At 43.9% G+C, this 144,179-nt stretch overlaps 2 protein-coding genes across 3 annotated transcripts; one reads left to right on the top strand and one right to left on the bottom strand.

Annotated features, from left to right (window-relative positions):
* Nucleotides 1-18,757: 18,757 nt before the first annotated feature.
* UFD1 (ubiquitin recognition factor in ER associated degradation 1) lies at nt 18,758-42,203 on the bottom strand. The gene is made up of 12 exons (XM_083149312.1): nt 42,051-42,203; nt 38,841-38,973; nt 37,801-37,833; nt 35,439-35,560; nt 34,414-34,544; nt 33,317-33,389; nt 29,705-29,773; nt 27,646-27,711; nt 26,563-26,610; nt 21,802-21,890; nt 20,382-20,463; nt 18,758-18,882 (listed from the first exon to the last, which is right to left on the bottom strand). Exons 1-12 carry the CDS (start codon nt 42,051-42,053, stop codon nt 18,808-18,810), a joined length of 924 nt encoding a protein of 307 aa, XP_083005438.1. The 5' UTR covers nt 42,054-42,203; the 3' UTR covers nt 18,758-18,807.
* On the top strand, nt 42,172-101,174 carry CDC45 (cell division cycle 45). 2 transcript variants are annotated; one of them, XM_083149301.1, is made up of 19 exons: nt 42,172-42,443; nt 46,572-46,631; nt 47,071-47,163; nt 48,256-48,393; nt 48,489-48,635; nt 57,913-57,971; nt 58,146-58,194; nt 59,189-59,250; nt 78,289-78,339; nt 80,109-80,228; nt 80,878-81,009; nt 82,491-82,589; nt 86,805-86,966; nt 87,187-87,325; nt 88,854-88,937; nt 95,861-95,979; nt 96,686-96,762; nt 99,281-99,355; nt 100,961-101,174. In XM_083149301.1, exons 1-18 carry the CDS (start codon nt 42,393-42,395, stop codon nt 99,343-99,345), a joined length of 1,707 nt encoding a protein of 568 aa, XP_083005427.1. In that variant the 5' UTR covers nt 42,172-42,392; the 3' UTR covers nt 99,346-99,355; nt 100,961-101,174. The 2 variants fall into 2 exon arrangements, with proteins under 2 accessions (XP_083005427.1, XP_083005419.1); XM_083149293.1 differs by having other exon boundaries at nt 42,174-42,443; nt 99,281-99,346.
* The last annotated feature ends 43,005 nt before the right edge of the window (nt 101,175-144,179 follow it).

Genomic DNA, 144,179 nt, shown 5'->3' on the forward strand with positions numbered 1-144,179 from the left:
CTTCATGCACATAATGACTCACATAATGCCCCTTACACATATGTTGCACATTATTAATGCCCTTATACACATGACACACATAATGCCAATTACAAATATGTTGCACATTATTAATGCCCTTATACACATGACACACATAATGCCTGTTACACATATGTCGCACATTAATAATGCATTTATACATGACACACATAATGCCCCTTACACATATGCCGAACACTATTGCACAACCAACCCACCCACAGACAGCACTCGCATCGCCGCTAACACTGTGACCTCTGCTTGGATACAGATGTTTCCTCATACATCTTGCCTCAATAGGCCATGCAGCTCCTGGCCAGTTCTGCTAACGTTGGGTGCCTTTTTTCATGAAAATTTGTCTTATTTGCATGTTATATGACCAGGACACACAAGGAGCTTCCGATGATTAAAAAGATATGTGGCATGCCTATATTCTGTGTGCGACTGTGGCTGTACCTGCAAAGGGAATGCTATGTCACAGTGATGTCCATGAATACACTATTTCATATGCAGATACAGGGTGAGATGTTAGAAACAAAGGTCCCCAGATTTCAAACAATGGATGCGCAACGTTGTATGGATGGGTGGCAGCTGTTCGGAGATCTGGCCCCTTAGGTCGACTTTCCCTTGTCGATGTATGAAACTATAGAAGGTAGATATTTCTGGAATATCGTCAGGGGTCAAATCCAACACACACAGCGCTCAAATATATACCACACCTCCCTTAGAATTGAAGAGCGTATCCTCTTCTCCGTGATCGTTATACACATGGGGAGGGGGTATTCTCATTAGGCGAATCCTTTTCAATGGTACAAAATACGGTGTTCTCCTCCCACAATTCACAGGGTGTATAATTCCCAGAATGAAGAGGAGAAAGATATAGTATAATACCACCTTTTATTTGTACAAAACTTTAAAACATGACAAATGATGTCCCCAGGGAAAAAAGTAAGAAGTGGCTTTTACCAGATGGGTTGGAGAACCGGGCAAAAGGCTCTCATATAGGCATGGGTAGGTCTTAGATGTTATATCCCGGGTAAAGAGTCCCACACACGCTTGCAGAGAGTTCCACTTCTCACAGTCCCCCAGTCCAGAGTCCAACACAGCACCAGGGTGAGATGTATCAAATGGAAAATGCAGTAAAACCCCCGTTTTACCGCATTTTCCAATGTATCAAAAATGATACCGCATTGAAGGGTATCGCCACCTTTGGGCTTCTTTTCGCCGCCTCGCCGACCCCCCCTCTTCCCCTCCCTTGGGCTTACCTTCTTGCAGGTCCTCCTGGACCCCGGAAGGTAAGCCCTTCCTCCCCCTATCAACGCAGCCGGACGTCCTTCCGGCTGCAGGGGGGAAGAGGAAGCGCCGGGGACAGCCTGCTTAGCTGTCCCCGGCTTGAATGCAGCAGAAGCCAGCTGGGAGGTGATGGAGACCCCCCGCAGACCACAGTACAGGTATCGCGGGGGGCCTCCGTCACCGCGATGCCAGCCGCATATGTTAGTACATATGCGGTGGCACCGCGGCGCGGGGGGGGGCGCGAAGGGCGGCGATGTATTTTAACCCCTTCCCGACATTTGACGTATATATACGTCATGGCCGGGATGTACTTCCCGACACATGACGTATATATACGTCATGACTTTAAACTGTCCCCGCGTCTATAGACGCGGTGACAGTTTAAACATGTCTGCTGTCCCTGACAGCAGACATGTCCCTGCATGCCCAGGGGGGGTGGCGATGCCTCCCCCCCGTCGGCGATCGCTGTGATTGGCTGTTCAATGTGAACAGCCAATCGCAGCTTTTTCCTGTGTTACCGGCGAATATGACGCTCGGTAACACAGGTGTCAATCACCGCCGGGTGTGAGGGGGCATGAGGGGGTCACCGGTGATGACGACACCTCACCCCACCTGCCCCCAAGGCTGTGATTGGTCCGTCGGACCGACGGACCAATCACAGCCAAGGCGCGTCATTTAAACTAACGGTGACTGCGCTGCAGACGCCATTCCGGTCTGGAATTGCGTGCAGAGCGGTCACCGGCCACTCTGTCGTGCTATACATACCTGAACCTTGCCTAATACTTACCTGATCATCGCTGATCACCGCTGGTAGCGTGCTGCCAGCAGCTGGATGCTTCCTGGATCTTGTGACTTCCTGTGTGCTGCTGCTGCAGTGTCATAGAGTCACAGATAGTGAGAGATAGTGAGAGATAGTGACAGAGAGTGACAGAGAGTGATAGAGAGTGCTATATTTTATGTCTGCTGCACCCCTTTTGTGCTGATCAGTATATCTGTGCTGATCAGCAACTTTTTGGGTTTTTTTTTTTATATATATACCTGTCAGTTGCACCAAAGGTTGTGCTGCCTGTGCAACTGACTGCTGCCCCCCCTTTTGTGCTGATCAGTTTAAAATAATTAACTGATCAGCAACTTTTTGGGGGTCCAGGTTTTTTTTTTATATATACCCTGTCAGGTTGCACCCACAGTTGTGTGCCTGCTGCCCCTTACTGCTAGTCAGTGTTGCATCACTGATCTGCAGTTTTTTTTTTTTTGGGGGGGGATCAAATTCCTGTATAAAGTATTTTTTTTTCTGCACTACATACACACTACACACTACATACCCCCCGTGTTGAAATAAAGTTTGTACCCCCCCTACACTATACACGTGTTGAAACATTACACTTACAGAAACACAAAAATAAAAATGGCATCCCAAATGTCATCCCAGTCATCCAGAAGAATGTATTCAGCGGAGGAGGCATATGCCATGCTTGCCTCTGACTCTGACACAGCCAGTGATGCAAGCGGGGAATTTGAAGGATTCGTCTTAAGCTCCTCTTCCTCCTCTAGTGATGAGGGACCCCCTCAAAGACGCCCCTGTAGAGCAGCTGAGACACCCCCCCCAAATGATTGATCCCGTATGGACCCCACCACCAGACAATTTTGAGCCCCAGGTTCCTGAGTTTTGGGCCATCCTAGGAATCCAATTTGATTCAACAGGTCTCAGAGAAATTGACTTTTTCAAATTATTTTTCTCTGATGATTTTATAAATTTAATGGTGGACCAAAGTAATTTATATGCCCAGCAGTTTATTGCTCAAAACCCCACGTCATCATTTGCTAGGTGGACCCCTGTAGATGCAGTAGAGATGATGATGTTTTGGGGTCTGGTGTTACATATGGGCATAGTAAAAAAGCCAGAAATTAGGCAATATTGGAGTACAGATGTTCTGTACAGCACCCCATTTTACCGTATGGCCATGACTCGGACTCGTTTTGAGACAATCCTTAAATTTTTACATTACACCGATAATGCACAGTGCCCACCCAGAGATGATCCCACCTTTGACCGGCTATTCAAAGTCAGGCCGGTCATTGATCATTTCAGTGCCAAATTTGCAGAGATGTACATCCCTGAAAAATGTATTTGTATCGACGAGTCCCTTATACATTTTAAAGGAAGGGTTAAATTCCGCCAGTACCTTCCCAGTAAGAGGGCAAGGTATGGCATAAAAATGTATAAACTGTGTGAAAGCACCTCAGGGTACACCCACAGGTTTAGGGTATATGAAGGGAACGATTCAAGAATTGAACCGCCAGAATGCCCCCCCTCCCTCGTAGGTGTTAGTGGAAAAATTGTCTGGGATTTAGTGCACCCCTTCCTGGATAAAGGTTATCACCTCTATGTGGATAACTTTTACACTAGCATCCCCCTGTTTAAGGCCCTTGGTTCAAGAGGTACAGCAGCTTGCGGTACTGTGCGCAAGAACCAAAGAGGCCTCCCAAAAACGCACATTGCCCAAGTACTGAGAAGGGGTGAAAGCAGGGCACAATCCACCGAAAATATGTTGTTGGTCAAATATAAGGACAAGAGGGATGTCCTTATACTGACAACAATTCATGGAGACAGTACCACCTCCATCCCTGTACGAGGTACCAGTACCCACACCTCAAAACCTAATTGTATCCTAGATTACAATAAGTACATGGGCGGAGTGGATCTTTCAGATCAGGTACTGAAGCCGTACAGTCCCCTGCGGAAAACAAAAATCTGGTACAAGAAGCTGGCCGTGTATATCATCCAGATGGCACTGTATAACGCTTACGTGCTATTCCGTTCTACCAGCCAGAGGGGGACATTTATGCACTTTCAAGAGGAAGTCATAAAGCGCCTAATATTTGGGAACCAGCAGGCAGAGGGCCCCAGTACTTCTAGTACTGGCCCCCGTATTGTACCAGGGCAGCATTTTCCTAACGAAATCCCCTCCACTGCAAGAAAGGGCAGGACACAAAAAAGGTGCAAAGTTTGCTATAAATAGGGAATAAGAAAGGATACTATTTTCCACTGTGAAACTTGCCCCGACAAACCCGGCCTATGTATAAAGGAGTGTTTTAAAATATACCACACATCCATGGATTATTAGGTTCATCATTTCACCGTGCTTCGGGGGTCTTGCTAATGCCACATAGCACCCACCATTCATTCCACCAGAATCTGAGCTGCAAAATCCAAAAATCACTCCTTCCCTTCTGAGTCCTGCCATGCACCCAACTGGTATTTTTTGGTCACATATGAGGCATTGCCATACTCGGGAGAAATTGGGGCACAGATTTTGGGGTGCTTTGTCTCCTTCATTCCTTGTGAAAATGAAAAATTTTGAGCCAGAACTGCATTTTTGTGTAAAAAATTTAATTTTTCATTTGCACAGCCCAGTTGTATCAAAATTGGTGAAACCCCTGGGGGTTTGAAATGTACACTATACCCCTAGATGAATTCCCTGAGGGGTGTAGTTTGCAAAATGGGGTCACTTGTGGGGGGGTTCCACTGTATTGGTGCTTCGGGGGTCTTGCTAATGCGACATAGCACCCACCAACATTCCACCAGAATCTGTGCTGCAAAATCCAAATATCACTCCTTCCCTTCTGAGTCCTGCCATTTTTTGGTCACACATGAGGCATTGCGTACTCGGGAGAAATTGGGGCACAGATTTTGGGGTGCTTTGTCTCCTTCATTCCTTGTGAAAATGAAAAATTTTGAGCCAGAACTGCATTTTTGTGTAAAAAATGTAATTTTTCATTTTCACTGCCCAGTTGTACCACAATTGGTGAAACCCCTGGGGGTTTGAAATGTACACTATACCCCTAGATGAATTCCCTGAGGGGTGTAGTTTGCAAAATGGGGTCACTTGTGGGGGGGTTCCACTGTATTGGTGCTTCGGGGGTCTTGCTAATGCGACATAGCACCCACCAACATTCCACCAGAATCTGAGCTGCAAAATCCAAAAATCACTCCTTCCCTTCTGAGTCCTGCCATGCACCCAAATGGTATTTTTTGGTCACATGTGAGGCATTGCCGTACTCGGGAGAAATTGGGGCACAGATTTTGGGGTGCTTTGTCTCCTTCATTCCTTGTGAAAATGAAAAATTTGGAGCCAGAACTTCATTTTTGTGTAAAAAAATAAATTTTTCATTTTCACTGCCCAGTTGTACCACAATTGGTGAAACCCCTGGGGGTTTGAAATGTACACTATACCCCTAGATGAATTCCCTGAGGGGTGTAGTTTGCTAAATGGGGTCACTTGTGGGGGGGGTTCCACTGTATTGGTGCCTCGGGGGACTTGCTAATGCGACATAGCACCCACCAACATTCCACCAGAATCTGAGCTGCAAAATCCAAAAATCACTCCTTCCCTTCTGAGTCCTGCCATGCACCCAAATGGTATTTTTTGGTCACATGTGAGGCATTGCCGTACTCGGGAGAAATTGGGGCACAGATTTTGGGGTGCTTTGTCTCCTTCATTCCTTGTGAAAATGAAAAATTTGGAGCCAGAACTTCATTTTTGTGTAAAAAAATAAATTTTTCATTTTCACTGCCCAGTTGTACCACAATTGGTGAAACCCCTGGGGGTTTGAAATGTACACTATACCCCTAGATGAATTCCCTGAGGGGTGTAGTTTGCAAAATGGGGTCACTTGTAGGGGGGTTCCACTGTATTGGTGCTTCGGGGGTCTTGCTAATGCGACATAGCACCCACCAACATTCCACCAGAATCTGTGCTGCAAAATCCAAATATCACTCCTTCCCTTCTGAGTCCTGCCATTTTTTGGTCACACATGAGGCATTGCGTACTCGGGAGAAATTGGGGCACAGATTTTGGGGTGCTTTGTCTCCTTCATTCCTTGTGAAAATGAAAAATTTTGAGCCAGAACTGCATTTTTGTGTAAAAAATGTAATTTTTCATTTTCACTGCCCAGTTGTACCACAATTGGTGAAACCCCTGGGGCTTTGAAATGTACACTATACCCCTAGATGAATTCCCTGAGGGGTGTAGTTTGCAAAATGGGGTCACTTGTGGGGGGGTTCCACTGTATTGGTGCTTCGGGGGTCTTGCTAATGCGACATAGCACCCACCAACATTCCACCAGAATCTGAGCTGCAAAATCCAAAAATCACTCCTTCCCTTCTGAGTCCTGCCATGCAACCAAATGGTATTTTTTGGTCACATGTGAGGCATTGCCGTACTCGGAAGAAATTGGGGCACAGATTTGGGGGTGCTTTGTCTCCTTCATTCCTTGTGAAAATGAAAAATTTGGAGCCAGAACTGCATTTTTGTGTAAAAAAATTAATTTTTCATTTTCACTGCCCAGTTGTACCACAATTGGTGAAACCCCTGGGGGTTTGAAATGTACACTATACCCCTAGATGAATTCCCTGAGGGGTGTAGTTTGCAAAATGGGGTCACTTGTGGGGGGGTTCCACTGTATTGGTGCTTCGGGGGTCTTGCTAATGCGACAAAGCACCCACCAACATTCCACCAGAATCTGAGCTGCAAAATCCAAATATCACTCCTTCCCTTCTGAGTCCTGCCATGCACCCAAATGGTATTTTTTGGTCACATGTGAGGCATTGCCGTACTCGGGAGAAATTGGGGCACAGATTTTGGGGTGCTTTGTCTCCTTCATTCCTTGTGAAAATGAAAAATTTGGAGCCAGAACTGCATTTTTGTGTAAAAAAATTAATTTTTCATTTTCACTGCCCAGTTGTACCACAATTGGTGAAACCCCTGGGGGTTTGAAATGTACACTATACCCCTAGATGAATTCCCTGAGGGGTGTAGTTTGCAAAATGGGGTCACTTGTGGGGGGGTTCCACTGTATTGGTGCTTCGGGGGTCTTGCTAATGCGACATAGCACCCACCAACATTCCACCAGAATCTGAGCTGCAAAATCCAAAAATCACTCCTTCCCTTCTGAGTCCTGCCATGCACCCAAATGGTATTTTTTGGTCACATGTGAGGCATTGCTGTACTCGGGAGAAATTGGGGCACAGATTTTGGGGTGCTTTGTCTCCTTCATTCCTTGTGAAAATGAAAAATTTTGAGCCAGAACTGCATTTTTGTGTAAAAAATGTAATTTTTCATTTGCACAGCCCAGTTGTATCAAAATTGGTGAAACCCCTGGGGGTTTGAAATGTACACTATACCCCTAGATGAATTCCCTGAGGGGTGTAGTTTGCTAAATGGGGTCACTTGTGGGGGGGTTCCACTGTATTGGTGCTTCGGGGGTCTTGCTAATGCGACATAGCACCCACCAACATTCCACCAGAATCTGAGCTGCAAAATCCAAAAATCACTCCTTCCCTTCTGAGTCCTGCCATGCACCCAAATGGTATTTTTTGGTCACATGTGAGGCATTGCCGTACTCGGGAGAAATTGGGGCACAGATTTTGGGGTGCTGTGTCTCCTTCATTCCTTGTGAAAATGAAATTTTTGAGCCAGAACTGCATTTTTGTGTAAAAAATTTAATTTTTTATTTGCACAGCCCAGTTGTATCAAAATTGGTGAAACCCCTGGGGGTTTGAAATGTACACTATACCCCTAGATGAATTCCCTGAGGGGTGTAGTTTGCAAAATGAGGTCACTTGTGGGGGGGTTCCACTGTATTGGTGCTTCGGGGGTCTTGCTAATGCGACATAGCACCCACCAACATTCCACCAGAATCTGAGCTGCAAAATCCAAAAATCACTCCTTCCCTTCTGAGTCCTGCCATGCACCCAAATGGTATTTTTTGGTCACATGTGAGGCATTGCCGTTCTCGGGAGAAATTGGGGCACAGATTTTGGGGTGCTTTGTCTCCTTCATTCCTTGTGAAAATGAAAAATTTTGAGCCAGAACTGCATTTTTGTGTAAAAAATGTAATTTTTCATTTGCACAGCCCAGTTGTATCAAAATTGGTGAAACCCCTGGGGGTTTGAAATGTACACTATACCCCTAGATGAATTCCCTGAGGGGTGTAGTTTGCAAAATGAGGTCACTTGTGGGGGGGTTCCACTGTATTGGTGCTTCGGGGGTCTTGCTAATGCGACATAGCACCCACCAACATTCCACCAGAATCTGAGCTGCAAAATCCCAAAATCACTCCTTCCCTTCTGAGTCTTGCCATGCACCCAAATGGTATTTTTTGGTCACATGTGAGGCATTGCCGTACTGGGGAGAAATTGGGGCACAGATTTTGGGGTGCTTTGTCTCCTTCATTCCTTGTGAAAATGAAAAATTTGGAGCCAGAACTGCATTTTTGTGTAAAAAAATTAATTTTTCATTTTCACTGCCCAGTTGTACCACAATTGGTGAAACCCCTGGGGGTTTGAAATGTACACTATACCCCTAGATGAATTCCCTGAGGGGTGTAGTTTGCAAAATGGGGTCACTTGTGGGGGGGGGTTCCACTGTATTGGTGCTTCGGGGGTCTTGCTAATGCGACATAGCACCTACCAACATTCCACCAGAATCTGAGCTGCAAAATCCAAAAATCACTCCTTCCCTTCTGAGTCCTGCCATGCACCCAAATGGTATTTTTTGGTCACATGTGAGGCATTGCCGTACTCGGGAGAAATTGGGGCACAGATTTTGGGGTGCTTTGTCTCCTTCATTCCTTGTGAAAATGACAAATTTTGAGCCAGAACTGCATTTTTGTGTAAAAAATTAAATTTTTCATTTGCACAGCCCAGTTGTATCAAAATTGGTGAAACCCCTGGGGGTTTGAAATGTACACTATACCCCTAGACGAATTCCCTGAGGGGTGTAGTTTGCAAAATGGGGTCACTTGTTGGGGGGGTTCCTAACTTTTAGCATCTTATGGTGCCTAGAACCCTACATGGTGCCTAAAAAACAATCTCATAAAAAGGAGGCTCCAAAATCAAGTAGGTGCTCCTTCTATTATGAAGCCTGTGGTTTGGTCAACGTGCACACTAGGGCCACATATAGGATATTTATGAAAACAAAAGAATTGGGGGAATCAATTTTTAGTCACATTTCTCTAGTAAAATCTACTGTGTTCCTTAGAAAAATGTATTAAAATTGCAAATCTGCAAAAAAAATGAAATTTTGAAATTTCACCTACACTTTGTTTTAATTCCTGTGAAACACCTAAAGGGTTAACAAACTTCCAAAATGCTGTTTTGAATACTGTGAGGGGTGCAGTTTTTGAAATGGCATCATTTATGGGGGTGTCTCACATACAAGTCCCTCAAAGTCACATCAGAACTGAACTGGTCCCTAAAAAAATCAGTGTTTGAAATTTTCTTGAAAATTTGAGAATTTGCTATTCATATTTTAAGCCTCCTGGGGCGAAATGTAATAGGGTGCGATTTTTTAGACAAAAAAAAAATCGCACCAAATCGCACCTTTAAAAATCGCATTTTTTGCCGCGAATTCGCATATGTAATGAGATGCGAATTAGCGGCAAAAAAATGCGATTTGCCGCGATTTTTAGTCATGAAAATGTGCGCATTTTCAGTCATGAAAATGTGCGCATTTTTATAAATGCGCTTTTGTGCAAAAAAAAAAAAGTAAAAAAAAAAACGGCGTGGGGTCCCCCCTCCTAAGCATAACCAGCCCCGGGCTCATTGAGCCGGACCTGGTTCCAAAAATACGGGGGAACAAAAAGCATAGGGGTCCCCCGTATTTCTGAAACCAGCCCCGGACTCTTGGACCGGTCCTGGTTCCAAAAATACGGGGGACAAAAAATCTGGGGGTCCCCCGTATTTTGAAACCAGCACGGGGCTCCAACAGCCCGCGGTGTCATGCCACAGCCGGGGGACACTTTTTATACAAGGTCCCCCGGCCAAAACATGAGCACCGTGGCTGGTCAGCCTTGGACGGGGTACCTGGAGGAGTGGGGACCCCCCCAATAAAGGGGTCCCCCCCCCCAGGCTTCACCCGTCCAGGGCTGAAGCCCGGGGCTGTCACCGGCGTCCGTGGCCAGTGGACGCCGGCCTGATAGGGTTAAATCCATCATACATATCATTACATTGCTTTTTACCGGCGAACTACAAGTGCCAGCAGACCTCCCCCGCATGCTGGGACTTGGAGAACCACAAGTCCCAGCATGCAGGGCATTAATGGGCCCGCTGGGACTTGTAGTCCACCTGTAAAAATAATGTTTATAAAAAACACACACACAGAGAAGTACAAGTTTATTACACACACACACCTCAATTTTACACCAGCATACTTACCATTCCTGGATCCAGCGCTGGTCTGGCTGCTTCACAGCCGGCTCCCCCCGCACTGACAGGCAGCGGGGAGAACCGGCTTTCTCCGTTGCCTGTCACCGGCTTTCTCCGTAGCTTCTGTAGCTCTGTCCGAGTGCTACAGAGGCTGAGAGCGCGATTGGCTGAGCTACAGTATGCGTCTCCATGGAGACGCATAGCTCAGTCCTGATTGGCTGAGCTATGCGTCTCCATGGAGACGCATACTGTAGCTCAGCCAATCGCGCTCTCAGCCTCTGTAGCACTCGGACAGAGCTACAGAAGCTACGGAGAAAGCCAGTGACAGGCAACGGAGAAAGCCGGTTCTCCCCGCTGCCTGTCAGTGCGGGGGGAGCCGGCTGTGAAGCAGCCAGACCAGCGCTGGATCCAGGAATGGTAAGTATGCTGGTGTAAAATTGAGGTGTGTGTGTGTAATAAACTTGTACTTCTCTGTGTGTGTGTTTTTTATAAACATTCTTTTTACAGGTGGACTACAAGTCCCAGCGGGCCCATTAATGCCCTGCATGCTGGGACTTGTGGTTCTCCAAGTCCCAGCATGCGGGGGAGGTCTGCTGGCACTTGTAGTTCGCCGGTAAAAAGCAATGTAATGATATGTATGATGGATTTAACCCTATCAGGCCGGCGTCCACTGGCCACGGACGCCGGTGACAGCCCCGGGCTTCAGCCCTGGACGGGTGAAGCCTGGGGGGGGGGACCCCTTTATTGGGGGGGTCCCCACTCCTCCAGGTACCCCGTCCAAGGCTGACCAGCCACGGTGCTCATGTTTTGGCCGGGGGACCTTGTATAAAAAGTGTCCCCCGGCTGTGGCATGACACCGCGGGCTGTTGGAGCCCGGTGCTGGTTTCAAAATACGGGGGACCCCCAGATTTTTTGTCCCCCGTATTTTTGGAACCAGGACCGGTCCAAGAGTCCGGGGCTGGTTTCAGAAATACGGGGGACCCCTATGCTTTTTGTTCCCCCGTATTTTTGGAACCAGGTCCGGCTCAATGAGCCCGGGGCTGGTTATGCTTAGGAGGGGGGACCCCACGCCGTTTTTTTTTTTATAAAAACACTTTTACACATTTTTATTAACAGAACCATGCACAGATCTCAATGATCTGTGCATGGTTCTGTCAAATTCGCCTGTCAGAACCTGGTCTATTTTTTTTGCGATTTTTGGTAACATTGACCAAAAATCGCACCCTATTACATTTGCGAGTTGTATACTTTATAATGGGAAAACATCTGGATGCGAATTGAAATGTGACTAAAAATCGCACTTCTAAAAGTGCGATTTCGCGGTAAAAAGTGCGATTTTTTACCGCGATTTTCAACCTATTAAATGTGCGATTTTCGGAAAATGTGCGATTTCGGCCGTTTTTGACCAAAAATCGCACATGTCTAAAAAATCACACCCTATTACATTTCGCCCCTAGTGTCCCAAAAAATTAAAAGGAGGCTGAAATAATGATGGAAACATAAAGTAGACATATGGTCTATGTTAGTTATTAACTATTTTGAGTGGTATGATTATTTGTCTCACAAGCAGAAAATTTAACATTTTGAAAATTGCTAAATTTTCAATTTTTTTACGACATTTTGGTATTTTTCACAAAAAAACACAGACTGTATCGACCCAAATTTACCACTAACTTGAAGTACAATGTGTCACGAGAAAACAATCTCAAAATCACTGGGATAAGTAAAAGCAAAAAAAAGTTATCCCCACTTAAGTGATACATGTCAGATTTGAAAAAAAGGGCTGTCAGGAAGGCAAAAACATGCTGCGTCAGGAAGGGGTTAATACATCCTGCCCACAGTCTCACTCACACACAGAATATAGGCATGCTGCATATCATTTTAATCAGCAGAAACTGCTGGTGCCCCTAGGCATTCCAAATGCCCTAGGCATTTGCCTAGTTTGCCTATGCCTAGGGCCGGCTCTGCTTATTATTCACTTTATTCAGACAGTTCATTGCACTAAGTTTAGGTGACTTTATCATTATTATCAGTGGCAGAACTTATGGATGGTGAGCCCAGGTTCATAACTAAACTAAAAATAATTTGGGCCCCCTATTCCACCCCAATCCAAGTTCACAATATGGAACACAGTAGTGGGTGACAGGGAGAGGCAGAGAGTGGCAGGGCCGGCAGAGTGTGACGGAAAATCAGAAAGAGGGTGACAGGGACAACATTGGAAATCTTAGGGGGTAGATTTATCATAGCACTTCCTGCTTCGCCTCATTAGTGAGGCAAAGCAGGAGGGGAGACAGATAAGATGTCCTAACATCTTGCCTGCCGAAGCGGGGGAGCGCTAACTCCCCCCCTCTGGAGATGCCTCCTCCAGCTGACAGCGCATCAGTTAACACTGACGCACTGTCTGCTTCTCCCCAGCCAGCTGGACTGGGCATGCGCAGGATCTCACATTAGATCCTCAGCGCAGCTCAGAGCCAGCAGCAGGGACAGCTCTGTCACTACTGTGGACATAGGGCATCGCCACCTGCAGTTGTGAAAGTCGATAGCTGCAGGAGGGGAACAGTCAGCGATGTTGACCATTCATACATTGGGTAGGAGGCAGGCGCACAGTATAAAATATCGTTCCTGCACTATGCCTCCTGCCACACACCGCCGCATGTTAGACACCCACACAGCGGTGTCATAGATCAGGGGAAGCGATATCCCCTGCCATAACGCAGGGGGATAGCACAAAAATCCCCTGATCGACGGGTAATAAATCTACCCCTTAGTTCTCAGGAGTGCCGTTTCTCTGCTCCTTCTGCACCAATGGTAGTTCTGATTATGTATGTCACACTGAAAGGGGCTCATTTATCAGTCAATATTTGTGGCTGCTTCCCTGAAAACAATGGAAGGAGGGATGGTATATACACTATATAGTGTGATGGCTGGATGAACCCGTGAGAGGGGGAAGTGAGGGTGGAATCAACGTTACACTGAAGAATTTTCAATGTTCCTTAATTTCCTCCGATGTATTGATACATAGAAAATAAAGAACAATATTTCATGCAGTGTGTTGTATAATTCATTATATTTGTGAGCGAACAGTAGATTTCAATAAGTAGGAAATTTTAATTTCACAAACCTCACTTTAGAAGGTTATTCAGTATTCGTACCTCCTCACTTACATGGGACGATAGAATTATAAGCATGCTGTATCATGGTTTCTTTGAATGTGAAAAACGTTCCAGTACTCACGGTGGATCATGTGGTTTTATAAAGGTTTAGGCATTTTCTCTATGATAAAAGATGATTTATTATACAGACATATGAATTTTTTTTTTATATAAAAGATGCTTTCTCACTGAGGGTCACAACTACCCAAGGGGATCGGTTAGCCCAAAATCTGTGTGCAATGACCTTTAGGTACAAATACTGAATAACCTACTTATGAAAAAGTACCTTGATGTGCTTTCCCTCACTTGAGGTTTGTGAAATTGAAATTTCCTTATTTAAGTCTACTGTTCGCCCACAAATAGTCAATTATACAACATATCAGTGGCATTTTTTACCCCCTCCCCCCAGGTAAAACCCACCACTGTAGTGAAGCTATATGCAGTGTGTGAGACTGCACTGGCTTCACTGTGACTGGCAGTGACTTCCTATTGGAAGTCCGAACCGCCAGTCACCAAGGCAGTCCCATTGGAGGATCTTCCCTCCCTCTGGGATACCTCTATGGGCTGCTGCATGGCAGCCCATAAAATCCATGGTCTGAGCATGCGCAGTACCTACATTGTTACTGCTCATGCACTGGTCCTGGTGTCTGTCATCTGTATTGTACAGGCACCAAGACCGTGATTTCACTTCTATAGGCTGTTGCCGTAGCAGCCCATAGAATCTGGCCGCATGCGTAATGTCATCATTGAACAGGTGCGGGAATGCTGCAGGGGGACCAGGTGGAATGGTGACAGGTATGGGTGCTAGCATCGCGGCCAGTGGCAGCCTTCCTCCTACAATAAGGTACTAGCTGCCACTGCAACACGCTGCATGAAAAATTGTTCTTTATTTTCTATGTATCAATACATTGCAGGAGAAATTAAGGAACTTGAAAAATCATCAGGGAAACAAGAATACATACCTGTACCATGAATAAGTATTCCACCATCGCTTCCCCCTCTCATGGGTTAATCCAGCTATTGTGCCATCACACTATACTATCCCCTCCCTCCATTGTTGCTTATTTTGTGGGTTCAAGGGATTTATCTCAGTGTATAGAAGGGCAGATTTAGCGGAGTGACGCACCCCATAGGTTCCTTACCCTGTTTTTTACCACTTCCCCCGATAACACCTGCAACACTTGCAAATATTAGGATGGTGTATGAAGGTGGGTCCGCAGCTGATAATGGAGATTCCTGCTATTCCTCACTTGCTGCCGGCAGCCACACCCCCCATAGACTTCTGCCAGATTTACCAATGATTGTACCTGTCGACCTCGACAATACAACCATATCCCGCAGGGACAGGCTTCTTTCAGAGCACCTTTAACTGCGGGTGCAGATCCATACCTCCCAATAATGAAATCCCATATTGCACTGCAACCTCTGTGTGGTAAGATCCCATCCAGATAACATTGCATATGTGGTCTATTATAAATGGGCCCCTTATAATGCAAGATACATGCCAGGGGCAATTCTAACTGGTTAGCCCACATTTTCTAATATGGCAATATTTAAAAAAATGCAAAACCAACCTGGTTTTGCCTTTTTATTGTCACTTTAAAAATATTAGCCATTTTGCCGGCATCACGCCCATTCCTGGATCTCGCAGGCTATTTACAAGTTTGAACATTTAGTTTTCCCAATAGTGTAAGAAAATTATATTGCTGATGATTGGTCGAATTGAGTGATCATAATTACTGTGTGCTTTAATTGTTGCTGCTCAATATAGCAGACAACCAAGATGTTTTAGAGCTCCATATTTTGACAGCGACAGTATGCGTTTTTGTTGCACGTTACATTTGCCCTTCTGCAGTGCACATGGTTTTGTCCACTTGAGAAGGAATTTGCCTTTGCGAGTGAACCAGAATAAGGGCCAATGTGTGCCAAAAGTGGGTGGGGACAAAGTGTCTGCTTTGCGGACAAACCTTACAAAAAGAAACACAGCAACCCCTCCAACATGAAAATAAAAACGCTGTATGTACCCCAGCTAAATCACCTACACCATGGGTCCTCAAACTGCGGCCCTCCAGATGTTGTGAAACTACAAATCCCAGCATGCATTGCCACAGTTTTAACACTCCCTTATAGCAAAACTGTGGCAAGGCATGCTGGGATTTGTAGTTTCACAACATCTGGAGGGCCGCAGTTTGAGGACCCATGCCCTACACCGTGTTCCCTCCCTTACATCACCTATATCCTGCGTGTTTCCCACCTACATTACCTGTGCCCCTGCATGTACCTCCCTACATCACCTGCACATGCGTGTATCCTCTCCAGCTTTGCCTACATGTTTCATGTAACCCCCTTACATCCCTTGCATGTAACCCCCATACATTACCTGCACCCTGAGTAACCCTCCCTAACATCACCTATTCCCTGCATTTACGGCCCCCTACATCACCTGCCCCATGCCTGTAACCCCCCCACCCCATTACATCACCAATATCTTGTACCCCTTTACATTACCTGCACTCTATAATAAATGAAATATGTTAGAGAAAAAAATAAAAATACTCTAGGGACATCAAATAACTTTCACACCAAACTTATGTCACATTCAGATCCTCTCCACAAAGGGAATATAGAGCAGGTGGCTGGGTATAGTGAAGAGAGCGTCTGGGGCTATTGGGAAACAATTCTAACCATTTGGTACCCAGACTCTCCTCTTCAGGCTATACCCAGTGTTCCCTGTGTCCCCTTGCAGATGGAAGAAGAAATGCCAATTGGTACAGCATTGCTATTTTCAAATGTATCAAGCAGGGATGTAATGATAAGTTTGGGCATTATGATGATGACATTCTCGGAATGTCGACAGTCAAACCATTGATATTAGGGGTAGGCTACAAGTGGCAGAGTTAGGCTTCAGGAGGGTGTTTTGTTAAGCTAAGCACTAGAAGCAGGGCCCAGGATGGGCTCCAGATGAAGGTTTGGGTTTATGGATAAAGCGGTCAACTGCTTACCAAAAAGCCACAGGATCGGAAATTTGACCTGAAGTCTGACCTTCTCATATCGACATTTCATACCCAACCCTAAAGCAAATTTAAAATTGAGGAAAAAAGCTATACATTTAGCCATCATTTTCAGAATGACACAAAATAAAGTGTATTCTAGCCCTTACAAAACCTTCACTCAACTGCGTCACTCAACCTTCATTCAACTGCTGCTTTAAAGCCTCAATTTCTTCCAGATTACCTCCAAGTTTCAGCAGGTCCTTTACAGACTGTCTAAGGGCAGGCCTGACAGGCCTGATTCTCATAAACCTGTAGACACACATCCTTGCTGGATCTAAACAAGAGGACTTAGTGCCCGTAGGGCACAGACCTATGAGTGTGACTCAATATATGTTTATATGTTTGTGTGTGAACGCCTGAAAACGTTTTGTCTAGTATTTATTTTACGGAGAACAAATAAAAGTTAATTTTTAAATTTAACCATACCCGGGGATGGAACAACCCACCCCACCTCCCCATGTGTAACTAGTACCCTCACCATTAACCTAATCCCAATAAACGACACTGTCCCCACACCAGGGCTCTGATAAAAGAGCGGTGTAACTCAGTCTGTATCATCCTTAATCTTGTGTTTTAATACCTAACCTCCAACACACTGTAGATAAGCCAAACATCCCGACAGATGTTTAAATAGATTACTGTATGTGATCACAGTTCAAGAGTGCCCCCAAAAAAGAGAGAGTCTGTCCCTCTTCTCCTTCTACCTCCAAGTTTCACCTGTATACCCTCTCACAAGAAGGGCCTCCTACCTTCTTGGTACTCACCTGACACAATACCGGTCTCCAGTGTGCACACAGATTTAGGGACTCTGACTCCCATCGGTCTGCCTTTCTGGGATATCCTGTTATCAGTTGCTCTTGTTGGGACTTAGGACCTTATTCTGGTTCAATCTCAAAGAGAAATTCCTTCTCAAATGGCCAAAACTATGTGCACTGAAGGTGGGGCAGATGTAACTTGTGTATAGAGAGTTAGATTTGGGTGAGTGATATTGTTTCTGTGCAGGGAAAATACTGACTGCTTTATTTTTACACTGCAATATAGATCTCACTTTGAAGTAAAACCCCACCCAAATCTAATTCTCTCTGCACATGTTACATCTGCCCCACCTGCAGTGACATGGTTTTGTCAATTCAAGAAGGAATTTGCCTTTTTGCGAGTGAAACAGAATAAGGGCCTAAATCAATTTGTTATATTATATGTATTTGTGATTTAACTTTGTTGTGTCCATTTGAGCCCATTTTTATATTTTAAATTGTATTGTTTGTCCATCCAATTCTATTATTTGTGTACAGAGTGAAGCTTTGTAGTGCCTTATAAATAAATGATAAAAGTAACAAAAATAAAAGAAGTACAGCTTATAGCAGGAAACACTGCTTTTATTCCTGCATCCAGAATTTGTATTCATCTTTATCTAGTCCTGGAACAGTGTGTATGAAACTAGAAAAGCCTTTTGAAGGGAATTTCACTCTTGACACTGTAACGTTGGAATCAGGATGGTTATGGGACAAGTGGAAGCAACAGAGCCTCTGCTGAGACTAACCAAGTATCATGTCAACCAACCACTTTCATTAGTAATACCCACAATGCAATAGGAACGGGTGGAACTAGCCTTTAGGTATGTCTGATAAACTTCAACGTTTACACAAGCTTAATTCTTGATCCTGTCATAAGCAAATGGCGGGATTTATACCAGTGGCGCCCACAACTGCAGATATCAGATGAGGGCAGGTGGCATACAGCACACTAGGAATAGTGAGAGCCAAAGGCAAACATAGGTAGAGAATCGCTGAACAAGTAGGTGGCCACTTATAGACTTTTTCGGGTTACCATGTAGTGGATGTTATATATTGTTTACATTTTTCACCTTTTCAATACAATATATATAGGAAACAGTTTAATGTGATGGTGAAAACTTTTCTACATTGGATTGTCAGTTTGGTTTAAGATCCCCAGTAACATGTGGTTACATAATAAAACAATACACTCTCTTTCCCAAAGTGGATCACATTAACGTTTCTTCTAATCGCCAGAAAAAGAAAATATGCAGCATCTTTATTTTATATTCCATTTGTACAGTCACTTATGGTTTCCTGCCTTTGTTCCGCAGAGACTGTCCTTCGCCAGAAAATGCAATGAAAGGATTAATAGCGTCATCCTGCAGGCAGAGAAACAGAAAGAGTTACAGGTCTTTTTTAAAGGAACATTGTTGCTTTCTTTTCCCAACTCCACTCCTCAAGGACCCCTAACCGTTCATCTCCAGTCCCTAAAAACTACAGGACTGGAGATAGGTTAAATTGTTCATACACAGGCAAATCCAGTCATTAGGCATTATGTGTTGGTTGACTGGAACAATTGCTCCCAAAAAAAAAGTGACGCTATGAATTTTGATCTGATCTGATGCATATATGAGCAGATTTACTGTAATGAGGTTTGTTTTTAAGTTCATTGTTTGTTAAAGCCACATAACTATTATTATAATTTCATTTAGCAATCCAAAGATAATACCTAACTATGGCTTACACCATAAGGGCCAAATGCACAAAGCTTCAAAAGTGATAAAATGGAGAGTGATAAACAGCCAGCTCCTACCTGCTATGTCACAGACTGTGTTTGAAAAATGTCAGACAGGATCTGATTGGCTGGCTGTTTATCACTCTCCATGTTATCACTTTTGAAGCTTAGTGCATCTGGCCCTGTTACTGCAGATCTGACTGGGAAATGAAGTCATGAGAACACAATAAATCACCAAACTTTTTGCCGCTTGAAAAGTATGCAAACGTTACTATGGCATTTACTTTTTATCTGTATTATACAAGTAGTTGCACCAATCACTTCTACCCCTTTTTCATTGCACTTTGGATCAGGGCTATTGCCGTGGTGATGATTTATGGACCAGAGTTATGGTATGGTGTGAAAGCACCACAGAATATACCTATGACACATATTCTGTGTCATGTAATTTATTTATATTATTTTAGTAATTTATATAATTTTAATTAGTTTGCAAGGCACTGCAGCCTCTGTCAATAAAGCTTCTAGAAGTGCCACTTTTATCTGGCTCATGACTCTCCCATTCTACTGCCCCAGCTCGACTGTTCCCGCCGCGCTGTGAGGGGGTGGTGACCGATATGAAGTCCGGCATCTGGTATTTAGTTATGGGGGGTTTGTGTGACAGTGCCTCTCTGTAAATAGCCATCATCCACCATATTTCCTGATTCCTATTTGTAAGTTTATGTCACTGTTCTTACAATACAAAGGTGTGGTCTTCTTGGCAAGCATTCCACGGTCCCTTGTACCCTCTGCCCCCTGGACTCACTTGGGGCAGATGTTAGTCTTCCTATTGCCTTTATCCTGAGATTATCTTTCTAAAGTTATTCTAATATCTAATATCTAATACTCATTTCATTAGTAATTCTCCTTTTGTCATTTTTTTCACTGCTTTGTTGTGCTGTTAATTTTTTTTTAACCTTGTGCTTTTATTTAATTTTACTATTCATTAAATTTTTTTTTTTTGTTCTGGTTTTGAACTTTGATAGTGTCATGTCTAAATATATTTATACAAATACTTAAATGAAACATAATGCACTTGAGCAGAACTGATTTACAGTCTGCAGTATTAGGGGAAGAACAGAGGACACAGGGGAGCACACTTACTTCGTCTACCCTCTTAGCTTGCGGTCGAGAGTTCCGGATGAAAGTGATGGTGCCAATCTTAAATTCATAATTGGGAATTCCTCTAAAAGATAGAAGGAGAAACACATAAAAAAACTGCAGATAAAAGTATAAGGTGTGAACAAATGAAAAGGGTTGTATGTAAAAAAAAATTGAATTAGGTAATATTTCATTAGTTACATGTGTAACATTAAAACTACACATAATTGCCATTGACATTGATGCACTAATCCCAGCGAGTGGATGGCTTCAGTGTAGAAACTCCTGGGTTGCTGACGGAACCTGTTTTCCATGGTGTCCTGCACCGCCATGTCACAGCTAACCTGTAGACCTTTCAGTGATTTTTTTAAAGGGCTGTAGATACAGTATGAGTGCTGTATGGAGGATGTTTCAGGACCTCCCATCAAAATTTTGCACCGCCTTCATCCTGCGATAAATGTATGAAGTGTGCTCGCCTTCAGCGCATAGAAATTGGATAACCGCTGTTTGCACTGATCTGGAGGAATCCATCATGCATCCAACGCACAAAACAACTTTCCAGAAATGAAGAAACATGCGAAGCTGTTCACGCACAACTGGGGAAAACACCACGCCATCGATCGGCAAACACATTAACCCTACAGCAAAAGTCTCCGTTTCATTTGGGTACACCTAAGGGTGGGTGGCTGGCATCACATGATGTCAGCACCCGCCCCCAATTAGGCGGATAGCACGCATCTGAAAAGTGAGTATAGACTTACTTTTCAGAGAAAAGGCTTGAAAAATCTTTCAATGGTGAGCAATCATCGAATGATTTATTTTCCGTGCATCCACATGCGAGCAGATGTGTAAGCATACACATCTGTTCGCATGCTAGTGCAGGGATTTACTTAGAGGGGAGGCGTGCATTCCGCAAGGCAGAGTTTACCTGCTCGCTAGGCAGCGAAAATACACAGCCTAGCGAGCAGGTCTGATTTGCAGGTCTTAATTGCTTCCTCTTTTCTTAGAACTCCGATAGGTGGCTGTTCCACCTATCCACTATTCTTTCTATGAATTTTTTTTCCCTCTGAACGCACCCCCTTTCAGAGTCTGCAATGTCCCTGTGTTGCGATACTTCTCCATTGACAAAAGTTTCCCTTCTGTATCCTATTAAAACGCTTGATATATTTTAAATATTTTATGAGGTCTTCCTTTCCCGTCTTTCTTCCAAACTACACATATAAAGATCTTTTTCTCTTTCAAGGTAAGTTTGCCATGTAGGCCTTGCACCATTTTAGTCACCTTATCTGTAGAGCTTCTAATATATTTTTATCTTTCTGGAGATATGGCCTCCTGAACTGAACATATTCTAGATGAGGTCGTACCAATGACAGTGACATTATTACTTCTTTATTTCTGCTACCGATTCCTGTAAGTTACCAACCTCCGTATGTCTCCTGGTTTTAATGGAGAAGGACTAGGGTCAATCCCTTTTTTCTTTCCATCCAATCTATTCCCAGACCCGGTAAAGGCCTAGATATAAATCAAACAATAATAAAAAAAATATATACAGTTTAATATTTAATCATTCAATTAAATTTTTTTTTTTACTGCAGGCTTGGAATGTAAGAAATATAGATCTTGATTATTCACAATTGTAATATACTTATAATATAAAAGTTTTCTTTGAACCAAGGATATTTCATATGTGTTTTTTCAGGGTGGCAATTTTTCTCTGTTTCTTCTCTTACATACATACAAAAAGTAGATGTTCTTATATCAGAATACTAAAATATCAAATACTGATATGGCACAGTAAGTCATGACATGATAATAATGTGAAAAATGTGTAACTGAAAAATTGTACATGGTCACTGGGTGGCAGCAAAAACATGCTATAGCAGTGGTTCCCAAACACAGTCTTTAAGGCACTCTAACGGTTCAGGTTTTAGGGATATTAACTATTTCTTCAGTCAACTGATTTAACATCTATGCTGAGCCATGTCTAAAACCTGGACTGTAAGGGTGTCATCACCCCTTTCCTGTGTGTCTATCTATGGGGCAAATTAACAGTGAAGTAATAATGTGGCTGGTACTTTATCACCAGCAAATCAACTCCTACTTGTCATTTTTCAAACCCAGCCTGTAACTTCACCAGCTGATTGGCTGGTGATAAAGCGATGTTGCCACTTTATGACTTCATTGAGCTTAATACACAATACATATTGGGGGGACAGATGTATTAAGCCTTAAAAAAAGATAAACACGAGGGTGATAGTGATAAACATCCGGCCAATCAACTCCTGTCATGTTATAGGCTCTGTTAAGGTGCCCATACAGGGTGCGACGCAGGGATAGCAAGTGAATATTGCCTACAGAGTCTAGGATAAGTTGTGTACTGGTTACATTGAGGAAAACTATAAGTACATATGAACATTGTCAGCAGAAGTGCTGGGAAATAGTCCTCCTCAGCATGATTTGTTAAGATTCCAATCTTCCAAGAAAGGAGCTAATAAGCCCTCCAACAGTAGATACACAGTGAGTTGAAATACAAATGACGATGGTAGGCCATCAAAATAGGAGATACCTACAAGTGTTAGGTTGTTTTTTTCCTCTATAGGACAAAAGTCCTCAGAGATGGGTCTACCATTTGGGTGGGGTTTGTACTTCAAACTGATATCTATATTGCAGTGTAAAAATAAAAGAGCCAGTATTTACTCTGCACAGAAACATAATATAACTCTCTTTTGCACATGTTACATCTGCCTCACATGTAGTGCACATGGTTTTGTCCATTAGAGAGAGAATTTGCTTTTGCGAGTGAACCAGAATCAGGCCCATTGTCTGACACCACAGGGCATATGTAATAGGGTCCAGGTTTGCCGTACTTTCACTGATATGTGTTTTGTAAAGCAGCAATCACTTAAAAGACTTGGTTTTGCCATGTAAATGACTGCTTTTTTTTAAAAAAAAGTCAGAGATTGGATGACTCCGGCAAATTCAAAGCCTAATACATATGCTACATCACCTGTAAAATGCTCCAACAAAGGGGGACAACCAATCAGATCCTGTCTACTACCTTCTAGAGGGTACTAAATAAATAAGAAGTAGATTCTGATTGGTTGCCCATAGCAACATCACATGTGAAGTAGAATACACATCTTAGTAAATTTCCCCCAATGAAGTGTAATCAAGCTTGCCGATTACTGCCTATAAAGTACGGTCATTTGCTTCAAGTGATGGCCATGTTCAGCAATGCAGACTGGGTAGGTTGAGGCAGGCTACATCACAAGGCCTCCTCATCCTGTCTGCAGGGTAGAGCGTTCTTTAGGTCAACACACACACACAAAAAAATCAACTTGAGTTTTGTTTCTTAACGCTTTCATACTTAATCATTCACGTGGACTCTAGTTGGGAGGGATTTCAGTATATTAATATTAAGTCATTGTGCTGAAATCTACAAATGGATACAAAAAAAACCTCATGCCAATCTTTTTATGTGTGGACTGCTTGGGTCAACCTTATGTCTAATTCGACCCTGTACCTTTTGATCTTTTGGGGGTCAACCTACACACTCTCAAACCTATGATCCACGCCCTGCCACCAGACATACTATCCTTGACCATACAGGTTATACAGCTCTGCCATTTTCATCACATTTAGTACAGCACGGCTTTCTACAAAAGATTTGGAAGCAAGTTACAATAGGTCTTTAAGGTGAATCTCTGTATTGTACAGGATGTTTAAGTTTATTTGCCAGATTTTTATCATCTTTTCAATAGAAAAAGGTATTTTAGGATATGAGAGTGCGGACCTTAAGGAGGAAGTGATCTGTCCACTAGTAATTAAATCATGATATGATTCCTGGTTGACAAAGCCGCCCAGAGAGCGGAGAAACACGTTCCCAAGGACCCCCTCTTCCCACCGCTACCTGTTCGGACACTGACATCTGAGAAGAAGAAGCAGACGCTTACTACCAGTCTCCGGCACACAGCCGCGTCACCGCTCACTGGAGTATACAGGATAGTGCCAGCAGGACGGGAACCCACTTGAGGCTGACTTAGCCGTGGTAGTCCGGGACCACGGACCTGTGGCTTCTCGCACCAAAGGTACTGTCCGTCTCGCCCCACAACGGGACCCAGATTTTACTCACTGGGAGATATGTGAGCGTATGCACCAATTGACATTGCTAACGAGCGGGTGCGTTTTTTGAGAAAGTGTTTTGCCGGGAGACTAGGGGAGAGTGTGGGCTAATAACCAAGCTACAAACGGTTTGCTCAGCCATTTATTCTTGTGCCCAGATATTTTCAGAGTGCACTTGTTTTCTCCTGATTGGGCAAATTTGACAATTTATAATTGTCCTGTACAAACAATCTTTTGAAAAACAGGAGGATATTGTTCAGCCCGATTTTAATGTTTTAAACATGGGACAGTTATACCAAATAATTTAATTACTGCCCCATTTTATCATATTTTTGGTACCCCCAGGAGGTGCAGTTTTTTGTTTTCGTTTTATATGTATGTTCTGTATAATAAATGTGTTTGATTTAAAACTGTTAGTCCAATATCTGTTTGTGTATTAATCACCGCTAGATCAGGTGTTTGTTTTTGTGTAAATTGGAGGCTGGCTTACCTCCATCACAGTGGCTGCTGAAACACAAAATTTAGATGTGCTCCCCCACTTAAGCGCTATGACTTAATTCCCCAAATCATGATGTGAGGAAGAGAATGTAGGTAAGTTAGAAAGGACAGCCACAATATATAGTGCTTAAAAAAGTAGCAGAATGGTCTTAATGTTAAGGCAATTAGTGAGGAGGACGGTATAGATTAAAAGTCCAAATGCATTTTATTCTCAGTAGAAAATCCTATATCCTTACTTAGTGTTCATTCTAGCACCCGCTAGCTTTGAAAACCCATGCAGTTCCCGTTCCCTGCCTGGGGTGTCGCTGTCTACTATGGTGTTTCTAGCACAGTTCTTGTTTGCATTTCAGTGCTGATATAAAGACCTCAACACTGTGCTAGAAGCACTACAGCAGACAGTGACACCCCAGGCAGGGTGCTAGAATGAACACTACTTACGCCTTGTCACCTTTTCAGCATTATGTGATTTAAGGACTCTTTGGTCTGGATTAAGAGACCGTGTGCATTTTCTCAATAGAACTATCCTGTTTATACCTTTATTGTGACCCTTAAAAAAAATTGCTTATTTCTAGTGCATACATACTAATGTACTTTCAATTTTAGTTAAATACTGAGACTATAAAGGAGCTATACACTATAAAGGAGCTTATTCCATCTTATCTTTTTCTATTTATTAAGAGGTGTGCGATTAAATAAATAGTCTTTGTACATGTGGAAGCAATGTGTTTTTTCTACATATTTATATATCTACTTGCACACTCACTGAGCCCGATTCAACTATGGTAATGCATCAGGGATCATCATACCTCCTGCTGATTTACTGACTCCGATTATCACCATCGGCCAGATCCATGACCCATGGGGTTGTGCAAGCCGGCCACCGCCGGAACTACCAAGAGGCCAGAAAATTTCCATCCGCAGAAAGAAATCCATGCCTCATTCCTCCCCTGGAACAGTGGGGACACATCTCTGTTTTGAGAAGCAAAGGCCATTGCCACCCCCATTCTGCCCCCAAATGGCATCAGAATGTCAATCCTCCATCACAGACCCATACTGCACATATGCAGTACAGGTCCGGCACACACTCAAAGTACTGAACATTGGTACTTTGAGATATGCGCCACAGGTTCGTTGGGTCCTGAATAAGGCGCACTGTGAGCAGTCATGTAAGTATGGTGATCACATTAGAATGAAAGATGAAAAGATCCGACAGACTATATAGCATATCTCCACCATGTAGAAAGGCTAGGACAGACACTGCACTTCCCCCGCTCACAGATATGCACCATAGAAAGTGACAATGTTTGTTTGACTTAAATGAAGGGTGATGTGAGCGATGTGTCATCAGAACATTGGTAACGGTACATCGCAACAGCAATGTTACTGACTGTGCCATGCATACCCACAGTATGGCAGAGCATTACATTGCCTCCTAGCATCATAGGCTACAATATAATATATTTACATTAGTCATTTGTCAAATATTTCAAATGGAACTTTGTAGAATCTACCAACTCCTGACATTTATAGAAAATAGAGTAATAAAATAAAGACCCAGACTCACTCTGAATCCTAAGTCTGCCGCATAGTCGCTGTGATCTGGCTCAATGTCCTAGGAGGAAATGGAGTATTTGATTAGATATCTCAGACAGACAGAGATGCCCCTGCAGCTATTTAGGAACAAAAACAATTAATTTCCTTTCAGCACAGAGGTGGCTAGGCATATATTGCTTAGGTTTGGGGTAAAGTCATGTAGTAAGCACACACTGGTATTTTACTTTGATGATACATAATGTGCAATTACCCCAGAACTGCTTCAAAAACATAAAGTTTTACACAGCATTTATTTATAAGATTTACAAGGTATCCAGTTGTCAGAAGAGGATCAATTTAATAATGAAAATCAGCAACATTCTGCTGCAGGGGCATTCATGTTACTTAGCAGCTATGGATGCACAAATAGATATAAGCAGTCTGTAAGGTAAAAAGTTCATTGCCAATCGGTAAAACTCAAAGTTTATTATAGTATGCCCACTTGTGCTACAGGTCAAGAGTTCAAACTCACAAGTTATCCGGAGCATCAGCTGACCTCTACCAATATAAATTTCAGACAAAAATGTCTAAAAATACTGGCTTTTACCCGGTATTTTCATTGCGGAGTTATTTTGACATTCCCAGCCTGACCTACCTTCGCACAGAAAATAAAAATGACCCGGTTAGAAGTTCCTACTGGGTAATTTGCTGAATAACATGGGTATTTCTTCTGCGTGAAAGGTCAAAAAATCCCAGGTTCAAAGATCCTAGTAAATTCCTGGGTTGGAGATCGGGCATTTACGCCCTGGATTGACCCTTTCGCACAGAAACACCGGGTTGAATGGCAAATTATCGGGTAGATCTGCTTGTAGTTTGGATTATTTATACCACTTTCACACAGAAAACCATAGATTATTATAAGTAGTGCATTGTCTGTATACAGTTTACTGTTTCCAAATGCCACTTAGAACATGTTTTACCGATTGTTTAAAGAATGTTCGCACTCACTGAAAAAGTACCACAAGTACTACAATTTCCTTATAAATCATGCCTGACATGCCCTTATATTGTTCATATAGCCCCGATTAATAAATGAAGAGGAGTATGGTCTTACAGTAGGCTCTTCCTGCTGCGTGTGTCGTTCTGGCTCTTTGTAACCTAGTGGGGCATCAAAATCCACCTGAAATACAGAACATAACGTGAACAATCCATCTAAAACATGATTCAAATGTAAATTGTCCATAGATGACAACTGTGTACTGATGGAGAACCATCTACATCCATCCAGTGATGTACTGTGTATGCACCACTGCCAATTCAGCGCTGTCCGCTTTAATGTATTGTGGTATGTCCGGTTCATCCTCTCCAGGGCACACTGCTACATACATTACAGCAAGTAGCTTCGCAGCTATGCGCCCATGTGCTCTGCAAACTCCTGGCTCCCTCAGCACCCACAGTGTCTCTTGGGACTGGGAGAAACGTCCTTTCCCATCTGAGAGGTTCCATCGCCAGGCCCACCATGAAGCCTCTCCCAGAAACGGTTCAGCGCATTGTAAGAGGCACTGCTTTCTGCTATCCCTCTTACTAACCGATTTCATTAGCAAGGAGAGGGGAGAGGAGGCTGCAACCAGGGTAGAACAGTGAGCATACAAAGTGTTGAGACTGGGGAGGGGGAAGCACAGTGCACCTAAAGAGGGGCAACTAAAATGGTGCATGGCCTACATCACAAAACTTACCTGGAAAGACTAAAAGATCTTAACATGTATAGTTTGGAGCAGAGAAGGGAAAGGGGGGACATGATAGAGATCTTCAAATATATCAAGGGTTTTAACATAGTACAGGAGGGACATTTTCTTCAAAGGAAAAGAAGTAATAGAACATGAGTACATGCACTGAAACTGGAGGGAGGAAGGTTCAGGGGAAATGTTACAAATAATTACTTCACAGAAAGGGTAGTAGATAAGTGGAATAGCCTCTACCACCTCGTATGGAAGGCTAAGAACAATTTAAACATGCTTGGGATAGGCATATGCATATCCTTACAAGGGAAGGATCAAAAAGGGTTGAGATTACCTGAAGGATAAAAAAAGGGGCAGACTAGATGGGCCAAATAGTTCTTATCTGCCGTCAAATTCTAGGTTTCTATGTTTCACCTATGGAGAGAGAGTGGTCTCATTCCTTCGCCTACAATATAAAAGTGGTGAGTGATAGACACCAAATCCCAGGGAGGGTCAGGTGCATGTAAGCAGCATACACCAGGTCCCAGGCAGGCTCAGGTGCATGTGAGAGACAGACACCAATTTCCAGGGACAGTCAGGTGTAGGTGAGTGACAGAAGCCAGGTCACAGTGAAGGTCAGGGGCACTGTGCATGTAAGTGACAGACAGCAGGGTTAGCGGAGCATCAGGAGCATGTGAGTGATAGACACCAATTGCCAGGCAGGGCCGGATGCATGCAAGTAGTAGACACCAGGTTACAGAGACAGTTGGGTTCATGTGAGAGGCACTGAGGGTGGAATAGAAAAGTGTCCAAGTTCAGTGCCCATGCAGGATACCGGTCAAACTCTGTTGTTTTGGCAATCATTTACAAGGCAAACCACGACAGACACCTTATCCCAGAGAGAGTTGGGTTCATATAGGTGACAAGTACACTGTAATATGTTCCTGACCATTATATGAGTACCCTTACTACTGTCAGGTAACATAGCTCTCAGAATGCCCAAAGAACTCCTGAATTTGGAGTTCTCCAGGACTCCCGAGAGAGAAGCTTATCCTCCCTGGTACTCTTTCCTGAGAAGCGGGGAGGTCCTCGATAAATTGCAAGCATGCATCACTATAGCACAACCACATGTTGCCTTATGAGTTGCATCATTGTGTAATGGTGGTGGTGGGATTGTTCATGGTGACAGAAGTTTGCATGGTCACACCCCAACCTTTCTACTTGCCCGTTTGGGAAGAAAAAATGGTACTTGTGCAGTGTCACGGTGCCAGCATGGCCGCGCGCTACTTCTGGGTTCTGCGCTTGCCAAACTTTCTAAAATAAACTAAATAAACTCCATGCCAACGTGGATAGTTCATACTCCCACTATCCACGTTGGCATGGAGTTGAATTTAGATAGAAATTAACAGTATCTGTTCCATCCAAATATGGGAGAATAGATCAGAAAGAACTTACATTCATGTCACACTCTATAATGGATACAGCTTTGTCTGGTTTTGTTTCCATGACACGCAGCTCATAAATCTGTAAGAAAAACACTGTTATTGTAGAAACATACAAACAAAAGTTGTTTTAAACTCTTTATAAGTCTTTATTCAGAGGAATATAATGGGGTATATTCAATGTGGTTTAGGCAAGCTATGATGGTGAGCTGTGCCTATTGCTCACCGTCATAGCCCACCCTCAGTATTCAACCCACCTCCCTTTACTCGCCATTTCCACCTCACTGTTTTTAAAAAGCGAGGCCGAAACGGCAAGGCTTGCGGTCATATGCAGCAGACTCGGAGGAATCTGATGGGGAGGATTTCCCCAGAACATAGAATACAGGATTGTTTTCGGGGATCCTCGCTGAAAACAAGCCATCCTTGCCATACAAACCCCCTCGCCGGCCAAATTGAATATACGCAAATCTTTAAGAGCACAAGATCAAGGTAAACATGTGATATGACCTCTGTACAAGAGTCAGAACAATTTTACCAGGCTCAGAAAATATTGCCTCTGGTCTGTGGATCATATATTAAATGTGTTTTATTTGGTCCTGGTCACTGAATATAATAAATGAGGTCTAAAAATGTATCCTTCATTGTGTACATTCTGATGTTCCAAAGTACACAATAGAGTGTTGCAATCTACCTAAGACCACTGTAGGAGGTCAGCAGAGGCTTTGTGGATTGTGTAATCACCTAATGATCACATTTGCCTGATCAAAGCAACAGATTTGAGTGGAAAGGACCAAAAACCATTTAAGTCACGTATACAGAATATAGAAGCTATAAATGCGCACTCTACTTTACAATAATGAACAATACTACTGACCTCTATGTAACAAAAAAATGCTTCTAAAGAATATTTAAATATAAACAAACAAGCACAAAAGGCAAAATGGCTTATCACAGTATTGCAACTGTGGGGCTGATTTGGAGTTGCATGCATGTTGTTCGAAGTTAAACTTGCATTATGTGCACAGAACTAATTGATATTCTCCTCTATGTGGGGTTGTATGCATCTTTTCAACTGCACTGTACCTATTCATATCAGTACACATGTGGGCCAGCCCTATACCTAGTGCAGGAGCTCTGTCTGAAGTCAGCACAGCCTGCTAATCCAGCTACCAGCCCTCACTAAACTTATCCTAAGTGAGACCACCACTATACGGGTACGGGTCCGGGTTCAGTGAGACCACCGCTATACGGGTTAGGGTTCAGTGAGACCACCGCTATACGGGTTAGGGTTCAGTGAGACCGCCTCTATACGGGTTAGGGTTCAGTGAGACCACCACTGTATGGGTTAGGGTTCATTGAGACCACCACTATACGGGTTAGGCAGTGGCGTAACTTCAAATATTGAGCCCCCCCGCCAAAAGTTGCTGGTGCCCCCCCCCCCCTGCCCATCAGCCATACTTACATACTCAGGAGTCCGGCGATGCGGGCAGCGGGTGGGGGCCGGGCTGTCATCGGTGCAGGTGGGAGCTGGGATGCCTGTCAGCGCTGCGGTGGTCCCGGCTCCCGTCCTGGCTTCATTCTGATATGAAGAACGGACCATCACAAAATGTCTGCCCCCATACAGCAGACAGTTTCAGAGAACTGTCTGCTATATGGGGGCGGACATTTTATAATGGTCCGTCTCCATAGGCTCAGAATGAAGCCAGGACTGGAGCCGGGACCACCGCAGCGCTGACAGGTAAAGCTGCGGGGGGTGGGGGGGGCATTACAATAGCACCGCTGCCACCCGGCGCCCGCACTTACACTGCGCATCCCCGCGACCGCGGGGGCTGCGGTGCTATTGTTACGCCACTGGGGTTAGGGTTCAGCGAGACCACCACTATACGGGTTAGGGTTCAGCGAGTCCACCACTATACGCGTTAGGGTTCAGCGAGTCCACCACTATACGGGTTAGGGTTCAGCGAGTCCACCACTATACGGGTTAGGGTTCAGCGAGTCCACCACTATACGGGTTAGGGTTCAGCGAGACCACCACTATACGGGTTAGGGTTCAGCGAGACCACCACTATACGGGTTAGGGTTCAGCGAGTCCACCACTATACGTGTTAGGGTTCAGCGAGTCCACCACTATACGGGTTAGGGTTCAGCGAGTCCACCACTATACGGGTTAGGGTTCAGCGAGACCACCACTATACGGGTTAGGGTTCAGCGAGACCACCACTATACGGGTTAGGGTTCAGCGAGACCAGCACTACACGGGTTAGGGTTCAGTGAGACCAGCACTACACGGGTTAGGGTTCAGTGAGACCAGCACTACACGGGTTAGGGTTCAGTGAGACCAGCACTACACGGGTTAGGGTTCAGTGAGACCAGCACTACACGGGTTAGGGTTCAGTGAGACCAGCACTATACGGGTTAGGGTTCAGTGAGGTCACCACTATACGGGTTAGGGTTCAGTGAGGTCTACACTATACGGGTTAGGGTTCAGTGAGGTCTACACTATACGGGTTAGGGTTCAGTGAGGTCACCACTATACGGGTTAGGGTTCAGTGAGGTCACCACTATACGGGTTAGGGTTCAGTGAGATCACCACTATACGGGTGAGGGTTCAGTGAGATCACCACTATACGGGTTAGGGTTCAGTGACACCACCACTATAGGGGTTAGGGTTCAGTGACACCACCACTATACGGGTTAGGGTTCAGAGAGACCAGCACTATACGGGTTAGGGTTCAGTGAGACCAGCACTATACGGGTTAGGGTTCAGTGAGACCAGCACTATACGGGTTAGGGTTCAGTGAGACCAGCACTATACGGGTTAGGGTTCAGTGAGACCAGCACTATACGGGTTAGGGTTCAGTGAGACCAGCACTATACGGGTTAGGGTTCAGTGAGATCACCACTATACGGGTTAGGGTTCAGTGAGATCACCACTTTACGGGTTAGGGTTCAGTGACACCACCACTATAGAGGTTAGGGTTCAGTGACACCACCACTATACAGGTAAGGGTTCAGTGAGACCACCACTATACGGATTAGGGTTCAGTGAGACCACCACTATACGGGTTAGGGTTCAGTGACACCACCACTATAGAGGTTAGGGTTCAGTGACACCACCACTATACGGGTTAGGGTTCAGAGAGACCACCACTATACAGGTTAGGGTTCAGTGAGACCACCACTATACAGGTTAGGGTTCAGGGAGACCACCACTATACGGGTTAGGGTTCAGTGAGACCACCACTATACGGGTTAGGGTTCAGCTGCAAGAGAAATTGATGCTGAGAAGTGTGGGACCAGGAATCAGCAGCACTTATCCTCTGCTACAGTTATAGGCAGTGCAAAAACCAGCAAGATTCACCCACAAATCGGATTGCTGTTTTAAATCTAGCATCTATACTACCGAAATCACACTGTGCCCTCAAATTAGTTGATCCAAAGATATATAGATTTAAATATAAATATATACGTTGCTATATTTTCATAGGATTTTTTATTTTCCTTTTACAAGTAAAGATCAGTCTGATAAATTACAAAATTAACCATTGGTGTTTTCTATCCGACTAACAGTGTGTAAAACCTTTCTGCCTTCCACACATGACAGCTGTCAGTAGTTATACAATACCTTCTCATTGTAATTAATGGCAACTACATCTCCAGTTGTCAGACAAGCAAAGTTCCTAAGTGCATTCTCCAATCTTAGAATGAAGTCAAGGAGTAACAGAGTAAATGATCATTATCGCATCCACATAATCCTTCCTCTATTCCTTCATTATCTGCTGTTACTGGAAAAGATCAGTAGCATTATCGTTGCCAATCAGAAAGTAAGATATTGATATATATCCTTCTTTAATATAAATAAAAGAAAATTACTTGGATCTAGAAGAGGCCTCGTTTCTGAAGTTTTGCTCACACACATACACGGGCAAACAGATACAAACATAATGAGCCTTACACATAGTGAAAAGAATGACAAGGTTTGCTTTGGTGAATAGAACAGCTTATAATACTGTTGGTCCCATAAATTGCTCCCCATGAAGGTACAATGCTGGCTGATGGCTGCCTAGGCGCTGTGCAGCTCAGCATGTATGTGTTCCCTGTGTGATAACTGTACTGTCTCTGCTTATACCGTTACCTACCTGGCTACTGCAATGACCAGTGGTGCTGCTAATGGCTGCCTAGGCATTGTGCAGCTCTGCGATGATATGTTCCCTGATTGATAACTGTACTGTCTCTGCTCATATTGTTACCTGCCTGGCTGATGCGGCAACCAGTGGTGCCACTGATGGATGCCTAGGCGCTATGCAGCTCGGCGGGTATGTGCTCCCAGTGTGATAACTGTACTGTCTCTGCTTATATTGTTACCTACCTGGCTGCGGCAATGACCAGTGGCACCGCTGATGGTCGCCTAGGCGCTGTGTAGCTTGGCAGGTATATGTTCCCTGTGTGATAACTGTACTGTCTCTGCTTATATTGTTACCTACCTGGCTGTGGCAACGACCCGTGGTGCAGTTGATGACTACCTAGGCACTGTGCAGCTCAACGAATATATGTTCCCTTCGTCTGTATCCCCCACGGTACATCTAGCGTATACCTCTATGTGTTTGTATATCTGTGCTTTCACTGTTTAACTGTACCTAACCGGCTGTTGCACAGCAATCCAAATTCCTAATATACGCAAGTCTACATGGCCACTAAATCTGATTCTGAATGAAAGGATACACTGCTTTGGGGTTTGTGATATCCAGGAAATCGGGACTCTGTGGTTGGAATTTGGAGTATGTGGCCACCTGGAGATTGACACTTTCCACTTGCACCAGACCTCCCTCTTCTAACAGCAAATTCTGCATCATCTGAGCAGGGAAATTAGTAACGTTCATTAGTTCAACAAGGAATGTACATCACCATTATTGTATACTGCAGATGCAAAACAGGAAAGATGATGGTCCAAATCCATTTGGAATAATACATGCAGAACAAGAAGTGATATTGGCAGGGTTTAGCATTGGACACTGCTTAGAAAAGGCTTACTTAAACCATTGTGTATATAGCTCACATTATTGTATTTTTTTTTTTTAATTATCAGCTAGTCTACTCACAATAGTTTCATATGCACACTATATAATAGGTTGGTTGTAGGAATTTAATTACCTGCCCAGTAATTATATAATGAGACATATTAAGCAAGGATGCACAATATTGTTGATGTCCATGGTTACCAAAGTCATTACATCGCTCAGTCAGGTGTGCATCCTACATAAAAAAGAGGTGCTAAATTGTGCCACCTGTATTCAAGTATGTATATCCTTAAAATCTGAGATGAAAGGTATCTTTGAGAGCAGAATTTTGAAACCACCGATGTAGTATACCTGTAATGCTGAAGTATGATGGCAAACATCAAGTAATAATGAAATGTAATCAAAGCCCCTTATCTGATGGGACAAGTACTAGTCGCCAATGTTCATTGTTTGCCCTCACACACAGAGTTTCTCAGCATAGAAACAATGTGTCTAGAGGAAGAGATCATGCTTCCTTCTGTCTCTTATCTATAACATTTCACCCCAGATGAAGCTTTGTAACCCAGTAAAATCATCAATGACCATTTGAACATCTCCCCAAAAAGATTCAGCTTTAAATTTAGAAGACAATTACAGCCAAATGGCTTTAAACAACATATATTAACAAGCTTACACATTACAACCATGTGACATACAACAGGCATACAATAGTTTAAAATTATCTCTTACCCAATGAGGGAGGTAGCAAATACCTTCATCTGCAACAAACTCAAGAACACCACAATGCGTCATTCTATCAGAGTTCTTATTTGTTAACTTGAAGAGCATGGGGTATGTGATGTTCAATCTGCCTGTAGATAAAACCAATACAATATGAGCCCAACTTTTATTTACCATACACAGGATACGTTTTGGAATTGGAATTTGGGTTTGTTATCATCGACGATGATCTCTAAGGTACCACAGTAACAGTACCAGGCAGTGGGAGGAAAATGCATAAATAAAACAGGGACTGAAGAGGTAGAGAAATGAAATACAGATGTGCACTATAGAGAACTCACAGTCCCACAGTGAAACTACAAGTCTCAGCATATCCTGCCACAGATTTGCTATAAGGGAATGATAAATCTGTGCCAGGGCATGCTGCGATGTGTAGTTTCACAACAGCTAGAGAGCCAATGGCTGGCTAGACCTGATCTAGAAGGAAGAGTAGATAGTGTACAAGTTGTGACAATAACTAGGATCTAGCTGTGTGAGACTATAAACTGTAAGGGCAGTATTCAATGAGGCTGATTCGCCATGTTCTACAGCGAATTTGTGCTATTTTCGTGCTGTAAGGCGATTTTTGGCCTTAAAAAGTGAATCACCCTATTCAATGACCAGATGGCGAATACATTTCAAGGTTATTATCGCCGTGCTTCGCCGTGTAGCAATCGCGATCTTTTTATAGTGAAGTGGAATGTGAACCTTAAAGGGCTTTTTTTTTAAATGTGGTGTCAAAAATCAGGAATTTTATTATGTGAAGGGGCATGCTATTTTTATTCATGTGCTTACTGCACATGAATATATATTTAATTTCTAATTTATTTATTTTTACATTTTTTTTTAATACACATTGGCCAGCAGGAGGCCGGGAGCCGAGAGACGCTCATTATATATTCATATATTCACTGCTCCCGATCATTACATATGCACGATCGGGAGCAGTGCTAGCCGGTCCCCTGCTAGCTCTCCCGGGGGGCAGCTTGTGCTGCCTGGGTCCCGGGGAGCCCTCCTCCCCCCCACATACATTCTGGGGCAGGCAGGGCGACTTCCATCTCCCTGCCTGCCACCGTCTGCCGCTGGGGTTAAGAATCGCTGTCATGGGCAGCGAGCCCCTGCGATATTGAATACGGGGACAACAGGGGGACAGCGAGGCTCCAGAAAACGGCGACTGTGCAGCGAATCCTAAACAGGATTCGCTGCACATCGCCATAAAACTCATTGAATACTGCCCTAAATGTTATGGTTGGGGGAGGGTTTGATCCAGCATGGCTAGGAATTTTACATAGGTGGGTAGTAGGATACATTGTGAGAGAGGGCTATAACAGACAATGAAAAACATTAGTAAAATTGTGTGAGGTAGAGAATGTCAACAATAAAGTGTTTATTTACAAAGCATCACTTCCAAATGTGTTTATGCCTGATATTTAAAAGAGCAATGCTTTAACTAGCAACAAACTTCTAGTACAAATCATTGCTCTTTTAAATATAAGGTATAAGCACGTTCAAAAGTTCCATAAACAAACCCCTAAATGTAAAAATAATCCATGAATGAATGGTGTAGGTGAAGGAAAGTAATTATTTGGAGTGACAAAAGATCTGTCTTGCTGTGGTATTTGGGTCAATTGAACAAGACAGTTGTTTAGAGAAACACCAGATAATAGTACAGGCAGCAGATCATGATATAGTGAATGGGCGTTTTCATTACACCTTGAGAAAAGAAAAAGCTCTATTTTGGAGATTATGAACTTTAGGGGCTTGTAGGACATCAGTATGGGAATAGCAGAGATAGCTAGTCACACAGGGAGTACTGGATGCCAAGCAAGGAAGAGCAGAACTGTCCAGCAAGAAGTGCATACAGCTGGAATCAGAACTTGGTAGGACAAAGGGGCAATGGAAGGAAAAATGTGACTTGTTATAGATGCATAATTTCCAAATACAAAAATCATTGACAACCCCTTGGTATTCATGATAGGCAAATTACAATATAGAATAAATATATTCAGGCACACTAAAAACTTTGGTAAATATACCAAAAAAAAAAATTCATATAAACCTGTATCGAGATGGCGGTTTGCCAATTTCTAGCAAAGCATCAGGGATTTTATCTGGAAGCCATGCATATAATTCCCAGCCAGACCGGATATGGCTATAGTACAGAGAAACCTGGTCTATGTTTCATTTTGCCACATGTGGACAGTTACAAGATTATCCGCAATGTGCTTGTGAACAAAAAAAAAAACTCAATTAGCTACCCCTAAAAACCTTAAGTAATGTCTGATAACAATTCATATTTCTCGTCCCCTTAATGATTGGGAAAGGCACTTACTGAGTTGATCCAGTGCAGATGGAGGCATGATAACTGAAAAGATAATAACATTGAAGATTAAAAACCCTTTGCATATTGCCATGTACATGCTTGGAACTATCAGTTACAGTACATTATACATCAGACACATTACTGTCATACATACATAGCAATGCATGCAATGTCGCTAATTACATATGTTACAGATGCAGCTTTCTATACCATACCATATAACATTTCTTGATTGCGTAAGTGTAAAAGTTGTTCTCTTAGGGCCATATTCAACTGATACATGGTACTCGATATCCCGTCTAAAGCAATGGGAGATTGCAGGGTGATATTCAATTGTTGCTTTATTTGTGTGCGGATTGTGCTCATTAAGACCAGGTATAGCCACGCATAATGGCTAAACCCGACCAAACTAATGGGCACAACGTGAAAAGTCCTGTGCGCAACGCACTTTTCCCACATTTCAGCTCGCCACCCACCGGGGCTGGGGGGGGAGGGGGTAAATTACTGTGGCTAATTAATGCCCAGGGGGTGAATCTATTATCCCATATAGACCGCATCATCTGGAATTTTGTTGAATTTATTTTTTCATGGCCACAAAAATACAGGGATACAAGAACTTTTCCAGGATCACTGTCTTTTTTTGCACAAATAAATAGGCAATTGAATTCCCTGAAAATTATTGGGCAAATGTTTTGAAATCCCCATTTTTTTGGAGCAAAAAAATTACTTTATTCATTTATTTCACCCTGTGTATTAAAGCAATGAAAGTCGCAGGAGGACAGACATACCAAAGAATTAGCCATGTGAATGTGGAAAATCCCCTGCATTAACTGGCTAAAAAGAATGGTCATTGGGTGAGAAGCTATTTAACATTCAGTAATGGAGCACCATGCAGGGTGTCAGTGTGGTCACTTTGATATAACTATCATGATAAAGACTACCCATAACTAAAATGCTCATGGTGAGAATCAATGCTTCCACCAAATGACCTACCATGGATAACATTTAAAATGTATTAAAGGTTAAATAATAATACTAGTTTAACTTACTTTTCCCTCCTTTCTCCACATCAGAGCGGTCATTGGGCCCAGCTAGCATAGACACAGAGTAGCAGCGATACTGTGTGGAAAAGCGATTCTGGAAAACCCGCGGTATAGGGTGGTCAAACATATTAAAAGAAAACTGGAGAAAAAAAAACAAAAACACAAAGATAAGAGAATGTCAACATAACTGCCTGATGTAAGAATGCAAGCAACATGCTAACAGATTCATGTGGCTATTGCCACAAAGCTATAAACTATATGTTATTTATGGAAATTACATTACAAAACCTTACAACCAACATACTAAGGTGGAGTTGCTCATTATAGGTAAGATAAAAAAAAAATTCCAGTAAACTTATACATTATAATACGTGATTGGGAATTAACAGAAAATGTATCAGTCATTACTAGCCGATGAGAATAAGATAATGGGGAGTATTCAATCCCGGACGTCCGTTTTCGCCAGGTTTTTCTGGTGGATTTGATTTGCCTATTCAGTCCCACTGCTGATTTTTCGCCTGGGTGAAAAATCCTGCATTAGTAAAAACCACGTGTATTGGAAACATTGCCGCAAATTCACATGGATTTGGCAAATTTGTGTCCGTTTTCGCCCATGCCATTTCAACCCCCAAAAAGTGAAAAGGCATGGTGAAAATGTACTTAAAACTGGTGAAAATGGCTGCGATTGAATATTGAAAAGGAGAATCTCTGACTTTTTTGCCAGGTGAAAATTTGGCCCGGATTGAATACCCCCCAATGTCTATTATGAGTATTGTTCGGGCTCTCCCTCATCTATCATTATGATGACTGGCAGGGTGATGGTGTGGCTAGCCACCTCTTCCTCCAGTGTATCTATTGTATTGTTAACCTGAAGCAATCCCTTTCAAACTCCACTCTATCTACCTTTTCTATCCTGTACATAAACTGTATGTGGCCAACCGGCAATGAGTTCCAAAGTTTTATGATGACCCCAAGGCCTATAAGTAGCTTGTTTATTTTTGTTCCCAGAATGAATTACTTAACTGCATTTTCCACATTTCCAGTTTAATTAAGTCACTTTGTAGTGTATCCACATCCTCTCCTGAGTTAATTTCCTTACTCAATTTTGTATCATCTGCAAATATTGCAATTTTACTCACTGTGTCACTTACTATATCATTAATGGATATATTAAACAAGGTGGGTCCCAATATTGAACCTTACCCCAGCTGGGATGTATGGCATTTATCACCACTCTCTGTCCCCGATTGTGCAACCAGTTTTTAATCTAAGTACAAATTTGATCTCCTAACTCTATATTACCTGGTTTTATTAATAACCATTTATGAGGCAACGTGACAAAAGCTTTAGCGAAATCAAGCAGTATTACATCAACAGATTTCCCTAAGTCCAGGCCCCTACTGACTTCCTCTTAGAAGCTAATTAAATTAGTCTGACATGATCTATTTTTGACTAACCCATGCTGAGCTTTACTTATCACCTTCTCCTGTTCTAATTTTTTTTGGATACTATCTCTTATTATTCCTTCTAATATTTTCCCCACAATGGATGTAAGGCTGACCACTCTTTTTTGTTTCCCCTCTTAAATCTATGCTCAATGCCACCGATTGTCTCATCTTTCAGTCTAGTGGCTCTGATTTGCCCAATCCTTTCCTTTAACTCATTCATTGACTCTCCATCCTCTACAAAGCACAGTATAAGTGCCTGTCATTTTAAATGCACTCAATTTGCTCATCAATCTACTATATTTCCACCCTCATCTAGATCCACAATCCCTCTTCCCTTTTCTTTAGATGATTGACTTTCCTTGTCCAGCTACCCCTTACAAGACATCTCCTTCAATGCTCCCTTTATCTGAAACTATCAACCTTGTTCCATCAGAATAACTACCTGCCTGCATGGATTCAAATGTGCCCTGAAGACTCAACTGTTTATTAAAGTCTACCCGCCTACCTCACACACCTTACTCAAACCCTCTGCTGTCATTTCTTCTATAGCAGCTCTGATCCTTTCTTACAACCTTCTCAGGGCCCCTGAGAGCTACTGATTATTATTATTGTTTATTTATATGGCTCAACAAGGGTTCCACAGCACCTAACAATACATAAATAAGCAAAAAAACAAATAAGGAATTACAGTACAAGACAATTTAGGACAGGTTCATGGTAAGTAAAGAGAGTTGCATCAGGGGACAGAACACTGGAGCGATTATGAGGGGGGTGTGTGGATATATATATATATATATATTCTATAATGAGGATCGGGGCCCTGCTAACTCATTATCTCACGTTTTCATGTCTGCTCAGTTCCGCATGTTGGAAACGTTGGTACTTCCTCATCTTTGTGGTCGCGGCTTATGCCAGTTACGTTAGCTAATACGCCTGTTACGTTAGCCGCTACATAACTGGGTCTACGCCACCCTCCTGGGTCTACGCCACCCTCCTGAGTCCACGCCACCATCTATTACCTTTAGTAAAGTTGTGTCGAGCGAAGCGGAGTGAGCCACCCAGCCCGAAGCGTGGAGAGCGAATGATGATGCTTAGCAGTACAGTATATAAGTTTCATAGTGGAAGCGGTGGCCGCAAAAATGAGGACGTACCCATATTTGTATGACACCACCAAGTCTCCATTGCACTGTCCTGGGAGAATTACATCGGTCCAAACAAACATTAATACAGTGTAAAAAGTTCCGGTACTTCCTCATCTTTGCGGCCACCGCATCATCTACGGAACTTATGTACTGTACTGCCAAGCATCATCTTTCGTTACACTTTGGCTCAATGGCTTGCTCCGCTCCACTCGGCACAACTTTAGTAAAGGTTATAGATGTGGCATGGACACAGGAGGGTGTCGTGGACCCAGTTAAGTAGCGGCTAATGTAACTGGCGTAGCGGCCAACGTAACTGGTGTAAGCGGTGGCCGCAAAGATGAAGTATACAAATATGAGACAATAATAATTCAAAAATAGTGACATGCTATAAGGCAGCATAGCTGTAAACTGTATCTAGTCCCAGTAGAAGACCCAGCTGCAGAACACCATTCCTATTTCTAAATGCAATTATTTTTTGCTATTCCAACTCTGTACAGTTACATAAATGGCGATACATTGCACTAGTAGCCTATTCAACGACCACTATATGATAACGACATATTGCCCATTATTTGGCTAAAGACTCCATAGATCCGATACCAGTGGTCGCTAATGTTACTTCTTACCATGGTACTGCCGGTTACCTCTGGGGATGTCAAAGTATATGCAAGCTACTACTGTACGAGTCACTCTCCCTTCCCGGAAGTGTATGCTGTGTTGTCATCCAATCCGCACCACAGCGCAGCTCCAGCCGCCGGGCAGCAGCAAACTACAGCTTCCAGCAGCCAGCGCGCCAGTAGCGGAAGTGTCGTCAGCACACAGCGCGCAGCCTATTCCCCGGAGAGAGCGGTGACAGTGGCGTTGACTCGCTGGGTGGGTGCACATTGCGTCAGGAAGCAGCGCCCTCTGTGATTGGACGGCGGAGGAACAGAGGTTTAGCGCCAGTTTCGAGGACAGCAGCCGCAGATATGTTTGTCAACGATTTCCGTAAGGAGTTCTACGATATCATCATAAACCAGGTACACGCCGTGCTGTCCCCGGGCGCCCTGTCCCTGCCAGTCCTCGCATACAGTATGAGGACATTCTATACAAGCTAGCACATAGCTGCCTCGCCAGATGTGTGTTATTAATGTAGGTATAACCTTAATGGCCTCTATTCCACCCTGACCTGGTGGGTTTCACAAAATATACGCAAATTACATCAATTAATGTATTACAAGTGTTCCCTAATCCATTCTAAGCAGGTATCATATATTTAAGACAGGTGAAATCTTTTTAAAATAAGGGTAAATGGGAGTTACTTACATTTGTTTCATACTTGGGCCCATATAGATCAAACCCTGGAGAGATATAAAGTTGGCAATATCCCGTTACCATGACATTCTAGATGTGTAGTCCTGTTTGCTGCTCCTCTGGAGTCCAGGTTATTGTGCAGCTCACTGGTGACCAGAGTAGACCGCAGCCGCATAAGTACAATACCTACTGAAGTAGCCAAATGCCGATTACCCAGTCCTGTATTTCAGTTGAATGGACTGGATAATACCTTTCTAGCACAACCACTGAGTGCAGGTGTTCATTCTAGCTCCCTGCACCTTTCAAAATCCGTGCAGTATCTCTTTCCTTAATGGGGTGTCACTGTCTGCTTTGGTGCTTCCAGTACTGTCTAGTCTGTATTGACATACACACCAGAAAAAGTCAAATCTGCATAGTCTAAAACGGCTTCTGGATTGTTGAATACGTGACCATTTTTGCCTGTTTAAACCAATCTGGGACCAAACTGTCTGGGATTAAACACTGATGGACAATATTTCCACCTGTCAGAAATGTCGACCAACATTAAATACCCCCCTAAACCCCAATCGCTGAATGTTTTTTGCTTCTATGTGGAAGTCAAAGACTATTGGGTACTTCCTTATCTTTGCGGCCACTGCTGCACAGTTACGTTAGCCACTACTTAAGCACTATGTAAGGATTTTTGGCTGAAGAATGGTGCTGCTAAGCATCATCGTCCTCTCGGGAGCTCGGCGGCACGCTTTGCTTGCCACAACTTTACTCAAGGTAATACACGGTGGTGATGCCCAAAGATTCCTGACCTGATACTGCTTTTTTTTTTTGCTGGTTTCTGCTTTTATACCACCAAACATTTTTATGGACATGTTATTTAATCTCATGGCCCATTTGCACATTTTGCCGTACAGTATGTAAATTGGTAGCATAAGCGGTGGCCTCAAAGATGAGGAAGTACCAATGTTTCATTTACAGTGGTGCTATAGGTACCAGCGGGCCCTTAATGCCCTGCATGGCTGATACTGGTAATTCTCTAAGTACCAGCATATGGGGAGGCTTACTAGGACCTGTACTACTCCTGTAAAAGACAAGATGAATCTACCTTAAACTGAATGCTGGACTTGGAATCCAACTTGCCGGGTATAGCTCCGGACTTTAGTCAAGCTTTCGATTTCTCTGGTGGGGGGAACCCCTTATTTGAATGGAAGATTACTGCCTCCCCGCGTTATTGCAGTCTTGTGCTAATTGTTGGAAATACAGGGGGACCCCTATGAATCCCCGATATTTCCATAACTGGGAACTGCTCACTGGCCCAATGCTTATTCAATGAGATAATGGGGATCACCACGCTATGCCCCCCATATTTCTTAAATTAGGACCAGTTCACAAAGCCCTACTGTATGTTGTTTTTCTTTTATTGGGTGGGCATCACAATCTTTTTGGAACGTCCTCATCTTTGAGGCGACCGCTACGCCAGTTATGTTAGCCGCTACGTAAAGATTTTTCGGACGAGCCCGCAAGGGTATAATAGTGCTGCCACACTTCAGGCTCAGTGGCACGCTCCGCTCGCCACAACTTTATTAATGGTAATACATGATGGTGTGGGTGGTGGTGCGCAAAGATTCCTGACCTGATACTGCTTTTTTTTCTTGCTGGTTTCTGCTGTTATACCGCCAAACATTTTTATGGACATATATTATTTAATCTCTTGGCCCATTTGCACATTTTGCTGTAAAGTACGTAAGTTCCATTGCATAAGCGCTGGCCGCAAAGCTAAGGAAGTACCGTTTTTTGTACTATACATAATCATTGATCTGTATATAACATTTTATGCCTCACTTACACTGGAAAAAAAGAAACTGTACACAAAAAGTCCTAATACAAGAAAAAATTGTGTATGCTGTCAAGAAGATGCTTGTGTAGAAATAAAGGTACTCTTTACTTAGCATGGCGCCCATCGCGGGCATTGAATGCACTAAAAAATCAGGTGCGACGCGATGCCCGCGATTTCCCATAGGGAACAATGTTAAATGCCTCAATTGACCCGATTTTTCGTGTTCAGTGCCTCAATTGACCCGATTTTTCCATAGGAATCAATGTTAAATGGCCCACAGAGGCCAAATAGGCACCCTGAAGTGTGAAATGGCCCCCACAATTGTTAACGCCACCCCACGATCAACGTGAACCCGAAGCGTGGCGAGCGCGGCGGTACGCGTCTTACGACCTTTTCATACCCCCTCTATCCACGTCAGCGTGGAGTTGACAATAGAATAGTGTGGCGAGCGCAGCGAGCGGACGCGGATACCTGTGAAGCCCGCGAAGGGAAGCGTTTACCTGTGAAGGTGTCCGCGTCCCCTCGCGGGGCTCGCTGCGCTCGCCACACTATTCTATTCTCAACTCCACGCCAACGTGGATAGTGGGGGTATGAAAAGGTCGTAGGACGCGTACCGCCGCCCCTCGCGGGCTCGCTGCGCTCACCACGCTTCGGGTTGACGTTGATCGTGGGGTGGCGTTAACAATTGTGGGGGCCATTTCCCACTTCAGGGTGGCTATTTGGCTTCTGTGGGCCATTTAACATTGTTTCCTATGGAAAAATCGGGTCAATTGAGGCATTGAACAGGAAAATCGGGTCAATTGAGACATTTACCATTGTTCCCTATGGGAAATCGCGGGTTTTGATTTTTAGTGCATGCGATGCCCCCAATTTTTTTACCTGCGATGCCCACGATCAAAATCGTGGGCGCCGTGCTAGGTAAAGAGTACCGAAATAAATTGTAGACCAAACGCTTAGGAAATGTGTTCATTGTACTGGCATGCAGAAGTAGCATGTCACTATTTTAGGGGTTACATTTTATTTATTTATTAACAGTTTCTTATATAGCGCAGCATATTCCGTTGCGCTTTACAATAGCAGACAGTGATACAACAAAACAGGGTATTTACAGACAGTCAAAGCACCAGTTACATTTTGTGTTCTTGGAAACTGGTGTCCTCTTCTTTTTATTTTTTATTTTATTGAAGCTTTAGCAAGTGACAGTCATTAAAAGAATACAATCATTTATCAAAATATTTATTTGGAATCAGAATATCCAAAATATTACAGAATAGCTTAACCTCCCTATGTTGAAAGTTCTGAGTTTAAATACATGGGAAATGTATAGAAAAATGTGGACTCAAATATTGTTTATGCATCAAGATTAACCATCAATTTTGAGTATTTATGACACGGGGTTTATATAGATTAAGTTGGATTTCTCCATCAGTCATGTGCAAAAAGCTACCTGTGTTGTTTGATTTAAGACATTTTGTTAAGTGAAAATTGTATTGGTTGCTATCTATCTAGTATTGGATGTTGGTGTAGGTCTAATTCGATGTCAACCTGTCTTTAAGGTATCCATGTATCGCTGCGTGATTATAGGTGTTTTGTTTGGCATAGTTTGATCATCCGGATTCTTGCCTTTTTATTATTCCATATGAAATTGCAAAATAGTTGTTTAATAGAGGTGATCCTTTCTCTTTAGCAAAATTGGAAGTACTTGGAGAGGATATAGAAGTTTAGGAAAAAATACCATGTTTAGTGAATATTCTCTGCCTTGGTAGGATAACCGAAGATGGCTCAATGCTTGTATACCAGTCGTACACTTAGTAATAATTTCCTTATTGTTATATTTCTATAATTGATGAACGTTCTTAGGGAGAGAGGTTCCCAAGTATTGCATACGACTTTTGGCCAAAAGAAGAGACAGATATAGAGCAGTATAAAGGAATTTTATCAAATTATTGAAATTTCAAATGCTCATGAGGGTAATACTTTAAAAAGTGTTGTTGCAATTATTTTTTAATTCTGCTTTTTTCTGCAGCGTGTGCTTCTCCTTGTTGCTACCGATGTTGACGCCCTGTGTGCGTGTAAAATACTTCAGGTAAGCGCATCTTAATAAACACTACTTTATTTCGCATCAGAGCTTGTGGTTGTTTAACTGTTTCACTACAAATGCTGGTGTTTTCTCTTTAGCTGTCTGATTACAGTGTTTATAGCACAGTGGTTATGTGTAGGCAATACAAGCGGTTGTAGCCATTAAAACCCTGAGGACTCACCACCACCACCCCATTCTCTGCAAAATCTGATAGTCTCAATAGAGCACCATTACACTTGTGTGGATGAGAGCAACCACACTGACTAGTGGCTTGTATGTATTTATAAGGATTTTGAAAATAACAAATATTGAGTTTCCTTTTGATAATGTGTGTGATAAATGATTAAATAAAAAATGGCTACAGAATATTGGGCACCTTTTTAGATATCAAGTACATTATGACAAATAAATGATATAACATCAAATTGCTGCATTTCTTCACCAGGCCTTATTTCAATGTGATCATATCCAATACACATTGGTCCCAGTAGCTAGCTGGCAGGAACTTGAAACTCTCTTCCTTGAACACAAAGAACAGGTATTATTGTTGTTACTATTATTATTGTTGTTACTATTGTTGTTGTTGTTATTATAATTTTTTATTATTATTACTTTTTCTTCTCTCCCTTTCTGTTTGCCCTCGTCTAGCATAAATATTTCACACTGCCATCAATATCCCAGGATATTGCAAGTGAACACACAGCAACCTGGGATACTCGGCCCAATTCAGAGCTGATCACCGGGCTGCTAATTTACGGAGCCCCGCGATTAGATATACGCCACCCCACAAGAGTGAAATCCCGCCCCCTGCGATATGCTTAGCAGGGCTTTTGAAGATATTGCAGGGCTGCGATAATTTTTCCAGTGTGTGTGTGTGTAGCCCAGGACTTTTTGGCTGATTGGGGCAGGAGCTGTTGTCACACGCCTTCCCCCTCAAACATCTGGGCACGCCTGTATTTTTACTGACACTCCCAGTGTCGAGGAGGATTGATTTTGAGTTCAATCCAGCGTGATGTGCAGTGTGAATGGGTAAGCCGGGTCGTTGCAAACTGACGGCAGTTGACAGCATAGGAAAAGTCAGCGCTTGGTAATGATCTCATGCTTTAGCATGGTATCCGTTAACCGTGATGACACCAACCCGGGTCGGACCGCCAGTCTGAACGGGTTTTCCTTGGATCGAACTCAGACTGGGCCTGTGAAAGGGGTATCACTTGCAATAATCACAGTCTAGTAAAATTGCTGTTTCATCTATCCAAATCTCTTAATTTCCTACCCTCGGGCTCCTGTCAATCTTACTGATTTATAAAGCTTTGACAGTATAGCTTGAAAGTGGACAAATCTGGTATCAGTGGGGTTTGTGGAGCTATTTCTGTAACTAACTGATCACTGCATCAAGGATAAGTAAAATAGCCACCCATATTTCCTCCTAGCCAAGCAGGGAAATTACAAAACTGTCTAGCATATATACTCTTCTGTCATAGGTACTGATAAGCACATAACCAATTATTTTTTTAAAGGAATGAGCTATGAATTAATGCTATAGAGTAAAACACTTTGTACATGCATTTATCATATTGAAGCTGTGTAATGCAAAGTATTTCCGTAATATATATATTTTTTTTTCTTCTAGTTTCGTTATTTTGTTCTTCTAAATTGTGGAGCAAATATTGACCTCCTGGAGACCTTGCAGCCACAGGAAGAGACGGTCTTCTTCATATGTGACAGCCACAGACCAATAGATGTAGTAAATGTGTACAATGACAGCCAGGTATTTCAGGAGCACTGGGACTGACTAGGAAAAGAGAATATTCTGTGGTGAAAGCAAGCAAACCAATAATAAACTACCTTCCTTGTATTTCAAAGATAAAGTTGCTCATCAAGCAGGATGATGACCTGGATATCCCATCTTATGATGACATTTTCCGTGATGATGATGAAGAGGATGCAGATGACTCTGGGAATGATAGCGATGGCTCTGAGCCATCAGGAAAGCGGCGGCGTTTTGATGAGGTAGAATCTGTTCACAATAAATAAGCAAAGTGTGAATACATAGTTATCTAATGGGTGCAAACCGGAATCATTTTATTTATTTACAGTTTCTTATATAGCGCAGCAGATTCCGTTGCGCTTTACAATAGTAGACAGTGATAAAACAAACTGGGTAACAACAGACAGACTTGGAGGTAAGAGGGCCCTGCTGCAAACTTACAATCTATAGGGATATAGAAGGGAAACACAAGGGCAGGCACCAGTAATAGCATAGCAGTCCCACCAAGTTACAAGTCCAGAAGGGAAGCTATATAATACATAAGTGCCTCAGTGGGTTATGCGTGTAGAACTTAAATATGATAGGCTTGTTTGAAGAGGTGAGTTTTCAGGGAACGCTTGAAGGTTTGGAGGCTAGTGGAGAGTCTTATTGTGCGTGGAAGGGCATTCCATAGGATGGGAGCAGCCCGCTGATGGTCCTGTAATAGTGAATGAGAGCTAGTGATCCGTGCAGAAGAGAGATGCAGAGCAGAGTGGTTGAGATGGGAGATATTTTGTGATAAGTAGAGAGATATATGCTGGTGCAGTATGGTTAATAGCTTTATATGGGAGTTGAAGTGTTTTATATTGAATATGGTAAAATACAGTTAACCAATGGAGGGACTGGGGGGCGTGGCCTAGCGGTAGATGGTGTAGGACGTGTGCCTGCTGAGCTCCTGACCTAATCATCCTGCAAACACTGTCTGTCGCCGGGGAGAACCTCTAACCTCCTAGGGACGGATGACCTACATGCCCCTGAGCAATTTGGCACTGAAGTGGGGTGCCTGCGCTGAACAGAGCGGCCTGTGTCTGGCTCGGAAGGAACAGCTCCCTGCTGAACGCGCTACTCGGCGCCATCTTGGGACTGAGAGGGGAGACGACGGCTGCTGCGGCTGCAGAGACTCACCACGCAGGGCTATACGGACGGCGTCCTTCGTGCTCTGCGGTGCCTGAGGTACCCCCCGCCCGCTCCGGACATAACATCTCTGTCCGGCGGGGGTCTGTGGAGGAAGACTCGCTGCTGCAGGCGCGCAGACGCCCGCCACGTGAGAGAGACGGCGGTGGCGGAGGGCGCTTCCCCCTCCGGCTCTCACCTGAGACTGTGGAGGTGCGGGAAGAGGGGAAGAGGTAGAACGACTGCTGCAGACTACAGTTTTGGACGGGTGGCCTCCCCTGCCTGGCCGCCGGCTCCCGGAGAACATCCAAACCCTGCGTAACAGTGAGTACCCCAGACACCATCTTGAAGAGGGAAAACTGAGAGGCCCAGACGCCCTGCGCATCCTACTGAGACTCTGAGGCTAATAAGGGGACCCCTACTCCCCTATTACTGGGCCATAACAAGGGACATAGTTGCTGGGGAAGCCTTTCCTGAGTATTTACCCCTCTGATTGGCAGCTTACACATGAAGGGAAAAGAACTGCTGCTACACAGTGTGCACCTTCCGCCATTTTGTGAGCAAGTAAGCTATAAAACGCCTTGTGATACTGAGGCTGCCTGCTGGTGAAGGACATCTATTTGACTCCTTATATACATATCTTTGAAACCTGCTGAACTGTGTTTAAGGAAGGGGGACCTGGCCTGCCCCTGGGAGCAGTTTGCTTTCTTTACTGGAGCATCTACCTTATTGTTAGCACTCCTTACTACAGGGGTTGGTGACTGAATACACTGAGTGACACGTGTCATACCCCTCAGACCCTCTATAGGGAATTCATACTTGTGCCTCTCCTGGGTGTGCCCCCTGTCCACGGGCTGCCGTGGTTAGCTCGGACACCTGCTGCAGAGGACCGGTTAGTGCCCTCCTGCCTGCTGGAAGATACCAGCCTGCTCTATGTCCCGCAGAAATACACCAGCTGCTGCGGCTAAACTGGCAAAATTTGCTAGACAAGACCCCACACCGCCCCCAGCTGAGGTCCATTCCCCCGAATCCAACATGGCGGAGCCACCAGAGGTCACGCTGGCACAGCTTCTACAGGCCATTACTGATTCAGAGAAGAGGCTGGCTGGTAAGGTTGCAGAAGTTAAAATTGATATATCCTTTATAAGACAAGATATGCAGAAGCTGAGAGACAGGGTTGAAGAGACTGAGACCAGAATCTCTATGTTGGAGGATACCACTGCGCCTATCCCCAACCGCCTCTCCACGTTAGAATCCCAAATGTCAACCTGCCAGCAGAAGCTGACGGATATGGAAGGGAGGCTGAGGAGGAATAATGTACGATTTGTGGGCCTCCCTGAGAAGGCGGAGGGTACGAATCCTGAATCCTTCCTCGAATCTTGGTTGACAACCCTGTTTGGAAAGGATGCCTTCACCCCACAGTTTGCAGTGGAGAGGGCGCACAGAGTGCCCACACGTCCGCTGCCCCCTGGTGCTCAGCCTCGCACATTCATCGCAAAATTTCTGCATTACAAAGACCGTGATGCGGTTCTCCGACTGGCAAGAGTGAAGGGTCCCCTTGAATACGAGGGACAGCGAGTGGCGGCCTTTCAGGACTTTTCTGTGGAAGTACAGAAGTCCAGGTCACAATTCACTGGAGTGAAACAACGTCTACGCACCCTCCAACTGAAATATTCAATGATTTACCCGGCACGGCTGAGGGTAGTTGCTGGCACCCGTACCCATTTCTTTGACACACCCCAGGCTGCTTCAACATGGATGGACACACAGCCAGCCCCACGGGAGCTGCCTCCCTGAACTCTCCCTCCCTTTGATGTGTTTACTGAAGTTTGACCAATATGCTTACAACCTTCTCTTCTCTTTTTCACAGGCGCCTCACATTGATAATGTCTGAAATGTAAGGTCATGTTGTCTAGTAATGTTAGCTAGAAATAATTACAAAGAGGTATTCTCTCCTACCTGACTAAAAGATTATACTTCATGGTCAGGAGTAACATGTTCCTTAGGTCATAAATAGTAGCTGCCCCCCTAAGGGTCTAGTTTTTTCTTCTCTTTCTTGATTTAAGTTAGTTGAAACGTCTCCTTAGAGGAGTCGATTCGGGGTTTGATGTTAGGGGAACAAAGTATACCTATGTTTGGGTGGGTATGCCGGGTGGGTTGGAATTTTTTTTGCATATGTTAGTTTTTTTATTTTTCTTGAGGTGTGTACATTGTTCCTATATATCTACTCCTGGTTACTGAATGGAATGGGAAGGTGTGATGCGGTGCTCTTACTGAGTATCGTCTCCTTCTGCCTGATATTTACCCCGCTGCTGTACAATGGTAAAAGTTTTGGGATGGAATGTCAGGGGTCTTAACGACCGGGTTAAGCGTACATTGGTGATGAATCAGCTTAGAGCTCGCTCCCCAGGAATTGCATGCCTCTTTGAGACATATCTTGTGGGCAGTCGAGTGCTGGCACTTAAAAAACCTTGGGTGGGGTGGGCTTTCCACTCAGTTTTTCACCCCAATTCTAGAGGGGTTTCGATTTTGATAAATAAAAGCATGGGTTTCAGTTGTCAAAAAGTACAGGTCGATCCTAGGGGATGTTATGTATTCCTGGCAGGCACTCTGCACGACTCCCCCCTTGTATTGTTGGCCATTTATAACCCCCCTCCATACCAGCCCACCATAATTAACAAGGCATGTACCTTTATGCAGGACTTCCCCACATACCCTGTCATTTGTGTTGGAGATTTTAATGCTGTAATGGACGAGTCACTGGATAGGTGGAGACCTCTACCTGGTGGGGGGAGGGGCGGGACTACGTCCTTTGCGCGGCTTGTCGGAGAGGTGGGCCTAGTAGATGTATGGAGACTAAGATATCCAACGGCTAGCTGCTTTTCATGCTTCTCGGGTACACATGGGTTTTTTTCGCGGATTGATATGGCCCTGATATCCAGGCGGCTGGTCCCATCTGTGAATGCCATTGAATACTTGCCCCGAGGTGTCTCTGATCACTCCCCGGTATGTCTTGAGGTGGAGCTGGAGGGCACCAGGGGCGCAAAGTTCTGGCGCTTCAATCCCTTCTGGTTGACGCAGATGGGGGCGGCCTCTGAACTATTGGCATTATGGGAGGAATTTTTTGAAAATAATCCTATAGAGGGGGACACCCCACTGGTCTGGGATGCATTTAAGGCGGTATTGCGGGGCTCACTAATTTCCCGGGTTGCGCAGATTAAGGTTTTTAACAGAAAGGAGGAGACCGAGCTGGAGAGGCAGAGTACAAAGCTTGAGCAGAAATATCTGACGTCAGGGCTTACAGCTGACCGTGTGGAGTGGCTTGTTGTCCACAAACAATGGTGCGAACTGCTGCTGGATAAATCCAAGCGGCGTCTCTTGTTCCAGTCACATGACTTTTACACACAAGGTGACAGATCAGGCAAATTCCTGGCTTACTTAGCTAGAGAAAATCATCCTCCTACAGTTGTACATAGTGTGCGACAGGATGACGGTACGATGTGCACGGGGACCCTCCCAGTAGCAACCGCATTTTGTAAACATTTTGAAAGAGTGTATGAATCCCGGGCAACCTACACCCCAACAGAACTTGCTGACTATCTAGATAAGATAACGACTCCCAGTCTAAACGCTGACTCCAGGGAATTCTTAGATGGCCCCCTCACGTTGGAGGAGATTGAGGCGGCAATTAAGGCCTTCCCCAACTCTAAGACCCCCGGGGTGGATGGGCTACCTATTGAACTATACAAAACCCACATAACATTCTTCGCTCCCAGATTGTTGACCCTCTATAATCATCTGCTGAGACAAGGATCTCTCCCTGCGTCTATGGCGGAGGCGTTGATAGCCCTTATCCCAAAACCTGGTAAAGACCCGTTGTCACCTGACTCATACCGGCCCATCTCGCTACTGTCCACTGATGTCAAAATACTGGCTAAATTACTGGCAATACGTCTAAATGCGGTCGTGCTTCAGGTGGTACATGCCGATCAGACCGGCTTTATGCCTGGCAGATCGACAACCCTCAACCTACGCCGCCTTTTTACCTATTTGCAGTGGGCCCAGGAGGGAATGGATGACGCGGTAGTAGTCTCCTTGGACGCAGCCCGCGCCTTTGATTCGGTAGAATGGGAATATTTGTGGGAAGTCTTGAGCAGGTTTGGAATAGGCCCAAATTTCCTATCGTGGGTTAAGCTACTGTATTCCGGGCCGACTGCCCGAGTGATGGTCAATGGCTTCACCACATCCTCCTTTAACCTGGGCAGGGGTACCAGACAGGGGTGCCCCCTGTCACCCCTGCTCTTTGCACTGGCAGTGGAGCCACTGGCCTGCTATATTAGGACATCCCCCCTAATTAAAGGATTTCAAATAGAAAATACAGAGGAGAAAATTGGACTATATGCAGATGATATGATCTTGTACCTGTCTGATATGACCTCCTCCCTTCCGGCATTACTTACCCTCATGACAGAATATGCCAGATTTTCAGGGATAGGTATAAACTGGGATAAGTCAGTGGTATTCCCTCTTCTCCCTACTACACAACGGCCCCTGTCCTATAGATGCCCCCTACGCTGGTGCACGCAATTTAAATACTTGGGTATCCAGGTCTCCCATTCCCCTGCTGAATTTGTATCCCTGAACCTGACCCCGCAGATTGACCATTTACGACAGAGAGCCCGCACCTGGCAGACACTTCCACTGTCAGTGACGGGTAGGGTGAATCTCGTTAAGATGACAGTCCAGCCCAAATTTTTGTATATTCTTCAGAACTCGCCTGTTTATATACCTGTCTCCTACTTTCAGCTTATAACCAGACACATGGTCTCCTTTATATGGGGGGGCAAACGTTCTCGGGTGGCGGCTAAGACTTTATGTCGATCTAGATATGACGGAGGCCTGGCACTCCCAGACCTCAAGTTATATTACTTGGCAGCGCAACTAGCCCAGTTAGCTGAATGGGTCACACCAATACATCATGGGAACCTGCCCACTGCCTTGCTACGCAGGGCGAATCTGTCATTCACACCCCTGCAATTCCTCCTGGCCAAAACCACGCTGGGAACACTTCCCCCTATACTACAACAGGCCCACAGGGTATGGGCGACGGTGGGGACCATACGGGGGGATCCGGTTGTGGACTCCTCCACCCCTATATGGAGAAACAGAGAGTTCCCCGAACTCTGTAAATTAAGATCGGGCTCAGACTGGACCTCCTATGGGGTCTCTGAATTGGCTCACCTTTTTCAGGATGGAACACTATACTCTTTTGAGCAAATGGTAGCTAAATATGCGATACCAAGACAGTACTTCTATAAGTACCTGCAGCTTAGGCATGCAGTGGGTGCACAGTGGAGAGGGAATGTGCCTGCACTTGCTGTATCCCCAGTTCGTACACTGGTTAGTAGGTTGCCAGACCGAGGAAAAATCTCTGCTCTGTACTCTCCTCTCCTTACCTTCTCCGGGGTGGACCAGCTGGAAGGCCTGCGGGCTAAATGGGTGGTGGATATAGGACCTATTGAGGATGAAGAATGGTCTCATATGTTGGGCTCACCCAGAGAGGCCACGGCGTTTGCACGGTTTCAGCAGATTCAACTATATATCCTGCATCGAGTCTACTGGACTCCACATAGACTAAAGAGGATGGGGGGCACTGGGTCCGATACATGTCCCAAGTGTGGGAGCCCAGATGCGGAATTCTGGCACTTACTGTGGCAATGTCCACAGGTACACTCCTTTTGGGAGGCTGTCTTGTCTAGTGCTCGGGATACAGGTGTGCAGGTCCCGCTTACTGACCCCCGCATTTGTGTCTTTGGACTGGAATTGGAGGAACTGCTTCCTAAGTATCATAGAATCTATGTAAATACCCTGTTTACCTTGGCCCGTGTGTGTATAGCCAGGACTTGGATGGGTTCTTCCTCCCCGTCACACGCTATGTGGGTGGCTCTAGTCAACACTACCATATCCCATGAAAGATTTATGTACACCAAGAGGAATTGCTTGAAGAAATATGATAAGATCTGGAACCTGTGGCAATCATCAGCTCTGTATCTGCGGGACCCATGTCAATGATTCCCTGTGCCCCCCCCCTCCCCCCCTCCTCTTCCTCCCGCCCCCCCCCCCCCCCACCTGTCATTATAGAACCGATAAATTTCTGCTTATGTTTAGGGCTCGGTTGAGCCCCCCTTAGAGAATGTAGCTCCACATTCACCTGGGTACCTTTGTACGCAACACCGGTCACGATCTATATCCAGTACTACTGTGAAAATGACTATACCTAATCACTGTAATTGATATATGCCAACCTGTTCCCAACCTGGAATAATGTACCACACAAGTAATGTTTAAACTGTATGTCTTTATTATTTTCCTTTTTTTTTTTTTTTGTTAGTTAAATTAGATATGTTATTACATGTAATCTGAAAAAAACAATAAAAAAACACTTGATTCAAAAACCAATGGAGGGACTGGCAACACGGATCAACAGACGATGAGCATCTTGCAGGGAAGATCAGCCTAGCAGCAGCATTTAAAATGGATTGCAGTGGCGAGTCTGTTCTTGGGAAGACCAGTTAGGAGACTATTGCAATAATCAATGCGGGATATAATGAGTGCATGGATAAGAGATTTAGCAGTGTCTTGTGTGAGATATGGTCGTATTTTGGATATGTTTGTTAGATGCATGTAACATGATTTGGAGACAGATTGAATGTGGGGAAGAAAGGATAGTTTAGAGTCAAGGATGAACCCTAGGCAACAAGCTTGTGGGGTAGGGTAGATTGTCAACCGTTATGGAGATATCAGCATGGTAACTGTTCTTGGTATGTGGGAATATAAGTAATTCCGTTTTGGAAATATTGAGTTTGAGTTGGCAAGAAGACATCCAAGAAGAGATGGCAGAGAGACATTCAGAGACTCGGCCCAAAACCACTGGTGACAACTCTGAGGTTGATAGATTTGAGTATAATCCACATATAAGTGATCCTGAAATTCGAAAGACCTGATTAGTTTGCCAAGAGAGGAGGTATAGATTGAGAAAAGCAGAGGATCTAAGACTGAGCCTGGCGGAACTCTGACTGAGGTAGTAAAGAGGAAGTGGAGTCAGAGAAGCGTACACTGAAAGAGCGATCAGATAGGTAAGATGTGAACTAGGAAATGGCTGTATCATTAAGACCTAGGGAGTGTAGTGTTTGTAAGAGAAGAGTGTGATCCACAGTGTCAAACACAGCAGAAAGATCTAGAAGAGTAAATAGTGAGTAATGGCCTTTAGACTTAGCAGTTACCAGATCATTCACCACTTTAGTCAGTGCTGTCTCTGTGGAGTGTTGGGAACGAAAGCCTGACTGAAGTGGGTCTAATAGGGCGTGAGAGTTAAGAATCTAATAGTTACAATGAAGTTATTGAATGGTTACAAATCAATGAAACTTGAGAGGTTAATCAGCAAAGGTCCCTTAATCCCAAGAACACGGCGAGCCTTCTCATTATTTGTGAAGCCTTTCAACTGGTCCAGGGTATTGCTGGCCGTAACCATTACTGGGGATCACTTATGATATGGGGAAGCTTGTTATCATATGTTATAAGTACAGCTGCAGTACCATTCTCTATATTTCTCTCTCTGACACACACACACACAGCAAAATCAAGATTGAAAACATCAAAAAAATGTATGCAAAATCTAATCAAAAGGTGCATACACATTGAGCGATTTTCAACCATCTAAGCAAATTTCCCGGGGTGGATGGCTTCCATTGCAGGACACTATGGAAAGCCGTCCACCCTGTTGCTCAGCTGCTAGTAATACCAGCAGATGAGCAGCGGTGTCCGGTGATGGAGCGAGCAACAGCGTTCAATGCAGGGCCGTACACACTGGGCAGCTTTTGAGCTGAAAGTAGTTTAATCGGCAAAATTGAGCTGCTTTCATCTCAAAATCGTCTAGTGTGTATGAGCCTTAATTCAAATCAACTAGGTTTGACCACCATTTGCGTCCAAAACCACATTCATTCTTCTACTTGCACACAGTTTTTGAAGGAAAGTTGTTCCAAACATCTTGGAAAATTAATCACATAAATTGAAGGGATAAAGGCTTTCTCAAATCCTTCTGCCTCTTCCTGTAATCCCAAACAGGCTCGATGATTAGATCAGGGCTCTGTGTGCGGCCGTGTAACTTCCAGAACAACTTTACACTGGAACTTTTTAATAAATCATTTTACTTTTTATTTTGTTCTGGAAGCTTGGGGTCAGACCACCATTGTAATGAACGGGCATATGCACAGAGGCGCCTTGGCCTGACAAGCAGTGAATTAATAAACATTTTTCTATTGATGTGACGATCGGCAAATATAATAGTTTTCTACCATTTCCATTAAGGGGGCTGTGGAAAGGAGGATCGACAGACGACGCCAGAGAAGAGAGTGGGAGACACGCAGGTAACTGAACTAAATGTTTTACTGACTCACAATTAAATAACTAGTAATAGGACTATAGATAAGTATCTTTTTTAGTATCCGTTGCCGGAGTCCCACCAGAAATCTGAAAAGTCATGTGAGGAGTGTATGTTGAATGGTTTATTTTGTATAATACATGAGGCTTTCCCCCTACAGGAGAGAAATTATATTTGACTATGAGCAGTATGAATACCACGGGACATCTGTGAGTATTGCTTGTGTTTTAACACTTAAATATAAATATAAAATGATTAGTTTATACTCTGATTTTCAACATTGTCCACATGTTATGAAGGTGCTTGGAGATTTTCCATATCACATAGCCTACTATCCACGTCTGCGTGGAGTTGATTTTATATAGTGTGGAGAGCGCACCGAGCCCGAAGCATGGCAAGCGGATGCGGATTACTTTACATGTATTCCGCGTCCCCTCGCTGTGCTCGCCACGCTTCGGACTCGCTGCTCTCGCCACAGTATATAAAATTAACTCCACACCGACGTGGATAGTGGGGGTATGAAAAGGTAGGAAGACTCGTTCCGCTGTGCTCGCCACGCTTCGGGGTGGGGGGGTGCCTAAAACCTCATTGTATGTCATACAATGATATTATTGTATAGCTAATGTAATAGCATCGTACACCCTATAAAATCGCATGCGATTTTGCGGGAGGTGCGATGCAATCCCCCGGGCTAAGAGAGCAGTGAATAAATTACATGGTAAAATTGCATCGCACGGACCTTAAAATGGCCCATGCGATGCGATTTTCCTACGCAGAATAGCCCACTAAGCAAACTGCTTAGTGGGCGCCCGTTTACTACATAAGTACCGAATTTTCTAATCTGTCAGTGATTCAAGGTGTCTAAAAAATCTGTTGAATCGAAAAAAAAAAAAGATTTTTGGATCCTTGCACACGATCACTGACCACACTAGTGCAAAAGGATTTCTCTGGTAACGAGTTGCTGGTGTTTTCTATGTTTCGTGTCTGTTTTTCACTCCACCAATAGTGTGTTCTAAATCTGTAATTATTACAAACCTGCTTTGGATGTGTTAAATTTGTAATAAACTGAATGTAATTCAAATACAGGTAGATGTTAACTCTTCCCTATATGCTGTCTAACCATGTAGCTCTACTGATCGTTGCATCAGGATGACACCTGTTTTTCTTTCTACATTTGTAACACATCTTCTTTTGTCCCTACAGGCTGCAATGATGATGTTTGAATTGGCCTGGATCATGTCTAAAGATTCAAATGACATGTTGTGGTACGTTTAACTTTAGTGTGTATCGTTATTATACTATTATATTACCCACATGGTATCACCACTCCTTATTTTCTAGTGTCACAGAATAAGTATCAACAATTACTTGAATTTTCTATGGTTTGCAAAAGGTGGTTTGAATTATCTGTTGATCAGTTGTCTATGTGTACATGTGTGTATACAGGTTGAGTATCCCTTATTTAAAATGCTCTGTTCCAGAAGTACTTTGGATAACTGATTATTTCGTATTTCGGAATATTTTTAGGTATCTTGCATTTACAGTACGTTGTATAAACACATGAAATACACAAATATATTTGTGCATGAAATAAGTTTTCAAAACCTGAAACAAAGTTTGTGTGCTATCGCAGCCACTGAATATGAATGCTAAGCAATCATTTTCTTGCAAATATATAGTGCCAGTTGCAAAGCATGCCCCCAGTAGTGCCAGTTGCAAAGCATGCCCCCAGTAGTGCCAGTTGCAAAGCATGCCCCCAGTAGTGCCAGTTGCAAAGCATGCCCCCAGTAGTGCCAGTTGCAAAGCATGCCCCCAGTAGTGCCAGTCACACTGACAGACGCTAGAGGGGCACAGGGCATATATTACCTTGCCCTGGTGCCAACCGCTGGAGGAAATGCATGGCAAACCTTCACTATAGAGTACGGAAAGCACGGGCACTCAGGGACTGCAAGTATTGGTGAAAACAAGGACCAAGTTTATTCCATGTAGGTCTGGTCAATGTTTCGTACACACTCCCCCGTCGTCAGGACATGTTGTAGGTGTACTTGCAGTCCCTGAATGCCCGTGCTCGCCATACTCTATAGTGAAGAGATATATATATATATATATATATATATATATATATATATATATATATATATATATATATATATATATATATATATATATATATATATATATATATATATATATATATATATATATATATATATATATATATATATATATAGAAAATGGGGGGTTTTCAGGGTGCGCTAAGAACCTTATAGGATTAAACTGTACAATTCAAATTATAATAAACAGGGATTTTGTACTTACCGTAAATCCTTTTCTCCGAGTCCACAGGTGTCACTGGAGTTACACTGGGGAATAGAAGGCGACCACAGGGAGCATGGGCACTTTAAAATAATTAATCAGTGTGACCAACTCCTCCCCTTCTACTTCCCCTCCCAGGCAGTCATAAAGATCGTGCCCGAAAGGGAGCAGACAGATATAACACACATCCGAGAGGAGGTTCATCACAACATAACATCATTCAATACGTATAGTAGAAAAAGAATATATATATATGAAAAAACAAACACACACACAGAGTCAAACCAGACGAGACAGGTGTGTAATAACCATGTTTAAATAACCCTGACAAGGGAAAACTCCAGAGGTTACCCAATAGGAACCTAACACTGAACGTAACAGGTGGAGAACAGCGCTGAGGTGGGCGTCCAGTGACACCTGTGGACTCGGAGAAAAGGATTTACGGTAAGTACAAAATCCCTGTTTCTCCTTCATCCACTAGGTGTCACTGGAGTTACACTGGGGACGTCCCAGAGCTTTCAACCCGGGTGGGTGAGCGCTGAGATCCCCTTAAAACAGAGCGGCCAAACTGAGAAGCTGGTGCCGCAAAGGTATCAAACCTATAAAAGCACACAAAGGTGTGCCGACCTGACCATGTCGCAGCACGACAGAGCTGTTGCAAGGAGACCCCACGGGCAGCCGCCCATGAAGGACCCACCGATCTGGTGGAGTGCGCACCTATGTTAGTAGGAGGCGTCTGAGCCTCAGCAAGGTATGCCTGACGAATAGTCAGACGGATCCATCTGGCCAGCGTTTGCTTTGAAGCTGGCCATCCACGACGCACTGGGTCGTAGGTAACAAACAAGACATCCGTCTTGCGAAGAGAGGCCGTGCGAGAGACATAAATCCGCAGGGCCCTCACCACATCCAAAGACCTATCCTCAGGTGAAGCCTCTGTGAATGCTGGAACCACTATGGGTTGGTTCACGTGGAACGCTGAGACCACCTTTGGAAGGAAGGAGAGACTGGTACGGAGCTCTGCTCTGTCCGGGTGAAACTGGAGGAACGGTGAGCGACAAGAAAGCGCCCCCAGTTCCGAAACGCGCCTGGCCGAGGCCAGAGCCAAAAGAAGAACCACCTTCCAAGTGAGATATCGAAGATCCACCTCTTCTAATGGCTCAAAAATCGATGACCTCAAGTACCTGAGGACCAACTCTAGGTCCCAGGGAGCCGTAGGCGGACGAATAGGGGGCTGAAGCCTTAGCACCCCCTGGAAAAACGTGTGGACTTCCGGAATGAGAGCTATACGTTTCTGGAAAAAAACTGAAAGTGCTGAAACCTGCACCTTAAGTGTATTCAGTCTAAGTCCAGAGTTTAACCCCTCCTGTAAAAACAGGAGCAACCGAGCCTTCTTGAACAGAGTAGAGGACACTCTGCGTCTTTCGCACCACGCCACATAGGATCTCCAAATACGATGATAGTGTCTGGAGGTGACTTCCTTCCTGGCCCTCATCATTGTAGGTATCACCGCCCTAGGGATACCTGCATGTCTCAAGATGGACCTCTCAGCAGCCACGCCGTCAAATGTAGACGTCCTAAATCTGGGTAGATGAAGGGACCCTGACTGAGGAGGTCCTCTTGAAGAGGTAGCGGACACGGCTCGTCGATTAGAAGATCCGTCAGGTTGGTGTACCACGAGCGCCGGGGCCAATCCGGCGCTATCAGAAGCGCTGTTACCCCCTCCCTGCGAATGCGCTGTAATACCCGAGGTATCAGCGGAAAGGGAGGAAAGAGGTAAATGAACTGGAACGGCCAAGGGGCGACCAGAGCGTCCACCCCTGCGGCCTGAGGATCTCGAGTCCGCGCGAAGTATGTTGGGAGCTGGAAGTTGTGGCGGGACGCCATCAGATCCGCCTGCGGACACCCCCAACTATGTACTAGGGACTGAAATACCTGAGGGTTGAGGCACCACTCCCCCTGGTGGGCATGTTGCCGACTTAGAAAGTCGGCCTCCCAATTGTCTACTCCGGGGATGAACACCGCTGACAAGGCCTGAGCATGATTCTGAGCCCAGAGGATGATCCTGCTTACTTCCTTCATCGCCGCCTTGCTCCGAGTGCCGCCCTGTTTGTTTATGTAGGCGACGGCTGTGGCGTTGTCGGACTGAACTCTGATTGCTCTGCTCCGCAGCAGGTGTCCCGCCTGCAGAAGAGCATAGTAGACTGCTCTGAGTTCCAGCACATTGATGGAGAGTAAGCTCTCCTGCCTCGTCCATAAACCCTGGAACTGGTGTTCCAGCGTTACCGCCCCCCAGCCTCGAAGGCTGGCGTCTGTGGTGAGGAGAGTCCACTCCCATATGCCGAACCTCCTGCCCCTTTGCAGGTTTTCGGAGTTGAGCCACCACAGCAGAGACAGACGGGCTCGAGGAGACAGGGTCACCCGCTGCTGAAGATGCAGGTGGGACCCTGACCACTGGTGAAGGAGAGACAACTGGAATTGGCGCGAGTGGAAGCGGCCATATTGTACCGCCTCGAAGGAGGACACCATCTTCCCCAAGAGTCTGGTGCAAAGGTGCACCGTTACCTGTGGCCGTCGCAAGACCGATCTGACCAGGACCTGCAGGGACTGAACTTTGTCGGGTGGTAGAAAAATCTTCATCTGCTGGGTGTCCAGAATCATCCCCAAAAAGAGAAGACGTTGGGACGGCTGTAGCTGAGACTTTGCAAAGTTCAGAATCCACCCATGACTGATGAGAGTCTCCTGGGTGAGTCGTATGTTGGACAACAGGGCCTCCCTCGAACGATTCTTCAGAAGAAGATCGTCCAAGTAGGGGATGATGGTAATCCCCTGTGCCCTGAGGACCTCCATCTTCACCGCCATCACCTTGGTGAAGACCCTGGGGGCCGATGAGAGACCGAACGGCAGGGCCTGGAACTGCCAGTGTTGTTCCTGTATAGCGAACCGGAGGAAAGCCTGGTGAGGAGGCCAGATGGGGATGTGCAGGTATGCGTCCCTGATATCCAAGGATACCAGGAACTCTCCCTGTTCCAGTCCCTGAATCACCGACTGCAGGGACTCCATCTTGAATTTGACCGCTTGTAGAAACGGATTCAAATCCTTTAGATTTAGTATAGGCCTTACCGAGCCATCCGGCTTCGGCACAAGGAACAGACTGGAGTAGTATCCCTGAGTACGCTGATCCTCGGGTACTGGTATCACAACTCCCGTTGTCCGCAGCTTGTTGATTGCTGACAACAGAAGTTGCGCCTTGTCTCCTGAGACTGGGAGACCGGTCTTGAAAAACCTGTTTGGAGGGACTAACCTGAAATGGATCTTGTAACCCTGGGTCACGAGATCCCTTACCCACGAGTCCTGACAAGACTGCAGCCAGATGTGACAGAAGGACAGCAGTCGGGCCCCGACTCTGGGATCCTCCAGATGAGACCGTGGACAGTCATGCGGCTGGCTTTGAGGACTTGGGCTCCTGGACAGCTGCCGAGGCGCCTCTGCCTCGTCCTCTGGAGCCTCTAGATGGAGCTCCGCCTCTGGAACGACCTCTGAATCTGGTCGTAGGCCGAAAGGACCGAAAGGAGGGCCTTTGAGGGGTCCTGCGTGTAGCTGGAGGGGCCGCTGAGGGAAGGAAGTGGGACTTACCTCCCGTTGCTTGGGAGATCCACTTGTCAAGCTCTGGCCCGAAAAGAACCTCCCCATTAAACGCCAGGGCCTCCACAGCACGCTTGGACTCTGCGTCAGCCTGCCATTGGCGTAACCAGAGAGCTCTGCGAGCTGATATAGATAAGGCCGAAACCTTGGCCGCAACCATGCAGACGTCAGAAGAGGCGTCTATTAGATAATTAGATGCCTCCTGGATCTGTTCAGCCAGCTGAACAATAGAAGCAGGGTCAGAGCCCTCACGGACCTCTGTTAGGATCTGAGAAGCCCATACCCCCATGGCTTTATTTACCCAGCACCCGACCTGGGCCGGACGCTGAATAATTCCAGCTGCTGAAAAAATGTTCTTAAGGGTTACCTCCAACTTACGGTCAGAAGTATCCTTAAGAGTAGTTGCACCCGGCACCGGGAGAACCGTCTTTTTGGACAATCGAGAGACTGAAGAGTCCACTACTGGAGGAATCTCGACCCTCTTTCTACCCTCTGGTGGAAGAGGATAAGCAGCCAGAAACCTCTGAGGTACCTGGAATTTTTTATCAGGATGATTCCAAGCCTGCAATATATGTTCATCCAACTCCTCCGCTGGGGGGAAGGTGGGTGACTGCCTTTGTCTCTTTCCAAAGAAAGAAGGACGAGCAGGAATGTCTGTGTCATCTGACACCTTGCAGGCAACCTTTACCATATGTATAAGGTCCTCCAGACCTGGAGTGGCTGGGGCCGGCTCTTGCGTAACTAACGCCTGAGCCTCAGGTTCCACATCATCATCATCATCATCATAATTATCTGGAAGGGCAAATTCGCCCTCCTCCAGATCAGGCATATCGTCATACTCCCCAGAATCCCCAGAGGGCTGTAATACCCTTTTCCTGAGTAAGGTAGGGGGATTTTGCCTAGAAGATGAAGCAATGGCGCCCTCTGCTGGTGTCAAGGCCTTTGTTAAGCTCTGCACAGCAGAAGTCAAGGAAGCCTGTTGAGTTCTGGAAGTTTCTCTGTCCTTTTGAGCTGCAGAGAGCTCGCAAGCTAAATGGGACATCACATCAGCTAATTGTGATGCCCAAACAGGGGTATGAACGGGGGACTCTGGAGCTGGGGGTAAAGCAGCGCATTTATCACATACAGAGTCACCCTCCTTAGAAGGTGTAAACTTAACAGCACACTTCTTGCAAGTAACCCTCTTGGAGCTACCCCCTGCCATGGTTCAACAGAACACCCAGCAATCACCACACACTACCAGACTGATCACAGTTAGTAGGTATAGGATAGGCAGCAATATATTATGCTGGAAGGGAGAGACAGTGAAAGTAAAAGAGCTGTCACAGAGCTTTGTACAGCGCTATGGCATATACCTAGGAGCGCTATAGCTCTAAGTTTGAGACACAGCCCAAACTGTCTCCACCTAGCTCTAATCCCCACTGTAACTCACAGACCGGATAGAGCGTTCAGCAGGACGGTCACCAGGGGACAGGAATCGCCCAACTGCAGTCAGGATAGATCTGCAGCGCAACTGTGGAGCCTCCAGCAGCGTGTTCAAACGGCGCCAAATGTCCAAGATGGCCGCCGCGACTTGCAGGAACGCTGGGGTATGCCAAGGCCTGCTGGGAAGTACCGCGCGGTAACTCCGCCCCCCGCCTGGCAGCTCCGTCACCCATAATGGCGCCAGGTTTAAAAAACCCTCTGCTGCACCGCCGTTTGTGTCCCTGACCTTCCTCTAATAGGAAGGCAGGGTAATACTCACAGTGCTGCGGCCATGCCGTCGGCGGTGGGGCTGGGGGAGGATCGGGTGCACGCTGCGTGAGAGCGGCGCCCGTTACAGCTCCAGAGACGGTGGTCTCTGTCAGCCAGGGAGCCGGGCGCAAACCCTTAAGCAGCAGCCGGCTCCCTCCGGCAGGCTCCCACGTCGCAGGCAGATAGTAGCAGCAACTATCTGCCTGTCCTCAAAGGCAAAACTTGCTGCTTTATGCCCTAATTATCAAAAAGCCCAGGAGATGAGCCAAATGTGACCTGCTCCCTTTTGGGCACGATCTAAGACTGCCTGGGAGGGGAAGTGGAAGGGGAGGAGTTGGTCACACTGATTAATTATTTTAAAGTGCCCATGCTCCCTGTGGTCGCCTTCTATTCCCCAGTGTAACTCCAGTGACACCTAGTGGATGAAGGAGAAAAACAGTTTATTAAAAAGTTGCTTACAGGAGCATAGCAGTAAATATGTAAGGTTCAATTACAGTTGCAGTGAACCGATGGTGTTACAACAAATTGTACAAATAAACAAATGTCCATAAACGCCAGTTTAGCCCAACGCGTTTCGTCGTACACACGACTTCCTCAGGGGCATGATTCAATACGATGGTCAAACTGTAAGTTACAATACAAGAAAATCAATACATAATGCTTGATTGATAGAAATAATTATTTTTCTTTAAAGAAGTAGAATTGAAAGTATCGGGAAGAGAATAGCAGGTGTGAGAGAGGGACAGAGAATACAATTGGAACATATAGATCTTTTTGGATCACATACCGATGATGGTCGGACACTAGGAGTTTCCTAGAAGGCACAATTTTTTGGTTGTGGAAACTCGATTTATAGACAATGAACGTGGTGTCCTACAATTGGAACCAATAGAATCCTTAATATGACATAAATATGGCCGAAGTCATTACAAAAAGGCATTTTGAAAAAAGACATTTTTTAAAAATGTGATAATTGAAACAAGGGGGGGACAGATTGAGCAAATGATACATACCACCAGCTGTGATAAATATAAGTATAGAACTAGATTTCTTGGCGTGCAGATAATATCTGATAATGGAAATAAAATATATATCCAATTAGCTGAAGGATGATTTTTCTTTTTTTTTTTTTTTATAAAAATATATATATATATATATATATATATATATATATATATATATATATATATATATATATATATATATATATATATATATATATATATATATATATATACATACATACATACATACATACATACATACATACATACATACATACATACATACATACATACATACATACAACCACTGCACTGAACTTAAATACCACTGTGGAATGGTTACTGCCAGGCTGACATGAATTAAGCATAAATATATGGAATTCAATATTTAGTGCCTGCTGGCCAATTGCAAGGTTTCAGATCTTTATCGACTTCATAAAAAACTGTTAAACTATACAGCATATCAATTAGACCGTGACTACAATAGCCAAAAAATGGCCATATACAAAAAAGTGGTCACTTACTCATATTGAGCCGTGATTTCTAAGCTTAAGTTAAAAAAGGAATACTTTGAAGGTGAAACAAACTTACTTTGGCATCCAGTCAATCAGGAGTGTACTGCTAGGCTCCACAAAAGTGAATGACTGAGAGAATGGACTGGTTATATATAGGGAAAGAGGTACATACATCACTTCCTGTTTGACTGTGATGGATATGTATTAGATATCCCAATGGCTGAGCTTCCTATGTGCTATTGAATTACTATAAAGGAGTGTCTAAGTTGCGCCGTGTGAAAGGTGCTAAAACAAATGTTGGGAACAAATTACTGTGTACAATATTTGCTAATTAATCCTTTGGAACACATGGTGGATTCGCCATGCGTTCCAATAACGTCACTTCCGCCCGTGTGATAAGGACACACGATTGGGGGAGTGAAAGCGGTGTCCTATGGGGATAGGTGCCGCTATAAATGTGTGGTGGAACGCAATATGCGTTCCAACTGTGGGCGTGAATAGCGTGAGGGCTGCGGTGCCCTATGGGAATTGGCGCCGCTGTGAATGAGTGGTAAAAAAAAAAAAAATCATCCTTCAGCTAATTGGATATATATTTTATTTCCATTATCAGATATTATCTGCACGCCAAGAAATCTAGTTCTATACTTATATTTATCACGGCTGGTGGTATGTATCATTTGCTCAATCTGTCCCCCCCTTGTTTCAATTATCACTAGAGACAGGATTATATGCAACATAAAAAGCTTGAAATATGCATGCAAATATGCATGAAAAATACTTAAAATATGCATGAAAAGTGTTAAAATATGCTACATTAAATAATAAAAAACGTAATTTTGAACTTATTTATTTAAAAATCAGCATACAATTAGTTGCAAATAAACCTCAAAAATAGGCCAACATTATCTGCAGATGTCTAGTGCTGTACACAGGATTTTTTTTCTTCCTGGCTGCTACAGCATACTGCAGCGTCCAGAGCTCTTCTTGCATCAACTACACGGACCCTCATCTGCAGCGCCGATGGATCAAATGTCAGCATAGCATGTGAGGGTGGCGCAATGGAAGGCTGTGACACAGCACCGCGTGATGTCACAACCCTTCCGCCCACCTCCTCTGCTGCAGAAGTCTGTCTCTTTGGGCCTTATTCTGGTTGGTGCGGTCGGGATGCATATTTTCGGACAGGAACTGAGCGTTCTTAGCCCCGCCTTCCGTACGGATCGCTCACACCGCCGATTGCGGTAAGACGCCGACCAAACAGACCGCGAGTGGATTTTTCATGTGAACACCTCCTCGATCTCTGGGAACCTCCCCCATCATTCGATGTTCGCAGACAGAGTGGTCAGACAGCACCGAGTGCTCCAGAGTGCTCCAGACCACTCAGGCATTTCTCCGTGCAAAAGCAAGGATATGGGCGGCCAGCTGGCATCCGGCTATGTCGTATGTCCGCCCCCCACATGTGCGTCATGGCCGAATTACCATATGTACGCCCAGCATTTTCATGGGAACGCCCATGAAACGCGGGGCGTACGCATATGGTAAGGAGCCCAAACAGCCCTTCACGCCCCTCTCTACCCATTGTTTGGAGTGTTCCAACCGATCGTTTTCTGTACAGAATTCACGCCGTATTCGGACGTGCACGGCGTTCGCACATGCGCAGATACGCCTCTGCACATGCGCAAACACCAAACATCGGCCGTCCGACAGCACGCGGACAGAACCGCATCAACCAGAATAAGGGCCTTGGTATAAAGTCCTAGGTCAGGGGTAGACAAAGGTTCAGCAGCTTCGTAATGGCATCCGCCCCGACTGACTTTTATCAACATAGATTGGCAGCCTAGAGCAGTGTCATCCAAGGTTCCCCACACTGCGCACATATTGCCCCAGCCTGCACACTCTACCACTTCCTGGCCAGCAGCAGCAGGGCAAAGCAGTGCAGTGATTCGCAGGTGGGTAGAGTGCTGGGCCTAAAATATGCACCATCACTAGATTTTAGGTAAAATATGCAATAACCAGTGAGAATGGGCAAAATATGCAACTGCATATGCAAATGCATATAATCCTGTCTCTAATTATCACATTTTTAAAAAATTTCTTTTTTCAAAATGCCTTTTTGTAATGACTTCGGCCATATTTATGTCATATTGAGGATTCTATTGGTTCCAATTGTAGGACACCACGTTCATTGTCTATAAATCGAGTTTCCACAACCAAAAAATTGTGCCTTCTAGGAAACTCCTAGTGTCCGACCATCATCGGTATGTGATCCAAAAAGATCTATATGTTCCAGTTGTATTCTCTGTCCCTCTCTCACACCTGCTATTCTCTTTCCGATACTTTCAATTCTACTTCTTTAAAGAAAAATAATTATTTCGATCAATCAAGCATTATGTATTGATTTTCTTGTATTGTAACTTACAGTTTGACCATCGTATTGAATCATGCCCCTGAGGAAGTCGTGTGTACGACGAAACGCGTTGGGCTAAACTGGCGTTTATGGACATTTGTTTATTTGTACAATTTGTTGTAACACCATCGGTTCACTGCAACTGTAATTGAACCTTACATATTTACTGCTATGCTCCTGTGAGCAACTTTTTAATAAACTGTTTTTATTATAATTTGAATTGTACAGTTTAATCATATAAGGTTCTTAGCGCACCCTGAAAACCCCCCATTTTCTCCATTTCTCTAACCGGGTCCCATCTAACAGGGGATCCTTTCAGGGTTGCAGCTTGTCGCATTACTCCCATTGAGCGCACTGTGTGGCCCCCCTTTGCCATTATATATATATATATATATATATATATATATATATATATATATATATATATATATATATATATATATATATATATATATATATATATATATATATATATATACGAATAGATCAGGCGGCACTCTCAGGAACTTCAAAGTGAATAAACAGGTGCTTTATTGCTCCAACATGTTTCGGGCTACTGCCCGTCCCTGAGGACGGGCAGTAGCCCGAAACATGTTGGAGCAATAAAGCACCTGTTTATTCACTTTGAAGTTCCTGAGAGTGCCGCCTGATCTATTCGCTTGTACACAGGACCTTTGGGTCCAGGGAGGAAGGCACCGGGCAAGTACAACGTGTAACTTTGAGGAGTGCCGGGCAACAGTGGAATATATATATATATATATATATATATATATATATATATATATATATCAGAAAGAAGCTCTAGGACACTGGCGCATTAGATTACCCTGAGTACAAATGTGTTCGGTAAAAACCTATAAGATTTTTAGGATATACCCACAAAATCTATAGGGTGGCTAGCCGATTCTCTAAGTGCCGGCTTGGTGAACCGGAGAGGTTTGGATGGAGAGTATGGGGAGAATCACTGCTAGGCGCCTTGATTCTCCCCATACTCTCCATATATATATATATATATATACAGCGGGTGGTGCTCCGGCTCGACTGGGGCCCCCATGGGGATAATCTGCTCTGGTGCCTTCCCGTAAGGACTGGTCCATATACAAACACGAAATAAATGGGCGTCACTCAGAGGCTTGGTAGTCAAGAAGAAAGTGTATTTGGGTACACATAAGTGGATCTACGTTTCGGGGACGTGCTCCCCTTTGTCAGGATACAGATGAAGTGTACAATAAGCATTTAAATAGTGTCTTACCTGTCAGGGACAGATCACCTCCCCGCCCCACGGCAACGCCGCCCGCGGCTCCCTCTCGTCTCTCCGCTTCCGGTCCTGGGTGACGTCAGTGAACCCGGCGGCGCTGGCATGGCAACTAGGGACGAATCACAGACCCCGATTAGTTGTTGTGTAAACAAAATACGTGCATAACAAGAAGGAGCTCTACACAATAGAGATCAAGTGCACACAGGTGAACAAAATGATAACAGAACACATCAACTAATATTGCGAACTTAAATGTTGGTGTACGATATTGCGTGCATATGTAAAAATAGCCAAACACTGGCTATGTATATAAAAAATGATTAAAAGCGCCAGACGGCACTGTGCTAACAGAGGGCCAGATAGCAGCATATTGTGAATATGTGCACACCAACATTTGAGTGTGCTAACATGGCTATTTAGCCTACATACATGGATGCATCACAAGAAATAAAGTAATGAATTAGGACATGAACGTTAAACTGAATGGTAGGATTATAAAAAATGTATGAGACCAGATGAATCATTTAACCCTTTAGGGCGAAGGGTGTCCAGACGAAAAATCCATCTGGACTCGAGTTGCAATAATTTCTTAGAACGATCCCCGCCCCTGATTGATGAGGGTACATGGTCTATTATTTTGTGTTTGAGAGTGGCCATCCCATGCCTAGCCTCAGCAAAATGTCTGGCCACAGGTTGATCTCCTGTGCCATTCTGTAAAGCCGTTCTGATGGCCAGACGATGTTGTGCCATGCGGGTCTTAAAAGCACAATCCGTTTTGCCTATGTAATATAGCCCACAAGGGCAAATTATTGCATAGACAACATACTTAGTGCTACATGTCAGGGGCCATTTAATGGGGAATTTTTTCCCAGACGATGGATGACTAATGGAGTCCCCTGTAGCCATGTAGTTACAAGTGGTGCAACCCAGGCATTTAAAACATCCATTTTTCTTAGATAGAAAATTCCTAGTGTTGGGCTTTGATTCACTAATGGTAGTTTTAACTAAGTAATCCCGAATACTCTTGCCCCTGGTGTAACTGGGCATGAGTCGGGCATGCTTAAGGGTTTTCAAGTCTGGGTCACTGGTAATAATGGGCCAAAGTTCTTTAGCTTTTTTTGTGGTAAAATTGGTGTTGGGGTTATGGGCATTGACCCATGGGAAGATTTGTTCCGTGGGTTCTTTAATGGGCCTATCTTGTAACAGGACATCCCTAGGCACAGCTTCTGCCCGTCTTCTGGCTGAGGCTAGTGCCTGGGTGGGATACCCTCTGTTTACAAATTTTTGTGACATTAAGTCCAGCTGTGAGTTTCTTTCTGGGATTTCGCTATTAGACCTGCACACTCTAAGGTACTGGGAATAAGGCAGTCCTTATTCCCATGCCAGCGCCGCCGGGTTCACTGACGTCACCCAGGACCGGAAGCGGAGAGACGAGAGGGAGCCGCGGGCGGCGTTGCCGTGGGGCGGGGAGGTGATCTGTCCCTTACAGGTAAGACACTATTTAAATGCTTATTGTACACTTCATCTGTATCCTGACGAAGGGGAGCACGTCCCCGAAACGTAGATCCACTTATGTGTACCCAAATACACTTTCTTCTTGACTACCAAGCCTCTGAGTGACGCCCATTTATTTCGTATATATATATATATATATATATATATATATATATATATATATATATATATATATATATTTATTATTTTGTACTACATAACTGTATTTATTGAAGTCCTCAGTCCAGATATCATATGTCTCTTATACCTCTATTCACCCCTTTTTTTTTCAGTGGCATACCATCACTTATTTAATTAGCAGTGCAAATGCTAAAATGCACAATAACAGTCATCTATACAGATGGAGCGCCTCTCATTCTTGCCGCCAGCGAGCCATCGCAGAGGTTTTGGCGATCCGCCAAGGGGCGTGGATGCTCACCATGCAATACAAGTCGCCACCTCTGGGTGGCTTATGCTCCACCAATCTAGCGGCGGATTGATATACTGTACCGATGGAACAGTATCGACATTCGCCAAGCAGAGCGAGCTTAAAAAGTATACTACAGTATAAGACGCTCGTGTGTCTCCTCCCCGTGAACATCGCTGTGACTCCAACTGTACTTCTGCTGTGTGCTAGTATAATTGTTGTGTGTTTACTGTGATAATTAATTTTGTCAATGAATACTATTTAACCATTTAAGTGTCCCAGCGCTAACCTTATGTGCTGACTCGGCAATAAGTAGGAGTAGAGGCTTTCATGAAATCAGCCCTTTCCTATCACATCAGGCGGCATTGACCGCGTATTCAGTGCACAGTGAATTAAAGCTAAATTGCACTTAATCTATTTGGTATACAGATAAGGGAACCTGATATTAGCGTTATATGGATAAAATAAAATATATTTATTTATTAATAGTTTCTTGTATAGCGCATACGTATTCCGCAGCGCTTTACAGAGAATATTTGATTTCACACCAGTCCCTGCCCCAGTGGAGCTTACAATCTATATTAAATGAGCTTAAAGCTTAATTTCTCTAGTTTCGGTGGTCCAATTGGCTCAGAACTGGATTTGTGTGGAAGAGGAGACTTTTATCTACGAGAATATATGAATCCCAAGTTTCTGAGACACCCAGAAAGGGTAACTAGAAACATCAGTCAACGGGTCTGAATTAACGGGTCCATTCTAGTCAATGGGGGAAAATTGTGTCTATTTTGCACCCTGACATCTCCGGTTCTATGTGTCCAAGAGACTTGAGAATCTTGGCTTACAGAGTAGACTAAGTAGTAGTTTATATGACTTCAGTAAGCAAGCATCCGTAGATAGGGTCTCCTCCAATTGTCCACCTACTGTAGCTCATTACTACTGAGTACCGCAAATAGGAAATACTATATAGAGAGGCTAAAGACAGGTTTTTTGCATCCAAGAACTTAGGGAGGAGCCCTAATTAAGCCCTATCCCCATTAAGCTTACCGTATATTGCTATCACTTATAACTGTAAAGGTGCATACACACCTGGCAATATATTGCTCAGCAATCATATTGCCCCGTGTCCCGTTTTCATCTGCGACCAGAGATGGTCGCAGATGAAAATGTAAACACTGCTGGGTGAAGAGGCAGGGGATGTCGCTGGTCGGAGGAGCATGCTCCTCCGACCAGCGACCATTCAGGGGCTGAAAACGGGAGCGCGCACCCGGCGATTTATCGATGGTACACACTCCAATCACTGGCAATATGGTCGCTCAGCGACACAGTCGACATGGACACAGTTGGCAATGAGAATCGGACCCTCGCATCGCTCGCTTCGCTCGCGATGCTTCGGGCACGGTGCCTCGCTGCGCTCGGCACACTATTTTATTCTCCCACCACACCCTAGTGGATGGTAGGGCATGAAATACCGCCTGTCAGCACATGTCGGCTCAAAAAACAGTGAAAAACCCATGTCGACCTTATGACCAATTGACCTTCCTCATGTCGACCTTTATGCAAATTCGACCTTAAGTCATGTCGACCTTGGCCCATGTCGACCTTAAGTCAGGTCGACCTTCCTGCCAGTCGACCTAGTGGGGTCGACCTAATGACTGTAGACCTAAGTTCATTCTAATAGATGACCGCTTCCCAGTGCTACTTACTGTGTTACTCCAATAGGAAAAACTCTATGGAGGTGCTAGGAACAATGTTTTTTATTGTTGTTATAATAAGTTTTTTTAATTAAAACATTAACAAACCTTATATCTAATAAAACTAGACACACATAAAAAATTTTTTTTTCATAAAAGCCTTTTGGTGTGAGCCCATGCACAAGAACCATAGAGCATGCCATGTAATGCACAGTGTTTGTATAGTGCCTTCCCCCAGCAAGATTGACTGAATCGGCCTCTTTCATTGCATTCTCTGTGAAAAGTTCTTCGAGGAAGGGATGCGGGGGTTGGGGTGGGCTGAATACAATACCTTCAACACTAAACCATAATGGGAGTGTCTAAAGGCCCCCAAACACTATACGATTTTGGGACGATTTCATCCGATTTCGGCACTTTGGGCCGATAACCGGATGAAATCGCCCCAAAATCGCAGGTGTGTGATATATGATCCGATCCGATGCGCCGTCCCGTGCGCATCGGACCGGATCAGGGAGGTCGGACGGTCAGCACATAAGATCATCCGACCTCCCTGTATGCTATGCATATGCCTGCCCACCTGTCAGGCATATGCATGCAGACACCGGGGGGCGGGGGAGCACGGCGGGCAGACACACTGACCTGGCCGGCTGTGATAACAAATAGCAGCGGCAGTAGTGGGGGCGGGCGGCAGCTCACAAATAAGTTCCCGGCGGGTGCCGGGTGCGGCGAGTGATGCTGACCTGGCCGGCATGCTGTGGTCACAAATAGCAGTGCTGCCGCTGCGGGCCGGGACGCACAGTGGCGGCTATTAGATTTTCAAAATAGCTGTCAAATGACCGTCCGTTCTCTGATTGGCTGAGAGCTCTCTCAGCCAATCACAGAACGGCCGGTCATTTGACAGGTATTTTGAAAATCTAATAGCCGCCACTGTGCGTCCCGTACCGCAGCGGCAGCGCTACTATTTGTGACCACAGCATGCCGGCCAGGCACTACTGCCGCTGCCCGCACCCACTACTGCCGCTGCCCGCACCCACTACTGCCGCTGCCCGCCCCAACTACTGCCGCTGCCCGCCCCACTGCTCCTCACCGCCCTGCAGCTCCCCATTTGTTTTACATGTGATAAATCGCAAGCGATTTATCACATGTAAAATCTGGCTCATCAAGTGCCAAATTTTATGTGAGCCTCCCAGGGAGCTGCCGGGCGGCTCACAGGAGAATTGGGTCCGACTTGTCCTAAGGACAAGTCGGCCTAATGTATGGGGGCCTTTAGACGCTGTAGCGAATCATGTTTGACGGAGTGTCTGAATTAACGGGTCAATTGGGAAAAATGTGTCTACTTTGCACCCGATATCTCCGGTTCTATGTGTCCTAGAGACTTGAGACTGGTACCATATGAAAGAGGAGACTCTTGGCTTATAGAGCAGTAGTAGTTTATATGACATCAGTAAGGGAAGCGGCAAGTATCCGTAGTTAGGGTCTCCTCCAATTGTCCACCTACTGTAGCTCATTACTACTGAGTACCGCAAATAGGAAATACTGTATAGAGAGGCTAAAGACCGTGTTTTTGCATCCAAGAACTTAGGGAGGAGCTTTTATCTATCCCCATTAAACTTATATTGCTATCACTTATAACTGTAACTGTTACAGTACAATGCAATAAAAGCTGTTCCTGCCTGTGCAGACGCACGGAAATCTTTATAGGGAGGCAAGATTGTTTTTTGGTGTATTAAATACTGTATACTCTAACTGACTTACTGTACTATAGCTGTGTTAAAAAAAAAAAAAAAAAAACCTTTAATAATCAAACTCAGGCATACTGTACTTTAATGTACAACATGCAGAGCGGCGCGCTTATCCACTAGCCTACACACCTGATAAGAGCTGTCTATCTACAGTACTGTAGCTTACTGGACAGTACAGTAGTAGCAAAGTAGTTCCTGCGCTACAGAGCTTTTTAATACTGTAGTCACTTCATGCACACTCTGCAGCACACATTTCACGCATGCGCAGTGAAGATTTCAATATGTGACACCGGGTGGATGATCACTGGAATTGCACTCATCCGGCAATCGCCAAGCTGTTAAAATGTTTTGCGATGCCTTGTGCCGAAGGCCGCCATGGGTAGGCTGAATGAGCGGCGCTACATCTGTATATATGTGTAAGAGATTTACTCTCCCACCATCAACACACTGAGATGGCCGGATTCCACTGCTCTCGCTTTGGAAATGTGAAAAATATGTATTTAGTTTGACTATGATGCAATAGCAGTTGCTAGGTTTTTTAAGTGTAGGACTTGCAGTGAAATGGGGTCCCTTGGTGATGGGCTGTAAGCTTACATGCATTGATCAATCCATTAACTAAAACCCCATTATTTATTTAATTATCTGTATATTTAGGTGAATGAGCTTACTATGGTGAGTGCTGAGCCCTCTGTTTCTTTATATAGATAGATCTAGCGAGAGAAATGTAGATATTAAACTATGCACTCATAAATGTCAAACAGATAGGCATTAACTTATTGCGCAAATGACGCAGTTAGGAGGGGTACCCCTGAAGTGTTCCTCTACACTCCCCAAATCAAGCAATATAAAACACAAGTTGAGGACCCTTCACCAGTGCACCACATAAATAAGAATGACTTCCCTTATAGCTTCTAAGGGTATCACGAAACTGAATGATGATCGCAATTTCTGGACAAAAGATCAGTATAAACTATGCAGATTTCTCATGTCACTTTCACCAAAATTTGGGGACAAAAAAGATTCACAGCATAATACTGTCCGGACCAGGAGCCTTGTTTCAACCCGCTATGGGGTCTGTTTTTTCGTTGGTGGGAATTTCTGGCAGATCGGTGACAGATGTGTGACGCATATTTACTGCATAAGATCTGAATGCAGGTTGCCCAGGCATTTAACTGTATTGAACTGTTCTTATTTAGACTGTTCCAACCCATTCGGTAATTAAGTTTCCAAATCTCATATGCACCAAAAGCTGAGGACACTGTGTCTAGTGCACAACCTTTGTAACCTTTTATTCAATTTTTTTTTTATCACTCATTGTGAAGTTTTTTTTCTTTATACAGTTGTTGTTGTTGTTGTTATTAAATATTATGCTATGGATCTTTTTTTTCCCCTCATTTTATGGTAAAACTAACATGAGAAATCTGCATAGTGGATACTGATGTTTTGTCCAGAAAATGCGATCATCATTCACTTTTGTGATACCCTTAGAAGCAATAAGGGAGGTCCTACTTATTTATTTAGTGCGCTGGTGAAGGGTCCTCAGCTTACATGAGTGCACTCCAGTACTTACTTACTGCAGATACATTGTAGTAGTTCGTGTTCATTCTAGCACCCGCTATCTTTGAAAACCCATGCAGTTCCTGTTCCCAGCCTGGAGTGTCGCTGTCTGCTGTATTGCTTCTAGCACAGTGTGGTCTGTATATCATCGCTGATATGCAAACCAGACCTGTGCTAGAAACACCACAGCAGACAGCAACACCCCAGGCAGCGAACAGGAACTGCATGGGTTTTCAAAGTTAGCGGGTGCTAGAATGAACACCACTAGTAACATTAGTGAAAGATTACAGTGTTAATTTTCCGGCACATAGCAAAATCTGGTTAGAGTCATCAATAGCCAAGTAGTGTATGGCCACCTTTTTTACACGTGGATTTCCGCTTCTGGAATTCAGTTGTAGTATTATGTGATTGATGTTGCTATATGTTCCTTCCCCCCCCCCTCCCCCTCTGCTATTTATATAAAGTATGTTTTTAATCTATCCAGTTATGTGTAGTTTGTGTGTGTTTGTATTTTAATAGGTGGTCCATTATCGGTTTGACAGATCAGTGGGTTCAAGACAGAATCACTCAGTAAGAAATTTTTTGATGTTATGTTGATAGGTCTATGCTGTTTCTAAGTTTATGTTGAAAACCACCATATTGTAGAGAGCATAAAACAACATAGGCCTACATTTCATCCATTTTATGTGGAGCAGTGAAACCTTTTCTTCATTTAAAGATTAAGCTGAGGATACCAAAAGTTATTTGTTTGAACTTGGCATATTGGGCTCTCTTTCTGTGTTTCGCTCTCATTGACCAAATGAAGAAAGAGCTATGCATTCCGGATGATAGGTCAACTGAGTATTTCGCAGTTCTTTTTCATTCCTAAAAAAATCCACTCTGACTTGAGTGGCACCATTGAGAAAAATTGGGACCAACCGAAGTTGGTATGGAGCGCTTATCAGGAGTGGTTTTAATCAAGTAGCTGCTGCTGGAGGGAGTAGTCAGCTCCCAAATAAAAGGGTAAATCAAATAAAGGTATATAGCAGCGCTGGTATTACAATGTAAAAAATTTATTTAATACACAGTTAAAAACATAGGTAAATAAAATGCATTAATGAACCAATTGGTGCAAAACAATGACAACAATAAATGGTGAGATTGGACCCGGTTATAGTCACCAAAAGTAGAATGGAAATGAACCTGCTCTGATCCAGAGAATTGGGGGGGGGGAGTCCTTTACGGCCACTTGAATGGTATCCTGAAGCGAGAAATTTGGTGGACTACAACCGATGGCAAGTGTGGAATTAGCCCAATCGGGAGTCCCGCTGAGATGGAAAAGTCAGGTGTCCAGACAAGAAATGTAGGCTTGAGACTCTCAGGGAAGTTGGTTTCCGATCAGATGTTCTTAGCAGGTAAGATGGTCCTCGGTGCAAATTGAGGTTTTTGAGGTGAAGTGGGTCCAGGTAGGGGGTGTCACCAACGCGTTTCGCAGTTCTCAGACTGCTTTGACAAAGCAGTCTGAGAACTGCGAAACGCGTTGGTGACACCCCCTACCTGGACCCACTTCACCTCAAAAACCTCAATTTGCACCGAGGACCATCTTACCTGCTAAGAACATCTGATCGGAAACCAACTTCCCTGAGAGTCTCAAGCCTACATTTCTTGTCTGGACACCTGACTTTTCCATCTCAGCGGGACTCCCGATTGGGCTAATTCCACACTTGCCATCGGTTGTAGTCCACCAAATTTCTCGCTTCAGGATACCATTCAAGTGGCCGTAAAGGTTCCCCCCCCCCCCCCCCCCCCCCCAATTCTCTGGATCAGAGCAGGTTCATTTCCATTCTACTTTTGGTGACTATAACCGGGTCCAATCTCACCATTTATTGTTGTCATTGTTTTGCACCAATTGGTTCATTAATGCATTTTATTTACCTATGTTTTTAACTGTGTATTAAATAAATTTTTTACATTGTAATACCAGCGCTGCTATATACCTTTATTTGATTTACCCTTTTGAGTGGCACCATGCCCAAAGCATGACAAGTGAAACACCACACCTATTTGGGGTCCATGTCAATAGGTGTTGACATTGACACAAAAGGGAGACATTCGTGTCAACATTTTCATGCATCGACCTTTTGGCAGTAACCACCTAGTGCATGACCACCTTTTGATTTCAACCTAGACACGTGTAAGATTTATGCCCTATACACGCTGTAGTCCTTTCCATCCACACCTTATTGATCCAGAAAAAAACTAATTAGTTCCTCATATACAGTATCTATATCAAATATTGGAATGTTCACATTCAAGAAGTACACAAAATAACAAAAATCCTCATTTACTTTTTTGTACAGGATGAAATATGTAACTGATGTGGGAACTCTTCAGCGTCATGTCTCCCGACACAACCACCGGAATGAAGATGAAGAAAATACAATCTCAGTTGACTGTATGAGGATTGCATTTGAGTATGAGTATCCTACAATGTTTCACACCACTGTGTTTTTGGTTCGATGTTCTTTCTGACCAGTTGGTTTTCTGTGGGCCTTGTAAAATTAATACCATTCAAAATATAGAAGCTACTGCGCTAAGCACATGCACATTGCACTTTTGTATTCGTCTTGTGTTCCAAGTCTCCCTAGCTTAACAAATCAAATTTGCAAATAAATAGTTTGAACTCATTAGGACCTTATGTTGATTATTACCATCAAGAGGCAACTTTCATAGATTGTGCGGCTCAAAATATGAGGGGTTTAATATTGTTATAGGGGTCAGACATACCCCATACAGAATATTCTCTGGCGCTGTTCTCCACAGGCACAGACTTCATCAGTTCCACAATGATTACAGTGATCAAAATTCTGTTGTGGGATGTTCCTCATAAGTTTTATTGCCTTTAGAAAATTTTGTTAAATATCGAGACCCATAAGGCCATAGTTTTAATTTCAGGGCCGTCACAGATTTTTCCTGTGCTCCTTTGTTGTGTGTGGTGCCAGAGAAACGCTCAGGACATTGGCGTCATCACTGCTAATTGAATAGACTCTCATTGATTGATTCCAAATGCTACTTTTTATTTTACAGTTTTATTATCCATTGTTACTTTCTTTAACTATGTGATGTCAGTGTGCGTCTATCTTTATATCAGCATTGGTCGTTGTATGAAAGCATTTGTAACTCTTGCTACACAACCTCCAGTCTCAAACTGTGGTCTGTGCAAGGCCAAAAAAGACTTCAAGAGTTTCTGGCTGATATGGGGTAAGTGATCTTACACAGTGAAACATTTAACTAGATCAACATGATACATACAATTTGCTGTATAGGGTAATGCTCCCCCTATTGTTTCAAGGGAATCCTATTTTTTGGGCAATGACTATGGGCCTGATATGGCCCTGTTAGAAAGGCTGCAATGTTTGCAGATGGACAAAACCATGCTGCACTGTAGGTGGGGCAGATGTAACATGTGCAGAGAGAGTTAGATTTGGGGGAGTCTCTTTGTTTTTGTGCAGGGTGGCTGGCTGTGTTATTCTTATACTGCAATTTAGATTTCCGTTTTAACAAACCCCACCCGAATCTAACTCTCTGCACATGTCACATCTGCCCCACCTGCAGTGCAGCATGGTTTTGTCCATTTGCAAAAATTGCAGCCTTACTAACGGGTCTGAATTAGGCCCTATATAGGGGTTCTCTACTCTTAAGTACCACCAACAGGTTTTGCTTTGTGATCGCCTACGAGCATGCACAGGTGTGCTAATCTATTTTGCTGGATAAGTGATTTGATTCACAATTTAAAATGAGAGTAACAAGCCATAGCTGAGCATCTAAACTGCTGCCTAACATCAAGAATCAAAATAAACCCTTACACACTGTATCGTTAACTATGCACGCTCTTGGGGGTCGTTAATGAGCATCCCCTCATTGGTGGCTTAACATGCGGTCAAATCTGCCTATATCATCATCAGCTGCATGTTCGGGGGGGGCGGGGGAGAGGGGCGGACGACTCCACTGAACGATATTGCCTGTAATCTGTTTGGTTGCTCTGGGCAACATCCCATCTTCAATCGAACCCCACCCCTTAGTAAATTCACCCCACAGTGTTTGCTTTCAAGCACATACAAGTAATTTCAGCTTCTGCAAGTGTATATTCCATTGTTTGTAGTGCGCACATTGCTTATATTTGGCACTACAATATGAGCACTACTTTTTTTCAATTTCCTCTGAGGATGGATAAAACAACAAGGGCATCAGTTGTTTATTATTATAGATACTGGTTGTATTATACATTTAGGCCCTTATTCTGGTTCACTCACAAAGGCAAATTTCTTCTCAAATAGTCAAAACCATGTGCACTGCATGTGCGGCAGATGTACCTTGTGCAGAGTTAGATTTGGGTGGGGTTTTACTTCAAAGTGAGATCTATTTTGCAGTGTCAAAATAAAGCAGTCAGTATTTACCCTGCACAGAAACCAAATAACTCACCCAAATGTAACTCTTTCTCTGCACAGGTTACATCCGCCCCACCTGCAGTGCACATGGTTTTGTCTATTTGAGAAGGCATTTGCCTTTGCGAGTGAACCAGAATAAGGGCCTTAAAGTGATATGTGTGCGTTTTTTCATTACTCTCTATGCAATATATACATATTTACATACATGTTCTTCTTTCTTCCCCTAAATATTTTTGGTCCAGCTATGTCGCTCACTTTACCTTTTTATAAGAAAATTATTTTATTGTCTCTCAGAATGCCTTTGAAGCAAGTGAAACAGAAATTTAACTCCATGGATATCTCCTTAAAAGAAAATCTCAGAGAAATGATAGAAGAATCTGCTAACAAGTTTGGGTACTTTTATTTTAGATTGTAAACGGCTTAAGCAATGCAAGAAAAACTTAGTGTTATGACAATCTCATTGGTGCATTTATTAAAGCTAAAAAAAAAAAAAAACAACACAATCATCTCCTAGTTTGGACCTTAGTCTAGAACTCCTGCCTTTTCCACATGCTTTCTTGCCCTTTGGGCTTCTAATGCAGTGAAGAAGTGTGCCAGTGGATATTTTGTCCATGACAACCATTTCTCTTTGAGGTAACCTCCACCAAGTGCATTCTTTAAAGTGTATACATAGCAGCTGATAGGTTGCCATGAGCAATTTCTCCACTGGTACACTTTTCTACTCTTTGCACTGTTTCATCTACCTCCTCAATTCTTTAGCTGCTGCTAGTGAAGTCTGTTTTGGTATGGCTCATGCTCCAGTCTGCTTCTGAACTAGTGAAATTGGTCTCTTTTTGTCCTTTTTTGTAGTCTATTTTCCATATTGCTATTTCTGAGATAAATAATAGCGGCTTCTAAAGTTTCCAACCGCTGTATAAATAATTAGCAATGAAAATGTACTCGGTGCATTACAAAGGTTGTTCTTTACACCTGAAAGCTTCATCTTGTAGCCTATAGGTGTCACTGTAGCTATAGCTGTTTGTGAAGAGCTTTACTCTGACCAGAAACATTCCCTAAGCAACTTATTCAAAGGAAATGAATCACTCAAAATATAATACAAATAAAATCTCACAGCATTCCAAAAGCTTTTATAGATTCAGAAACAGATAATTCTGAGATAAAAACAGCAATAGTTATGTCAGCTCTTGTATGTTATAGCTCGGCTCATCAGATATCTTTAAAAATATTATTGTAGAAAGATCTGGTTAGTTAATGTCATACCTAAAAAAAAAAAAAAAAAAAAAAAAAGAATTATGTACATCTTCTGGAGCCCTCCTTATAGCACTAGCCATTTCCTGTAATAAACTAACAATTTTGCCCTATTGCCTAGAGCAGGGGTGGCCAGACTTTTACAACCCGGGCTCTACTTTTTGTACACTTACTTAGCGGGGATCTACCGGCATCTACCCCTGTGTAAAATATACCCCGTCCTTTACACATTATGCAACATGTAATGAGACAACCTTAACATTACAGTACGCCACACATAATGAGCAAAAATTCACATTCTGACATGGAGACTGTGCCCGATGTTCACATTCTGCCACAGGGAGTGTGCCTGAAGATCACATTCTGCCACGGGATGACGCAAACTTATTTTATGCAGCAGGAGAGAAGGGGCTCTGTTTACAAAAGTTCATCCCAGTTGCTGCTTGTGATGGAGTCGTGTGCCCCCTTAAAACAAAATTTAAAGGAAAAAATTAATTTTTGGCACACAACTCCATCACAAGCAGCTACTGGGATGAACTTATATTTGTAAACAGATCCCCTCCCCCTCCCACCGCATTACACAACACTAAAAACAAAAACCTGTGGACAAAATTATCCCCTCACAGTGCACTTAAGTAAAAACTTACTGTGATGCCCGGCATTTGTGCGCAGCCTCTCTGCTGCCACTGTGCGCTGCACTCAGAGTCCTGTCCCACCGCTGCTGACAGAGGCTTCAGCAGCTATGCATGTGCAGGGAACAGAACTTGATCACGATCTACCCGTGGGACCTCCGCGATCGACGGGTAGATCGTGATTGACCTTTTGCCCACCCCTGGCCTAGGGGTTCTCCATGTATCTTCATTCTGTTAGATGCATTTTGTATGCAGAACAATGCATGGGAGACATAGGGAAATGTTAGGTGTTTAGTTTGTTTCTGTAGAATGTAGATGGGGAGAAGCCACACTAGAGAATGAGGAATGGAGATGTAGTTGGTACTGGGTGTAACGCAGAGAGAATAGGGTGTCCTTTTCAGTATCTCTGGTGTGCCCTTCATGTCATGACTCATAGGGGGGTATTCAAACGCAGTCGTGCTCCCGCAGCCATCTCCCGACGGAGGAGATGGCTGCGGGGCCCTATTCAATGCTGTCTTCCCCGACAGCATTGAACAGGGTTTCACCGCAGAACGAGCCCGACAGCATAAGCTGTCGGGCTCGTTCTGCCGAGAAAAGCCGAAAATAGGCGAGCTCCTGGCTGGAGCTCGTCTATTTCCGTCATCAACTCGCGGCCACGCCCCCTTCTCGCCGCTCGGCGGCCGGGACATTGAATCCCGACCGCCAAGCTCCAGTCGAGCCAAGCGAGAACGGGACAGGGGCACGGCTGTCGAGCTTGCTCGACAGCCGTTCCCCTGACATTGAATACCCCCCTTAAAATGTGCTCTTTCTGTCAGTTATTGGCAAGACCATATTCTATGAATCCTAAAGTAGATGATTGTAGACCAGTGGTTTTCAAACTCTGTCCTCAGGACCCCGCAGAGTTCATGCTTTTTTAGGTCACCGGACAGGCGCACTCATTACTGACTGTCACATTTTAAAAGATCCACAGGTGGGGCTAATTATTTCATTTGATTCTGTGAGGGCACCTGCAAAACATGCACCATGTGGAGTCCTGAGGACCGACTTTGAGAACCTGTGCTGTAGACGAAGGCAGTTGTTGAAAAAAATATTCCAGCAATTCAGGATTGGTTACATACTGCAAGTGTTGGAATTCTAGGTAATTGAGAATTTATCATTAATATTTCAACGTAAAGCCCCATACGCACTAGAGGATATAGTAAAAGATATACGTGAGAAAGAGCCTTCTGAGTGATATTTTTTACTATTTCCTCTTGTGTGTACACTCACCATCATTAATGATGCACGCTCCTGCACATCGTTAGCGAGGAACATGCATCAATTTGACTAGTTAGCCAATGACCTGCATGTTCAGAGGGTCCTGCTGACGTCACTGAACGACATGGTTTACACATATCGTTCAGTGTGTACGCTCAATATTGGCGACCCGCGGCTGATATTGTTAACTATATAGCCCACTGCCACGTGTGTATAGGGTTTAAGATTGTGGTTAGTGGGTGGTTGATCTATAGATTCTGCAGACTGTTATGGTGGGTACACACCTAAAGATCTATAGTCAGTCTGTTAATGAATGGGAGCAAATGACAATCAGCCATTCACTCCCAAACACTTTAAAATATCCCCCAATTTTTTTTTTTAGATAAATTTGTTAAATCAATTGGATTTCACCAAGTTTGTGACCATTGTATGTTTCCCAGTGTTTTTAAGCAAATATTCTATTCTCATATGCTCCTATACATTACCAGATATTTGTCCCCAGCAGATAGATTGGACTGATAAATCTTTAGGTGTGTTCTCAGCTTAAGCCACAAATGGTGATCGCATGGCTATCTAGTAAATAACAAGTTGGAAAACCGACAGAAATGGCCACATTGAATAGGCTGAAAAAATCCGAACAGCTTTAAATTACCTTTAGTCTGAGAGAGTTCCAATCTTTAAAAGGTAAAACTTTTAACCCTTTGTGCCAACGCTGCTGTGAGCGATCCTCAAAACATCCGCTAAAAATGCCAATGCTGCTCACAGCAACTGTTCTTTTAGTATAAATAAATACAAATACAGCCAAGTCAAATAAATTGAAGTATAGTCAAATCTTGCACCCAAAAAAAAGATTGCTGTGAGTGACCCTGGCACGTTTAACAGATATTCTGAGGATCTCACAGCAATGTTGTCACGCAAATGGTTAAACAAAGCTGAAGCAGATGACATTAAGCATGTGTCTAGGAAAAATTATACAGTATTTCTATACTGGACATGAAAGCTGCAGGGTAAATGGTGCTGAAAAAGATTGCTCAATATCCAAAGTTTCCTAGCATTGAGTTGATGCGGAGAGAATGTCTACACTAGAAAGGTGTCCGTTAAACATGTCGAACGAGCCCTAAATGTTTTCTGGGTACTTGTGTATTTTCATGACGCCAGATATATCGTATGCGATATCGGCCGGTATATCGATGCGATCTGAACCGATTTTTGACCTGTTCATAACCCCACTATCCACTATGCATGGTGTTGATTTTATATAGTGTGGTGAGCACAGCAAGCCACCAAGCCCAAAGCATGGCGAGCGGACGCGGATTACTGCGCTCACCACACTATATAAAATCATTATGAACAGGTCAAAAATCGGTCCGGATCGCATCCAATATATCGGGCGCCGTGAAAATACAAAAGTACCATTTTCTGTTGCTACCAGCGTTCTATATTGCTTGTTTTCCCATCTACTTCCTGACAGTATGAAAGACATCCGGGTGCAAACTTTCAGTGTGCAGTTTGGGTTTAAGAATAAGTTCCTGGCCAGTGACATTGTGTTTGCAGTGATTTCACTCTTGGAAAACACAGAGAAAGATGAGCTTGGGACGGATAACTTTATAATGGCTTTGGATAGCTTGTCCAGGTAACTTCATTTCTTTTATATAGTTTTAATTTGCTAAGCTAGTTTCCTGCGGGTCAGAATTGTACCTTGTGTAAATGCACTATCCAAGTTTACTCTTGTACGGGATACAAATAATGTATCAGTTGGTTTTCAATAGAGATTACTTAACAGTAGCAGCAATTGTTAGTTCTCTATTTTAATATGGCCATATTCAGTTTTTTATTTTTTTATTTAATCATAGGAGCAACCTTGACAAACTGCACCTTGGTTTGGATCTTGCCAAGAAGATGTTACGTGCAATTCAACAAATTGTGGCGAGCTGCATTTGTACTAATCTTATTCTGTCCCAGGGCCCATTCCTATACTGTTATCTCACAGAGGTTTGTATAACACACTCGTGGAACCCCATCTGTTTGGTACTCGGGGCCTCCTAGGGCTCTGATGTAGTGTCCAATCTGTGGTATCACACACACACACACACACACACCTATCTCCCTGGACATTGTCTACTCTTTTCTGATCACATTGTCATTTGTTGCCGCTGCTGATCTCTTACAGCATAGCCAAACGTACAAGAGCAGTTTATTCACACCCATTCTTTTGAATATAAATACACGTAAGAGAACCTCTGCAGTGATAGAAATGTTTTACAACATAAAAGTGCTATTTTAATTATTTAATAAATTGGCCATTTCGGCTATTAAAATATAGTTCATAGGTCAAATGGATGTTTGTGAACATAACTAAACAATGAGAGAATTTTGGATTAAGTGCTTTAGCATTCTTCTGCATAAGCTTAAGCCACATACACACTAGAGGATATTGTGAAATATATCGCTTAGAAAGGGCCTTCTGAGCTATATCCTTCACAATATTGTCTAGTGCAGGGCTGGGCAACACCAGCCCTCCAGATGTTAATGAACTACACATCCCAGGATGCTTTGCATTAGTTTTGCTATGTGGCCATGCTGAAACTGATGCAAGGCATGCTGGGATGTATAGTTCATCAACATCTGGAGGGCCGGAGTTGCCCAGCCCTGGTCTAGTGTGTACACTCAGTATCGTTAACGAGCCTCGCTGTCTGCTGAACATGCAGGTCAATGTGGCTATATCGCTTATGTTCAGTGAGTCCCACTAATGTCTTTGAGCGATATTGTTTACCGATAGCATTCAGCGCCTATGCTTAATATCAGCAACCCACGACTGATATGGTTAGCTATATTGGCTGAGGCCAACATATAGTGTGTATGGTGCTTAACACCTAACTAATACCTACTTTTTTATATATATGTGTGTGTGTGTGTGTGTGTGTGTGTATATATGTGTGTGTGTGTGTTTTCAATGCTTTACCATTAGTCTTAAACTGACAGCAGGATGCCAACACATCCTGGAAGTACAGGGGTTGGGGTTAAGGCTGCAGGAGTTAGGGGTTGAGTAAAAATACTCAACGCAGGTGTCGGGGTCCCTACTTTTGGTATTTTGTACCCAATCCGTAGAAACTGATAGGTCTTTAAGATAACTCTCTCTAGCAGTTAAGGGAACCTTGGCACTCCAGCTGTTGACATACACATCCTAGCATGCCCTGCAACAGGTTTGCTATTTGGCCATGTTAAAACTGATGCAGGGCATGCTGGGATGTGTAATTCAGCAACAGCTGTAGTGCCATCACTGCTTTATAGTTTTGTCTGATACTGTGGGTTGGTGATGGTCTTTAATGAGTTCTTGCAAAAAGTGTAAGTTCTTTTGAAAAGCAAATGGTTACATTATTCTGTAGATACCAGACCAGTACCATTTTTGTACAGTATATTATAAAATAGTCTCTATTTTCGTCCTATCCAATAACCGGTTTACTTGACGAAAAACTTGCAGCTATGAAATTTTTTTTTTTTTTTTTCATTCTATGTACAGGGAACTCCAGATGTCAAGATGTTTTCCAAGCCTGTGTCCTTGTGTCTCCTCTGCAAATACTTGCTGAAATCATTTGTCTGTTCTGTGAGTAGTAATCTCTCTCCTTCTACAACAATGTAGGTGATTGTCTTTTAGCACTTAGATAGCAAATAATACAGAACTGAACAAATTTCGGGCCATTCCATGCCAAATCACCTGGAGGGATACTTACAATGGGTATAGATTGGTATTCAGTGGGAGCTGGCCCTTTAAGAATTTTAATAATGGTGACTGCTCCTCCCCCTTTATACCCCTCCTACAAGCCAGTCCTAGATTAGTGCCCTTTGTTATTAGGAATCTATCCGCAAGATGAGGACAGGCAGCTGCTGCACTGTCCAGACTGTGGGAGTGACCCCTCAGCCTCTGCAGTTTCTGCAGGGGTCTCTGGTGACCACTATCTTGGTGTGTCGGGGACCCCTCATTCTGGCCAGCACAGGCAGCTCGTTATTATAGTGTCTGGCTCCTGACTAGACATTAAGCCGGTCATTAGGTTCCCTCAGTGGTCCGCAGCGCAGGCTTTACAAAGCGGGACCATTGGGGGTGATGTGTGGCGGTAGCTTACTAGACTGGATCCCGGCGGTACTTAGAGATGCCAGCAGCCATTTTCTTCAGCGGTAACATGTTAGTGGTTGATAGTGTACTAGATGTCTACGCTGCTTGGAATGGCACTTTTAGCTCTTCAACGTTGAGGCTACAAGCTGCACCAGAGTAGTAAATACAGAGGCGTATCGCTTGCCAGGAGAGTTTTGAGCGCATGTTGCTTTCATTTTCAGTTACCGTATATTGTGCCTAGAGTTTTTAGCACTGTGCTGCAGGATTTACTAAGTGGTGCTTGAAAAACACCGGGCAAAAAGATTTTGATGCCCAAGAGGTTTTTGAGTCTATACCCCATGCCGGAGGAGCATGTTAAGTTGTGGGAGAAAGTTCCCTTAGTAGACGCTTCAGTGGCTAGACTATCTAAAGCCACGCTTTTACCTGTTCAAGGTCGAACTGCATTTAAAGATCCAGTTGACAAAAAACTGGAGGGCTGTTTAAAAGCTACATTTAAAGGAGTGGGCTTTTCTCTCAGACCTGTGATTGCATCCGCTTGGGTATCCAAGGCCATGATGGCGTGGGCTTCTGCACTTTGTTCATGTTTGCAGGCTGACACAGAGGCCTTGTTTTTAGCTGAAAAGCTAAAGGCAGCAGCTGAATATACATGTGAGGCCGGTGAGGAAGCTGTTAAAATGCTTTCCAATATTTCAGCTGTGTCTGTTTATGCCAGAAGAGTTTTATGGCTCAAAGCTTGGGAAGCTGACAGTGAGTCCAAGAAATCCCTAGAAGCCCTCACTTTTTAAGGGAGAATTGTTAATTGGATCAGACTTAGAAGCCATTATAAAACAGGCCACAGGAGGGAAGAGTACTTTTATCCCCACATCTGAGGCAAGAAATAGTTCTTCCAGGTTTGCAGCTTTTCTTTCGTAATTTCGTCCCTCACCTAGAGGAGGCACGTCCTCCAGAGGTACTTCCAGTAGAGGGCGCTTTAATGCGAGAAAAGGGAAATCTGCAAAGTCCCTTTTGGAGCCTTTTCAAAGAAACAGGTGTCCAAGGGGGAGGAGAAACCTGCACAATGACGGGCAGAGACTCCCCATTCTGTACTCGGCGTGGGGGGGGGGTCATCTCTTGCAATACTAGGACACTTGGGCCTTGTTGAACCAGGATCCGTGGGTCCTCAATATAGTGTCTCGGTTACAGGATCAACCTAGAAGGATCTCAAAGAAGGTTTTAACCTACACCCTTACCCAGAGAAGCTCACCGCAGAACACCCCTTTTAGGGGCGGCGAAGTCTCTCCTGAAAAAGGGCGTAGTGGTCCCCATACCGCAGGAGGAAAGAGAGGGGGTTTTACTCCATTCTTTTCTTGGTGCCAAAACCAGACAATTATTTCAGACCAATCTTAAATCTGAAGTCATTAAATCACATCTGTGGATGGATCATTTCAAAATGGAATCACTGAGATCGGTTCTGTTAAGCTTGGGGAAAGGGGAATTTCTAGCGTCCATGGACATTCAAGACGCATATTTACATGTTCCCATTTGCAGAGATCATCAAGCCTTACTGTGTTTTGCAATAGGGAGTTTACACCTACAATTTCAAGCTCTTCCCTTTGGACTGGCTACAGCCCCAAGAGCAGGGCTGGGCAACACCGGCCCTCCAGATGTTGATGAACTACACATCCCAGCATGCCTTGCATCAGTTTCAGCATGGCCACATAGCAAAACTAATGCAAAGCATCCTGGAATGTGTAGTTCATTAACATCTGGAGGGCCGGTGTTGCCCAGCCCTGCCAAAGAGTATTCACGAAGATTATGGCAGTGATGGCGGCAGCTCTGAGATTACAGGGCATTGTAGTCATCCCATATTTGGACGACCTGCTGTTCAAAGCAGAGTCGACAGAGAAGCTACAACAGAATCTTTCGACAGCTATTCAGTTTTTACAGGTCCACGGATGGATCCTGAATCTACAAAAGTCATACCTGTGTCCTACTCAAACCCTACAGTTCCTGGGGGTTATAATGGATACACAGCTTTACCGTGTATTTCTTCCATAAGCAAAAGCAAGGGATATTTGCCAGTTGGTGCAGACGATTCTGAGGTCTCCTGCGCCATTGGAATGGCAGTGCCTAAAGCTCCTGGACAAAATGGTTGCAGCATTCGAAACCCTGCAGTTTGCTCGGTTTCATTCTCGACCTTTCCAGTGGAACATTCTGGCGTGTTGGTCAGGGGATCCCAAGAACATGAAGTCAGACAGTGATTCTGACTCAAGAGACAAGGACATCGTTGATTTGGTGGACAGACATGGACTCTCTTCAGTGGGGTCGTTCTCTTCAGTCGTGGGAATGGTTAGTGGTCACCACAGACGCCATTCTTCAGGGCTGGGGAGCAGTTGTTTTGGATTTGAGGCTTCAGGGTCTGTGTTGTGGATCACCTGGATAGAATCAGAAAGGCATTCGAACGGTAAGTCCTTACAAAAAATCCCTTTTTCTACAGATAACAGAAACCTCTGCCCATTTGGTGTCACGTTTTGAAGAAAGACCATACTCTGTGCCAGGAGCTGCTTCTTTAAAGGAGATTTCAGATGGGAAACTTATTGACAGCTCCCTGAAATCTATTTACGTGGGGGCAAGTGTGCTGTTTCTTTCGGCTATGGTGGTTTGTTGGGTCAACAAAGCTGTTGAAATGTGGGCATCTCTGCTTGCTAAAGGCCTGCAAGTGGAGAGGCCAATAGAGGATTTTCTCTTTTGCATAGCACATCCAGAGGTAGATAATTCCTATGGGTGAAGCTTCCAGGTATATCTGTTCTCTGGCTTCCAGGTTATCAGGGATAACTATTTCTGCTCGCAGGCCTCTGGCTAAGGATTCTGAGTTCAGAAAGTCAGTAGAAGCACTGCCGTTTTCAGGAAAGGTCCTGTTTGGAGAGGAGTTGGCTATATGGCTCTCCCAGGATGTCTGTGTTTTTTGCTGTCTGTGGCCACTGTCCTTAGCATTTGCCCACCAGACAAAAGGATCACTCTAAAAGGGGGCAATTTCCAGATGTTTCTTAGTGCCACCCATGATTTTTACGAAGGTCAGGGCGGTTATGATGATGTTGCTCTCTCTACAGGGAATAACAATGATGCCTTATCTGGACGACTTTTTTCATATACAGTTGGAGCCCCTGTCAACTTTGCTCCTTAGGTCTTGGCTCACCATGGCTAGCCATGGCTATCCTATTGTACTCAGCAGCAATACAATGCATAGAACAATACAGTAGGGGATTAGCATAGTAATCATATTACTCACTTAATCCAATTAACAGGCTAAATGAGGAGGGTTCCATCTGTACTGTAGGTTCCTTCAGTGGATCAACTCCTGCAGGACTTCGAGACAATACAGTCCATTCTCCTTCGAAACAATTAGCTTCTCAGTTATCCAAACTCCCACTTACAACCTACACAAAGACTTCTCTTCCTCTGTATGGTGTTGGATATGACACAACAACGAATTTGTCTTGCACAGGACAAAGTGACGGCTCTTCAGAAAATGATCCATTTAGAGTTACTCCACAGACAGGTTTTGGTGCTTCTGTGCATCAGATGGCTGAGCCGGATCGTGTCGGCTTTCGGCACTTCCTTACGGCCATTTTCATTCTAGGATGTTCCAGCTCAATGTCCTGTCACAGTGGTCGGGCTCACAACTGCTGTCTCTCCTTAAGTGGTTGGACTCCCGTCACCTTCTGCAGGATGGAGACTTGGAGTGTGGAAACGGACAATGAAGCTGGTGTTGTGCGGGGAGCACTTCCAAGGTTTTTGGCCTCTACTAGAGGTGCAGTTACTAATAAATATTTTGAAGTTGAGAGCCTTTTGGCTCTATAACAGGCTCATCTTCTGCAAGGTGGTGTGATTCAAGTCCAGTCGGACAACACCACTTTCGTTGTGTACATCGCTGGGGTGGCACAAGAAGTCATATGGCCATGCCAGAATTTTCGAGGGTCCTGGTGTGAGCGGAGGCCCATGCCGCCGCTCTGTCGGCCATGTTCATTCCAGGGAATTGGGAGGCCAACTACCTCAGTTGGCAGGACGTGGATCCTGGAGAATGGTCTCTGCACCATTATGTCTTTTTGGTTGTTAACTCGCAGGTAGTAGTGTTCCTCAGGTCGACATCCTGCCCTACAGGAACAATCACAAGCTTCCCTTGTATCTATCCCACTCACAGGATTGTGATGTTGCTGTGGATGTGGTCTTAGCCCCTTGGGAGTCTAATTATCTGTTTCCTCTGTTGCCTCGTCATCTTCAGTGAATCAAATGGGAGCCACTCAGTTTTCTTAATGGCTCCTGACTGGCCCCGCAGGGCTTAGTACTCCTTCTCTGCAATCTGCTCTTGTACGATCAATGGCCCCTTTCTTCTGAAACAAGATCAGTTACAGTAGTGGCCTTTAACCTTTTGCAGACATACAGCATCTTCATTTGATGGCATTGTTGTGGAGTGGGCCCTCCTGAGGAAGAGAGGTCTTCCCTCAGTTCTCATCCCTACAATGCTTACCACCTGTAAGGAGGTTACATCCTGTCATTAGTGTTTTTGGAAAAATGACCTTTCCTGGTGTAAAGGTAGAGGTTTTTCCCCTGTGACCTTCAAGATCTCTCGGCTCCTCCTTTTCCTGCAGGCAAGTTTAACTGTCTTGGTCCAAGTTGCTGCCCTTTCTAATTTATTTTCTAGGAGGTTTATGCAGTTGACAGACTTGCAAACCTTCTTTCAGGGGGTAATTTGATGGCAACCACCATTCCCTCCTCGCACTGCTTCATGGGATTGGGATTTGACTAGATCAAGTGGGTACACACGGTTTGATTCCATTTTCGAGTAGATTTCGACTCTTGACCTGTTCATTTCGATTTCAATCTCCTACCTAAAGGATCAGGAACGATGTGAGATCAAATTGAAATCGAATGGCAAATAAAGTAGTATCGAATAATAAATTGAATGGAAAATCGTGACAATCGAAAAGGAGTAGACCTCGATTTTCACGATTTTCCATTCAATTTATTATTGGATGTGCACTACTTGATTTGCCAATCGAATACAGCAGTGAACACATTAGATCTGCACTCTCTAGTGTATTGGAATCGAATGCTAATAAAAGCATTTGATGTGCTTTTGATTCGATTTTGTTTATAGAAGCCCCCCGGGCTTGGTGGTTTATCGAAACCTAGACTGGTGGGTATAGAGAGGGTCGATTCACTCCAATGCTAAGTAGAATTAAAGTATCAGGCACCACTCATCACCCATCTGTACCCCAGTGTAACTGCAGTGTTCCCCATTGATTTGGAGAAACTTATTTGCTGGTAAGTACCAAAATTCTGTATTTATTTGCTAGGGGTTTTTTTTTTGTTCCCCATTGATTTGGAGAAATGGATTTACTGATAAGTACCAAAATCCTGTATTTATTTGCTGGTTCTTTTTTTAGGAAGACAAAACAACATGTAAATCATGAGGTAACTGACAGTTTTGTAAGTAAAGGATGGGTGTCTTTCCTGACCGCCATGATTAATTGGTTTAACACTGTCTTTCTAGTTCCATGTTCCAAATAAAAAATGTATTTTGCAGTCCTCCCACATTTGAAGCTCCCTCACTTTCCTTACTGTAAAGACCACTTTCCGCTGATTGGGAAACCATATTTCCTGTTGTCTCAAGGGATATCCTCCTGTCAGTTACACTTTTTTAAAGTTTAAAAGTTCATTTATTTTTGTTGTATTTAGTCTGAAGCTGGACCTTGGACCTTTTTTTCTTTTCCAGGAAACAAAGTTTTGTTGGGTTTCTTTTTGGTTTCTGTCAACTTCAACTTTACGTACTATTTGTCTGTCCTTGCCTTTGCAATTTAATAATAGTTGATGGCAATTAAAAATGTTGCTTTATTAGCAAGATTAACATTTCATATTTTGTTATGGCTGGGTTTAGAAATATGTAAAAATGACAACTTGGCAATCATTTCTGCAACAAGTTTTTAGTATGGTGTAATATGTGTTAGAATGCCATTGTTTCCTCATTTTATATGTAACTTCCTAAAATGAGTCGGTGGAAAGGCTTTTCATTTATATATACCTAGGCTGTACTATTTCCTAATCGGCAAACAATAATTCATCTGTATATTCCACCAAAGGGCTGGTCCTAATGTTTTATCAGAAGAAATACTATTTTTCTAAATCCTAACGGTACTTGCATTTGCCTGTTTGGAGAAAAATATATATTTTAGCATGTGGATATCAGTGTTTGTGGTTATGTTTTTTCTACATTGTGATACTTGTGCTTTTGTCCAGTATTCAATACACATTGTGCAAAAACTGGATTTTTTATTTGTAGATTGTCCCATGGAGCTAAATTTACAATATACATGATGTGGGAAATGTGTGTTAACAAGTAATTAGTTAATTAGACCATTCTGGTTCTTTATTTTAAGACGAAAAACAAGCGGTGTAAGCTGTTACCTCTGATCCTGGCAGCTCCACTGGATGTGGAGAAAGGAACCGTGATCATGGTGGGAATTCCTCCAGAAGTTGAGAGCTCGGACAGAAAGAAGTAAGGTCCTTTGATTTTAGGAGCTTGTTAGTCTTAATACAGTTCCCATTTATTAAATGTAAGAGGTTAACAGGGTGTGATTGGAGGTCAGACTCTTTGCTGTGCCCTTATCCTAATGCAGTGATGTGAATAATGTGAAGGGTTCTTCAGTCCACATCAGACACTGATGTCCCTTATGAATAATATAAGTCCATCTGTAATCGCAACTTAAAAACTTACTTTAAATTAAACTAATGATTTAAAAATTGCTACACTGATCTGGTGGCTAAACTATATCATCAAGTATGATGCCACTTTAAGTCATTAGCATTTATAATAATAACAATAGAATAACAATCCATAATTACTGTTTTTTTAAAGATTTTCTTTGTAGTGGAGAAAATCAGTTGTGTTGTATGGTCTTCATTTCATGATGTTAGTCATACTGGATTTTATGGTCCAGTGTTTTGCATTATATGGTGGTTACCCCAGTGTTTATGATGGGTCATAATGAAGCCACTGACCAATCTTTATTCAGCAAGGATACTGTAGTGTCTGGACATCTGGGGAACCACCAGATCAGGTAATGGAATGCACTGTACCCTAGGGTAGCATGATTAAGTATAGTCTATCTTAATGAGACATGGTTTCTAAATCCCTATCATCATTTGTGTATGTCTGTTACCTGCTAGGAATTAAAGCAAATTGTGTTTTTACAAATTTCTAGTTTCTTTGGCCGAGCATTTGAGAAAGCTGCAGAGAGCACCAGTTCTCGGACACTTCACAATCAATTTGATATGTCTAGTAAGTTGTCAACTATTATTATCCCTCCCTCTACATTGTAAGCTCTTGGAACAGGGACCTATTCCCTCCTGTTCTCACAGCCCTCTTCAAATACAGCTGCCTCCTACTCACCGATAATCTACACCAACATCTCCTCTCTCGTAATCGCTCATCTCTTCCAATGGCAGCCTGCCCCTGGTAGTACGCAGACAGCGTACTAGGTCTAGGTCTTTAGTGTTTCAGTTACTGTAATGTTAAGTTGTGTAGTAGATGAATAACAAAGAAGAAAAAGTATGTCTCTACGTGGTGCACCTATTGAGACTCAAAACGAATAAAAATGAACTTTTATTGACAATTTTTTGAAAGGCGAAATATAAAAACACACAAACATAACATATACGCAAATGTGTTAAAAACGATGGCTCTCCGACTCCACACACGTATTGACCGTAGATCAGTGTGAATTTTTACAGGTATTATTTTAGCCGACACTCTATATAGTAATAATTGTATAATTCAAGGTTTTAGGTGTCTTAGTGGCTGATTGTCCATGTGCGTAGGTGCAGAGACCTGACAGAGGTGTGGTGATTGGTGTGATTTAGTACATCATAGGGTTTAGGTCGACTGACAATTCTTAGGCCCCAGATACAGTTTTCTCAGTCAGTTGTCTGGGTGTCTGCCTAAGGTGCTACTATATTCTGACGTGTTAGGGGCTCTTTATGGATAAGGTTGACACCGATGTCGACCAGTACCCCAGGTTTGTCACCAAGGGGGTCTGTCGCTGGCTGCCTTTATAATCAGGGCCAGGTATCTCTGTATCAGTTGTCAATAGTCCATAATATCTTCTCAATCTGTGAAGACGAGTCAACACGGGTGTCGACTATATGAAACTGTGTCAAATACAGACGTAGCTCTGACGTAGTGTCAAATACGTCTGTATTTGACACAGTTTAATCTGCTGGGCATAACACGTATTGACGGATAAACAGTAAAAAGTACTAAAATAAAGTTATGCACAAGATTCCTGAGATACTCTAAAATTGTACCAAAAGACTTCTCAGATATAAAGGAACGACACGTGCAAACCTTCTAGAAAATACTTACCATCAGTGGTTGACGCATATAGTCGACACCCGTGTTGACTCGTCTTCACAGATTGAGAAGATATTATGGACTATTGACAACTGATACAGAGATACCTGGCCCTGATTATAAAGGCAGCCAGCGACAGACCCCCTTGGTGACAAACCTGGGGTACTGGTCGACATCGGTGTCAACCTTATCCATAAAGAGCCCCTAACACGTCAGAATATAGTAGCACCTTAGGCAGACACCCAGACAACTGACTGAGAAACTGTATCTGGGGCCTAAGAATTGTCAGTCGACCTAAACCCTATGATGTACTAAATCACACCAATCACCACACCTCTGTCAGGTCTCTGCACCTACGCACATGGGCAATCAGCCACTAAGACACCTAAAACCTTGAATTATACAATTATTACTATATAGAGTGTCGGCTAAAATAATACCTGTAAAAATTCACACTGATCTACAGTCAATACGTGTGTGGAGTCGGAGAGCCATCGTTTTTAACACATTTGCGTATATGGTGTGTTTTTATATTTCGCCTTTCAAAAAATTGTCAATAAAAGTTAATTTTTATTCGTTTTGAGTCTCAATAGGTGCACCACGTAGAGACATACTTTTTCTTCTTTGTTATTCATGTATATTTCTGATGTCCAGTGGTAGCACACCCCTGATGAGTCCCATGTAGAAACTCCTAATAATATACTTACCTGGGGGTCCATCCATCATCCTCGATACTTATGAGGGTCCTGTGCGAGTAGCAATCTCTCTTTTGTGTTCCTAAGTTGTGTAGTACCCTGTATTGTTCTAATGTATGCTATATGTATGGTACTGCACTCCACTTGTCATGGCATAAATATAATGTAGGAATAATAATTATGTCTATAACTGAATGGTAAAACTCTGAAGTTCAAAAGAGCCAGTATGAACTTATATTGAATGCCTGCTTTTTTCACAAGGACTGAGACGTACTGTTTGTATGTCTGCGGCCAGCAGCACAGTAGCTGCCATAATGGATTTAATGAGGTCAGATTGTGAGTGTTTAGTGTGACTTGTGCCCTCTCAACATGTTGTGAGTGACTGGAATTTTACCAGCCAGGCTGAGGGGTTTTGTTTCCTTTTTCCTTTCTGCTAGCACTTAGGAAGGAAAAATGTTGCTTCCTGACAGTGTACTTTTTAATCTCTTCATAATATTTTATATTCCAAATGACATACCGTATATACTCGAGTATAATATACTCTAGTATAAGTCCACCCGAATATAATATAACCTAATTTTACAACAAAAAACTGGGAAAACGTATTGACTCTCACTCGAGTATAAGCCGAGGGGGGCTTTTTCAGCATAAATGTTCTGAAAAAGTAGGCTTATACTCGAGTATATATGGTATGTATGTTTTGTTGAGACTATTTTTCATCCTTTTTTTTTTCTGGTGTAATTTTAATTTAGTCATTGATTTGAGGACAGAAGACCGTAGCAAGTTCCTGGATGCTCTCATCTCGCTCCTATCCTAAGGTATGCTGGGTAAGATGCTTTTGGGTATTTTACTGCAGTTTATGTAAAACCTTAGCTGCCATTGAGCTATAATATTTATTTGCCAATATGTCCTCCACCGATTTCCTGTTTATATACTAAGATGGGAGTTCTATTGAAGATGAGATGTTGATATGGGCAACCAATCAGATTTTATCTATCTTCTAGAAGGTGCTAAATAAAGAAGATTCTGATTGGTTGCTATGGGCAACATCCCATCTTCAATATAACTCCCATCTTAGTAAATAAACCCCAATATTTCACACGCTTCACATATTCCACATGCATGTTTGCAGAGGAATCCTAATAGTATTAGTTAAAACAATGAAGATTGCTTAATCCCTAATAGAGACAATTCACCTGAATTTGTAAATGGCATTTAATGGTCGTTCCAAAATTAGTTGCATGGACAAAGTTTAATGAACTGTTTCTGTAAATGAATGTAATATGAAGAGACTGTTCAGCTAACAGACCTGGATTGACTCCTGCTGGATCTAGACCAAAATCTTATGACCAGAATATATAACATTACTATTGTAAATTGTCCTATTATGCTGGCAATTTCAGAGGTGAGCGAGTTAATGCTGTTGATGAAGTATGGTTTTTTTATGGATTGTTTTGCATCATTCGGCTATTAAGGCCTGGATGCCATCAAATTGAACAGGGTTTTGTTTTCTTATTGCGTTAGTTGTATTGTAAAAGCATTATCTGTACAACAATCCTGCTAAATGCATCACTTGAGCACACATTTTAATGCTCCATACCCAGTTTCCTTTGCATATGTGTGATTTAAGCCTTGATTAAACAAATAAAAATAAAACGCTTATGAAATAAAAAAAAGCAGGCAAGTAGATTTCACTTACTAAAAATACATATTTGCATATGGTGCAGTGCTTAATTAACAGCTGTATAAATCCTTTAAAATAGCACGCATGTGTAATGTTACAGTATATACAGGGGTCTTCTATTTGTTGCTGAACTGTAGTGCTGTGTACACAGCGCAATTTTGGCAATTTTTTTTTTCTAATTTTGGCTATATTGCCAAAATTGTAAGGACAGGTAGCCAAAATCGCACTGTGTATGGGGGCTTGCCATACTGATGCACGGTCCTGTGGCGTTTGTCATGCACAGTCTATTCTACTTGCGATACTGTCTTTCTACGAGATTGTAAGGAGGGCCATGCTGCTCAATGGACCATGATCTGCACTCCGCCGGGTCTCGGTGGCAGCCAATATTGATTTTGATATCTGTGGCAGGCAATCAGCCCATGTGTACACTCCTTTGGCAACAGTTTATGTATCTTTTCATTTTTTATAGATTTTTACATTTGACTGGGTCAGATTTCCAGAGAAACGCTTTGTGATTCAGTTTGCATTTAGATTGCATAACATCTAGCAAGGGAAATTTTACTTGTTCAAGTTCACACCTCTATAGGGGTGTGAAAAAGAAGCAAGTAAGATTATTTTTTTCCCAGTACTGGATATAAATCCACACATATGAAGATTGTTCCCGCTGACTTTGATCTGTACCTTTTGTCTCACAGCTTTCATGCTTTTCTTCCGTTCTTATTTGTATTAACATTTTCTTATATTTCAGGGATAAAGCATCATTCCTGTGGACCCTTGTGTTACATCACATCCTGCATCCGTGTGTAAATGTGCTGTTTTATATGTGTTTTTTTACATGTCTTTTATGTACAAACTTAAATTATGGCATTTCGGCAATAATGTAATGTTTTATTCACCTATCCCAATCTTGAGTAGTTCCCTTTTAAAATGTAAATAAAATAACTTCAAGCTATGAGAAATAATTGTTTTGTGAGTTGGATTTTTTTTTTTTTTTTATGTTTATTTGCCTAATTGCAGATTATCTATTCACTGGTCAATGTAGTACCCAGGTCCACAGCTAGGAGGCACATGCTTTGGGTGCTGGACTTAAAGGGGTACAGAGACCATGAGGGCTGTGGAGTCTTGTGTACTGGAAGCGGGAGACTTCCGGAAATGCTGAACGGATCATTAATATTTGGGGAGATAGGCTGTTGAGGCAGTGGGAGGTGCTGCGCTGCCGCTAGTTGCATGGGTCAGCAGCAGGGAAACAGTGCCTGTTTCAGAGTCCAGAGTGGCTGAACAACGGAGGTGTGGTTTTGTGTAGGAGCCAGCACCTCAGCAGGGATCAGCGCAGCAGCTGGAGACAACTTGATGAATGTCAGCTGGTGCTGTGTGAGGAGACTTCACATGCGAATGCAGGGGATATCCATGTGTGACTGAGTAATAGTGGGCAGATGTAAGCAATAAATTTTGTGAAAACTTTTCTTTTAGGCTAATAGTTTAATATTTTGCTACGGGGGGTACCTAATGATTGACTTGCCCCGGTGACAAAAAAAATCCTAGTTTCAGACCTGGGGCTATTCAATTGCACCAGGAGCAGCACACAGGCAGGTGTTCACTGCTACTTATTGCGGCCACCGTGAAAGTCCATAACTCTGGGTACGTATCCCTGAATCTGTATTAATGTGCATTAGTTGTGCAAGGAAAAGGTCTTGTAATTCAGTACCTCTGGGCATAAAAGTCTGAGGCTACTACTCTCTTCCTCACGTGGTAAGGTCTCAAGGCTTATTTGAATCTGCCCCATAGACTGAGCTAAAACGGCATCAGAAAATTTATCTGACATTGCCATACATCGGTTGAGTAGGCGTGAAAGATTTCTCATGCACAACTGAGCCATAGTTGGTGCTCAGTTGCAGCCAATACACTAGGTCAGCGGTTCTCAAACTGTGGGCACCAACCTTCTCAGCATGGGGTCGCGACTCCATGTTGCTGACCATCAGGCTGATTACTTTTCTAATTTCAGTATGTGATCCAAGGAGTTTGAAAAATCTGTTGAATTGTCTGTTCCTTTAGACTGAATTGTCTGTTCCTTTAGACTTCCTGTTGTCTGCTGACCACACATATGATGTGATGACCTTCTGCAGTAACTTGCGGGGGTCCTATAATTATGTGTATTGTATAATTGGATCCCAGAGCAAAATAGTTTGAGGACCCCTGATCTAGGTGATTATCAACCCGATCAACAAATAGACGAATCAAACCACTATTTGCACAGTGTATGGCCTACTTTTGCCACCATATTGCTTTGCAGTATTTAACATTAAAGCAACCAAGCATACAAAAGTACACAAGGTAGATTAACAAATCTGAAAATGATGGTTTGAGAGGGCCCTGCTCTTGCAGGTAAAGGTCTGATGCATACTAAGAGGCCATGAGGGAGAACATATTTAGATGCATTTTATAGATGTACTAGCTGAGGTACCAGGCGATGCACTGATTTTGTTGTGCAATTAGCATTGCTTGAAATGTATACTCTTGTTTTAAGCCTAACCGCTCGCTATGGCCATGGTGTGACCAACATACAGGTCTCTGTGTTGTACTCCTGGATCTGAGCACAGTTTTTTGGTCTTATACCTCATGTCCTCTACCCCCTTTATGTTCTGCAACTCTGCCATATCTTGCTTCCCTGACCCACTTTATATTTGATGCCCGGCACTCTCCTAGCTTGTTCATAACCACAGTGCCTTGGTCTCTAGTGATGGGGATTGGTCTCTAATTCTAATCAGAATCTCAAGGATATTGGGAGCCAGTGTGGAGACTGAACTTTATTTTGTCTAAGAAGTGTCTAGCAACTTTGCTTTGGACAGAAATATACTGAATTTGAGGCTTACACCTACTTGAAGTTAAATATTTTCATTCCCTTGGATCGCTATTTCAATATTCTTTTTTTTTTCCAAGTATGAATTCAGTTAGTTTATGATGAAAAAGTGTTCTTTGTTGGGGAAAAAAAAACGTATTTGCTTTCCCTTTTCCCAAGTAAGATGTGAAGTTAATGCGCTTTTGTTAATGAGAGAAATAACAAGTAATTTTAAGTCCTACTGTTACAAAGTAACTGCTGGACTAAGAGGATTTGGGGCTTGGCTACATTGGTATGTGTGTTTATGTGACATGCCTGTTTCTGTGATCACTGTTTCCCTGACTTTCATGGACTTAGAAGAATAGGGAAAAGCTGAAGAATGTTGCATGTCTGGCAGTGGGTTAACACCACTCACTAGGAGGCACAACCCTGGATAAACAAAATGAACTTTCTCTGCTAATTCTGGTTTTCATTATTTTGCCTTTGCTTTTTAAAAGGTTATTTATTGAAGTAAAGTTTGCACCTGCTCCAGGTGAACTGCTTCCCCATTTCAAATGTGTGAGCTCCAATATGGCCACTTCACCACATGGTTAGTGGTGCTGTATGGACTGGTAGCTATAATGTCCCAAAAGCCATTAAACCACAGTCTCCTGGGGAGACGTGGCCATCCAGTGAATTGACACTCGCAGCAGAGGTCATTAGAGCTGAGGTCTTTGTAACTGCCTTTGTTAGGCTGCTAAAGGTCGGGGATGACTCCATATAAATGCTTATAATTTTAGAATGAGATTTTAAACAAGCACATTATGGGTGTTTGGGAACACCTTGTCCACTGCTGTCCTCTCGCCTAGCTGCAATTGAGAAACATTGGCGTTCTGCAATTATCCTCCAATAGTCGGTCAAATCTTTATTTTATAACTTCCCCAGAAAATATCATGCCTGTTTTGGGACACTGTCTGGACTTGCCAGCCTACATTTAAGTTGGCCTAATGACTAGCACAACAGTATTTTAGGGAAGCGTTTGGAGTCCACAGTAATCCCCTTTCTATTCCTGTGTAGATTTGTGACTGGTTATGCTATGTTACTATGGAGCAGATGTATTAAGCCTGCAGAATTGATAAAGCACCAGCCAATGAACTGAACTGTTTGAAAAATGACAGTTAGAAGTTGATTGGCTGGTGCTTTATCTCCTTTCACTTTATCTTCAGTTTGTGATTTATTTTGAGATAAGCGAAGAGATATATAAGTTGGTGTAGTCGGAGTAATGGCCTTGAATGTAAGTAGAAGTATTTTATATTGCATGCGGTAAACTACAGGCAATCAATGGAGGGACTGACCTAGACAACAGGTTGACAGGGTCAAAGGTCGACACTGTCTACACCAAAAAAAAAACCTGGGATAACCATTTTAATTTCTCTTTCGTCCAGTCCGGTGACACAGCTTACGATGGGATGTAGGAGGGTCCGCCAGGGGCCAAGCACCTATGCTTCTAATTATTTGGGAGCAGGCTCCTCCCTACTGCATCCCATCATGCTTCAGTTAGTTTTAGGTGCCCACAGGAGTGGGTGCTATGCTGTGCAGCTGCGTTTTTTCTTTGGATTTTTTTCAGAATAGTTAGGCTTTTTATTATTTTATTAATGCACTAGCTAGAGCAGGTTTGTCAGTGTGTCGCTTCTCACAGAAGTGCAAACACACTGAGAGCGCAACAGAGGCTGACAGAAGCGCGGAGGGACACCTTTTTATTCCCTCTGCACAGCGCTTAGTCTCTTTAGGATAGAGGCTTTCCTGGGCCCCGGGGGTGTCCTAACCGGCTCCTTGCAGAAGGGGATCTTGGGGGACGGACCCCCCGCGATGGCGCCCGCCATCTTGAAGGGTTTAGGGACGGAAATCCCGCTAGGGAAGTGAAGTCCCTTACAGGAGTCCGGCGCTGCTGGACAACTCCATTGTGGTCCCACTGAGGGAGGTACAAGGAGGTGATAGAGACATCTGCGGGAGCGGCTGATGGGGGAGAAAGCACCAAATGGGCTGGTCTCCCCCGCTGAAGCAGAGACTTGGTCTCTTCCTGCTCTGTGTTTGGCGCCATTTTCACCGTGCTGCGGAGCTGACAGGGTGATTTTTCACAGACTCCAGTCTCTTCACAGAAGCGCTTCCCTCGCTGATCGCTGACAGGATTACCAGCTCAGATAAGTACACTGTTACATTGCTCTGTGCGGTGCCTGTTCATTTGCATTGTGTTAAGTACATGGCTGAGGGTTTTACTTCTGCTGCTGTGGAGGAGGGAGCGCTGGACATGTTTATTTACTGTAAAAAGTGTGATGCTAAATTTACATGTGAACATGAGGATCAGGGGGATTTATGACCGTCCTGTGAGGCTGTTCCCAGTGGGTCATGCGCCCCCAGAACGGAGATAGCTGAACCTGCCTGGGCTTTGGCGTTGGGCAGATCTATGAATGCTCTTACTGAGGCGTTGAATAGGCAGAAGGATTCCTTGATAGGGTCTCCTGGCCACTTTACCTCGTCTCAGGTGTCGGGGGGTCACTTACCCCGGCTCAGGGGGACCCCATTTTGCTGCAGGCTATGCAGGATACTGCCCAGGGAGTTCATAAAATGACTGCCCTGATGGAGCAGTTTAAAAAATCCTCTGAGAGTATGCTTAGGCACCCAGTGTCTACACCACCAATTATTCAGGATTTGGATGATGATGGTGGGTGTGATGAGAACTGGAGTTGGGACATGAGTGATGAAACTGAGGCTTTAACTTCAGGCATTGAGGATTTGATTGTGGCTGTTAAGCAGACTTTGAACCTTGCAGAGGAGGAAAAGACTCCTGTCTCTTGTGTGTTTAAAAAGAGTCGCAGGGACCCTGTGTGTTTCCCCTCTGATGAGGGAATGTCATCTCTTTTAAATGAGGCAGGAAAGACTCCTGATAAGAGACTGTTGATGGCAAAAAGGTATGCAAATATGTACCCTATGCCAGAGGAGCATACCAAATTATGGGAAAAAGCCCCATTAGTGGATGCATCAGTTGCTAGACTGTCTAAAGCTGGGGTAGCCAACCCTAGTCCTCGAGAGCTACCAACAGTGCATGTTTTGCAGGTCTCCTCACAGAATCACAAGTGAGCTAATTAGCTCCATCTGTGTATCTTTTAAAATGTGTCAGTGAGTAATGAGTGCAGCTGTGCAGCAGCTAGGTTGTCTGGAAAATGTGAACTGTTGGTAGCTCTCGAGGGCTAGGGTTGGCTTCCACTGGTCTAAAGCCACTGCCTTGCCGGTCCAGGGGGGTGCTGCGCTTTAAGGACCCGGTGGATAAAAAAGTGGGAGGCTGTTTGAAGGCTATTTTTGAAGGTGTGGGTTATACCTTGAGACCCATTATTGCGTCTGCTTGGGTCACAAAAGCCATGATTTAGTGGGCGGAGGAGCTGGGACTCCCAGTTCTGGGCTCGCAGTGGGGGTCGCCTCCTACATTTTCGGGACAGGTGGAGAGAATCCATAGTGGATCCTTGGGTCCTCTTCATCATTTCCGAAGGTTACCGGATAAATCTCAGGGGCATGCCACCCAAGAGATTTCTTCCTACACCCTTGCCGCGGACAGCGTCACTGAGGTCCGCTCTGTTGGGAGCAGCGGTGTCTCTCAAAGAAAAGGGAGTAGTGATTCCGGTTCCCCAGGAGGAGAGAAAACAAGGGTTTTATTCAATCTTGTTCCTTGTCCCCAAACCAGACTGGTCTTTCAGGCCCATACTAAATTTAAAATCTTTAAATCTTCACTTGGGTAGATCACTTCCGAATGGAGTCCCTGCGCTCTGTGCTCCTGAGCATAGAACCGGGGGAGTTTCTGGCATCGGTCGATATTCAAGATGCATATCTCCATGTGCCCATTTTCAAGGATCACCAAGCTCTCCTAAGGTTTGCAATTGGAGAAGACCATTGGCAGTTTCAGGCACTGCCGTTTAGTTTGGCAACAGCTCCGAGAGTTTTCACGAAGGTGATGGCGGTCATGGCTGCAGCTCTCCGTCTAAGAGGAATAGTAATTATTCCTTATTTGGACGACCTTTTATTCAAGGCGGAGTCGGCGGGAAAACTTCAGGAACACCTGAGTGTTGCGATGCAGTTCTTACAGGAACAGGGTTGGGTGCTAAACCTTCCCAAGTCACATCTCACACCTACACAGAGTCTGCAGTTCCTCGGGGTTATTTTGGACACACACCTTCACAGGATGTTCTTGCCTCACCCCAAAGCGTTGGAGATTCGGCAGATGGTGCTGACAATTCTCCGGGCCCCTGCACCGATGGTGTGGCAGGGAGTAAGGCTGCTGGGCAAAATGGTAGTGACCTTCGAGACGTTACAGTTTGCCAGATTCCATTCAAGGTTCTTCCAATGGAACATACTAGCATGCTGGTCCGGCAATGCCAAGACAATGAAACAGGAGAGGCTGGTCTTGTCTCAGGAAGCAAGAATATCCCTGGAATGGTGGACGGATATAGAGACTCTGCAGATGGGGCGGTCCCTTTGCTCATGGGACTGGTTGGTCATCACGACGGATGCCAGTCTCAGGGGCTGGGGGGCAGTGGTACTTCACCTGAGATTGCAGGGCCTTTGGTCAGTGGAGGAATCCAGTCTTCCCATAAATATACTGGAGCTGAGAGCAGTATGTAATGCCTTGTGCAAAGCAGAGGAATTTCTGAAGGGTTTGTCATTACGAGTACAATCCGACAATGCCACTACAGTGGCATACTTAAATCACCAGGGCGGTACTCGGAGCAAGATGGCGATGGCAGAGATTGTGAAGATCTTCACCTGGGCGGAGGTTCAGGTTCCAGCACTGTCAGCCGTTTTCATTCCGGGGATCTGGAATGTGGAGGCGGACTATCTCAGCAGGGCGGACCTGCTGGAGGGGGAGGATGTCACTCCATCGGGAGGTGTTTCAGAAGATGGTAGACAGATGGGGACTGCCAGACATAGATCTTATGGCGTCCAGGACCAATTGTCAAGTACAGAGATTTTGCTCTCGGTCGAGGGATCCGTTGGCTTGGGCAGTGGATGCCATGACAATTACTTGGTCTTTCAGTCTGGTCTACATCTTCCCCCTGTTCCCAATGATCTCGAGGGTGTTGAAGAGGATAAAGAACCAGAGAGTACCGGCCATTCTGGTTGCACCACATTGGCCCAGGAGGTCATGGTACTCGGACATACTGAGATTATCGACGGAATCGTGGCAACTTCCTCTTCAGCCGGACTTGTTAAACCAAGGGCCGTTTCTGCACCAGGACCTAGCTCGTCTAAATTTGACTGCGTGGCGTATGAATCCTCCTTATTGAGAAAAAAGGGGTTTTCAGAAAACCGGTGTCTGCGGCCAATTACCACAGGGTGTGGAGGATCTACATCAGGTGGTGTGAAAGGCAGAGAGTTCATACCTCCCAGGTTTAAGGTAGCGAGGCTACTGGAGTTCTTACAGGATGGACTGTTGTCAGGGTTAAGTTTGCAGTCTCTGAAAGTGCAAATTTCAGCGCTTTCCATTTTCTTTCAAAAGAGGGTGGCTCTGTTGCCGGAGGTACAAACCTTTTTACAGGGTGTGGCCAGGATTAAGCCTCCTTACAGGCAGCCAGTTGCACCATGGGACTTACCTCTTGTTTTGTCCATGCTGCAGAAACCTCCTTTCGAGCCACTGAGATTGGCTGATCTCAAGTACCTTACCTGGAAGCTTACCTTTTTATTGGCCATTGCTTCGGCTAGGCGTGTGTCAGAATTGGGTGCCTTGTCTTGCAAGTCACGATTTTTGATTTTTCACGATGACAGGGCGGTACTTAGGACAGTACCAAAATTCTTACCTAAAGTGGTTTCCTCCTTTCATTTAAATCAGGACATTGTGCTCCCGTTTTTTTCCCCGCCTGAGAGAACGAGGAATAGGGACAGTTTGAAAAAGTTGGATGTGGTTCGCGCATTGCGAATCTATATCAGTAGAGTAAAGGATGTTCGCAAATCAGATTTGCTGTTGGTTTTGTACGATGTACATAAGATTGGGTGGCCTGCTTCAAAGCAGACTATAAGCCCGCTGGTTGAGATCAACTATTGCATTTGCCTACTGTAAGGCAGGTAGACCTGTGCCATCTCGCATAAACGCCCATACTACAAGGTCAGTTGCTTCTTCGTGGGCGGTGAGGCATGGGGCCACAGCGGAGCAGCTGTGCAGGGCAGCCACCTGGTCCTCTGTTCACACCTTTACAAAATTCTACAGGTTTCATGAGTTCGCGTCGGTGGACGCTTCATTTGGACGGGCAGTGATGAGAACTGGCAGTCTGAGCGTACCCTCCCAAAGGACTGGCTCGTGAACGTCCCACCGACATAAGCTGTGTCACCGGACTGGATGAAAGAGAAAAGGGGATTTTTGTAAGAAGTTACCGTTCGAACCCCTTTCTCTGAGTCCAGTCCGGTGACAGTGATCCCTCCCTAACGCTCAGTAAGTTGTACCGTTCATGGTTGCCATGTTATGTGTTGTAAGTTGCATATATGATGTTCAGGCATTGTACTGAGTTATGAATCCTAGTGTGCTGTTGAAGTTTAACTGAAGCATGATGGGATGCAGTAGGGAGGAGCCTGCTCCCAAAGAATTAGAAGCATAGGTGCCTGGCTCCTGGCGGACCCTCCTACATCCCATCGTAAGCTGTGTCACCGGACTGGACTCAGAGAAAGGGGTTCGAACGGTAAGTTCTTACAAAAATCCCCTTTTGATAAAAATAAAGTTACACAATGCTTTGGCATCCAGTAGAGACCACAAGAACGAGCTGGTCAGGAGATAAGGGGGAAATTCGATGAGCCCCATTTAATTTAATGGGGGTGGTGGGGGGGGGGGGAGAGTTATAGCCTTAAACTTTACCATTACAAGCTATTCAATTAAAGACCCTTTTTTTCAGTTAAGTTCATCTGTTAACCAGTGGCGGCTCCAGAGGTGGGGCTGCAGTACAATTCAAAATTAAAATAGGGGAACCACACCACTGCCATCCCAAACTAACTCACTGACAGATGGTGTGGCTCCCTTATTTGGACTTTGAACTGTGCTCCACCCCCATCTCTGGAGCTACCACTGGTTAACACACCACACCTACTTTTCCCAGTTATGGTCCAGAAGAGGCTTTCTCAAAACTCGTGTGCAGTTGCTAGGAGGTAGGCCTCCTGTGAAACATATGGACTTTTGTGAAGGTAAATCTTTGCCATCTAAAATCTTAAAGAAACCAACTTTTTTGTTTGGATAACATCATTTTGTCATATCTTGAATATGGATTATTTGTAATAAAGATAATGAAACGAAATGCTTTATGGTATATATTTATGCAGTATAACTAAATAGCTTTTCCACACTCCTTGTAGTTCACATTTTTTCCATGTTATTCAAGAAAACAAATAACTAACAGTCTGACCTAAAAGATTAGCCTGGTCATGAAGCAGTGAAGGAAGGGACATACTGTACTTTTATATACAGAGAACAGGCCTAAATGCTGAGAAATTTTAAAAGCGCAAGAGTTTTATTTTATCCCAATAAAACATTGATTTAAAGAATTCAGCCACCAGTTTTGCTGCTACATTGTGGAGTAAATGGACCTTTCCTACTTGGCTTTGCAGTGTTCATTTCGAGTGTTATTGTGCTCCGACGTGGGATATTCCAACTGTCACTATCCTGACTGCTGGTGCTCAGAGGGGGGGGGGGGGGGGAGAGAGCGTGGACTCCCATAGAGGGTGAATAGCCCCTGTGACGACTTACAGGGGCTATTCTCCCTTGTGTGGGTCCACGACCCCCATAGAGGGAGAATAGAACCTGTGGAGAGTGAAACGGGCCCCCAAGCCCGCACCGTGGCAAGTCCACAGGATCCCCCCTGTGGCAGTCATCCGGCACCCCTTCGTTTCATGCTGACAGTGAGTATAAAATAATGGACAGGATGTAATGCAGTGTGATGTTGGGTGAATTCAGAGGTTTTCTTTTCAAGGGGCAATCTTTTTCAAAACCGCCGCTGCCGCATTATATCCAGCCTTATACCTTCATTAATCTATCCACTTAAAAAGTTCAAAATGTTTGTTTTTTTGCCTAGTTTGTGCAACTGCTCATTGTTTTATACGAAAGTGTATGGCATTAAAGTCAAAGGATGGCATGTTAAAGTGGGCATTCCCTGCTAAGTGCTGTACTGTTGTTTTTTTCCCTGAAGTGATAAAACCAAGGGGAGAGTGTTTCATTTATAGGGCCCTGCAAACTTTGTGTTGGATGAGCAGCCTTTGATTTGAATTCTCAAAACGCTCAGTTCTCAGTGATCGGCGCTTGTCACTTTACGGATATCATGTAGTTAACAGCTTCCAACGGCTCCCTAGTGGGACAGTGCTTTTATAGAGAATATTTGTTAACCCACAGAATTAGGCATAGATAGATAGATAGATAGATAGATTCAGAATTGGGTGTACAGTTTTAGGACAAGTAGGTACTCCTATACACATAAGCGTTCTAGTTCCACAATGTAAGTGACCCTTTAGTGTGTAGTTCTCCAGCAGTGTGATAACTGAAAAAGTTGTGACATAGTCTAAAAATAGAGATTGAAGTGTTGGATAGGAATTCCTTCCCATGGAAGAATGTTTCAGAAGTATGTTATTTAAACAATTACTGATATGCCATCTTGTTACAGTGCCAGTGGATATATCTTATGTGGTGAAACAGTTAAGATGGTAAAGGATTTTTCCCTGTATCAGCGGTGTTAAACATCCCGTCAAGTGTTTTAGGGTCTGTGATTTCAGAGACTATCACTGCTTTGTTGTAGAACAAAAACAAACTAATTAAGTTGCATGAATGGGTCACTCTCCCTGTAGTTGGCAGAGCGTAACCTGTAGGCCTGATGCCATTTTAACACAGCAAACACAATGGGGATTAGCTTTGTTTTGCTTCAAGATATTTCTTCCCGCAATCTAAATATTTTTAAAACATTATATTCTCTTTTGCTGATATTTGAAAGCACAACATTAATGTATTTTCCCTGACAACAAAGTGGTGAAACGAGCAGTCTGTGGCTCTGGACCCAGAAACAGTCGGCAGGCATTCGTCATATTTAATAAGTTAGATAAAATAGTGAGATAAAGGCATAAGGCAGCTCATGGAGAAAAAGTTCACCAGCGGAACAGAAGTTAACAAAAAATGGTCTACTCATGTAGTGTTGAATCCAGGGCTTCACCATGAAGATCGTCACCAGCTTTTAGTTTTAATACTGCAAAAATGAACATGGAAACGGACATCTGCAGATAAGAGCTTAGTGTTCCTTACCAAAGACTGACCGGATAACATTGTAAACAGTGGTAATAGCATGCTTGTGTTAAAATGTCTTCTTTGTTGGCAGAGAACTAAGCCCAGGACGATGGACCTGATTCAGAGTTGATTATTGTTATGTAAATTCGCAACTCATTCGATTATCGAATGACTGCGCGCATGCATGAGCCAAAATAGCGTCAGGAAACACTGACAGGAAGTCGGAGTTTGGAAGGTGGTAACTGGCTGTTTTCTGGCTTGATTAGCCTGTATCTGTCACAGTTATGGAAGGGTCAGCCTTACATTGGCACATAGTGTAACAATCATTCAATGGTTCTTGCATATGGATGTGCGGCAGGAAATTGGATATCAATATCCAACGCGTTTCGAAGCTCTAGGCTTCTTTGTCAAGGATGACAAAGAAGCCTAGAGCTTCGAACCGCATTGGATGACAGAGACCAAGCCACTACAAAGCCGCAGACGCGCCGAGCAGTTGAACACACTATCCGGAAGAGGGTGATAATATAATATGTGGCCATCTTGTGATTATCCTCATTGCATTTTCTGGCTGTCTGACTGCTTGCAGTTTTTACAGAGCTGAGTGCATTGCTTTTGTTTGGGGCCTTTTCTTTACAAAACACAGTACATTGAAGATGTGCAGCCTCTGTGGCATTGGACGTATCCACAAACAGCTCTGGAGTAGAATGCTGTTAAAAAAGACACAAAACATTAGGACCATGAATAGCAATTAAATTAGCTCACATATGTGCTTCAACTTACAAGATCCTGGCTCTCCTCCTCCTGCCTGATTGGAGGCACAGAATCCAGACAACTCTGTCCATGCGTCTTCAAATTTTTCTCCAAAAGGAACCGCTTCTGGTCATCGTACCATAGGTTTGGTCCACCCCGGCTCCAGAAGTCTGTGACTCCATCACTTAATTGTGTTCCTTCACGAACACTGTCCTCAAATCGGCTATCTTCTTCTTGACCCCTTCCATAGTCATATCACCTCTCTGCTCTTTACTGTAATCCAGCAAAGCTTTGTAGGCCTGATCCCTTTTCAAGTTGTTGTGAAAGTCTGGGCTTGTGACTTGCCAGAGGCAATCATTGGCCCTGTATATGTCTATGAAACCATTGGTGAGGGCTCGGTCTACTTATTTGGCCATTTCTGTGTAAGAAATGGTAAAGACAAAACAATTACACATACATTACAGCATTGCTATCCACTGTGCAATCACGCCATGCATCTGCAATCTGGGCCATCAGCCTAGCACATGTTCACCAAAAGCACATTTCCGCAGCACATGCTGCACTGAATATAAACATTTTCCTAGCACATGATGCACATAAAAACGCATTGGAGACACAGTGGTGGCTGCCCTCACTTACACCCCAGCCAATCTATATGCGCTGGGGGAGTGGGGGTGGCAGCTGCGCCAACACAAAAGTTTGTCAGAAACGTTGGTGACACAGCCGTGGGTGCCTATATCTTCCCCCACCCACCTCCCTCAAGAAAGCAATCAAGTGTTGGTGGTCTAGTGGTAGTTAAATATACTTACCTGAGCAGCAGCAGCAGCCTGTAGAGAAGGCGGTCTTAAGGGAGTGTCCTTGTGACGCAGATTGGTGGTCGTTTAGCTCGCCAGACACAATACACAGTGATGTTCAGTGTCTTGCTAAGCAATGTAGCGACATTTATGGACACTGGTCATTGTTATTTACTAAGCGATAGCGACGCACGGGTATGTGCAGCGATGTCATTATGGCCACTACACACACACAGCGATGTAGGCGATTTTTCTAAGCGACTTTGTCAAACCTAGCAAAATCGCTTAGAAAATGCCTAAAAATCAGCATGTGTGTAGGGGCCTGTACACATCGCTGTCTATATTGTATCTACACATGCCTAAGAAAAGATGAAAACAATGCTGCATGTTGGTACTTTTATATCACTAGTACTACTTACGGTAAATCTGTATGGGCTGATTAATAATACAATGTTGTATTGACTGCTGCTTGGTATTTTGTGTACCACTCCGAGTCACAGATCACTAAGACCGTGCTCGTACCTTTTGGAGTTTGTATCCCTAATCCGTGTGGTGCTGGCAATGCATCTGCTGCTTATCTGACTGGAATTTCTTTTTATTTGACTGGACATTTCGCAGCAGGCCTAGTGGAAAATGGCAGACACCTGCCACTGAGCCAGAAGAAATTCACTCTGACAACTATAGACAGCACTGTTTACATTTCTGCTGCAAGATTTGGGAGGGGGGCCCTAAAGAAAACTTAAGCAAACTGTGACTAGAGGAATGTACTGTAGGCAAGTGAGGTCTTACCCAACACATGCAGACTGCATACGTACTATTATTGTACAATACTTTGTAGCTTCCCTTGTTTTCCCCCATGCTATTGTTTTCTTCTTTTTAAGTGTACAAGTTGCGGTTTATAAGGCTATGTCTTAATATATGTGCGATGACTTCATATTAAGGAAACAGATTGCAAAATTATATCTCTAGGAAGCGAAAAACAGAACTATATTTGGAGTTGTTGGTTGCACAATAACCTTGTAATTAAGTTATTTATTATTGCATGTTCCTGTAGAATTTATATGTAGGAGAAAATCTTTCAGCAAAAATGTATAGTGTAGATTTTTTTTGTCAAAGCATCTTTGCTTACATTTCATTTTAATTGCAGAAATTTCCCCCAAAGAGGGGCCTGGGGTTATGTGTCTAACCCAGTGGTTCCCAAACTGTGTGGGGTTTGGGAACCTCGGGACACTTGCAGGGGTGCCTTGGATTAGTGGTCTAGAGGCAAGGAAATTATTTATGGTCATTGTAAAAGGCAAAAACATTTCTGGTGGGCTACCAATAATAAAATATGTGGACAAACAGAAGCTAATCCTCTCCCTCGCCCATAAATAAAGCCATGTATGACATACAAATCAATTTACAGAATAAGAAACTTTTGGACTAGGGGTGCCGTGAAAAAAAATTCTGATGCTCTAGGGTACCGTGATTTTAAACAGTTTGGGAAGCACTGGTCTAACCCAAACCATCACTGCAAAGTCACCTGCACTGGATCAAGTTAGCAGGGCTGTTTGGCTGTTCGCTTTCTAGCGTAGGAAGAGTTATTGCCTGTAAGATGCTCTGGAGCAAGGTCCGATATGCTAATAAACTAAAACACATAATTCTGAAAAACCTTTTCCAGATGTCCTTTATAGAATGGGGATATTGTTTTGAAAGCAAACATGACTTCTCCTGGGGAAATTGTAGTAATTGACGAGGGTTACTCTTTAACCACTTATTGCATGCTGTATTTTTGGTGCATGGATAAAGCATGTCTCATGTATTTCTTAAAAGTAAAATAAATAATGACGGTTGCTTGAATAATAAAAGCATCAAAACACATTCACTTTCTATTATACCAGTTGATGGGAGTGGGGAAGATGATCCCAAAAGAGACTGTGTTAATTAATGTTATTGCTTCCTTCAGTGGTGCATTTTCTTTACTTTAATCATAAACATGATTGAATTTCCAGGTCCAAGCAACTGAGAGGCCAGTTTTAGTGTTCAGTTTAGATCCAATCATATTATACTGATCCTGTTCTTGATGCCTGTGTGAAATGGTAAGATCAGAAAGTTTGCGGATAGCTTAATCCAGGCATGTCCAAACTGTGGCCCTCCAGCTGTTGTGAAACTACACATCCCAGCATGCCTTGCCATAGTTTTAGCATTCCCTAATATCAAAACTGTGGCAAGGCATGATGGGACTTGTAGTTTCACAACAGTTAGAGGGACATAGATTAAGCCATGCATGTCCAAACTATCTGTCTACTATGTTAGAAAACTATGAAAGAAAACTCCACCCCTTTTTTACAAAAAAACTGCAGAATGAAATAAAGAAATACAGCACTGCTGCCGTGGTTATACCAGGCTTGCTCAAACTGATTAGTACACTCAGGAAAAGCTGTTTTAGAATGATAATAAAAATGCAGCTACGGACACTGTAATACATTTACATTTAAAAAGATATGTAAGAAATGACTAATACTGTATGGTGAAAACTTTATCTGTTATGTGGGTAAGCCAGTAAAACTGTATGTGTTCTTGACAACTTGTAATATTAGAGATGGCCCTTTTCTGGAACAACCTGCAGCTTTTTATTGCTTTCTGTTTAAAGAGGGGAGACTTTCCCTTTAGTAACATTCCTATGTACTGAGAGAGTCCTCATCATCAGGGTCATAAGAGGCAGAAACCTGGCCAAATAGAGGCATTTCCATTTTCTGTGCTTCCATGACAACTATCAATCTCTTGTGTGAATGACAGCTTCTGAGTCAGTGCGTTAGTCACTTAGGAAATATCCAAGTGTAGTGTTCTGCTTATCCCTTTCCCACCATGCTTTATCTCTCTTGTCTGCTGGTAGTACCCCTACCTCTTAATGTCATTCTCTAAAGAACGGAAATGAATCAGAGACCCTGCTAAAATAGGCAGCATTGTTTAATAAGAATCAAACTCTCTCTCATAGGAAACAAATATCTTTCTTGACATTTCTAAACCATGAACCTATTTGTTATTTTATTTATATGTAGTTATTTATATAGCGCACCCATATTCCACAGCGCTTCACAGAGAATATTTGGCCATTTGCATCAGATTAGTGTACAAATCTGGTGGAGAAGTTACCAACCACTAATCTAGCAGAAGACAATCCACACCAGGGCAGGTAGCATGATAGTAGAAATAGACATAGAAAGAAGCTCATGTTTTATGTGGCCATTTGATGACAATAAAGATACTATTATTGTTATTGTGCTTCTATAACTTGTTAATGTGCCCTTAATCAGTGGTCTAACCCAGAGATACAGCTGACAATGTGTACCTCCAGTTTTCAGTGTTCTGACTGATAGCCGATAGCACAGGAAAATATAATAAGAAATAAATATATATATATTGGCGGATGTGGAGTGGCACTTAAGAGATGAAAAAAAGATGTTGCTTTAATCCAACATGTTTCTAGCCTGTCAGATCGTCATCAGGGACAAGTATATGATGAAAGAAAAAAGGCAGTGTACTAGAACAAGTTATAGAATTCATAGTTCTTGTGGAACTAACAGTCCCAGAGTATGTTGCTTGTAAAGGTGCATACACACTGGGTGATGTCATGAATGATAATGCTCATTTTGGCTCTTCTGATCACTATTGTTCAAAATATCCCTCAGTGTGTACTTTATGACAGCTCACGATGGGTGCTCCCGTGGGTCGTTGACCCCTTTTCTCTGGATGTATGAGGAGCACATATTAACCCCTACAAGGGCTTCCACCCCACCACCTACATTGCTGCTCTGCACCACTGACAAGTGTGTATAGACTTGCCGATACCAGCACCCCACCGGGTCCCCAGGTGGCTGCATAGTGTGTAGGGGGCTTTACACAGCTGGTCTGTATACCCAATTAAGCTCCTAGATTTGAGACGGTATCTTCCCCACAATATCCTAAATCCACATCATAAGTTACAATATCTCTAAAAAGTTCAAAGAACAAGGCGTTGCCTTATAGTGCATTAAAAGACAATTTAATATACTGTCATGAAAACAGATCAAAGGTTGCGTACCAATGGTGGCCAAATCACTGTAGGATCAACAGTAAAAACAAAACATATGTAACATGGACAGTGCAGCAATCTCCTACACATCTGTCTTAGATAAAGAGGGCCCTTGGTTACACCTGTCCTTTGCTTAGAATACAATGGAGAATCATAGTGTGCCAAGACACTTTAAACCAGTGGTTCTTAACCTGAGATTGATCAAACCCCAGGGGTTCGGCGGAGGTGTGTGTGTCCATTCTGTTCGCCAGGGTTGCCAGGTGCATTAATATACTTTTGGCATTCACACAATAATAATTCAAAAAATTGTTGCCATTCACCCACTCGTATGATTCGTGACGTCACACTCAGCATGACCATCATTGGCTGCTCGCTTGACCTTGATATCTGTGCTACAGGGACCTTGGTGCGCTCAGTAGTCGGTTTGTGACTTCATAAAGCTGCATAGAGATGAGGAATACAAGAACACAATGCTTGCTGAATTCAAGTAAAATATTTATCTCTGTTTTGAATTAAAAAAATATATATAACTATATTTTTCCAACTATGAAGAGTTCGGAGATTGCACATATGAAACTTGCGGGGTTCAGTACCACCAACAAGGTTAAGAACCACTGCTGTAAACCGTGTCAAGCCAGCAACCCCTGTAAACTTAAATTGTTAAGGCAGCCATCCACTAATTCAATTTGGACACTTTTTATGTGATTCAGATGCATTGCTGCATGCATTATACATTAATGGATATAACAAAGTGTCAAGATGAACTATCTTTTAGAAACAAAGGGCCTTATTCTAGTTCACTCCTTCTGACAAAATCCTTCTTAGATGGACAAAACCATGTGCACTGCAGGGGGGCAGATGTAAAATGTGCAGAGAGAATTAGATTTGGGTGAGTTATTTTGTTTCTGTGCAGGAAAAATACTGACTGCTTTATTTTTACACTGCAATATAGATCTCACTTTGAAGTAAAACCCTACCCAAATCTAATTCTCTCTGCACAAGTTACATCTGCCCCCCTGCAGTGCACATGGTTTTGTCCATCTAAGAAGGATTTTGTCAGAAAGAGTGAACCAAAATAACGCCCAAAGTTCTGTCTTTGTTGAGGAGGTTGATATTTTTTTTTTTTTTTTTAAAGAAAGCTTTGTGATGCTGGGCCAGCCCTCTAATAATGTGCAGTGGTGTAGCTTGCCATATTATTGGTGTTATGTGAAGGAGACCGCTGCACTGTCAAATTTATAAATGGTGTTTTATACTGTTGATCCTGCAGTGTTTTTACCACCACCGTTGGTACGCAAGCCTTTAATCTGGTTAATAATGCACTATAAAGTGCCACTTTGTTCTGCTTCTAACCTAATTAAATGCCTCTTATCCACCAGTGATACCCCTTTCACATAGAACTGTGTAAAGTAATTGTAATATGTGTGTGCGGAGACAGTGCAAAGTGCAAGTGTGGTGGCCTACTGTACAGTGTATTGTGTGTCATGGTGAAGCAAACTATGGTGAATTTGTTTACAGTGGTGAATAATTCCCAGTATCCTCGGCAGCTGCACATTTAGGGCGGTATTCAATGAGCCTGATTCGCCATGTTTTTATGGCGAATTTGTGCTGTTTGGCGAATTTTGGACTAAAACGGTGAATCACCCTATTCAGTGACCAGATGGCGAATACATTTGAAGGTTTTTTTCGCCATGATTCATCGAGTAGCAATCGCTATCTTTTGATGGAGAAGTGGAATGTGAACTTTTAAAATAAAGTGTTTTGTTTTTTTACATTTGGTGTAAAAAAATCAGGAATTTTATTCTGAGGAGGGGCATGCTACTTTTATTCATGTGCTGTAAGCACATGAATATATATTTAATTTTAAATTTTTTTTTTTATTTTTTACACAGCAGTCAGCAGGGGGTGCCGAAGCTGAGCCGCTCATTACATATTCATATATTCACTGCACCCGATCGTTACGATCGGGTGTAGTGAATATAGGTCCCCTGCTGGCAGCCTGTGCTGCCTGGCACCCGGGGAGCCCACCTTCCCCCCACAAACGTTCTGGGGCAGGCAGAGAGACTTCCATCTCTCTGCCTGCCACCGTCCTCATGCTCCCTGCGGCATTCGCCGCAGGAGCTCATATTCGCTGGTCAGGGGCTCGCTGCCCCTGACTCGTTGAATACCGGAGCCGATGAGGCTCCGGAACGTGGCGAATGTGCAGCGAATCCAAAAAAGGATTCGTTGCACCTCGCAGGTATTCTCTTTGAATACCGCCCTTAGTCTGTAGCATGTCACATGACCTATGTCAGAAGGAGGTTGAGCAGTTGGACAGGGCAGTTGGTGTGGAGAGGCAGAAAGAGTGTGGCAGACAGAGGGAGCAAGGAGGACGCTTATACTTACTGGGGGTATGCAGAGACAGCTTATTAGTTGCTGGGATTCCCTCTCAAGTTATTGCTGTCACCTGTTGGACTGTAAATGATAAAAGGAGAGGTGTGGTGAGTCCAGCCCAAAAATACATACATACCAGCGCAGAGAAGGGGTGATCTCATAATTACCTACACAGCTCTATACAGTTTAAAGACATTTTACCTGAGAAAGGCTGTAATACGCTCTTCTCTCACCCAAATGTATATATTGAAAGATGTACTATCCCAGGAAGGTTAAAAGACGCTAACAACCTAATGCAGGGTTAACACAGAGACTGCATTTACCTCAGATGATAACTGTACAACAGGCAGACATGTATGTGCTTCCTCATCAGAAGGAGAGAAGTCATCATTTTCCCTGACTAATATTATTTGATGGAGAAATAGTGACTGTAATAAGCAATATGGTGTAAAGACTTTATACAGCTGGCTTCATGCTACAGTGACTTACACGCTTAGGAAAAGGATATGAAGAGAAGTGGAGAGAGGATATATACAGTGTTGTTACATTGTGAGACAGCCAGCAATTATTACCTGACTCACCTTCACTTGTGGATTACAAATAAGCCCACTGTCAGGTTACTCAGTGCGGGACTCCAATCTACAAAAAAAAATAGCTGATTTGGTTATAGTGACTACCTAATGAATAGAGAGACTCAAGTAACAGTCTACAGCTGCAGCAGGTATATTATTGCGCAATAATAAAGTAGTATTTTGGCATATAATAGTGATAGAATTGTCATTTTGATGTCATGTGAAAATGGTAACAGTATATCTATATATAAGTTGTCTTATAGTTCTGTGTTTTGTGTCCTTTGTAATCGTAACTATCTTTGTTACTGTATTAATGTAGTGTATATTGCATATACCAGGGGTGGCCAACCGGTCAGAGGTAAAGAGCCGAAAAACATCGGTAGCCAAGCTAAAGAGCCGACATCATGCACGCACCGAAGGCGCATGCGCCAAAAAAAGGGGTGTAGTCTATTTTGACCCCTTGGGTGGGTGTGATACAAATATGCCTCCAATAGTGCAGTGTCATATATACATATGCCCCCAATAGTGCCAGATACACATATGCCCCCCACAGTGCCAAAAAGCTGCTATGCCCTCACAGTGCCACAAACTGCTATGCCCCCACAGTGCCACAAACTGCTATGCCCCCACAGTGCTGCCAGGTGGGGAGAGGACAGTCTGGTGTCCCCCTGCAGTCCTCCTGTCATGTCACCGATGGGAGGAGAGCACAGCACACCACACGTCTCCTTCCCCCTCACTTCCCTGTGACTGGGCCGCCCACCAATCAAAGCTCACTGGCCGGCTCCTGATTGGCTGCTGGCCCACAAGCTCTGATTGGCGGACGGCCCAGTCACAAGGATGCACAGTAAGGGGTAGGAGAGATGTGCGATGCGCGCTCTCCTCCCCTAAGAAGAAGGGATTCAGGGAACCGGCAGCAGGGGGGACTGGGACAGACGGTGGGCAGCAGTGGGAGCAGGAGCCGCACTTTACAAGGGGGAGAGCCGCATGAGGCTCAAGAGCCACAGGTTGGCCACCACTGGCATATACCTTTAATGTTTTAACTTGTAAAATAAAATACCTATAAATAAATAAAAGAAAGAAACATTGCCATGGACATTCCCACAGTTAATACACTTACCTGCTAGAGGAAAGGAAAAGGGAATTAATTAATATACTTACCAGTTTATTACACAATTCTACCCAGTAATTTTCTAGTCCTTTTTCTGTGTCAAAGGGCCAACATGGGTTGTAAATTCCAGATCTTTGACACCCCCCCCCCCCCCCCCCCCCCCCCGAAATTTACCAGGGTAGAGGACCTGGGATTTAAGACCCAGGCTGACCTTTTCACGCAGTAAAAGGACCCGTGTTATTCAGCAAATTACGGGGTTGAAATTTTGAACCCGGTAATTTCCTGTTCAGTGTGAAAGGGGGTCAGGCTGCTCCCGGCAAAATGACCTGGCACTCTAAATCCCGGGGGAATTGCCGGGTTGTATGTCTGAAAGGTGGGTATTAGTTGTAAAAAAGTTGACAGATTGGATTCCTGGGTCACTAGACATGGATTATATCTTTTCTACCTGGATTATCACGTCAATAACCCTGATTTTAGTGGCAGCGGGAAATTAGTATTTTATGCACCAGTCCAGCGGGAATGTTTTCCTAGAAATGCAATCCATATGTTGGCTACTTTCAATATGGATAAACAGTACAGCTGGATCATTAGTCAATATACCACTGTGGCAAGGATTAATACTATCATCAGTTTTTGATCCATAGCAGGAAAACCACAAATGCTCATTATTTGGAAAATAACCTAAGCTGCGTTCACATTCTAGATTTTGTAACAGATACATGTCACAAGTATGTGCTTACGCTCTTTTCATCATCAACTTGTGCTCCAATATTTCCTACAATGTTGGGATGGAGGGGGCCCAGGGGCAAACACAGGATTTTTGGAAGGGGGTTTCCAGAGGGGTGAAGTAAAGCATGGAGATGGACACTTAGGTGACCCAGTACATGCCGGGTCAGTTAAAGTATTATAGATAGACAAAATGTATATAAATAATAATAATAAAAAAATTATATATTATATATGTATATATACATATACATACAGGGGCGTCAACAGCAGTGTAGACCCCTGGGCATAGCAATGTATTGGGGCACCTACCGATCCTCCAGCGGTAGGGGTGGGGGAAGCTTTGATGTCCCGTGGGTGGTAGGGGGTATTATATCTACTGCTCAGCATGTAGGGCCTGGATCAGTAATTTCCACTAATTACCCCTTTACTGCACAGATGGTGGGAGATGGGGTGGGAGAAGGGGGCATTGGGCTGAATGAAGGGGCCCTGATACATACTGTAACTTCCAGGGTGGTAGAGGATGTTTAATACGCAGAGGAGGGGTGTATAGTGCAGTGGGCTTATTATTCACAATTTTCTGGTGGGAGGACAGCTTGCTTGACTGCAGATATCTCCAGTTCCCAGAAATAGATTTCTTAGATTTGAATGGAATTAAAAACTAGAGAATCCCACCTACCAAATGGTATTGGGAACTAGGGGATCAGAGTTCAGGAGGCAGAGCAATCCGCCAACGAGTATATAAAACTACATATCAGGTGTGTGGAGCTGGAGCAGTAACCAGCTGCTAGAAGGCTGATATCTCTGGTTCTGGGAAAAGTAGAGACAAGCTTATAGTGTCCTTCAAAGGGGGAGAGTCCCAGCTTATGGAATATACCCTCAGAAAAGCTCTAAGTCAGACAGAACCTGAAATATCTGACTGGGAAGAGCAATCACAAGGCTTGGATTGGGCCCACTGATTTGAAGTCAGATATCTCCGGTTCCCAGGGGCCAATTATTTAAATTATTATACCCATGGAAAGAGGGGACCTTCAGCTTTCAGTCTAGGTCCCTTAGACTCCTGGGGGGGGGTTCTGGGTACTCAGAAACCCCCCCTGCGTGCGTTACTGCTGGGGGCCACATGTAGTATACAGTTGGATAGTTCTCTTCTAATTAATTAGATCTTGCACCAGTCATTTACAACAATTGTTGTTACATACTGTAAAGACATTGATGTGAGCTCAGATAAGAATCCACTGTTCTTAGTCATTTCATCAAATCATCACTACGGGGGAGACATGGGCCTTAGAAATATCTTTCAGATCAGGAGAGGATAAACTTGTATAAATAAATAAGCACAGGATGGGTGGTTATAAATATAATAGGGAATGGAATTTATTTGAATGTTGCTGCACTAACATATGCTACGTGGTCCAACATGAAAATATTTGGTGGTCTTTGATGTTGAAATAATACCAGGATATTGTAAGCCTGGGATCTCTGCAGGAGAAGCTGGTTCCCAGTCAGTCTCTTGTTCAGAGATAACAGTCAGAGTGTTTATAGAACTGTTTGTGTTCCTGCACACAGAAGCAGGTACCGCTGATGTCCTGGTTAAAGGTTATCATACATATAGGAGCAGAGCTGACAGGGAGACAGGTCAAGAATTGGGTTCACATGCATTAATGGATACAACAAAGTGTCAAGATGGACTATCTTTTAGAAAGTTCTGTCTTTGTTGAGGAGGTTGCTAACTTTTTTAGCTGCTGAATCGGCAGTATTATTTCTATACAGGTATAATATTTCTGACTGTGGACCTTAATATAGGCAGAACTGATACATAGGGATATATGTAATAAAAAAGTGGTAAAGGTAAATGGGTAATTGGACATTAGACTGCAAAGTAATGTGTTCAGAGACCTTTCACTGCTTCACACATTTGTTTGTGGGTTACATAATATTACATAGCATACTTGCCGACTTTTGAAAAAGTATTTTAGTGAGAGCTTAAAGGAAACCAGACCACCTAGCTCTGTCCTCTACTTTAATGTCATACCCCAGGCACTGGTTGGCCGGCTGTCTGCTTGTCTGCCTGGATTCCTGGAAGGCAGCTCACTCAGACACCTTCCAGAAACCCCCCTGGGCTTGGTCACCTGTCCAGCTCCCCATACTACTGATTTGTGACATCATGTGATGCACCACACAACGGACAATGTTGGGTATGGGTAAAAACTGGACTCGGGAAAAACCCCGGACCGGACATCAAAATCTGTAGTCCGAGCTTGTAGTGTCTGGTCCGGGGGGTGTCCCATCCTGGGGGTACCTTGTCTGGGGTGATGCTTGTGATAGCTTTCACCAGGGACATGGGGAAGGGGAGATTACAGCCGGGCATGTATGGTCTGGGCATGTAGCAAAAGCCAGAACAGTCCGGACCACAAGGGGAGGCTGTAATCTCCCCTCCCCATGTTGATACTACAAGCTCCGGACTGCAGATTTTGATGTCCGGGGTCTTGTCCGGGTCTGGTTTTTACATAGTCCCAACAATGTTGCATCCTACCATCTGTGCTTTCTTGTTCTGTCCCTACAGTCTACCCATCTAGGAGGGGCAGGACAGCAGGAGAAACACAGGCAGCATTGATAGTGGTGCTGGCTGTTCCAGGGAAGTGTAGAAGTGCTGTCACGCACTCTCATTTATAAAAAAAAGGCAGTTATTAATTATAAAAAAAGCTACAAATAAAATTAAACATTCAGCAGTAGTGTAGCAGATATCTATTATATTACACAGGGAATATCAATTCTCTCACCCACCTTGTGCAGTATATTTTATTACATTGCATATTGAATGTTGTTATTACTATTGGGGGGAAGGGGGGGGGGGCAAGATATGTAATAGTACAGGGTCTTAAAATTTCTGAAGCTAGCCCTGGACACAATATTAGTGTTTAGGGGCCATACACACACACACACACACACACCAGTTTTGACAGGCCGGCAAATAATGGACAAAAGCTGGCCAGTGTGTTGCCGGCGGTCAGTGCTTTTCACATGCACCCGTTTTCAGACCATTTTAAACATACACTTTCTTTCAAAATGAAAGTGACAAAAGAGTTGTGGGGTTGACTACACTTCAGTGAAAAGCCGGTGTGTGTGAAAGTTGCAGGAACACGACCCGGCAGCCAGGCAAGTCCGTGGATAGTTGGCTGTAACCCAGGCTGTGTCCGTGCAGTGCGAAAGGACACATAACTACATTTTACACCAAAAAAGGTCTGTTTTTTTGTAGGCCGGTCAACACCAGTGTGCGAAAGGGCCCTTAGGATCGCACTGCACAATGCAATCACATTGGCAGCTGTGTCTTATTATTAACAGTTTATAATATACTGTAGCACAGCATATAACTTTGTGCTTTACAATTTGAAACAACAGTGAAAGTACAAACTGGATAATAACAGACAGACATAGAGGTAGGAGGGCCCTGCTCTCAAGCTTAAGAGCTATAGGGAGAATAGGCATTGGTACACAATTACAGATGCTATCTATTGCAGTATGGTCTACCAGATTGCAAAGGTTCTTGCTGTTTGTATGATATAGTCACACAGCAATGTTGGCCAGAGGATGTGAGGTTATGTGTTGACTGTATACAGGGAAGGCATGTGAGTAGGATAGCTATGGAGGCTATATGGGCCATCCTGGAACTAGATAAGCTTGCCTGTGAATGCTCCTACCCCCCAACTGTCCCGCTAAACGCGAGAACGTCCCGATTTTTGGGGACGTTCCCGCGTTCCTCCCATGGCCGAACATGAGGGGTGGTCTAATTGGCATAAGCTGCACCCTCATTTACATACGCCACGGCCCCCTTTTTCGGGCACATAGTCCTTATTCTACTATCGATAAAGTTGGGAGGTATGGAATGCTGGAAATGTTGGAGACTAGAGTAATGTTTAATTGTGAGTGGAAGGCCATTCCACAGAGTGGGTGCAGCTCAAAGAAAGTCCTGCACTCATGAATGGGAATAAATAATTGGTGCGGTTTGAGAGTATGTTATATTGAATACAGTAGAAAACCGGTAACCCATGGAGGAATGGACAGAGCGGATCGGCAGATGCAGGATTAACCTTGCAGCTGCAGTCAGAATGGATTGCACTAGGGAGAGTCTGTTCTTGGTAAAACCAGTATAGACACAATTGCAATATGCAATGCGAGAGATAATGAGTGCATGGATTAGAGATTTTGCAGTGTCTTGTGTAAGGTACAGTTGTATTTTTAGATTATTTTTTTTAGATGTGAGTACCACGATTTTGAGTTATATTATACAGATATCAGGTTGGTAACTACTGCTGATCGGTGGAAATATAGTTAATTTTGTTATGGAAATAATACGTTTGAAATGGCTAGATGAAATCCAAGATGACATTTTCCTGTTAAGGTCCACATCATTGCGAAATTCCCCTTAGTCACTAACATCTAAGCCAGTGGTCATTAACCTTTAGCTATTAATGTGCCAACATACTGTATTGGTATTGTTTGCTACTGAATAAATGTTAGTGTTACAGATACAGATTCTGCAGATAGCAGCACTGCTGGTTCCTGGTGTAAACCCCATCTTCTGACCACCAGCCAGGCCATTACTGCACACATTAACTGGAGGCCCCTATTACTAAGCAACACCAGATCAATACCGCGTCTCGGGTTGCCTAGCACTAAACTCTCTACAGTGCTGCAGCAGGACACCTGCATCCAATAATTAATAAATACCTCTTGGCAGCTAGTGTTGGATGTTTGGAGAGTGGGTGCCATCTGCCCCTCGGGCCACCCTGTTACAAGTGTCTCGGGCCACCTCAAACTGCAAGTCACAGTCACTCCCACCCACCTTCCCTGCAGTCATGCCTGTGTAGGTGGTAGTGGTACTGCGCTCGCTTCTATACAGAGCGCACTGGACAGCCACCCCAGTCTATTTTAAATGCTACATCGGTCGCCATCAAATCAAAACTCTTGCTCCAGCAGCTGTGGTGATTGGCTGCTGGGGCACGATTTCCAATTGGCTCATGAACTGGAGCCATATTTTAAATGGCTGCCAAAGGGGCTAGCAGTGGTGGTGACAGCATGAGTCATGCTGGACTGGGCTGGGGAGGGTGCTGAACCTGCATGGAAGAACCAGGTACCCACATGACTCCGCCCCCTCTCTATTGTACTTTCCTCCCCTCCTACCTTCCCGGCTGCTAATAGGGATGTGTCAGCATTGCAGCACGCCTGGCCCCAGTATTCCCCTCACTATCTTGCATGGGGAAGTATGCCAGCCTACTCCTGCTGTCCCTAGCTCCCACCTCTTCTGCCCTGGCTCCCCTCTAAAATGCAGCACTCCTCGTCCTAATAACGTACCAACCAATTCCTCCTTTCCCTGGCTTCTACCTCAGCCTGCATCTTTCTGCCCTCCCTAGCACTCTGCATCTCTCTCTGCCCTCCCTAATGCCCTACGTCTCTCTGTCCTCCTTAGCACCCTATGTCTCTCTTTTTATTTATTTATTAACAGTTTCTTATATAGCATATTGTGCGGATTCTGCAATATAGCATATTGTGTCATTTCAGAGATAGCTCATTTTGGAGCTGAGGATCGGGGCTTTCCAACTAGCCCAGCCCCATGTCACTAGCCCCCCGGGAACCAGAGATATTGCCAGACATGGATAACATGGGACCCGATAATTCTGACCCCCACCCGGTTTTGTTGGAAGCCAATTGACCTACCAGTATATTTTTGGATTGTGGGAGGAAACCGGAGTACCCGGAGTAAACCCACCCAAGCATCGGGAGAATTTACAAATGCTTCACAGTTAGGGCCATGGTGGGTATCGAACCCATGACCTCAGCGCTGTGAGGCAGTAATGCTAACCATTATACCATCTGTGCTGCTCTCTCTATCCCTCCATAGAACTCTGCATCTCCCAATCGATGTACAGATGTAGCGGGATTCATCTTTGCAGGGGATGGCGTCGCCATCGCCATCCCCGCCTCCATCTGTATGCCGGAAGGGGACGCGCGCGCACGAGGTGCGCATGCGTCCCCTTCCGACGGTGCTGCCCTCGGTCGCCCGATGCCCACACCGGGCGACCGCACCCCCCGTAGCCTCCTCGGGTCCCCCCCCCTGCCCCTCGAGCGGGAGGCGGACAGTAATGCGTCCGCCTCGCCGCCCCGTCGCCCGGATACTGTGACGCGCGTGCGTGGGGGACACACACGCGTCACAGTCAGATAGCGGCGCCGTGTTGCTGGCGATCCGCCAGCAGCATGCTGCTGGCGGATCGCCAGCAAGGATGAGGATAGATTCATCTGTACATGCAATTTGGGCAATTTACATGCGATATAAGCACTAAATCGCATATACTGTGCCCAAATTGCATGTACATGACAAAAGGGACGATGCAATGCACGTTCCCGTGCGCATTACATCACCCATCCATGGATCCCGGAGACCGCCATGGACATCGGGGGATGAGGTTAGTATGAAAAAAAGGGGCTAGAACCCCCCCCCAAAAAAAAACACCTAAAAAAACCCCAGGAAATATTCTGAAAAACCACAGTTTTCGGAATATTTAGTTTTTTGGAATTCACAGATAAGGGAGATCCGCCCCGTATATACATACACACTGTATTTTGCTAAGGGCAATGTATGCATATTTATCTAAGGGACTTGTAATGGGGGACATACTATTATATAAATATGCACTATTTTGTTTTTTAATTAAAGATACACTGAAAGCATGGAACAATAAGATGTTACAGATTTGCTACAACTATAACATATGTAAAAATATTTTTATAGGTATGAATTCCCTTTAAATAAACATCCTATATTCATGCAGATGTGCTCAAGGCTCAGCGTGACCACCTGTCAAAACCTGATCCTGGCTCTACAGACTACACTAATTAAGCAAAAAAAATAAAATAAAACACGTATTCTATATTTTAACAACTCTTGGATTCTCGGGGAGAGGGGAGAGTATTATGTTGCGTAAACCAATGTAAAAGAAATGTTTAGCATATAATGTACATAGCACCACTCAATCTTTTAGAGGCACCATATGAATGTGTGATAAGGTGGGATGTATGGTTCTGCTCACATTACATGTTTACCTTTTCTGAAAGTGAAGTACAACTGAAAAAGTACTTAATATTAAGAGGTAACTGACATGTTTTCATTAAATGTATTAAATACTCTACAAATGTAAACTGTCACTGGCATTCTGCCTAATGCTGTGTACACACGGTACAATCCAGCTTGAGATTTTGACTATATAGTCAAAATGGCATGCAGATAGCAAGCAAATGCAGATCGCACAGGTTTTTTACCTTGCAATCCCAATGCGCGCTCCCGTGACAGCACAAATTGAAACCCAGATAGACAGGGCAGAAATGACTATATAGTTCAAATCAAATGTAGATAGCATGAATTGTATGTAAAAAGTACAGAGCGGCATTGGGTGCCTATAGATTTATCTGTCCAATGTATATGGTGGGAACAAAAATCTGGTAATGTATGGGAGAAATAGAAAATCAACCATTCGCTCCCAAATGCTGGAAAATAGACAAAAATTATTGGTCAGTAAAATTTTCTAAATCAAATGGATTTAACCAATTTGTCTGAATGACCATTGTTAATTTTCCAGTCTTTGTGAGAGAATGTTCAATTTTCATATGCTCCGATACCTTACCAGATATTTGTTCTTGACGACAAAAAGAGAGAAAGAATTCCTACAAGGGGCACTCCAAGCTGACTCTTGGCTTATTCAGCAAGTGGTATATTGGTTAAGTGTCCCAAGAAAATATTAAAACTTAACTTTTATTATTTATTTATTATTTCTAAAAAGCTGCGAAATATGTTAAAAATAGTGACAAGTGCAAAAAAAGAGTGACAATAAATTAAAATAGAGTTGACTGTTGTGTGTGTGTGTGTGTGTGTGTGTGTGTGTATTTTGTTAGGGTCCAATGACCTCATACAACTGTGTAATAATTGATATATTTGTGTTACTCTGCCGCACACCATTTGCCGTCCCTAACTGACATAGGACCCCACAGGGGGAGATGGTTGCATTTATTGTAAATTCTGAATAAAGAGACGGCATTGGCAATTGCTATATAACATTATACAGACTGTTTTTGTCATACCATTCAAAATCTACCAGACACACATGTAGATAAAGAAATTGATACTGTTGCAGTGAGGTGAGATCAATAGCTGCAACATTATAACTCACTCACTAGATTATTTCTAGGTAGCTACTGTCATACCAGTTGTGTGTTTCCATTGGATCAAAGGACATATATTAACACATTCTTGGCAAAATTATTTATGCCAACTTTAATACACAGTTGTATGAGAGTCATTGGACCCTAACAAAATACACACACACGCACACAACAGTCAGCTCTATTTTAATTTATTGTCACTCTTTTTTTGCACTTGTCACTATTCTTAACATATTTCACAGCTTTTTAGAAATGATAAAATAATAAAAGTTAAGTTTTAATATTTTCTTAGGACACTTAACCAATATACCACTTGCTGAATAAGCCAAGAGTCAGCTTGGAGTGCCCCTTGTAGGAATTCTTTCTCTCTTTTTGTCGTCGATTATATTAATTCCTGGGCAGCACCCCCCTATAGATATTAAGCCTACATTAATAGGCAATACATATACGTTATAGGGTATCTCTGACCAACACAATACAACACCTGACTGTGCCGATTACTTTCCTTTTCCCCTTTCCCCCCCATCTTTGCTCAGATATTTGTTCTCACCAGATAGATTGGGCAGATAAATATTTAGGTGTGTATCAAGCTACGCAAAGATTGTATAGCAGTCGAATCTTAAGCCGAATAGCAAGGGAATCTCACCATGTGTACACACCCATAAGGCCACAAAGTAAGAGATATCTCACAACCTTTTACAAATGTACTGTACATCTCTCAGGGTTTTGATTTACAGAACATTGGGCCTAATTTAGACAGGATTGCAAAGTTGTGGTTTTTGTTTTTTTGGCCGCCCCCATACAGCAGACAGTTTTAGAGAACTGTGTGCTATATGGGGGCGGCCATTTTGTGGTGGTCCTCAGCAGAAGAACGGAGCCGCCGGGACCAGCGAGATAGGTAAGTCTGCGGGGGATTGGGGGGGGTTTAACTATAGCACCACAGCCCCCGGCACCCCCACATGCACAGCGCCCCCCCCCCCTGCGGTGGCGGGGGCTGCGGTGCTATAGTTACGCCACTGCTTAGATGTACAAAACCATGTGCACTGCAGGGGGGCAGCTGTAAAATGTGCAGCCACCAAATAATCCTGTTACATATATTAGATTTATTTAGTGAGACACCCCCCATCAATGAATACTGTTAATGTCCGCTTGATTTGTGTTACACTGTCTCACACTGTAAAATGCACCTGGATTCAGGCAGCCAGCCCTGTGCACTGTAGCTAGGTAATGTATACTGTATATCACGTAGCTCCCTCTTTCTCCTCAGCCTCCTCCAAGCATGTGACAGCACGTTCGGAGTGCTGACACTGCTGAGGGAGAAGGGTAGAGTACAGGGGGGAGTGTCCTGAATTCTGTGGGTTATCACAGCCGAGCAAGCATGGAGCTGGAGGGGACATGGAAGACTTGCGGGCAGGTGCCACATCACCGGGCAGCACACTGGCAGGCAAAGCACAGTGAGTTCTGGGGGTCAGACTCAGGATTATTTGCGGTGCGTGCCGCTGCCACACCCCTGGGTTTGGGTGGCCCATGGGTGCTGAACAATTTCGGTGGGTGCTCAGGCTCCGGAGCACCCACGGAATTGGTGCCTATGTGTCCATGCTAAATGTTTATTACGGGCACAGGACCGAGCACAGCACACACCGCCCGCAGCAACTGCACACACCTGCACCCTCCTAAAGACATTTTATCACAAATCCCCAAGGAGAGTCAAAGGGTGTTAGTGGTTGTGATGCCAGAACTTCCCATCACTGTGGTGGAGGATTACTTTGGTGACAGCATCCAAGTAGGCATTTTAGACAGTCCTTATCTGTACTGGCAGGACAAAAAAGGCAGTTTGGAAGCCCCTGTAGAAAGTCAAACTGGCTCTATTTTACCTGAGTTGTCCCCCCTCCAGTATGTACTCAAAGAGTTTTTAGTGCAGCGGGGAACCTGGTCAGTGAGCAGTGTAGCAGTGTAGAAGGTTGCTTCCGCAAAATGTAGAGAAGATGATGTTCATCAAAATGAATTGGATGAGGATGAGGAGGACATCTTGCCTCTTTAGAGCAAGTTTGTACAGGGAGAGGTGACTTGCTTCTTTTTTTGTGGGGCCCAAACAAATCAATAATTTCAGCCACAGTTGTGTGGCAGACCCTGTCGCTGAAATGATTGGTTTGTTAAAGTGTGCATGTCCTATTTACGCACTATAAGGGTGGGAGACAGGGCCTTGGAACAGATCCAGATCCAAAACACTGCCCGAGATATAGACCCAAAACGTGTTTCACGGAATACGAAAAGTGCCCGGTGCACATCCCTAATTATTATTATTATCATATTTTATTTATAAGGTGCAACTAGTGTTTCGCAGCGCCATATGAAATGCAAACATCATAACAGTACAGGGAGACAAAACTTAACATTTCAGTAAATAAATAATGAAAATAGAGTACACATAACAAACAGCACCACAATTCAATATACACAACAGCTTAGATGTAAGTAGTGAGAAAGTAATCAGCATAGTAGTGAGTTCTGGCGCCATGGACAGAGATGCGCGATAACCATATGGAGAGTATACATACTGGAGAGTATGTATATGAACTAGATATGTATGCAAATACAGGTCTTGAGAGAGAATTTCTAGAGGGAAGTAATCTTACTAGTTTTGTTCACATAAAACAAGAAAGAAAAATGATAAAACAATTAACAAACACCTGCCGCTTACTCTTCAATTAATTAAGCAGGTATTTAAACAACCATGCTACAACTAGACATCATTCCTGTTGAAAAAGCTTCCCGGACTGCAGCGAAACGCGTCCAAGGATTGATCCCTGACTCACTGTTGATTTGTGCACCTGGCTGGAGCTAAGTGCCCGGTATTCCCGCTGGGGTATGGGTAAAATCCGGAATCGGATAAGACACCGGAATGCCGGACTGGACATCAAACTCTGCATTCCGGAGCTTGTAGTATCCGGTCCGGGGGTGTCCTGTCCGGGGGTGCTCCATCTGATGGGGCTGCTCTGACACCTGTCACCTGGGAGAGGAGAGGGGGGAGAATACAGCCTCACCGCATGGTCTGGGGCTGTAATAAAAACTGGAACGTTCCAGACCACACGGGGAGGCTGTAATCTCCCCTTCCCCATGTCCCTGGTGTGAGCAATCACAGGCATCCCCCCGGACAAGACACCCCCCGCATGGGACACCCCTCGGACCAGACACTATAAGCTCCGGAATGCAGAGTTTGATGTCTGGTCCGGTGTTCCGGTGTCTTATCCGGGTCCGGTTTTTACTTAGTCCCTTCCCGCTGTGCCGACGCTTACCTCTCTGAACACATGCTGACGGTCACCCCTGCCTCCTAAATTCACAGACGGAGGCTGTGCATTGTGCCTTCTGACATTAGTCGGCTATTTCCATCTCTGAGCGCCGAGCGGGATTACTCTTGCTGACAACTGTCGCTGTTGCCCCATGTTCCCCTTGTATATCCAGCTGCCTAGGAACCTACAGGTACAGCCGACTGCAGGCTCCCTGAAGCTGAGGAGGAAGACGTGGAGAGGCACTCCTGTGCTGACAGAGCCACTGAAGCCCGGGTCCACGGAACCGGTGACCCATCAGCTAAAAAAAGGAGAGGTACTATCAGCTTGCCCACAGCAACTGACACTTGCCAAGTTTGCCAATAATATACAGCCATATGCGCCTTGTTCACTGCTTTCTTTGATATTAAGGGGGTTATTCTAGTTCACTCGCAAAGGCACAATCACTCTCTAATGGACAAAACCATATGCACTGCACGTGGGGCTGATGTAACATGTGCAGAGAGAGTTAGATTTGGGTGGGGTTTGTACTTCAAACTGATATCTATATTGCAGTGTAAAAATAAAGCAGCCAGTATTTACCCTGCATAGAAACAATAAAACACCCAAATCTAACTCTCTCTGCACATGTTATATCATCCCCACCTGCAGTGCATATGGTTTGTCCATTAGAGAGTGATTGTACCTTTGCTCGTGAACTAGAATAACCCCCTAAGTGAAGTCTTTTTCATGGGAGTGTGACTTTCATTGAGTTCTAACAACATCTTGTCCAGCAACCAAAGGAAAGAGTTGTGGATTTATTCCTCCAACGTCTAAACAAACATTCCTGGGTACCACTAACAAGGACTCCATTTATATTATTAGTTATATAGAGGAAAAGATATTCATTTCCCAACAGTGATTGCACATATAACTTTTGTATCATTTATTTGTGTATTTTCTACCTCCCGGTGGGTTTTGTGAAATATATTATCCTTTTATGTTGTAAAATAAATTCATTTATTTAACTGTTTTCTGCTTGCTTGTGTTTTAAGCGCCACCCGAAAACCCCTGTTTGTTAGTTTTCTTCATATGCATGATCAGGAAATTCCCCCATTGCAATGAAATAACCCATTACTTTGGCATACTAGGAAAACTGCACATGTTTTTTGCTAATCCTGATTTCAAAATGGACAAGCTTCTTATCCATTTAATATATGGCAAACACATGGAGTGGATATTGTGGGTAAACGTGTGGATCTGCACGGAGGCCTCTCATGTTCCAAGAGGTCAAGGAGCAATTCCCCCCACCCCCTTGGCAACTTTCCTCTTGTTTTTCTAGAGGCCCAACACTATGCTAGTTCTGTTATCAGACCTTTCTCAAACTTAGATTGGGCTATCCAGTAGATGCCATATTACAAAATCTGACCTTAACAGGCAGAGCTATTTCAACAATTTACAATTGCTTACTAGAGGTATTTATTTCTAATAAATCTTCTATAAATTTGGCCCCTTGGCTCTCTCAATTTCCCAACATATCATTAAATTAGCTACTTCATTCTCATGCTAGGGCCTGTACACTATTACCCTCTTCTTCCTACACTGCCATGTTTTTAGATATACTGCACAGGGCTTACTTATCTCCCCATAGAAGATTCTTAATAGGAGATACATGTAACTCTAATTGCTGTGTGGCACTCATTCTGCAGATTTGTATCATTGTCTTTGGGCTTGCCCAATCATTCGTAGATTCTGCCTTCGGGTTATTAATTATGCCACAACCAACTTGGTTAACTATACCCCTACTGCACCAGGATGAGCCTTATTTGGGATACTTCCTCCTAATATTCGTATTATACAGGGCAGTAAACAGGGGCGTAACTAGATATTCATAGGCCCCATAGCAAATGTTTGTAAGGGCCCCCTATTTAGTAACTGATAAATATATGTAAAATATGTTACTTAAACAGCAAAGATGGGCTCCCTGCAGCTCTGGGCCCCATAGCAGCTGCACCCCTTGCACCTATGGTAGTTACGTCCTTGGCAGTAAATGTCTCTTGTTGGCCATTGGCACGGCAGCCTGTAAAGCTACTTGGTTATAGCCTCTCCCACCCCACTCTTGCTTTTTAAAGCTAAATTAAATTATTTATTTAGAATGCAATGGGTTGAGGTTATTTTGGATAAAGAAATCAAAATGCAAATTTTTTTCTCATGTGGGAAAAATATATAGCTGCCTTATCAATTCCTTTGAGAATGCACAACAGCTGGAATAACTCATCCTGGTATATGATGCAAATAGCAGCGAATGAACCTCCAATCCAATTGTAAATTGAGAGAGTGAGTTTTAGTCCTAAATATTCCATGGCCATCTTTCATGGGTGGAGGTTGCGCTGGGGGAGAGCAAGACACCAACTATTTAAAACTTGAATGATTCTGAACTGTCAGGGCAAGCACATCATGGGTGGGGGTTGAGGCAGGGGGAGGGCGAGACGCCAACTATTAAAAACTTGAATGATTCTGGACTATCGGGGCATGCACTTACTTTATGTAATTTTTCTGTATTATTGTTTGTCATTCCAGTATCTTGTTGTTCTGATGTCTTCACAAAGATTAGAATTCATGTTAATGTCTGTTCAAACTTTGACTTTTAACTATTGTAATATTGTATTATTATTATTATTATTATTATTATTATTTGATGAACTGTATGTGAGCCTGGCACCTGATGCTTCAATAAGAACATTTTAAAAAATAATTATCAAATCAAATTATTTATATTCAATGTGATTGGCATAACCAGTGTGGGTGGCTGCCATCCATAATATATGTGAACAAGCAAAAATGTAACCCTGTCCACCTCCACATAACTGAACCTGGAAGATCCGCACAAAGTATTTTTTATTTATTTTTTTGCTTAATTTCTGAATAAGAAAATGTTGTCCCCGGGGTGCTATGAACAAATGCTTATACTCTAGAGCACAGTGATCAGCGCAGTAACTAAACATCTTAGTGCCATGTGCAAGAAAGAGCATCGGTGCCACCCTCCTTCCCAAGGAATTTGTGTTTCTAATTACTGCACAGATAATATATTTTATACTAAATAACACTTATTGTATAGCACTTACCCCCCAATCTTTGAGACTGAGGGCAGTGCTGCCATCAAAAATTGTGAGGCCTGGGACTAACAGAATAGGCAGTGCCCCCCCCCCCCCCCCATTGGCCTCACAGATACAAATAAAAAAACATTTCTCCCAATAGTAAACAACACACACAGTAGCGCACGCAGGAGGGGGGGTTTCTGAGTACCCAGAAACCCCCCCAGGAGTCTAAGGGCCCTAGGCTGAAAGCTGAGGGTCTCCTCTTTCCATGGGTACACAAATTTTAAAAATCGGCCCTTGGGAACCGGAGATATCTGACTTCAAAGCAGTGGTCCCCATCCAAGCCTGTTAATTGCTCTTCCCAGTCAGATATTTCAGGTTCTTTCTGACTTAGAGTTTTTCTGAGGATATATTCCAAAAGCTGGGACTCTCACCCTTTGATGGACACTAGTAGCTTGTCTCTACTGTTCCCAGAACCAGAGATATCAGCCTTCCAGGAGCTGGTTACTGCTCCAGCTCCACACACCTGGTATGTAGTATTATATACTCGTGGGCAGATTGCTCTGCCTTCTGAACTCTGATCCCCTAGTACCCAATACCATTTGGTAGGTGGGATTCTCTAGTTTTTAATTCCATTAAAATCTAAGAAATCTATTTCTGGGAACTGGAGATATCTGCAGTCAAGCAAGCTGTCCTCCCACCAGAAAATGATGAATAATAAGCCCACTCCACTATACACCGCTCCTCTGCGTATTAAACATCCTCTACCACCCTGGAAGTAATGTATTAGGGCCTCTTAATTCAGCCCAATGCCCCCTTCTCCCACCCCATCTCCCACCATCTGTGCAGTAAAGGGGTAATTAGTGGAAATTACTGATCCAGGCCCAACATGCTGAGCGGTTGATATAATACCCCCTACCATCCGCGGGATGTCAAAGCTTCCCCCACCCCTACCGCTGGAGGATCGGTAGGGGCCCCAATACATTGCTATGCCCAGGGGTCTACACTGCTGTTATGTATGTATATATATATATGTGTGTGTGTGTGTATATTATTATTTATATACATTTGGTCTATCTATAATACTTTTACTGACCCGGTAATACTGTGTCACCTAAGTGTCCATCTCCGTGCTTTGCCCCGCCCCTCTGGAAACCCCCTTCTGAAAATCCTGCGTTTGCCACTGACACAATAGCCCTTACAGGGCCCCCACAGGAATATAAACGCACATTAATTTTTTGGTCTCCTAGAAATAAAATAAAAAATAAAACAAACGTTCATTCCCCCCAGCCCCCTGCAGAAGCGACCTCACTTCCTGGGCTGTCCCACATAGCTGCAGAGCTACAGTAACTGGAGGAGACCAGTCACCAGACAAGTGAGTGCCTTGAGTTGCTTCAGAAAGTCCAGACTAGACCAGTAGGTTGGTATTTTATTCCTCTCTGTTCCTTATCCTCAGCCCCTCATCACCAACTTCAGCCCATCCTCACCATCCTCAACCCTACATAAACATCCTCAACTCCTCATCACCTTCCTCAACCGCTCATTAATCCTTTGCCCCTCATCACTGTCCTTTGTCTTTCACCACCATGCTCTGGACCTCATCACCATTCTCTGCCTCTTATCACCATCCATGGTACCAATCTCAGCTCCTCATCACCATCCTCAGCCCCTTATCACCATCCTCAATATCTTATAATCATCCTTAGTCCCTCATCAAATTTTTCAACTCACTGATCACCTTCCAAAGCCAGAAATCATGATCACCTTCCTCAGCTTTCACCACTTACCTTCTTCCACTGCCCGTGGTCACCTTTCACTGACCTTCATCACAGTCCTCAGCCTTCAGGCTCCTCTACTCATCTTCATCATCTACAGCCTGAATCAACTGAGTAGTAAAAACAGACTGAAAGCTAATTAGTAATACCTCTCAGGTGCTGGGTTGTTCTAGAATAGAAAGAGACAAACACATATTTCCCCCAGCACATCAAGGGACATTAGCAATACAATTTGAAAAAAACACATGCTAGTAGGTAATTCATAGACCGTAGCTATATAAATTTGAAAAGATATGGCAAAGCCACAAAGGCCTCATTCCTCCCCAAAGTACGCGCTGCTCTGTCAGCGCTAGGTTGCCTCTTCACTGCAGGAATTAGACGTGTCCTAACACTGGCCCTGCCCCTTCTTTCCCCTCAGCTCTCCCGCCCTTTACCCTCTTTTTCCCACCTTTAACTAAATACTTAATTCCATTGCAGACCTCTTTGTACCACATCTGTGTAAAACCCCCATCAACCCCCACCCTCTGGCATAGAACCTGCTGTGCTGTCATCTGGGCATTAGTAGATTTGGAGTGCTGCACTTTTTATCTTATAGCCTGACCGCTCCCTACCTGTCGCACCTCCCCTCTGATCCTTCCCTACCTATTACAGTCTGCCCTCTGACCCCTCCCTATCTATTACAGCCTGCCCTCTGACCTCCTCCCTACCTATTACAGCCTGCCCTCTGACTCCTCCCTACCTATTACAGCCTGCCCTCTGACCCATCCCTACCTATTACAGCCTGCCCTCTGACCCCTCCCTGCCTACTGCATGTGCTGTGTGCCAAGCACTGTCTGCATTACCCTTATTATGGCTTTGGCCATGATTGACATATGTTTGAGTACCACTGATCTAAAGCTGTGATATAGCAAAGTAACAAAATGTTTCCTAATGTAGGCATGCACCTGCTTGCTCGGGGCGGGTGGATGATGTCACATGATGTCAGCGCCTACCCCCAATTAGGCCATCTCCATTCAAATGAATAGTAAGTCCTGGCATACTTTTATAGCGAACAGAGGACAAATCATTTGATTGAGAGTAACCATTGCATGATTCTTCCTCTGTGCGGGCGCATGGGAGCGGTTGTGTAAGTGTACACCCCCACTCACAGCATAGCGAGGGGAACTGTGCGTTCGGTGGTATGGCGTTAACCTGCCCACTAGGCAGTGAATAGGTCTGAATTGGGCCCTTAGTAAAAGTCACAAGTGTGACCAATGTCTTATCTTTCAATGATTCCTTGTCTTGGGTCAGTCACATTTCTCTATGACAGTTGCTCTTATGAGACTGTTTATAACTTAGATTCATTTGTTTCCAGAACAGGAAAAGGATATGTCCTTCCGGAAAATAGTGCAGAAAAGTCAAAAGTATCCTCAACAATGCAAAAACACTATCAATTCAAGACATTGAGAAAGATAAAATATATTGTCATCTGTAAAGTATGAAACTTGTTATATTATATTAAAAAACTTGAACAGAACAATAAACTAACTAAAATACACTTCCTAAAGATATAGCAAGGGGTCTAGTTAGCATTGGTGGTAAGTGGTAATGTATTTATTTATTAACAGTTACATATACTGTATAGTGCCAGCATTTTCAGTTGTGCTTTACAATTGGGAATACAATACTGTAGTATGGGGTAGTAACAGGAACTGGGGTGTACCAAACTCACAGCAATAATCAAACCACACTATTATTTAAATAGTATTAGTAACCAATCTTGAACACTACATGATAATAGAATTCAAAGATATTGTTACATATACCTGCGCACGTCAAGGCTTTTCTGTATATTGGGGGTCCCTAGCGCTATATCTAGGTGCAGGGTGTGGCACCCCAAAAACTGTCATAAGCTAGGAAGCCCAGTGCGGCACGCCAGTGAGATACTATAGTGGCAATAAATATTAGTGATAGGAAGCCAAAGCTATATATAAAGTAAGAGATAAAATAAAAAAAAAAAATGTAATTAAAATTGTAGAGAGAAAGTGTTAGTGAGGGCGGGATGTATTAATATACATCGCCGCCCTTCGCCTGACAGCCGCCGCGATGCTGCCACACATGTACTAACATATGCGGCTAGCATCGGGTTGTGGTGACGGAGACCCCTGTGATACCTGTGATGTGGTCTGCGGAGGTCTCCGTCACATCCCGGCGGCTGCCAGTGTCCCCCTGCATCTCCTCCTCCCCCTGCAGCTGGATGTCCTCCTGGATGTGACACCTGCTGGGGGAGGAGGAGATCAAAGGAGGACGGGGGGGGGGGGGGGGGGGGCGCGCGGACGGTGATAGAAGCACATAGGCTTCTATAGGGTAACCCTGCCAGGCGAAGACGGGGCGGACGGGTATTGGTACAAAGGAAAATGCGGTAAAACCCCGGCTTTACCGCATTTTCCCTTTAGTTCATCCCGCCCGAGTGATAAGTGTTAATAGAATGTAAAGCCACCCAGCTCAATCAGTCCAGGGGCACCGCACCCTACACCACCGTTACCCTAAATTGGGTCTACGATTAACCAGCAAAGAGCCACATGATAATGGCTCCTTACTTGATATATATCTGTACTAAGAGCTACCTACCTTGGAGCATCCCCAGACTACTCCATGTGGCATATCAGGACCTGCATCTCACTATAGTACTGCAGTATAATTTTTCGAGCCGCATACTTTTGTATAAAAGTAATTACTTTTGTAAAAAACAAAAGTAATCTATAAATAATAAGAATTGTAGCAAAACTGATTTATACTATTAAGCCTCTAATTGGTCACTTTTGAACAACAGTAAACAACGCAGCACTACTTTTGATCTCTCGTCGTATTATACTGTGTCCACTGTATTCAGCTTAGTGTTTTATTAAACAGTGACAATGTTCCAAAGGTATAGCTAATTGTATAAGAGCTGAATTAAGGCTCTGGGGGGCCTGGGGTACTAAAAACAAGGGGGCCCTGCTGGGGGGAGTGTTCGGTTTACATTTACTGATCAGGCTCCCTTACTTGTTTGCAGTTGCAGCCAGCAGCCCAGCACTACAGTGAAGAGCCTCTCCTCTGCTGCTTCAGTCGACATGCTGGCGGTGCTGGCCGGATCCTGCCTCCCGCACATCCTGCATGCTCCGGCCAGTGACAGAGCTGTAACACTACTGCTGACACTATTGGACAGCTGAGCTGTTACTCGGTTGCCCTGTACTATTACAGGGTGCAGACGGCAGGGATCGCAGTGCGGGGGGCCCTTTCAAAAAGTTACTGCCCCCCTGCCCCCCTCCCCCTTAATCCGGCTCTAAATTGCATAGCATATCACTTGCCGCATTGTATGGTCCCGTCCTCATGTGGAGCAAAGTCTGCCCGCTTGTATACCCCCTTGTGGTGCCGGGACACGGCACCCACAGCGGGGAGTCTTGCAGTATTGGAATGGAAGTGCATGGTATACGCATCTCTCACCTGCAATACTGCTAGTGCTTAAAGTGAGAGGTGGTGGTATAACTCATTATCCCACACTACCACCAACACCATTGCGCACCAAACATGCACAATACAAAAGGAGTGTGGTCTTCCAAGAAAGGGGCATGGACACAAATCACATTGTCATTACACCACATGTGTCCCTTACACACAGCTGCTGCTTTTTTGAGGCTGGCTAGACCTGAGTTCAACATGCTGTGGGTGGACAGAGGCGGAATGGTTCCGCCTCCAGTTTGAACTGACCAAACTCAGTTCCTCCCCGTTCCGGCCCACTTTAACCCCTGGATACCGCTGTCTCCAGCTCCTGCTGGCGTTGCAGGTGTCTCTCACTGCAGCTGTATATTAGTCATAAAAACTGACTAATTCCGCAGCAGAAAAGAAAAGTTTAATATATCCATGGGATTAAAGAGAAGATATAGGTTATTACAATGTCTGAGACAATTTAAGTTCTGTTCAAGAACCCATCATAATCTCTGGATCACACACTGAATTGGAAAACATAGCTGTTTTCTCTCACTCTATCAGCATCAAATGCATTTCATACTTATAGTAAGCCTATCATTGATGAACCAATGTATAAGTATACCTCCAGCTTCATTATTTCACTCCACCCATAATGTGCTGCAGTTCCTATTACACTAGCACAGACCTCTTTCTGCAAGACCGTGACATTTAAAAAAAGAAAGAACGCAGATGCAGTCGTGGGAAGCGAGCAGGCCGGAAACGTTTTTCTTCCTGTAATCACTGAGGTCCTTTGCCCACATGCGCACCCCCAATGCCAAAGAGAAAATAAATAGAAGTGGTACCCAACAGATGGCCCTGCACTTGGAAGGACAGAACTGTTAATTCTATCTTTGTGACTCCCATAACCAGAGCCCCTGCACTTAACATAAAGAAAACTGCAGGCCCTCTGTTATGCTCAATCAGATCTGTCCTTTGTAATGGCAGATCTATAAGAAACAAGACTGTGACAATTGCTGACCTTATTGAAGCTTCAGATCAAGCCTGTAGACTTGGCTAGACAAAATGCAGCACCTATCTTAGAGCTGTGGTCCCAACAAACTTTTCTGTCATACACAACCCAAGACTGGAATGCAGGGGAGTGAGGGTGGCTATCTGCTTCAAAAAATCACTAAAACTTAGGGTCCACCCTATGGAAAGCACTCGCTCATTTTAGTGCATTGCCACCCAGAGTTCAACAGGATTAAGTTTCAGACTACTCCTCATTTATCGCCCTCCTGGAGATGGAAAGTTATTTCTACAAGAACTTGCAGACACTGTTGCTGGTCTAGTTCTGGAGCACCAAAGTTGGCTCATCCTCTGGGATTTTAATGCATGGGTTGATGACAAGCTCTCACACCTTGGACAAGACCTTGTCCAAGGACTTGTGATCTGGACCCTGCCCCAACCAAGCTCCTTACTGCCTTCGCAAAATTGTCCAATGCTGTTTGCAGACAATAATTTTTCCTCAACCCCTAAAGGAAGCAATTGTTAGACCGCTTCTTAAAAAACCTCATTCAGATCTAGACTGCATGACCAACTACCGACCGGTATCAATCCTTCCTTTTCTAGGAAAGGTCATTGAAAAAGTGGTTGCACATCAACTGGAAACCCACCTGATAACTCATGATATGCATAATCCATTATAATCAG

Source organism: Crinia signifera, chromosome 1 (genome assembly GCF_055691185.1).
Source record: "Crinia signifera chromosome 1, ASM5569118v1, whole genome shotgun sequence".
Classification (NCBI taxonomy): domain Eukaryota; kingdom Metazoa; phylum Chordata; class Amphibia; order Anura; family Myobatrachidae; genus Crinia; species Crinia signifera.

Coding starts and splice junctions, on each gene's coding strand:
- UFD1 (XM_083149312.1), bottom strand. Junction 21,891..26,562: donor CGGCAGACTTAGGATTCAGA/GTGAGTCTGGGT, acceptor ATTTATATCTAG/GCCTTTACCGGGTCTGGGAA. Junction 18,883..20,381: donor AAGCTAAGAGGGTAGACGAA/GTAAGTGTGCTC, acceptor CTCTGCCTGCAG/GATGACGCTATTAATCCTTT.
- CDC45 (XM_083149301.1), top strand. CDS start 42,393: ATGTTTGTCAACGATTTCCGTAAGGAGTTCTACGATATCATCATAAAC. Junction 57,972..58,145: donor AGAGAGTGGGAGACACGCAG/GTAACTGAACTA, acceptor TTCCCCCTACAG/GAGAGAAATTATATTTGACT. Junction 82,590..86,804: donor GAATCTGCTAACAAGTTTGG/GTACTTTTATTT, acceptor ACTTCCTGACAG/TATGAAAGACATCCGGGTGC.